The sequence below is a fragment of the Xenopus laevis genome, chromosome 3S, assembly GCF_017654675.1.
Source record: "Xenopus laevis strain J_2021 chromosome 3S, Xenopus_laevis_v10.1, whole genome shotgun sequence".
Lineage (NCBI taxonomy): Eukaryota > Metazoa > Chordata > Amphibia > Anura > Pipidae > Xenopus > Xenopus laevis.
In genome coordinates this window covers 85,042,985-85,187,163 of record NC_054376.1, presented here as the reverse complement: position 1 = coordinate 85,187,163, position 144,179 = coordinate 85,042,985, and the positions used below count along the sequence as shown (strand labels likewise).

The 144,179-nt window shown below is 36.3% G+C and overlaps 1 protein-coding gene across 2 annotated transcripts; it reads left to right on the top strand.

The window, feature by feature from the left end:
- Positions 1-26,782: 26,782 nt before the first annotated feature.
- Positions 26,783-77,012, top strand: LOC108713133 (chemokine-like protein TAFA-2). 2 transcript variants are annotated; one of them, XM_018255919.2, is made up of 6 exons: positions 26,783-26,947; positions 48,971-49,050; positions 55,743-55,849; positions 67,720-67,872; positions 69,756-69,880; positions 75,590-77,012. In XM_018255919.2, coding segments are annotated over exons 2-6 (399 nt in total). In that variant the 5' UTR covers positions 26,783-26,947; positions 48,971-49,048; the 3' UTR covers positions 75,602-77,012. The 2 variants fall into 2 exon arrangements, with proteins under 2 accessions (XP_018111408.1, XP_041444518.1); XM_041588584.1 differs by lacking the exon at positions 75,590-77,012 and adding an exon at positions 71,383-71,506.
- The last annotated feature ends 67,167 nt before the right edge of the window (positions 77,013-144,179 follow it).

The following is a 144,179-nucleotide window of genomic DNA, read 5'->3' as shown; positions in this document are numbered from 1 at the left end:
TCTTCCATTTCCTTCTTTATTTGTCATGTCTCAAATCACTGAGATACATTTTTATTTTTCAAGGAGATCCTTACATATTTCCTGTGCTATAATAGTTAATTTAATGGTTCTTATTTCATTTACTGGTTATCAGTTGGAAACATCAGACTTGGTGCTAATTCTTGCAGGCCATGGTGTAAATGTTGCCAGCATAATGTGCATGTGTTTTTTGTGCCCTTTATATGCCAGGTTCTTACCTGGCTTAAACCTTTAAAATAAGTGAATGTGTAATTGACGAGGGGGCTATTCTAAGCACTTTTGCAATGTACATTCATTCATTATTTATTTATTTATTATTCCAAGATTTTAAGGGATACATGTGCTTTTAATATGAATGGATTTTGCTACAACATCACCACCTGCTGGTCAGTTTCCCACCAGTCTGACCACCAAGTAGTCAAGGAAGTTGTCAGGAGAATGAAAGAGGCAGCTCTGATGTTCTTCTGCTTAGGAAAAAATTAGAAACTGTTCTTAAATCTTTCCTAAGCAGAAGAACATCAAAATAGCCTCTGTCTTTCTCCTGACAGCTTCTTTGACTACTTGCTGGTCAGACTGGTGGGAAACTGACCAGGAGGTGGTGCTGTTATAACAAAATTCATTCATATTAACAGCACATGTATCCTTTAATATCTTAAATTAAAAATAAATAAATAATGAATGTACATTGCAAAAGTATTTATAATAGCACCCTCATCAATTTTACATCCACTTATTTTAAGGTTTATTTATCCTTTAAGCTTCAGTTAATAGGGCCATTCATTGCCTGGTTTCACTCAGGCTGGAAAGGGAAGTATGGATTTTTTCAAATTTACGCAGCCATACAATCTGCAAATTTCATGTGCAAATTAGTATCATGAATGCACTGATACAACCTGTTGTTCAACTGATTGTCTAGGTGGTGAACTTTAGTTTTTTTGCACTGGGTCTCTTTGGATTTCTGAAGGTTAAACATTCATTTAATCAGCCAAAGTAGAATAAGCATTAAAGTCCAGTCCCAGCTGGCACCATAGGGTAGGGAGAGATAATGACAACAGTGCATTGTATGTTTACATATTAGTTACAGGTATAGGATCCCTTATCCGGAAACCCGATATCCAGAAAGCTCTGAATTACGGAATGGCTGTCTCCCATAGACTCCATTTTATCCAAATAATCTAAATTTTTAAAAATGATTTCCTTTTTCTCTGTAGTAATAAAACAGTAACTTGTACCTGATCTCAACTAAGATATAATCAATCCTTATTGGAAGCAGAACCAGCCTATTGGGTTTATTTAATGTTTAAATGAATTTATAGTAGATTTAAGGCATAAAGACCCAAATTTTAAGACTTGGGGGTCCGTTTACTAAAGCGCGGTAAAAATATGCGCACAAAATATAGACAAGTTTGTCGCCAAATATGTTTTCGCCAGTTTACTAACCTGTGGTAAATTTGCGCATTTTCTTGTGCAAAAATATGTTTTCGCCAGTTATCGCATTCGCTTAAAATAACGCTATGTACACATTAACACCAGGTTTACTAAACAGCGAAATGTGCAAAAGACGAAATTTACGCAACAATCTTTGCAAAATTTTACAGCCACCTATGTAGTGGCGTAAAAGTATTTTTTCGCCAGAAAATTCTCAAGAGACAGGAAATATCCCATAATCCTTTATTATTATTTTTTTTTTTACCCATCATTCATTGCTGACAGGAGAGAGATCTGTAGCTGACAGGATGTTTTGGCTTCTGCTTCTGTTTGCTGCAACAGCAGCATGTTTAGCTCAGAGGCGTATTTTTGGCAGCGGGCATCACAGTCAAGGATTCGTCAGCTTCTACGCTTTTTTGGTTTCATTGTGATTGGCTACATACTGTATATGATGCATTCATGATTGATACCTGTTACTCTGGTAATGTTGTTGGATGGTGTTATCATCAGTCAATAAAGTTTGAGTTTTGAAGATACATTTCTGGCCATAAATGTCACAGTAAAAATTGCCATAATAGCCCCCATAAAACAAGACTATTTTATAGCGTAAATATTCGCAAAGACTTAATTTGTTGCCAGAAATTTCACAACTCGCTAGAATTACCACTAACGTAAGCTGTTTCGTTAACATAGTTACTGCAAGTGATCGCAATGACTTCTGAGCGCATCGCTGTTTAGTAAACTTAGTCGCTGTAATTATTCTGTCGGAAAAATATTCTCATTGGAAACTTAAAGTCAAATTTACCGCACTTTAGTAAACGGACCCCCCAGTCTTTTAGGAGATACAGATGTAAGTAATGAAAATGAATGGCAGATCTATTTTAGGCTTAAACTGAACCAAGATCATTATGCTGGAAAAATTATTTACTGTACTTAATTTGAGGAATGCACCAAATCCACTATTTTGGGATTTGCACTTTTCCCAAATTTTTCATGCCATGCATATTCTAATTAGGGTAAGGGAGGGTGAAAAAGAATCACAGAAAAAGTCAAGTGCTTTTAAGGATTTGGATTTGGTCCAGCCAGGCAATTGGATTCAGTCAAATTCTGCTGAAAAGAGCCAAATCCTGGACAAAAACCTAACCAAATTCTGGATTCTATGCATCCCTACTTAATTGCCTTGTGTAAGAACCTTATGTATGCCAAAGAATTTCTACTGCATCACATCAGGCTGATTCTACAGAGACTTAGGTTGAATTGTTTTACTCATTATTCCCAAAGCTAATAGACCATATAGAAGCTGTATACGTTATGATATAATATTAAGGCTTTTAGCTGCATTGTTTTTTGTCGAGTTTTGATTTGTTTCATTAATAACTTTAAATGCCTTGAGAATACAAACATACAGAGTAGAAATAAAAGCGAATAAAGTGTTTAACTGCAAAGTGAACAAGTTAATGTAGTCATCACATATCTGAGTCAACAACAGCCTTAATGCTGATTTGAAAGCTGATACAAGTATGTGATCCGTTATCTGGAAACCCATTATCCAGTAAGCTCCGAATTAAGGAAAGGCCATCTCCCATAGACTCCATTATAATCAAATAATCCAGATTTTTAAAATTGATTTTCCAAACTAAGATATAATTAATCCTTATTGGAAGCAGAACCAGCCTATTTGGTTTATTTAATGTTTACATGATTTTCTAGTGGACTTAAGGTATGAAGATCCAAATTACAGAAAGATCTGTTATCCGGACAACCCCAGGTCCCTTGCATTCTGGATAACAGGTCTCATACCTGTATAAATTACATTTTTCCAGCTTGACTGTGCCTTGCATTCTGGATAACAGGTCTCATACCTGTATAAATTAAATTTTTCCAGCTTGACTGTGCTTTATACAAGTGCATGACTATCTTGGAATAGATTTATTGTGTCTCTCTAGAAGGCAAACTTAGGAGCAGTATTCCTGCTGCAGCTGTACCTGGTATATTATATTACAGCCCACACCACAAAGCCACTCTCCATCCTTTCTACTTCTAAGGGAGTTATTATATTATAAGAGATAAAAAAGTAGTAGCCAAGTGACCTTTTAAATGATAGAATTCAAGGCTAAAGTAAAATTTGCAATTTGATTTTAACTTACACCGCTCCCCCTCCAGACTTTATGATTAAGTCCCCTTCTCTCTTAAAATACCAACACAATTTATTTAATTAACGCATCAGGCCAGATTCAGTTCAGTGAGAAAAATTTATCTCACGATTTATCAAGTGATATCTCATGAATGAAATTCAATTTGAGGAGAAAAACTTTTCTCATAATTTATTTCCTTGTATTCCCCCATAGACTTCAATAGAGTTTTCACTTGATAAACCGTGAGAAGTTTATCTGAATTGAACTGCATTTCAAATTGAGATGATCACATGATTCATTTAGACTATAAGCTCTATGGGACAAGAGCCTTCATCAAACATCAACACCAAACAAACACTTATCACTCCTATCCTCAAAAAAACCTTCCCTTCAAGATGGGAATTCCGGATCTTCCTATGTACCGCTATTTACAGAAGATGGGGGAACCAACCCTTCTGGTCCAACTGAGAAAAAGAGGACCCTATCAAAATGGTCCCCTTCCTCTATACATGCCTACAATCCACCAAATATCCCCCATTCCAGTCACTTTATAGACAATGGCAGGTGGATATCCCCAGTCTGAGGGAGGAACAATGGGAGGAAGTTACCAGTTTCTCATAAGTACGAGGGATAGACTTATTCAATACAAATTGTTGATGAGGATTTACCTGACCCCTAATAGACTCCATAAAATGGGAAAAATACCCCTTCCAGTGTGTAAGAGATGTGGAGACAATAATGGTTCACTTTGACAAATTATATGGTTGTGCCCTATAATTTCTAGATACTGAGACAGGGTGGTAGGTTATATTGTCGATACGCTGGTGTAACCCCCTCTGAAAACACCAGAAATTAGCCTTCTGGGTCTGATAGATGATGTGATACCGGCCAACAACACCAGAGTACTAGTAAAGACACTGCTGTTCTATGCAAAAAAATACTGATAATGCAATGGATGGCCCCTACTCTTCCCAAAAAAGGGATCTGATTTGCCATGTTAATAAGATGCTGCCGCTAATAAAGTTGACATATGAGGCCAGAGGGCAACCAGAAAAATTTGAAAGGATATGGGGTGTTTGGATGGAGACGCATATGTTAACTTTGCCATAAATATGTGATACAAATATTTCTGGTCTTTGGATACGTACAGAATGTGATGCCATAATTGCTGCTGTGACTTTGTTTTTCTTTTTGTCTTCTTCCCCTCCCCTTCTTTTCTGTATCCCACCCTGTTTGAAAATTCAATAAAAAGACACCTGTTAAAAAAAAAAAAACCTTCCCTTGATCCCATCTCTCCCGCTATCTATTGTCCGGTTTTCCTTCTTCCATTCGCATCCAAATTACTAGAAAGGCTTGTTTACAAACACCAGATCCAGCATCTGACTCACAACTCCCTTCTTGACCCCCTGCAATCTGGCTTCCGCCTATCACACTCGACTGAAACTGCACTCACCAAAGTAACCAATGATCTTCTACTGGCAAAGTCTAAAGGTCACTATTCCATTCTAATCCTTCTAGATCTCTCTGCAGCCTTTGACACAGTTGACCACACACTCCTCCTAGACATTCTACACTCTGGTATTTGTGACACTGCTCTTTCATGGTTTACATCGTATCTGTCTGACTGTTCCTTTAAAGTTGCCTTCTCTAACTCTACTTCTACCATGTTCCCTCTCTCTGTTGGAGTTCCTCAAGGCTCTGTTCTAGGCCCTCTGCTGTTCTCGCTCTATACAATTTCGCTAGGAAAACTTATCCAGTCGTTTGGACTTCAATATCACTGTCTCTCTGCTGTCTCCTCCTGGATGTCACAGCGCCACATGACACTGAACCTTTAAAAAACAGAACTCATTATATTTCCTCCAAGATCTTCCCCTGTCCCTCAGATATCACTCACAGTAAACAACACCACCTTTCATTCTACCACACAGGCACGCTGCCTAGGAATTATCCTAGACTTGCATCTGTCTTTTTCACCACACATTCAAACACTTCTTGTCACATTCAACTGTGCAACATTGCCCGACCATATCTCAGTTCAGAATCAACTAAAACACTGATTCAGTCTCTCATCATCTCCGGCCTTGATTACTGCAACCTACTCCTCGCAGGTATTCCAACAAATCACCTTTCACAACTCCAATCTGTTCTAAATGCGGCTGCTAGACTCATTCACCTATCTCGCTGCTAAACATCAGCTGCTCCCATATGCATTTCCCTTCACTGGCTCACAATTCCGTTTAGAATCAAATTAAAATTACTAACACTCGCTTTCAAGGCCCTTAATAATGAAGCCCCTCCCTATATTTCATCTCTGATCTCCAAATACTCTCCTTCACGAAACCTATGCTCTGCTTCTGATCTTCGCCTCGCTTCTCCTCTCATCACTTCTGCCCATTCTCGTCTACAAGACTTCTCTTGGGCTTCTGCTGTTTTCTAGAACTCTCTGCCTTGAGCTGTCAGACTTTCTCCTTCTTTCCAAACTTTCAAGCGCTCCTTAAAGACCCACCTGTTTAAAGAAGTTTATTTAATGTACCTTAATTAATCAATCATTGCTTTATAAATTGTACCCTAACCTTTACTTTGTAAACTCTAATTTGTAGGGCCCTCTAATCCTATTGTAACCCTTGTTTGTTATCCACCATGTATTCCCTGTTGTTATAACTAAGGTTGAGGCACTGCGTATCTTGTCGGCGCTATATAAATAAATAATGATGATGAATGATGATGATCCTTTTGTATCCTTGACGCTAAGCACTTAATATGTATTGTAACTGTACTTTACATTTATGTCTATTGTATTTTTGTACTTACAGTATTTGTATTTACTATTGCAATGACCCCGTTTGCTTTACCAATTTATTGTTCTGCTGTACAGTGTTTTGCCCTCAAGGAGCACTATACAAATGTATACATACATACTAAACCGTATTCTCACTGACTTCTTACAGCTTAGTTATCATCAAGTACAAGTTACTGTTTCGCTATTACAAAGAAAAAAACCAATAATTATTTGCATGTTATTGGATAATGGATTTCCAGATGATTGGTCCCGTATCTGTGCAAAACATAAGATATTACAGGCTATAAGTAGCTATGCATAGAGCTATATAAGGTTTGGCAGTCAGATTCCTGCAGATTTGGCTTATTTATTTAATTGGGCTGACTGGCAGTTTTTACAGATCGCCCTGCTATTCTTTTTGCCACAGTTGGTGCCTGATATTTGCCCTATAGGGACATTGAGACTAATATCCTGTTTGCAAAAATGAAAAATAGAAGAAAAAGAAAAGGAAACACAATACTAGCTCTATTGTTTTATGCTTTATCACCTAAATGTTATGAACAGTTAACAAAATGTTCTTTCATAATGCACTCATGGAAATGATTTATACAAACAAATAACCACAAGAGATTCTGGCCTGAACACTCTTTAATCAGAAGGGAGATAAAAACATAATTTGTAAAATAAATTTTTATTATCTCGCATTTTTATTTTATAGTTTCCTCATAAAAGCTGTATGGGAAAAAAAAAGCCGCTTACTAAACAAGTCAATAATAGTGTACTTAAAATTAAAAAAGCACATTTTTGTTTTGCTTTCTATATTACAACATTTAACATGTTGCAATAGAAGCATTTAATCTCTAAGTCAGAAGACTGACGTCAAATATAGAAGATAATGTCAATTCACATGTAGTGAAGTTACAGAAACTGCATTGCCAGTAATGGTGCTCTATAACCTTTTTGGTTGGTGAGGTTGTTGAGTAATGCATTTTTAAACATCAAGGGGGTTATTTACTAAACTCCGGTCTGACTTTTTAAAGCAAAACTCCCTTTTTTCTTTTTTTAACTCAAATTTTTAGTTAAAAAAAAAACATTTTGCCATTTTGAGACCTGTCAAGGTTGTGTAGTCAATGCCAGAGGTCCCTATCCTATTTTGAAGTTTCTGTGGTCTGTGCTGGATTTAGCACAGACCTTTTCAGGCTTCTCAGGCAAAAATCCAAAAAATTCAGGCTTTCCAAATCGTATGATTCGAATTCGATCGGTTTTATCAAGTTTTACCTGAACCGATGGAATGGAACTTTTTTAATAATAAAAAATGTCAAATTGTGGATTCTAGTTTGGTCTGACATTTTTTTTTTTTTTTGAAAAATCAGAAAAATTTGGATTCTGATAAATAACCCCCTAAATATTTTTTTCATGTCACCTTTTGTGAAGAGGAGCCCAAGCGGAGATTCTTTTTTTAAAAAAATGTTTTTGATGTTGCTGGGCCTTTAAGTTTGCCCACATCTAATAACCCATGTATTTGATAATGAGATAGCAGCTCCCTAACACAAGATAAAAGCTGCCTGGTAGATCTAAAAGCAACACTCAATAGTAAAAGCCAAGTCCCACTGAGACTGATTCAGTTACATTCAGTAGACGAAATTACACCTCCCAACATTTTGGAAATAAAAAGAGGGACAAAAAAGTTGCAGTGCAAATTGTTTTGACCACGCCTATTTTGTGGCCACACCCCCTAATTACCATGTTCATTTTACAAAATTTGGCAGGTTATGAAAGTTTGAACATATTTTTTTTAGTCATTTTGCTAATGAAGGTGAATTGCCCTTTAAGCTGTGAGACTAAGTTCTCCCAAGTTTATCTTATATTGTTACAATTACTTATTTGCTTATCTCAAAATTATCTTATCTGAAGCAGTGTTTGTTCTGGGCTCTCTGCCAAAAGCCAATTAAGTTAGAAACATTGTTTCTTTTTCTGCCTGTTCAGTGCAGAGAAAATCGGGACTTTCCAGTACAAACAAGGGACTGCGGGTTGAGCTGTCTAAAGAGGAACTGTCCCTCTAAAAATGGGACAGTTGGGAGGTATGGGCGAAATAATAGCCTGCCAAAAAGTACATCCATCCTAAAGTGCAAGTCACATGACTGGGGCAGCTGGGAAACTGACAATATGTCTAGCCCCATGTCAGATTTCAAAATTGAATATAAAAAAATCTTTGCTCTTTTGAGAATTGGATTTCAGTGCAGAATTCTGCTGGAGTAGCACTTTTAACCGATCCGTTTTGAAAAAAACATGTTTTCCCATGACAGTATCCCTTTAAGACCATTATAACATTACCCCTTTAATGTGATTTGTAAATGAAATTATAACTGAAACCAGTTTTTGTCCTTTGCTATTGTCCTTCTTTTCCTTGGTGCACGGCTAAGATATATACCTTGCGAATACATTTCATTGTGACTCTGTCGCCAAAGGAAAAAAGATTGCACATTTCATTGTTCATGCTAGTGTGCAGTATATGTAATAAAACAGGCCATTTCCATGTAGCTATTAAAAATGTACAATGCTCAGTTAAAATCTGCAATGCATTAAACTTTGTAGGGAGCATTATTATAGTATGACATAAAAATTTTTGTTCTTATTTTCGCGGAAGTCAGATCCAGCCAAGACTACAACTCCCACTACTCCTCTTTGTTATTGTGTTTGGGAATGCCAGGTTCTGCTCTTACATTAAGATTACATTATTATGTGTAAAATGGTAGAATAATTAGCCACACGTAGCCAGGCATGTCAAAAAAATGTTGTTAAAATGGCTTAATTTTTTTTACTCACTGTCTGAACTTTCTTACAAATTTCTGAAGCCGTGTAAAATAATGGTGGCAAATCTGACGTTCGCATGGTGTAAAATAGAATACACCCTGATAACTTTTATTTTCCACTGCTTTTTCCACTGCTTTTCCACTGCTTTTTCCACTGCTTTTTCTGCAAATATTGTTTTACACAGTATAATAAATAGGACCCTTAATTAACTCCCACAAAAAATGTAGTTTAGGAGCACTAAGGGCAATGTAAACATGTTTAACATGAGATCATTAGAGGGCTTGTGTTGTACATGCATTCTGCTCTTTGTTTCAATTATAATCTATTCCATCTCCTTGAATCTACAGGTGTGTGAGAGAGACAAATATTAATCAAATGACACTTTCAGGTTATACCCCTCCTATAATAAAACATTTTTATAGAATCTGTAGTGGTTGGTATTAAGGGTAGAAAACAAAACAATAAAAAATAAAAATATATAGATTTTTTTTAAATAAAAAAAGCAGAAACAGGTATTTTCTCTCACAAAATGCAGCATTAAGGATTTAAATTGTATTTTGAATCTTTTTACAGGGGTCTTGGTGCAAAACAATATTTTCATTCAGCAGGTAAACCTGCATCACTGCAGCTATGATTTGTGTATGTCTCTTATGCACTACTGACAATCATTTCTTGGGTTTTTCTGTTTGGAAAATATACAAGAACTTAAACATTAACTAATGTTTATATTCTTTTATATTTGCTTAGAGTTCCTTAACATCGCTTAGCCCTTCCTTTTTTTATAGAGGCTCCATATGTTGTATTTATTATAGGGTGTTGGAAGAGATGAAAATTAAAATTTTTCCTTTTTATAGCATTATCATATACCTTAATGAGAGAGGAAAGGGAATCCTTTTCTTTGAAAAGTCATATTTAATGGCTTTAATCAAATCCAGAATGAACAGTTATTGCTATTTTTGTACGCTTTGTTTTGTGTTATCATGGATAACAATGTTATCTGCAAAAACAGAGTATTATTTGTCTGGCATCATTCCCAGCTTTACTCTGATGTGAAATGTAGGCAGAGCTGGGAAAAAAAAACCCTGGAGCTATATCTACAGTGGCAGTATGACATGGGATCTGAATGACCTACAGGCAGATCAAACAAATTGTATTCTCAGCTGACAGAGATGATGTTTACTTAAATCTATATCGAGAAGCATAGAGTTAACTGAGTTGATGATGTGGCTGGGTAGCGAATTAACGAAATAGTGGGAAACTGTATAGCAAAGGAGAACTGAGTTCCCATGCTTTTGAGCAGGTTGTAACATGCCATCTAGCCTCTATTTTCTCACTAGTTTGGGATATAGGATCCATTATTTGGATACCCATTATCCAGAAAGCTCTGAATTATGGGAAGGCCATCTCCCATAAACTCAGTTGTAATTCAAATTTTACATTTTTTTTTATTTTTTTCTCTGCAGTTATAAAACAGCACCATGTAGTTTATCTCCAAAAATATATCATAAATATTTATTGGTGGAAACAACACAATCCTATTGCGTTTATTTAATGTTTACATGATCCTGAGCATACTGGATAACAGGTCCCATTCTAGATAATGTAAACATTTTTCAATATAATTTTGTTTACATTTTTCAGAAAATATTGGTAAAGAAATGTGTTTCTGAAAATGCAATGGTTATAAAATAATCTGTTATATTTGAATAGTGGTAAACAGTAGAATAACTTATACAAACTATTGGGTGAATACAGATTTAACAGCTGACTGGCTTCTAAATCACTTAAGTTTTAAGTTTATTATGCCATATTAAAGGTTAAACACTGAATATAATGGAATACAAAATATAGCAACCCAGAATGCTTTTCTCAAGTGATCCTAGGTAATTGTTTATGCTGGACAAACAATGCTGCACACCAATCCACTATCCCCTTCTCACCACATTTGTTGGTAGCACATAAGGGATTTACTAGTATAATTTTATGTACAGAGGAAATTGTGTAATACCGTAAAACAGGCTTTCACTGTGTCACTTGTTCCAATGTTCTCAGAGGGATATAATCCGTTTTATCTAGTAAAGATCTAAATAATAAAAATATGAAACTTCTTGAGTGTGTGACAGTTAAGGATCTTTTTTGGGGGGTATGGGCTTCACTTTGGTCTGTGTAGGAAAGTCAGTAATAAAAAGGTTCCCTGGTTCTGTGTAAACTAGAGCCATTCTAGGGGATGCCCATATGCCAGCCACCTACAGTACCTACAAACATTTCTGTACGCAGACCCACTCTGCATACAGTGGTGCAATGCTTTGTAATCCATTCTTGGAGTGTAAAGAGCTGCTTCTCTGGGCAAGTTTATTAAAGAAAACCGGTGTGTAAGTTTTTAATGTACTGAACTTCAAAACAATTCCGCACCTGAGCTCTAACACCTCTCCAAATCTTCTAAAACAGAAAATGTAAGCAATAGGGATTTGGAAAAGATCTTTTCCTATGAAGCAAATCATTTGACAGGAAAGACTATGGCGCAACTTCACACTCTAACGCTAGGCGAATTTCCGGTCTGGCGAAAGAGTGTTACTACGCAAATTCACTAAGTTTTTCATTTTAATGACCGTTACCTCTATCGCCAGACTTGCCTTCGCCACCTCAAATCAGGCGAAGTGCTATAGAGTAAATAGGAGTTCCTCAAAAAAAAATTGAAAATTCTTCTAAGTCCCAAAAAACGCTGGCGTTTTCTCCTATTTAAAGGGTGACAGACTGAAAAAGATTGTACATTTTTTTTTTTGGGATACCCTCCTTCCCCCCCTACATTTGATAACATATGGCACCTTAACTATACTCTGGACACATGTGTAGGGCATAATAACAACTTTATATAATTTTATTAAGATTCCCTGGCCTTGTGTAGTGTAATGTATTTGCTGCAGCATTTACGGCCATTGTACTTTAACTGCACGCAGTATGCAAATTAGCCAACACTTTGGCAACAAGCATATACCATTGTTTTTATTAAATACTTTAAGGCACATCCTTCTGCTGTACATGTTATATACTAATATATAATACATATATAATACATTATTCAGTTATATGTCTTCTTCAAAGTTATTTATACAAGAAAGGCATATGAATAGGGTTTTTACAGTGAGAGCTGTGAAGTTGTGGAATTCCCTCAATTAGTTGTACTGGCAGATACATTAAATAGCTTAAAGAAGGGACAAGTGAGAAAATATAGGGTTACTTAAATTATCTCTTGATCCAGGGACTGGTTGCCATTTTGAAGTCAGGAAGGAATTTGTAAATAAATTTCAGATGAGATTTGCCTTCCTCTGGATCAAATTAACAGTTAGGCAGGATTGATTTAGACATAAAAGATGGAACTTGATGTATGGATGTCTTTTCATTCTAAATTCAACCTAATTTACAATGTTATTACATTACTATGTTATTTAAAGGTTGTTGTTCACTTTAAATTAGATTTTAGTATGATGTAGAGAGTGATATTCTGAGACTGGTTTTCATTTTAGTTTTTGTGTTGTTTAGATTTTTATTGAGCAGATCTCCAGTTTGCAATTTCAGCAATCTGGTTGCTAGGGTCTAAATTACCCTTCCAGCCATGCATTGATTTGAATGGGAGACTGGAATATGAACGGGAGAGGCCTGAATAGAGAATGATGAGTAATAAAATGAAGCAATAACAATATATTTGTAGCCTTACAGAGCATTTGTTTTACAGACCCATTTGAAACTAGAAAGTGTAAGAAGAAGAATGCAAATAATTCAAAAACTATAAAAAAAAATTGAAGGTCAATTGAAAAGTTTTAAAGTAATTTAACTTTCTATTCAGCAGTGCTCCAGTTTGCAATTTCTGCAATTTGGCTGCTAGGGTCCAAATAACCCTAGCAATCATGCATTGAATTAAATGGGAGATTAGAATATGAGTAGGAGAGGGCCTGAAGAGAGAAATAAAAGGTAACAGTAAATGTGTAGCCTTAGCAGATCATTTGTTTTTTGATGGCTTGAGTGGCACCAATTTGAAACTGGAAAAAGTCAGGAGAACAAGGCAAATGATTAAAAAAATATTAAAAAGTAGATAATGAAGACCAAAGTTGCTTAGAATTGGCCATTCTATAACATTTTAAAAGTTATTTTAAAGTTGAGCCACCCCTTTAAAGCACCTGCATGGAGGAAAGTGGGGAAACCATCTTCAATCAGCAACATGCTGGCTAATTTATTGTACCTGGACTGATCTGGAACAATTGAACAGTTAGACCATATGAGAGACATGGTACAGCTCCTTTTCACTTCCTCGTCCGTACTGGCTGACATGGTGCATCAGTAGATGGAATTTTCAAGCCTGCCTGATCCCTAAACTAACCAATATACATAATACATGGCTACATAATACATGCGCATAATACCTGTCCAGATGATCTTGTCATATATAGCTTTTTACAAAGAGGGTTTTATTTTTTTTCTTATAGGTACAAGTTGATGCAAGGACTAGTTTGATGGGCATTTGGAGTGAGGAAGAATTTTTTTAAACATCCCCAGCAGTTTGGTTAACATTTTTTAATAGGGACAGTTTCCATTTAATCAAAATATTGAAAAGTACAGCAGGTACCTTTGAAAATTTATTTTAATTTGTTGTTGAAAATTAGGCTGGATAATGTATTTCAATTTCTTAAAGTCACCAGGGTAATAAGAAATGGATGTGCAATGCTGCTAAAGTATAATTCTTTGTATGTGCTTGAGGTAGCTGCATAAAAAGGTAAAATCTGAGAGAAATAAAATCTTGAAATGTACCTTAAAAATCAAATTAATTGTAGACGTGAGATGAGCCCTAGCTTTTCCAATTATTACTGAACTTATGAAACACTTGCAGATTCAACCAAGAATATTATCTAGTCATTTGAACTGATTCCAACAACTCACTTAATCGTTATACATTTCCAGCTAAGTTACCAGTTGTCCCTATATCATTCTGTTCAAAGCAGGTTGAAATGACAAAAGAATCATCAAAATGTGACACAGCTACAGTATAGGGTTCCTAATTAAGGCTAGAACCACACATCTATAGATCATAGTTACCTTACAGCTCGGTCCTAGCACCTGTCTGTCATGCTGTATAGATATTCTGGGTCTTTCCCAGAAGCAGTTTAGCTCATTGCTTGCATTGCTTTTATATGAACTGTATAACCTTACAAATCTCTGTCAGCTCAAGGAGTTCCTGTAATTCTAGATCTGTGATTTACAACTGATAGTTTCATATCCACTTGCATTTAAGATTTTTATTTTAGCTTGAACTCACCTGTGACCTTCGTCTCACCTTTGTTTCTGCACGTGTATTTCAAGACATGATCGTATGGTCTCGTAAGAGTTGTTTTCCTTTTGCTCTTCCAAAAATTCACCAAAATCCAGCTCTGGAGCTCTGGGTGTTTTATAGTATAGGCTGACACCAAGGGACAGAGTTGGGGTGGGAACAAGGATTAGAAACACGTTAATTGTGTTTGAATGAATGTGTTTGCTCTTCACTCATTTCCCCTTTAGAAACAGGTTCTGTATTTTATACCTAGCCCTAATATATTCTCTTTTTAACATGTTCTAATGGACATTACATTTATATAAATTAGGAGGGTATTTTGAGGGCTTTACTTGTGAAATAACAGCAAAATGAATTGCCTGGTATTGCCAAAAACGGTCTTCTTATCACACAGGATCACAATTTACACAAACCAAATGCAGGTATATCAGTTTATTCAAGTTTTAGCCGAGCTGTGCAAGTAGAGCCTGCTTTGAAGGCAAAGGACTCAGAGTAGGTGCAGGCACATAGGGCAATCAATAGCTAGAGCCATACTGAGCTGAGGTTCTCAGGAACACACAAACATAACATTACAGTATGCACCCTGTAAGGCTTCCACCAGGCTGTTCTGCACAAGGAATAATTTAATTGTCAGACATATGTAAATATATACAGAGGACAAAACAGGACAGATCAGAACTATGATTGTATTATTAGCTAACAGACAACACTGCAAAAAAGCATTATTATTATAATATATCATATATTTATAACAGTGTAAGTATTATATAATATATTATTATATAAAAATACACCATACAAGCAGGATGGGACAAACACAAAAATAGTAAAAGGAAGGATGACTACTATAGGGCCAATGTATAAATACAGTATATCTTCAGTTGTGAGTACCCAGATCCTTCTCAGGAGTCTGTCATTGGCTTTAATGCAAATTACCTATCATTAGCAGCTACAGGCAGATTAAGGTCTATAAATACTCAAATGCTCAATTTGTAAAGGTTGCTTCTATGTATGTATGTATGTATGTATGTATGTATGTATGTATGTATGTATATTTTTATTTTTTATAGCACTCATAATTCACTAAAGCGCGAAGCCAGCGTCATGTCATTTTTGTTACGTCACCGATTTACTAACGGGCGCTGGCGTAAATTCGCTAGCGAAGTGGACCTACTCTAGCGCTACTTCGCACCCTTACGCCAGGCGAAGTTGCACTTTGGCGAAGGGTCAATGTAACTCCGCTAATTCACTAACTTGCGCATTTTACTGAATCTTACCTATTGCGCCAGACTTGCCTTCACCACCTCAGACCAGGCAAAGTGCAATAGAGTAGATAGGGATTGCTTCAAAAATAGTTGATATTTTTCTAAGTCCCAAAAAACGCTGGCGTTTTTTCCTTTTTTAAGGGTGATAGGTTGAAAAAGACCGTACATTTTTTTGGGGGTACCCTCCTTCCCCCTTACATTTCCTAACATATGGCACCTAAACTATACAGTGGGCACATGTATAGGGCAAAATAACAACTCTATTTTATTTTATGAAGGTTTCCCAGGCTTGTGTAGTGTAATGTATTTGCTGCTACATATACGTCCATTCAACTTTAACTTGGCGCCGTATGCAAATTAAACATTGCTATCGTAAATTCGCTTTGCTTGACAAATTAACGCTAGTGCAAATTCGCTACCGTTCGCCTCCCTGAGCGCAACTTCGGATTTTAGTGAATTAGCGGCGCCCTGGCGAAGTGCGGCGAAGGCGTCGCTAGCGCATTTTTGCTGCTTAGTGAATTTGCCCCCTTGAGGTCAAAGCACTGTATAGCAAAACAATAAATTAGTAATAAACAAGGGGACACTGCAATAATAAGCAACAATAAGTGCATTATTAGAAATACAATTCACATAAATAAAAAATATTACACTCAGGGGCTGATTTATCAAGGTTTGAATTTAGAGTTCATGGGAGTTTGTATAAACTCCCATGAACTCGAAATTTGGAAAAAAATGGCCAATCATAATTCATTAAAAATCTGGTGAATGGGATCATCTCGCCAACTCAAATGAAAATCGAATTGATTCAAGTTTTTTCTCTGAAAAAAACAAGATTTTCAGGAAGGCTGCAAACAGCTCCAAATTGATCTCAGGACTTCCCCCATAGGCTAAAACACCAATTTGGCAGGTTTAAGGTGGCGAATAGTCGAATTCGAATTCTTAAAGGGCCAGTACATGACAAATTTCAAAAAGCCAATTCGAATTTTCACTTTGACTCTTGTCTGCCCCTCAGTGTCAAGGAGACAAAAGGATGGAGGACCGTACCCCATAGGGCTTACAGTCTAAATGGGAGGGTAACTTACAGACATAAGTCAGAGGGTGTAAGGATTTAGTGTGTGCCTGCACGCATTTGCGGATGCACACATCAAGATATGCGCCGAGGTAGACGTGTGCATTATCACGCTAATGTCCGCTAACGTGAACTTGCGCATCGGCGTGCTGCTGGACGCAGGCATCGTTATGTTTGGAGCCAAAACGCCCTCCTTAAAAGGACGCTCAGGGAATGGTTCTGTGCTCGGTTATAAACTTTGCTCCTGTGAACTTGTATCCTGTTGAATTGATTCCGGTTTTGACTCCTGCTTGCTTATTTTACTACGCTTGAACTCTGCCTGCCTTGACCCCGACTGAACTACTATTACGGCCAGTCCCACGAAAGACCAGTTACATCTCCTCCCAGAGAAAGGGAGAAGCCTGACAGAGGGGTATTAAAGTGCTGTAGGTTACAGTGTGAGGGACTGTCACATAAGTGCCAGTTCCCAGTTCAAGTGTTATTCAGGTGCTATTCTATTAAGGGTGGTGGAACACTTCATTTTCTGAAGTCGCCCAAAGTTGCCTCACAACGAAACTTCAGAAAGCCGAAGTGATCTGAGTGCCATCCCGCCAGCAATTTACATTTTAGCCGGCAGGAAGGCATTTAGGGGAAATTAGTCGTCCGAAGAAGAAGCGTTTTTTCATTGGATGACTAATTTCCCCCGTCTGCCACCTCCCTAAAACGAAGTAGTAAGTAATTGCTGGAGGTCTGAAGTAATTGCTGGAGGTCTGATTAGGGTAAGATTGACAGCTGGTAAGCAAACGTACATAAATAAAAATTGGATGCAATGTTGCATGTGATGGTTTACAAGAAACTGCCTCTGGGAAGTACCTAGTTGCCATACTTTTGAGCCACATCCTACTGTATCTAAGGATGAAGTAATACACATTTTTACACAATGTGAATGGGTATGACAATAAGCAATATCTAACTATTTTATTGGAAACTGAAGGAAAGATATATAAATATGCTATACTGTATTTATAGTGAAAATATATACAGTACATTTGATACTTTAGTAGACATGTAACATAAATAGAAGAGCACAATGGCGTGCACTGTTCATTTGTAGACAAAACTCAGTAGGCCATAGCTGAGCAATTGGCTGAAGATCTGTTGTTATTACTGTGATGAATTACGGTAGGATGGTGCAATTTAACAGATGTGCAACATAGATATTTCAAGTGAAACTTTAAATATTTCCCTTTCAACTAAATAATAGAACACAATCACTATTCTGTAAATGTGAATTCTTAATACATAAAATATACTATATAAAGCAACTAAAATGTTAAAACAAGAAACCTCATTTCCAAAAATTACTATAAAGAATAAAGTGCATGCTCTGTGTAAAACCTCAAAATGAATATTTACCCCTTAGAAAAAGGTAGCACAATGCATTATTCAGATATAACGAGGTTCAGAAATATTTCTATGTTCTTTACTTTGTTAAATCATATTCGGGGTTATGGGGCGCAAGGTGCATTTGTTTTCAAGGGCATTATTGAAAATGCCATGCTGTATTACAATCTTTGATTATGCAGTCACAGAACTATAGGAAAATAATTTACACAATAAATAAAACCCATTTTAAAGCAACCACAACAATTGAGGCAAAATACGTTTCCTTCAATCATTTACATTTTTTACATTACTGTGTTTTTCAGCTCACTGGTTTTCTAATGTTACATTCGTAAAAAGGCGCTGACAGGTTTGCCCAAGTTTGAAAAATAGCAAATAATTATTGACAGTGTAGTTCATACACAGGTGATGCTTAGAATAATATTAACCACACAAATTTGTACGCCATTGTCTCCAACAGTAGATATAAATGAAATTGGAAGAAATATGATCAAGTCACACATTATAAGCATTTTAATAGAGATCAACAGCTTCACTGACATTAATTAACATTTTTATAATGTGTTAAATATCAATAAACCAGTACTTTAAATATATTTAACTTAATGTCATTTTATTATACGCTAACTTCATTATTTGTAATAATTTGTAATTATTATATTGGTTTATACAGAGTTTGTAATTTTTCATGTACACGTATGGGTTCCATTATGTGGAAACCCATTATCCAGAATGCTCCCAATTATGGAAAGGGAATCTCCCATAGACTCCATTATAATCAAATAATCCAGATTTTGAAAACTGATTTCCTTTTTCTCTGTAATATTAAAATAGTATCTCGTACTTGATCCAAACTAAGATATAATTAATCCTTATTGGAAGCAAAAGCAGACTATTTCGTTTATTTAATGTTTACATGATTTTCTAGTAGACTTAGGGGCCGATTCACCAAGGGTTGAATATCGAGGGTTAATTAACCCTCGATATTCGACTGGGAATTAAAATCCTTCGACTTCGAATATCGAAGTCGAAGGATTTAGCGCAAATAGTTCGATCGAACGATCGAAGGATTATTCCTTAGATCGAATGATTAAATCCTTCTAATCGAACGATTCGAAGGATTTAAATCCAACGATCGAAGGAATATCCTTCGATCAAAAAACTTAGGAAAGCCTATGGGGACCTTCCCCATAGGCTAACATTGAGTTCGGTAGCTTTTAGATGGCGAACTAGGGGGTCGAAGTTTTTTCTTAAAGAGTTTTTTTAGTTCGAATTTTAGTTCGAATCCTTCGATTCGAAGTCGAAGGTCGAAGTAGCCCATTCGATGGTCGAAGTAGCCCAAAAAACACTTCGAAATTCGAAGTTTTTTTACTTCGAATCCTTCACTCGAAGTTAGTTAATCGGCCCCCTAAGGTATGAAAATCCAAATTAAGGAAAAATCTGTTATCCAGAAAACCCCAGGTCCTGAGCATTCTGGATAACAGGTCCCATACCTGTACTGTAATGTACTATATACCTTTGGTGTAATAAATGTAATAATATGTTATCATTGAGCCACAGAGCTTCATTATACACAAACCACAGTCAACATGAATTTTACAATAAAAGGAACCTATTTATAAAAAAAATATTCAAGCCTAGTTTTAAATAAATCTGTTATTGTCCCTTTACATTTTGGATTCATTAGGCTTTGTCTAGTTAATATTAGAATGTAACCTTGAACCAACTACTAAACACCTACTACTAGAAACAGAACAGTGGACTCATTTAAATACATGACATACACATTTGGTTGTAGTTTGTTGATGTGCATTTTTTACCAGGGCTGGAACTAAGGGTAGCCAGAAGAGGCATGTGCCTAGAACGCAAAGCATATGCCTCTCCGATGCTCCCTCATCTCTCTTCCACCACCCTGTCTTCTTCACATGTGATATTAGTGTAAAGGGTTTATATAAGTATATTAGTACAGGTGTGGGATCTGTTCATTATCCAGAAGACTCAGAATTACAGGAAGGCTATCTCCCATAGGGGCAAATTCACTAAAGGACGAAGCGCCTAATGCTAGCGTTAATTCGCTAGCGTAGCGCATTTTCGTTAATTTGCCGATTCACTAATGGACACTGGCATAAATTCGCTAGTGTTACTTTGCACTCTTACTCCTGGCGAATTTGCGCAACGGATGTAACTACGCAAACTTCCTTCGACACCTCAGACCAGGCAAAGTTCAATAGAGTAGATAGGGATTGCTTCCAAAAAAGTTTAAAATTTTTCTAAGTCCCAAAAAACGCTGGCGTTTTTTCTTTTTTTATGGGTGATAGGCTGAAAAGATCGAAAATATTTTTGGGGCTACCCTCCTACCCCCCTACATTTCCTAACTCATGGCACCTTAACTATACAGTGGGCACATGTGTAGGGCAAAATAAAAATTTTATTTGCTGTTTTGAAGGTTTCCCAGGCTTGTGTAGTGATGCTACATATACCTCCATTGTTATTTCAATTTGGCGCCGTATGCAAATTAAGCATGGCTAGCGTAACTTCGCTTTGCTTGGCGAATTAACACTAGTGCAACTTCGCAACCTTACGCTTCCCCTGAGCGCAACTTCGGATTTTATTGAATTTGCGTAGCGCTGGCGAAAATACACCTGGCGAAGTGCGGCGAAGCGGACGCTGGTACAACTACGAATCTTAGTGAATTTGCCCCATAGACTCCATTATATACAAAAACTAGTACCGAGTACTTAATCCCAACTGAGATACAATTCATCCTTATTGTAGGTAAAAGAATCCTATTGGGTTTATTTATTATTGAAATTATTTTTGAACGCTAGTGCACCTTAGCTATGAAATGCTCGCACTGCCGAAGTACCACTAGCAGAAACTCACCAGCGTTTGGCGTAGTCTGAGCGCATTTGCCCCTGTGACAGATTCACTCATCACTATCTATAGGGCATTGGCCAAAAGCATAGTATGGTTCTCATATCCAACCCTTCCTTACACAAGAGACAATCAAAATACTGATTGATACTGTCCTCATACCCAACATAACCTCCAGGCTATCAAATGATCACTTAAAACCCACGTTTCACTCAGGCCAGGTAATTTATTAGGTTTCCAACCCCCTTACTCCTCACAAACACTAACTTCTGGTTTTGGTTTTTCACTATACACTTGCCATTACGATCCAATCTTACTAACATTATGCAAATATAACTGTGTATCTATGTCTGTATTGGTAAAACTGTTATGTCTGGTCAGGACCGCCATCAGAAATCGCAGGGCCCCCTGGGCTGCACCCACCGCAAGCCCCACCTACAGGTCCGCCCTCCCCACAGGTCCCCCCCCCCACCACACAGTAAAAAAACAAAAAAAATATTGGTGGCTAGGGTTCCCACATGTTAATAAAAAATAAAAAGATATTGGTGGTCAGGGCCCCCCATAAAAAAACATTTGTGGCCAGGGCCCCCCCATTAAAAAATATTGGTGGCTAGGACCCCACATGAGAAAAGAAAAATTGGTGGCCAGGGCCCCCCCCCCCCACATTATAAGAAAATTGGTGTTCAGGGCCCCTGAAACATCCATTCCTTCCCGAAGTCAGCAGCTCTCAGAAAGACCTCGCACAGAGGCGGGTCAGGCTTTCTATTCTGCACTTCCCCCTCCCTCCTCACCATCTAATTGTGTATCCAGTGCATGGGCATCAGGTGCCCCAGATTTTGGCATGATTGATCCAAAACACTATCTTTTGGATTAAACAAATGTTGAGATCCATATTGCTGGGTATGTGTTTTGTGAGTTGACTGTGACATTCTGACAAGATATAAAGGTTTTACAACAGACAGTTCAGAGCATACTAGGCTTGGATATTTTCTGTTTGGAACTTTTGTATTTTTCTGCATACTGTAATTCATTTTTCACAGCATGACTGCTTTCTTTCTGCAGAAGTAATTTTATGCTTTATTTTGTACCTATTTCTACAAAAACCAATAAATCAGTGAAAACCTATTCTGCTTTAGGAGCAAACAGATACAAACAGTGCTAGAACTCGGGCTCAATATATCTATCATCTATCTATCTATCTATCTATCTATCTATCTATCTATCTATCTATCTATCTATCTATCTATCTATCTATCTATCTATCTATATCTATATATCTCATGTCCAAAGTTCACATTCCACTAATTTGTTTTCAGTGTTTTGGATATTTTGTAACATAGTTTGCAAAGTATGTCAAAATGCTGTATTTAAAAAGTCATAAAATAATGTCAAATTTAGCAGCAACTTTGTAGTCAACAATGCCATTATTTATCAAAAAAAATAATTTTTCAGACCAGATCATTCTGTCAGTGTACATACATATTTACTAAGCAGGTTTACATTTTTAGCAATTCTTGAATATTTTCTGAATGGAATATGTTAAAGGTAAGGTAATGTAATACGGGATATTTACTTGCTGTACCCATGTCGGTGCACTTGTGTTATTGATCAAAAATGCTAATTTTAGCATTTTCAAATGACAGTGTGAGTGCGTTGGCAGGGGGCAGTAACTACAATGCTCCCCAATTGTCATTGCCTTTCATGAGATTATACATTTTTTTAAATACTGGCATACTAGATTATATTTGCAGGGAAGTGACTGAACAGAATAATATTTTGATGGTCTTTTTAGATTTCATCAAAACCTGTTTCCCTCCCATAGCCATACATTTAATATGGGTGCAATAAATGTGAAATGTGTTGTAGAATTATATACAGTAAGAAAATACGGTATATAAAAAAAGAAAAAGACAAAGAAGTGTGTTAAAAGTAACCAGAAAGTGTTCTGTTGAAAACAGTATGATTGTTTGGCAGTATATATCCAGTAAGGCCACACCTGATTATCATGGTCAGTTACAAGGCCTTGGTCCTGCCAAAATAATTTGCAAAATGATTTGTTTGCAAAATTCTTCTAAAACAGGCTACATTAAAATATTTATAATGGCTAATGAAATACAATGCTTTAGATTTCTGGCATACACCATTGCACTTTATATTTTATGTCCATAGTGTGAGCTGGATGAGTTTGTTTTGAAAAATACAGTATAACTACACATTGTATATTAATATTGTTCAGAAAAGGTATTGCTGCAGAGGTCCATTTAGAGCCTCACATCTATGATTGATTTAGCATTCTACCTTTTCTTTAAATGTCATATTGCCAGTCTTTTTGCAGACTTGTTGGACATTTCCACAGCTGCTGAATTAATAATTAGAGTAAGTTAGAGATGTTCTTATAAAAAAAAAAGTATTTATGTATATATTTTTATTTTGCCCATATTTTACCTCTTCTATATTTAATCTATTCTTCTAATCCAATTATTCGAAAGGCTAGATTGGCCATAAATTGTTTCTAATGATTATTTTCTGTCTGAATATGTAATTTCACTTGGACTAGTTCACTCAAATAAATTCTCAAAAAGAGAGTCATTAATATCAATGAGCAGTCTGTCAAGATTTCTTCCCATTGTGCCCAAAGCTCACTTTCTGCTCTGTCAACGGAAAGGAATAATTACAGCCTAAGTCCCCTAGAGACTAAGTGTCTCTCTAAATATTTTTCCCACCACATTACTTTCTGTCTAGGGCATCTATTTGCCTCATATGTTACATGGAACAGCTCAAGCCTTGTGCAGATATTACCATATAGGTGTTAGGAATAGTGCTGGTGATCAACAAACAGGAGCCCGTGTGTTGTGTAACAAAGAAATAAATAAAGAAAAAAATGTGCTCACACCTTTGCAGGCAAATAAAATGGGGGGGGCATACAGTAACAATTTCTTGAAACAGGCCTAGGGTCAAGGGCTGACCGCAAGAATCAAGCCCGTAAAACAGGCCGACGGTCAAGGGCAGTCAGGAAAAGGGCCAAGGTCAACCCGTGTAGTCAGAACCAGAGCTAACTGTGAACACTTGCACAGTCCAGAACCACAGAGTCAGAACCACAGGATCAGGAACAGGATATTCAGAAACTCAGGGCTTGGAGTCGGCAGGAATGCCAATGATCCAGCATTGGAGAGCCAGGGAAGTGGGCTTAAATAGCCGTTTTAAACCTTTTGCCTACTGCTGGACAAGGGGCATGGCTGAGGGAAGATGGACTTGGAGGCAGCTTTACAGAAAATATTCTATGAGGGTCAAGCTGCCAACACAGGAGGAGCAGTGGCCAAAATACAACGGTCCCTGGTTTGAAATCAGGAAGTTCCTGACAATAGGTATGAAGTCACCCAGTTACTTGAGAGAGAGGTGACTTTTAAATGACAAAGGTGTGGGAAGGATGTCATGATAATGTAGTCATTTTAAGAGAATGGGGTAACAGATACAAGGTGTGTAAAGCTAAACTATGCACCTATATTCACGATTCTCTTTTGTATAATACATGATGACCACAATTCTCATTAATCTAGAATATTTCCAGACTACTGTCTTTGATGCTGAAATGAGATACTACCACCTTCGCTCCAATCATTACTTAAGAGTGAAATACACCAGAGAAGGAAATGTATTTGTGCAGATTCTAACTATCTGTGATAATTTTAGACCATGGTAATCACAGGTCCTGATGGTGAACCCATTGGGGTTATTTACCTTTAGCAAGGTATATGAAAGGATGACAGCAGCTTTCAGATATGTAATTTTATGAAACAATAAACAGAAAATTGTAATAAAGCACTAACAATAGAAAAAATATAATAGGAAACTTGGCATAATAGAAATGTTTATGTATTTACTGTATTTTTGTTTAATATTCTTGATGACCAAAATAAGTCATTCCTGTGTGGTCTCAAAATAGTGACTGTATAAATTGTAGGATAATATTTTGCATTTATTGGTCTAGTGTGCATCCAGGTGGATTTTTAAGGAAGAAATTAAAATATTTTTTGATTGTAACAGCATTCCAAATGTCATTACTATTAATTCTATTTAAAGCTACTTTTGTATGGTTTTGCATTACCCCTTTAAGGTATTCAATTATGTTAATGAGTCCACTAACAGAAATCATAGCTTCTTGAAAATCATTGCTATCCAGAACACATTGGCCATTCTAACAACAGCTTTTGGTACGTTATTACTCTAATAATAAAAATAATAATTAATAATAATAATAATAATAATAGACTGTGATTAATAAACAACTCATTTGGCACCTATGGACACATTAAGATAAATAAAGGAGCATTTAACATATAAGATCTATTTTCTTACTGTGGACTGGCTGTCTTAGGGAAGCCTAGTTGTAAGTGGCGAATACCTGTGATTGCCAAATTAGGACAAAATTTGGGGTAAAAACTTTCACTAAAACTTGCATCTAAAGGTCAAAGACAAATGTTCTATGATTTTGGATTGTGGCTTGAAACCAAAGAGTCTAAAGGGGAGTCTAAAAACTAGACTAAACTGACCCCTTATTTTGTTGCTCTGTGTGCAAGCCTCTTCTTTAGATGATAAACAAAGTGTTAAGAGGAATATACAAATTTGTAACCTGTAATCAAAACATAAACATAGAATTTTGAGGCTTTAACAAAAGTGCAAAAAGAATAAGCAGCAATACACGCACTATAAAACTTGCATCCATGTGAAATGTATTGAATGAATATTATGAAAATAGTTTAGGGTGTCCCTTTCAACGTGATGGAATTAAGAGGACAAAACAACTCTTTTGTTTCTCGGCAGCGATGTTCAGCAAAACAAGATCCTTTCTATTCTTGCCAAAACAGTGTAAACAATGGATGCATCCAGTTACAGCAAGTTAGGTCGAGAGAGACTGATTATTGTAGACAAAAAGTGAAAATGTTCGGAATATGAGAAGCAATTCAGTATACCCAGTAGAAAATATATAATTGTGTTAATAATTATATGAATTATACTAGTGCACTTGTAATAGCTCCCTGTAATACTTTGTCTAAAGGTCAGATTAGGTTAGAGCATTTTGAAAAACTGTAGCTTTTCGTAAATTACCAAATAGCTATTGATTTTCATAACTGATAATATGACACAAACCGTGAACCAAACAATTTTCATTAAAAATAAGACGCTGAAAATGAATGTAATACATTTATTACAGTAATTTTAAATCAGGCAGATGGCTAATAGATGGCAAATATAACTAACATATTAATTAGAGAAAGTATGTGCTTAACTTACACATTTTACTGTCAGCAAATCTTTTTTTTGTGATCCTATACACTGCTTATCAGAAGACATGCTAAAGCTTTTTAGGGAAGCAGGAATGGGAGACACAGTGATTAAAGGAAGAGTTCCAGTGTGTTTTCCCCTTTGCACTTTGTTGCTTAAAGAAGTAGTTCACCTTTAAAGTAACGTTTAGTATGTTATAGTGTGCTCAATTCTTAGCAACATTTCATTTGGCTGAAATTTTTTATTTTTAGATTTTGAATTGTCTTCTGCTTCAATTTCTTTCTAGCTGTCAGATGAGGGTCATTGACCCCACCAGCCAAAAAAGCTATTTCTCTGTGAGGCTACCATGTTGTTATTGTTACTTTTTATTACTTTTATTTGTCTTTTCAGGCCATCTCCTATTCATATTCCAGTCTCTCAACTCTCTCAAACACTGCCTGGTTGCTAACTGCTGAAAGTCCATACTGGAGAGCTTCTGAACAAAAAACCTAAATACTTCAAAAACTATAAAAAATGAAAACCTATTGCATAACATCTTAGAATGTGAATGCCTACATCATACCAAAAGTTAAGTAAAAGGTGAGCCACTCCTTCTAATTGCTCAGCATCTAGCGGGAAATATCTCGTGACCTTTCTCACTTTGCTAAATTGAAGGTCAGGTTCTTGCTTCTATATGAAATAGAACTGCCAGTCTCCATAAATGTATACTGATGCAAAAGTTATGTTTTTGGCTGTCTATGCTCATGTTTGTAAGGACATACCTGCATGCACTTGGCATTAACTTGTAAATGAAATATGCGTTTAAAGTTTCCAACAAATAAGCAGCATTAAAAAACGATGAAGTCTCTATAATAATGACTTTTGTCACCTATAAAGTATGTAAAACTGTTTCCTGAACACAGCAGTTGCACTTAAGAAATGCATTAGAATTATTAAAAGCCTACAAATCCTGCTATAAAATAATGTATGCAGTAAGTAAACTTAAAGCACGATTTTTAAATTGTTCATCTAAGGCAATATAATCCTGTAAATAAGATTAAATTGAACAAATGAGATGCTTGCTAAGTGATTTTATTTAAACAAGCTTATCACAGGTTACCAAAATGCTCAAACAATTGAGATGTTATTGTTAATCATGATGGGGGTAAGTCTTTTGGGATCTACTCTATATAAATGTGGATATTACACTTTTACAAAAAAAAATATTCTACAAAATGCAGTAATAAATAAATGAGGCGATGTTGATGGCTTAGCAAAGCAACAACTATCGTTCAGAATTCCCAGTCTTTGTACTTTCTTTGTTTTGTTTTTTTAGAATAAACTTCTCTCCGTATGCCCCAGCATGAATGTACATTTTGGTAAGCATCTTAAGATAGATAAATTCTGGCATTGTCACCATTTTTATGAAGTTAGAAGTCAGAGTCGGTCAGATTTAATAAGAAGAATTCAGTAAGGGCAGCACACAAGTCAGTTGTTTGAATTTATTACAGCTTAAACTGATATTGCCAATGCCAATATGTTACATTTCAAATGGTGTTATTTACTGCATCTTAAACATAATCTAATTATTTGGTTCCATCGTTTTAAATCCACATACATCTGTGTCAGACCAAAGTTTTCCAAATTAAAAAGCAAAAAGAAAAATATCTAATTAGTGGCATATTTTGCAGTGTTTTGCCATTGTCCGATATGTGATTAGTGAGGCCATTGAAAGCAATTTGATTTCATCCTGGTGTAAAAAAAACTGCTCTTTTTTGTAGCAGGCATTGATGCATTTTGATTTTTCAAATGTGGTAACATTAAATAGAAAACTTGTATCATAGGATGTGCCTTGTAAAACAAACCAACATTCCTTGGCAGTCATGATCCATAATCACCAATGGTGTATCCACCATCATGCTTATCAAGGGACATTTTGGGTTGAAGGCCCTTTGGTGTTCTCGTCTTAGACATATTATTTTTTTTGTTGCTCAAGGTTCACTGTTTTGTGCTCAATTCACCAAGTTATTCGTTTTTGTCATTTGCCATGGGATATATGTAGTTTCCAAATTGAGGAACTGAGGATATGTTCCAGCTTTCTGAAACGCACAATAAATATGATTTGATTGACATGGGCAAACAGAGGTGCTAATTCATAATGAGCTTGATACTTTGTGGTGTTCTCTAACTATGCTGCTTAGTGTCAGTCTATCCCTGTCAGTTGCAACGACATTTCTTATTTGCTGATACAGCTTTTTCTTTGTTTAACATTTGTTGTCATGATTTTTGAGACTGTCTTTCTTAACATCATTTTGCATCTTTTGTGACTGATACATCTGCCATTTATGCTCAAACCATTTTCTTTGGAAATTTGCACATAAAATTGGTATTTTTCATGCCTCATTTCGAGCTATAATTTATTTCTAATCAGGCAAATATAATTCGTGTATCTGTTTTTCATGCTGTTTTTTCACCCCTGTAGATATATACGTACAGATACGGGGTGCATAATCCACCATAGCCATTATGCAGAAAGCTCTAAAAGATGAAAATATAATTTTCCATAGACCCTTATTTAAGAAAACATTTTTTCTCATTTTCCTTTCCTTTGTAAGAATAAAACATTTCCTTTTAGTTGATGGCAGATATCATAAATCCATGTTGGTGGCAATTCAATCCTACTATATCTTTTAAAAGTGTAAATATTTTTAGTAGCCTCAAGGATGGTTCTCCAAATAACACAAAAACCCTTATTCATAACATTTCTGGTTCCCAGTATTCCAGATAATAGATTCCATGCATGTATACACACTGTACATACAGTATACATCGGCATTGTTTTCTGGGTTTATACTGTATCTTGCATCTCAATGTAGGCACGGAATAACTTATATCATGCATTTTTGTTTCTGAATCACAGTCTAATATCAAGTTTCACAGATTTCACATATATTTAATTTGAAAAAGAAAACTTCTTCTAGCTTTCTCAGAAGCATAAAGGCTAGGGCACACATAATTGACTTTTGCTTTACTTATTAATGATTCTTCTTTCTCCCAATAGACTTCTTAAAGTAACGTCTTCAAATATCTCTCCATTCATAATGCTGCAGCCAGTTACCTTGATTTTGGTAATCACTGCTGGAGTTCTACTATGCACAAGCATTGATATTAGTTGATCTTCAAGTTAGACAGGTGTATTTTTGTAGAATACTTTTCTATTCAAAACTAATTTTGGAAAATTGGCAGTTACACTAATATGTAGGGCAAATTAAGATTACACCATGCAATTGTTTAGACACAGTGGGGCTCAGTTATAAACACTGGACAGATTTACCCGTGGGCAGTTACCCATAGCAACCAATCAGAGATTAGCTTTTTAAAACCAGCTGCAAGTAGAATAATGGATGCAACAATTTGATTGGTTGCCAATGGTTACTACCCCTGGGCAAATGTGCCTAGTGCTGATAAATGCCCCTCTCTGTGATTTATCATTAGACCCATATGACTACAGTTTTCAACTATCATAATCTTGACCACAAATCACTGGATGGCCTGTTATATCGAGCAACTTCATTACCAGCATGTTTAAATCCTTGTGCTTAAATACCATAGACACTAAAAATTCTGTCCACACACACTCTTATTTAAAGCTGAAAAGAATGTTTATCAACCCAAGTGGATGCTTAAAACCTAATAAACAACCGCTACACTTTTTATATTGTTTTCTGCTTAAGTTATACTTACAGTTTCTGTTACATTTCTTATAACCTTTTGTGAGAGAACACATTTGTTTTGATGGTACAGCTATGGGATCCTGTATCTGGAAAGCTGCATTGTGGTAGACCATCTCCCATTTAAGGAGGGTCCATTTTAAGCAAATATTTTGAATTTGTAAAAGTGATATTCTTTTTCTCTGTAATAATAAAACAGTATCTAGTACTTAACCCTAACTAAGATGCACAAATCTATATTGGTGGCAAAACCTAAATGGTGATCCAAATTATAAAACATAATTAAAAGGAAAATCTTAACGTTTTATTAGATATTGATCATACAGTTTATTAATAACTGTTGCAAGAATTCAAAATGGTTGTTCATAAAACTATTTATTAGTATATGCTGAATCCATATATGAATCCAAATATGGATTCTTTTTATGTAATGGTGTGAACAATTGCTTTGCTTATGTTAACTTAAAGCTTAGCTTTTACTGTACACATATTATTTCCCTCTTATGCTGAATGAAGCATGCTAACATATACAAGCATGTTTACAATATTGCTGCCATAATATGCAAGAAAATGGCCTTCTGTACAATCAGTTCTGCCTGTAAAATACTATACATCTTAAGACAAACTACTAGCTGTGCGACTGTGCATTTTCCACTTGCTTACTCTTGCCAATTTTATTTCCTTTACTGATTTATATTCAAAGCACTTTCATCAGTGCTATTTCTGCAATGCAGAGCACCTGCTGCGGATTAGCATGAATAACACTGAGGTAATTTCAATTTAGGCAGGTAGGGAAGCTAAATCCACTCATTGGTGCACGTAGAGCTTTTGTTGTTTTCTTTAACAACAATGAAAGCTGACATGCATAAAACAAATCAGAACTATTTAAATCAATGCCTATCATGGTAACTTTTTGAATTTATTATTAAAAACTAGGGATGTAGCGAACGTCGGAAAAAAAGTTCGCGAACATATTCGCGAACTTGCGCAAAAACGCGAGCGGTTCGCGAACGGTTCGCGAACCCCATAGACTTCAATGGGAAGGCGAACTTTAACATCTAGAAAAGACATTTCTGGCCAGAAAAATGATTTTAAAGTTGTTTAAAGGGTGCAACGACCTGGACAGTGGCATGCCAGAGGGGGATCAAGGGCAAAAATGTATCTGAAAAATCTGCCTGTGTGTGCTTGGAAGAGATAGTGTAGGGGGAGAGCTGTTAGTGATTTCAGGGACAGATGATAGTAAGTTTGCTGGCTAGTAATCTGCTTGATACTGCTCTGTATTGGAGGGACAGAAGTCTGCAGGGATTTGAGGGACATTTTAGCTTAGGTAGCTTTGCTGGCTAGTAATCTACTGTTCTCTTTAAACAACTGCCATACGTTGACCTTGTAGGCATTGTTTGCCCAGTTTTTTTGGACGCAGCCACTGAAGCACAGTTGCCAGAAAAAATATGCCATATAAATGCTGAAAATAGTCATTTTTCGCCATACGTTGACCTTGTAGACATTGTTTGCCCAGTTTTTTTGGACGCAGCCACTGAAGCACAGTTGCCAGAAAAATTATGCCATATAAATGCTGAAAATATAAATTTTTTTGGTTGCAGCCACTGAAGCACAGAGGCCAGAAAAATTATGCCATATAAATGCAGAAAATATGCATTTTTTTGGTCGCAGCCACTGAAGCACAGTTGACAGAAAAATTATGCCATATAAATGCTGAAAATATAAACTTTTTTGGTTGCAGCCACTGAAGCACAGAGGCCAGAAAAATTATGCCATATAAATGCAGAAAACATGCATTTTTTTGGTCGCAGCCACTGAAGCACAGTTGACAGAAAAATTATGCCATATAAATGCTGAAAATATAAATTTTTTTGGTTGCAGCCACTGAAGCACAGAGGCCAGAAAAATTATGCCATATAAATGCAGAAAATATGCATTTTTTTGGTCGCAGCCACTGAAGCACAGTTGCCAGAAAAAATATGCCATATAAATGCTGAAAATAGTCATTTTTTGCCATATACGTTGAGTCAACGTATGGCAAAAAATGACTATTTTCAGCATTTATATGGCATATTTTTTCTGGCCTCTGTGCTTCAGTGGCTGCGGCCAAAAAAACTGGGCAAACAATGCCTACAAGGCCAACGTATACACTACTACAGCGGTGGATACGGATTACGTAAAATATATTATGGCTGCTTGAAAAAAGTGACTCCGGTGTTTTTTCTGGAGACGGTAATATTATGGATATTTAGACAGAATGTGAACAAGGTCACACAGCTCGATGGCGGGTTGAAGAAAACAGTGTGCAAATAATGCCTACAGGGCAAATAATGCCTAAAAGGTCAACTTATACACTACTACAGCGGTAGTAAAATAAAAAAAAGTAAAATAAAAAAAAAATTAATATTAAAAAAAAAAAATTAAAGTTGGTGCTGCTGAACTACTAGGAGCAGCAGATTAGCACACCAGTCCCACTCCCCAACACTGCTAGACTAATAGCACTGGGCTCTTATAGTAGTAGTAGTAGTAGTAGTAGTAAAACAACAAAAAAATAAATAAAAGCAGTCCTTACAAGGACTACTGTTATTGCAGCAGTCAGCAGATGAGATCAGAAGCAGGACAGCTGCCCACTGCAGCTACATACAGAGCACTGCAGTAGAAGGTAGATTACTAGCCAGCAAAGCTACCTAAGCTTAAATGTCCCTCAAACCCCTGCAGACTTCTGTCCCTCCAATAACAGAGCAGTATCAAAACGATTACTAGCCAGCAAACTTTCAACTGTCCCTGAAATCACTAACAGGCAGCAGCTCTCTCCCTACACTATCTCTTCAGCACACACAGGCAGAGTGAAAAAACGCTGCAGGGCTTCGGTTTTTATAGGGAAGGGGAGTGGTCCAGGGGAGAGCTTCCTGATTGGCTGCCATGTACCTGCTGGTCTGGGGTGAGAGGGCAAAAAAAAGCGCCAACAATGGCGAACCCAAAATGGCGAACGTCGCGCGACGTTCGCGAACTTCCGGCGAGCGCGAACACCCGATGTTCGCGCGAACAAGTTCGCCGGCGAACAGTTCGCGACATCTCTATTAAAAACTTTTTTTTTAAAAAAAAATACATAATGTATTTATAGATTTTGTTAAATGTGGAAGTGCTTTTTGTCATGGAAACACAGTGGACGCAATAAGCCAGATTGTAAATAAAAAGAGAAGAAATCTATTCTATAGATTCTACAGATTAAAATTGATAGGCATTTTGTCACACATAGCATTGCATTTTTAACATATGTAGGAGGGCATATAGAAAGATTATAAAGAAAACCCTATCATGTTATTATTATTATTATTATTATTATTATTATTATTATTATTATTATTATTAATGACAGCATATTCAGCAGCACTGTACGATAAATTGGTGTATATATTGTATATACAGATTAAACAAAAAAAAAGAACACACAAACACAAAACAAAAAAATATAAAAATGTGCTTATTGTAGCCTCTGAGATAAATGCAAATGCACACATATTAACTAGACTGACACTAAATTTATATCCTTTGTTTAATTTAAGTTTGCTCAATGCTCAGTGTATTCTACCTATGTGGGACTGCTGAATGCATTTACAGTTGATACCGGATGAACTAATTGTCAAGACTGCACACTGAGAATGGTGTGTAAAGTAGTCACTCGACAATGCAAGAAATTACAGTTTATGTAAAAACTGCTGTTGTTGAATGTATATAAATGATTTGAGAAATATTTGGAGGAGAGGAGAAGAGAATGTCAGGCCCCATAAGGGGTTTGCATTTTCTCAACATAACTAGAGAAACATATGTTTCTCAGACTTGTGTTCTTGGTGGTTCTATAAGGATTAAGAATTATTATATTGTCATGGTGTTTTTTGCATTGTCTGTGAACCCCGGGGCCTAGTTAAAAAACTGGCAAGCAGTTGTTGTGTATCTTACATGCAATATTCAGTGGCAGACTATAATAAATGCAGAAGATGCAGGAACCCAACTGTTCTAATATAGATGCAATATGTATTGCCACAGCAGGATGAGTAGAGCATTCAGCATAATCCTTAGTCCTTCTCTGCTGAAAACAATACAAATGTGATGTGTCTTTGTATGTTTCCTTTAGCTAGTCTTCATTTTTAAATATGCATGCCTAGTTTTTTGATGATATTGCTTATTCTGCTGGATATTAATCCACTCACTTCAGTGTTCATTTTATCTTTGTCGGCATGGACCAAAGAAAAGCAAAGTGTTAAGACTGGAGTAATGTAATGGTTTGATTAATTTCTAGTAACCCTTGCCAACTGGCAGGGCCTGAAGGCTCAGGTTGGAATTATGGACCAAGGAGGAAGCAGTTGGCACCAAACACAGTTGGAGGTTAAGTGAGTAACAAGGTCAAGTCCAGGCAAAAGGATCAGTTCAGGCAGCAAGGGTTCAATAGACGGTATAACAGGCCAAGGTCAGGATCAGAATCAGTAGAATATCAAATATAATGCACCCAGGAACACACAGAGTAGAACCTATTATCAGGCAATGTCTGTAGGCCTCTGGCATCCTTTAAAGGGCAAATTTTTGCGCCAAAATGTGCATCATGACGTCACATGTCACACACTGACGTTGCATCTTGATGCTGTATGTGGTTCCCCTGGGTGCCGCAACCTGCCGGAAGAAGCTGACAGGGGGCCTTGGGACCACCAAGAATAGGTTTTGAAGGAAGTTGCTTATGGAACCTTTGTAATAGAAGTGGAGCATGGATGTCCGAATGTTTTATCCAGGAGCATTCCACTGGCCCAAAACCTCTCCATTCAACATTGTATTGAAGGGAACTTCTGGAAATGAGAGAGTCCAAGATCTTCTCCACTTCATACTCTTGATGACCATCTACAATTACGGGAGCAGGAGAAGATGAAGAATGATCGAACATTGCAAGTTTAAAAAGGGATACATGAAACACGTTTGGAATCTGCATCTCTGACGGTAACTGAAGCCAAACTGCCACCGGACTGATGAGTTCAATTATGGGAAAAGGATCAATGAATTTGGGGCCCAACTTAGGAGATGAATTTTGAGGTGAATGTTCTTGGTAGAAAGCCAAACTTTGTCCCAAAGAGAGTACTGAGGAGGAGGAGGAGGAGAACGTTTCTTATGGGCATAAAATTTAAAGAAACAGAACTCCACTCCAGGTTGGACTTAGTAGCTTGCCAGATCGCAGACATGTGGGACACTTGATCATTGGCTGCATGTACATTGGTGAGGAGAAAATCTTGAGGGAATGCCAAAAGATGTTGACCATACACATAATAAAAGGGGATCTCTCGGAAGAGGCATGTAATGAATTATTATGAGCAAATTCGGCCCAAGAAAGGAGATCAGCCCAGTCATCTTGACACAAAGAAATATGGCATCTTAAAAAATCTTTGACATCTTTCCATATAGAAGGCCACCAAACAAGATGAGACAATAAATCAGTCGTTTTCTTGATCCCAGGATGACCTGCTTGTTTGTAATTGTGTGATTGGCAAAGAACAGACTGGTGAAGATCCAGTATGTAGGCCACTCCAATCGGTTTATTGGGTGGTGCAGAAGATTGTGCCGATAGGATTTGAGATGCCATTGAAGGAAACGATGCAGCCACAATTTTAGCTGGAGGAGCAATAGGGTCATCATTTAGGGCAAGGATCCACAGGAACGAAACTCCTTGATAATGCATCAGCCTTCCTATTCCTGGAAACAGGTCGGAATGTGATGATGAAATTAAAATGAGAAAAGAAGAGTGCCCATCAAGCTTGCCTGGGGTTAAGGCGTTGAAGAGCTTGAATGTACTCTAGGTTTTTGTGATCCGTAAAGATTGTTACTGGTATCATATAGCCTTCCAGAAGATGCCTCCATTCTTCCAGTGCCAACTTGACTGCCAGGAGTTCTCGGTTGCCAACATTATAGTTTTGTTCTGAATTTTTTAGAGGCAAAAGGGTGAAGTTTTCCGTCACTGAGTTGTCTTTGGGATAGGACTGCACCAGCACCCACATTGGAGGTGTCAACTTCAGTAAAGAAGGGGAGAAGAGGATCCAGATGTTTGAGAACAGAGGCAGAAGAAAAAGATTTTTTCAATGACTCAAATGCTTCCAGGACTTTGTGGATGAGGGCCAATATTGGAGCAATTCTTGAAGAAAAGCCTCTGATGAATTCTCTGTAATCATTGGCAAAGCCGATGAATCTTTGTATGGCTCTGGTACTAGTAGGTAGTGGCCACTCTTGAATTGCGGAGATTTTGGCTGGATCCATCTCAAAGCCTACTTGGGATATGATGTAACCCAGAAAATGGATCTTAGAGGTTTTGAAAGACCATTTTTCCAATTTGGCGAAGAGTGCATTGTTCCTTAGACAAGACAGGACCTCCCGAACATGGACTTGGTGTTCATCCAGATTCTTGGAAAAGATGAGAATATCATCCAGATAAACTACCACACAGAATCCAAGCAAGTCTCTGTAGATGTTGTTGACAGAGCCCAAATGGCATTACGAGGTACTCATAATGACCATCACGAGTATTGAAAGCAGTCTTCCACTCGTCGCCTTTCTGGATTCGGATTAAATTGTATGAACCGCTGGATCTAATTTAGAGAATAGACAGGCCCATTTGAGTTGATCAAAAAGTTCAGTAATGAGGGGTAGAGGGTAATTTTTTGAGGTGTTTTTATTGAGGCCTTGATAATTGATGCAAGGTTGTAGGTTTTCTTGAATGTAGTCCTTCATAGCTTTTGTTTCAGATGGTGAAAGCAGATATGTACAACCACGAGGGGACATAGTGCCGGGTAGTAGGCCAATGGGGCAGTCGTAGGTTTGATGAGTGGGAAGGGTCTCTGCAGACTTTTTACAAAACACATCAACAAAGTCCTGATAAGCAAGGGGAAGATAGCGAAGATCCACTCAGGCACACAACATCTTCTGTAAGGAATTAGATGCAAGACAATTCCGCTGGCAGTGAGGGCTCCAATGCAGAGCACCAACTGTGACAGTTAAATTCCTGTGAGGTGTGAGATGAAGGCAGTGGATAATGGTATGTCGTTAATCTTCAGAACCCACAGAGGGACAGCCAAGGGTTGCAGAGGAATACCATGGATTTTAGCAAATGAATGATCAAGAAGTTCCCAGCCACCCCGGAATCAAGGACAGCTTGAGTCATGATCATCTTTGACGTGACTTGAAGCTGTACAGGAAGTAGAAACCGGTGAGAGGATTTGTGGGGATAGGCATCAATTCCGCGCAGGTAAGTCTCCCCAAACTTACCTAGACATGGAAGTTTCCCTGCTTCACTGGACAGTTGTAAGCGCTGTGAGCTTTGTCCCCACAATATAAACATAACCCGGCAGCACGTCTCGGAAGCTTCTCTTGTTCAGAAAGGCGAGCGCCGCCAATTTGCATGGGTTCCTAAGAAGAGGTAGAAGGAGATGGAGCAGGCGTGCTGGGGAGGAAAGGTCTCTGAAAATGTGGAGCCAGCAAGGGTTGAAATTTCTTGCTTCTTTTTTTGTCAGATTGATGCTCACGTATTCTGGTATCTATTTTAATGATCAGGGCAATAAGATCTTCCAACTGTTCAGGTACATCTTGGGATTACACCAACCAATGAGCAGTAACACTGATTGGTTCTTCAGATTAGCAGCCCTAGAGCAAACATTGTACCTGTTGTTGCATCAACCACATAGCTGTTTGTTGTTTCTGTTTAAAAACTCTAATGCATGTTCTATTCCTGTTACTATAACATTTCTTGATGGCTGGCTACCATTGACTAATTTGTTATATTAGTAGATAGTGATGTTATTTTGTGACATTTTCCAAGAATTTATGTTGCTTGCAGATTTCTTGATGGCTGGCTACCATTGACTAATTTGTTATATTAGTAGATAGTGATGTTATTTTGTGACATTTTCCAAGAATTTATGTTGCTTGCATAACCTTGACTGTTATCCATTTATACAACATCATCAAGGCCAATGCTATGATATATTTAAAATCACATTTCATATCAAAGAATTTTCAGCAGAAGCTGAATTAAACACCAAGGCAAATTCATTACATTTAGCAGTTAACATCCTTTCTATCTGAAGTGTTAAATGTAAGCAAATCAAAACAGTAAAATAATTTATAACAACCAATACAGAAGCAAAATAATTCTGCCAACTTCCATGCATTTGAATTAGACAGTCCTTGAAAAAAAGTGCACACAAATGTGTTATATTTTATTAAGTTGGTAAAAGAATCCTCTTTAAAGAGGAAAAGGTGTATTGTGAGTTATGCTTTATTTATTTTCACATCAGTGTGTGTTGGTAACATCTCCCAAAAGTATGAATGATAAGATGAGGATTATACTTGGTCTTTAAAAAACATTGCTCATGCTTGCTCTTTTTCTGTTGATTAAGATTTGCAAGATCTAGGTTGTGCATCAGTCAGAGCAGGATGAAAACACATTTCCTCCCCTACTGGGATACAAGCACTTTGCTGAAATCTATCCTTCCCAAGAGTTCTCTTGGGAAATCACTGTTTCACCGCAGTATTCTATTTGGTGTGGTACACTTTTCCTGCTGAATCAAAGAATACAGTGTACACTTCATCAGATTAAAAAAAGACTGTCTTTTTAAAGTATAAGAGATTCTGCAATCTGCACATTTATGCCAGAAAATAGAATAACCTAAATATATATCTAATAATATAAACTATAATATATAAGACTTTTTTTGGATGACTAATTACAGGTAAACCATGATGTATCTTCAAATAGCCATGTGAGCAGTGACTAGAAGTTTGGTCATGAAATACTGTATAACTGCTCATATGAATGATATATTACTAAAAGAGAAGAGACTATAAAACACATCTGCAGGACTGACACCATACTATTTATTGCAGACTGTAGCTTTTGGAAAACAACACAGTATTTTTCAAATTTAACAAATCTTGCTATATGTTGTCTTACAAATCAGTATTTTAATGTTCTGATATTTGTTAAGCAGATTGTCTGACATGTTAGGTTTATTATTATTATTACTTATGTTATTATATCTTTTAAGCGGAAAATAAAGAATCAGTTATTTGAATGCTAGGAGAAATGTCATAGCAGATTCTAGCTAATGGCATATGGGATAATATGCCCTGTATTATGATGTATAAGGTTTTGTACAAATTTAATGGTACTTGCATTTGGCATGCCAGGCACCTTTAAACATTGCATGATGTGTTTGTCTGTACCTGACAGTACCTCTGCGTATTACCTACAAATCAGTCTTATTTCTTATCGCATATTAAAAAAATTCCGGGCAACAGTTTTAAATTAATTTTCTTCAGACTTCTATAAGCATTGATACAAAGTTGACAAAAACAAAAAAAAGATGTTTTACACAAACAATCAACCTCTTAGAGAGCTCATCTTTCATCTGTTGGATGTTATTGTGGAAGCAATATTGCAGTGACCATCTTGTACAGATCTCATTCCTGAGCAAACTAGAAGGTTTGGCAACACATAATCAATCTCTCCAATATAGTCATTCTATCTTTTAAATAAGAAAAATGATCTGGTTAAAACATATACAAGGAAATGTGATACAAAACATTATTGAAACATTAAACTTGTTTTTCTCTACACCTGTATATTATTATATCAATAGATTTCTCAGCACTGCAAGAACATAGAAATAAAATGTAAGACTGATGGCTTAAAATCTGCCAGGGAATGAGTATAACATGCAGTATGGGAAGAATTTGTTGTAAACGCTGTAAGAGATGGTAGGGATGACTTTATAAGTTTGAGGTAGCTGTTAAGATTTAGACCTGGGCACAACATTGTAATTCAGGTTTAAATCAGTGTTGTGTATAAATTAACTGCTTTGTGGTACTGATGGGTGAATCTGTGTTGTTTGCTTCAGCAAAAAATTTGAGAATTTACCGTAAATTATCGAAATGTTGAAAAAATTCATGAATTCCATTGAAGTCAATGGGCTTACAATTTTTATATGGCGACTTTTTTTCCAAATGCATTTAAGTCAATGTGCGTCCGAATAATTTTGACGCATAAATTTTTCTGAGCGAGGCAATTCTGAAGTAAAAAGTTGGGTACGTTGTGTACATGATAATAGAAAGAAGCACAGACATGTAGACCTGCCCAAGCTCACTCCAATACTGTCTCAGAACTACCACCATATGGTGATTGCCGTTTTCAGAGTCTTCACCCAAGACTACTTCCTCTCTTATCCCTTCTTCTCTGTGCAAGTTCCATTAATAGAATTGTCTCTATATTGTACTTTGTTCAGAGTCACTGTACTAATATTGTCACTGGCTAAACAAGTCTTAAAAGACCTAGGTAAAAACCTCCATGTGTCTGAAGCCTGCAAGAGACAGGACAGGGCAAAAGTGTATTCTTACTATGGCTGTTAATCTAGCCACAAAGTCTCTATATAGAATGTTTAAAGCCTTTTTTTATTCTTGGTGGGTGAGTGGGTGGTTTAGTTATCCTTGAAGTGCACAATGTATAGAACATATAATTTGCTTCTAGCCTATCATCCAGGTATCCTATAACCTGGACTTGATTCTATTTTAATACATAATGCAAGACAATTAAGGACTAAGAAATTAATATAATTAATATAATTTATGTTGTGTATTCTTGTCTTAAATACTAAAAAGGACTAAAAAATTGTAGTTGCCTAAGATGAAACACAGAGTTTTTGTTTTTTCTTTTACAAAAGTTAATTTACAAAAATGGTTGTTATTGCACTAAAACAAATATTAAATTCTTAATTACTTCTGTCAGAAATACTGACATAGAAAAAAACAGAAAAAAAATCAAAAAAATCATGAGCATGCTAAACAATTTTGTTTCACAGAATAAGAAGCATTTCAGATAATTAAAGCAATTAAACTCAGTTTAACTTAAAAGCCTGGGTGTGTAAGTGTTATTAATAATTTTGTTTATGTATTGTTACTCTGCACTAGAGAGCGCTTGCTTTGAAATCGTATTAAAGTTGATATAAGTAATTATGTTTACGTTGTCAGGGGGACTGCCATTCAAGTTCTAAAACAACCTGTATGAAAAAAAACACGAGTTTATACTTTTTATGTCCTAAGTTTAAATCAAAGGGAAACGTTTGCACAACAGAAATGGAGAAAAGAAGATTGGGTGGTCAAGGGTAATACAATTTTTAATTTTATTTTATTTTATTTAAACAAAGAAATCACAAAAAGTAACATAGACAACCAGATAAGAGAAGCAAGAAACTGGCAGCATAGTATAGCAAATATGTCCACATTAATAATAATAAAAAAGTGAGGATCTTGTAATAACAAATGATGCAGTCGTATGTCATATTTTATGGCCATGCTACTTAAGACAGTAAGCTTCAAAATTACACACATGGGATATCAGGCCCCTATATGGGTGTGGATTATTAAGATTTTTTTTCAAAATTAGGTTAAAGGGCCCATTGTTAAGTTACCTATCTTAGCAATGATAAATTGATGACCTTAAGATACTCTATATTTTTCATTTATATCAGAGATATTTATTAAAGATCAATTTCACTTGGGCTCGCACTCAAGGACTCAGGTTTGATTCGACTAACGTAGGAGGATTTTATGAGAAAATAAAGCTGGATTGATTTTACAGCCTGAAGGCCTTTGAGTGTGGGTCTGTGTGAAGTTGACTGACAGACTTCTCCCCTTGCTGCAGGTTTGGGGAACTGCACCCAGACCAGAGATCAGGAGCGGTGAGTGACCTGCTTGTTTTATGAAAATTTAATAATTAACCGATGGAGAGGTTTGGGGTATGGGAACCTGAACCTACAGCAAGTTTTGTTGAGAGCTGTCTTTAGTGGCACCTGTTATCACTGTAATATTTAATATTTGAGCTTGATGGAGGTTTTTTAACTGTATTAAATTTTAGCTGAGCCTTTGAGCATGCAAAACTCCAATTTTTGTTTGTAGCCATATTTTTTTATGGAGTCTAAAAAATAAATAATCTTACTCATGAGAAGTAATGCCGAGGTCACCATAAAAATTGGTCTGTGGTCTGGGAAACTGTGGGGTGACTAAGTAATTGGTGAAGAGGCACCACATAATTAGTACTTCATATATCCATTCCAAGGAGGTTCTGTAAATGTTATTCCGTTAGGAGAGGTATGGGTTAAGGGAATTTTGGTTTTATATATTAATATCAAATTACTTGCCCATTTGCTGGGGGTATTGCTTGTATCTAAGCCAGGGTCTGACATAAGTGGGCTAGTATTAGCAAACATCTGACACCTGAACCACCTTGATGCCTGCTTGACAGTAAAATGTAATGTCCTACTTTTTGTATTAATGAAAATATACCTAAATATATACCCAAATACCAAAACAAGCTGATCATTGAATTATTTAATTAAGGGGTAAAAATATCTGCAAAGAAACTGGATGAGATGAAAGACATATTGTAATAATGTACATGAAGGAAGAGAAAATCCCTGAAGTTAAGCTAGATTTAAAATGTAATATGTAATAAAACTATTAAAATAGTAAAATGTATAAAAATAGTACTGGTACTTATTCTGCTGGTGACTAATAAAGATTTAAAAAAAATTCAGCTTAAACACTAAAAAAATTACATATCCTAAAATGTTCATCTCTATACAGAAAAGGTATATTTTTGCGATTTGAACAAACTCTAAATCCCTCTTAAATTTTGCAATTATATGTCTTTTTTGTACTGTAAGGTTATTAATATGGATTAGATCACTTATTCCAGTGATTATAAAGATCATGGTAAAATACATTTTGCCAGTTCTTGTATTCATAGAAAAGAAATACTGATATGCTAAGAAAAAAAATATAGAAAAAGAGTTACAGGTATGGGTCTGTTTCTGAAAACCTGATATCACAAAAGTCCAGAATTATGTGATATTTCCCAGAGAGTACATTTTCAGCAAATCAAGTTTTGGTAATAATAAAAATTACCGACAGCATAGTAATTTTTAATTGTATTTGATGGTATCTAAACTGCATGAACCCATATTTTGGGCAAAACAATGCTATTGAGTTTATTTAGGGGCCTATAAAGCCTTGAATTTTTCTGGTTGAGTTTTAAAGGGGAAAAAATCTGAATTTTAAGAAGAAAAAAAAACCTAATTTTTTGGGATTTAATGTTCTCTGAAGCTACTTAAAATCCAAATCTGAAAATACTCCTGCTAAAACTTGTTGAAGTCATGGAAAAGTCAATGGCAAATAGAACCTTTAATAATTAGAAGATGTTTTTTGCCTTCCTGATTCTCAAGCGTTTAAGGCTGTTTGATGCTGGTTTTGTTTGAGAATAATTCAGTTTCTGTCCAATAATCTTGAATTTTTTGTGTAACAATTTGAAAAAGTCACACAATTCTAATTGTCACACAATTTTGTCTTGACTTTCCCATGACTTTTCCCACACATACAATTTTTGCTCCAAATGTTTAGTAAATTAAGCTAGATCGTGTTTGGGAGTTAGGTCGAATGTGTTTCGATAATAAATTTAGACAAATCCGGGTTTTTTACACTTATTTATTATTACATTTTCCCGAAAATTTGCTTTGTTGGTAAAAATCAGATTTTTTGCAATTGTTTTCGGATTTTTTCATCTGATTTTCATGAATTTCATGATTTCTTTGGACTTTTCACCCGAAAGCTTTAAAACTTTGGGTTATTGCAGAGTACATCCAAAAATCATTGGGACTTCTCCTATTGACTTATATGCAACCTTGACAGGTCTGAGATCCCGGATTTTCAGATTTGGACTTTTCCATCCTCAGAGTTTAATAAATTCCGAAAAATGTCGTGATTTTTTAAAAGTCCTATTTTATTAAAAAAATCACAAATGTTTCTTGATTTTTGCATTTGGAGTTTAGAAAATAACCCCCTAAGGGACAGATTTATTAAGGGTTGAATTTAAAATTAGAATTTTAATTTCAAATTTTCTAATTTTTTTATGGTCAAAACTGTCAAATTCGACTAGGGAATTATTCAAACTCTATTCGAGTTTTTATAAAAATTTTAATTTGATTTTCGAGATTTATAATACTCTCTTTAAGAATTCGAATGAGACTATTTAAGTCAATGGGAGAGGTCCAGGGATCAATATGGAGATGTTTGCAGCCTTCCTGAGTCTGACATTCAAGGTTTTTTCAGAGAAAAAACTTGAATAGAGTTTGATAGAATTCAAATCTAATTTGATTCAAGTTTTTGGGTTGTTTCACTTCATCTGAGTTTTAAATTTCCTCACATCAAATTTCAAATTCATTCGAATTTAAGGGAGTATAAAAAAACTCACATGAATTTGAGATACGACCCTTGACAAATGTGCCTCAAAGTCAATGGGTGACTTTTTCTGCAGCAACGTTTTTATGTAAAATACATTGGACTGTATGGGCATTTTTTGCAGTGACTCTTTCCACAGCAACATTTTTTCATGGCAACTTTTTCAGTGCAGAATATATTATTGTATTTTCTTCTGGTGTCATTTTTGTGCAAAATACATTGTGTTCTATGGCGCTTTATTGCAGCATTTTTTCACAGCTAAAATTTGCTATGTTTTTCCAAAAAATGAATGCAAAGTGATCCTCAGATATTTTACCCCTGTCACTGTCCCTTGTTTTAATGTTCTATAGTAGCTTTGTCTGCACAATTCACCGTATCTCTTTAAAGTGGTTGTGTTGAATACATTGAAGAACTCTTTCAGTTGATTAAATTATGGTTCTAAGAAGAATTTAAATTTATTTAGAAATGCAAAGAATCTAAGATGCAGTCCAGGATACACTTTTTTGCAGGATTTTGATTTGGTCAAGGCCATAGGGGTTGGATTTGGTTCGGCGGATCACTTAAAGGAGAATGAAAGGTACTATAGAAAGAAAGTTTAGTATACATAGATTAGAAGCATCCTGTTCTCCTATAAGGCTATAATTATGTAGGAAACTTTTACTATACCAGCATATACATTGCTCGAAGTAGTGACTTCACTTGGAAGTTGATTATTATGTCTATGAATCAGTGCTCTCTCCCTACGAGTAGAGCTTGGTGATAATATCTGTCAGCACAACGTTTTTTCTGGCCTCTAAATATGGGCATTATTTGCAAAATTATAATATTGGGAGAGGAGCAAGGAGTGCTTTGTTTTGTCCTAAATACTCCACTCTCTACATTAAACCTTTACATTAAACACTAGTGACTAGTGTGTGCCCAGAAATATTTTGTGCTGACAAATATTTTCACAAGCTAAGATGAGGACACAAAAAGTGTAACAGGCAGCAAAATATACATTTACAGAATCAAGTTACTCAACTCAAAGTGCGTTGTATGTTTAGTTTATTGAAGCGCACACAAGGGTGACACAATCATTGCCAGGCTGCTCACCTGCTGTTCACAAAGTTCAATGTATTAAACTGAGCGGGGAGTTCCTTAGCAACCAAGTGTCACCTAGGAAACAAGATGTATTATTTCCTATTGGTGGAGTGGCTGATAGAGTCAGATTTAGGACAGCAATGATGTACTGGCAAAGAAAGCATGAATAAGCAGGGCTTGGGCTTCCTCTTCTGTGCATGCTTAATAAGGAACCGAAATTAGGTGACATCAGCCACGTCTAAAGGATGAAATCTCTATGTGCACTGATTGCAGGAGACAAAATTGTATTGAAATCCACACCTGTGCAGTATCTCCTACAACAGGAACTTTTATTGGTAATCTGTATTATTTATGAAAGCCGTTTTTGTTTGATAAAGGTTTCTACACTGGCACTGTGTTGCATCAATACTAGACACAAATGTGATTTTTTTTCTTTTAATAGTATGCAAAAACAACAGTTACAAACCTAACAAATTTTGAATACATTTTACATAAACATTAAACTAGGAGCAGGCAAATGTCATTTTCCTCCCTGTTTAACATTTTAGATCCAACTGTGCCGGCATCAACCGTTTGTTCGATTATGCATTTCACTATGGGGGAGAATGGAAAGCAGACATGTAGTATCTGGTCCATGACAACTAGCATCACATATTTTACATTCTGCAGCAGGAAAAGTGTTAAAGGGGTACAAAACCCACATTGTTCTGTAACAGATAATTATATATTTTACATAACTATAATATAAGTGTACTGCCATTGGCACAGCTTATACTTAGCTGTTCGAGTACATCACAATAAAGTCATTGACTTGTGAAACATTTAAAAAATAGAAAAACTAATATAGTAAAATTCCAAGCTGCTGTGAAAAACGTGACATATTTTTTTTTCTGCAGAAAGCTAACTGGACAGTTTTTTTTTTTCATGCTAACTGTATCTGACAGCAGTTCTTCTTTCAGGATAAAAATGCCATAAATAATTTTCTCTTAATATAGAATAAGCCTAAAAAACTGCTCCAAGGGAGTGATGGGTTTTGAAGGAGTGAAGAATCTTTTATTAGATGTGATATTTATTAGAGGGTTCCCACTGCAAGGAGGCAGATTGACACTGATGTAAAATATCTGTGAGGCAGGGAATCCTGTACACAGGACGCTAGAGTAGTACTGATAAGAAAGATTGAGGATCAGTGTCTGTATGTTAAGGCAATTCAAGCATAAAAGCATAATAGTATTTTTTATTTGGCAATTAACTATGCATAAAGGGTGAAAATTAACTCCTTCATTGGATCTCATTCAAAGGACCAATATGACAAAATGTTGAGGTAATATTCCTCTGAATTACCTACAGAGCTATAGGCATCTTACTAAAGAATGTAATTTTCTGAGAATACTAAAGTGCTTATGAAGAAATTATATTTTTTGTCAACTGTACTCCATTTACAGTCTGAGGTTGAAGATCTATTTGGATTATGGTGCATAAATTTAAAAAAAAAGAAGCTGATTTACTAATTGATGATTATCATTGCAGCAAACAGTACATAACAAATTGGTTGATTATGGATCAATCAAATTTTATCATAACCCTTGTTCAAGGGAAATGAATTACTACGTATTGAGGCTGATTAAATCTATTGATATTGATTAAAACAAAAAAAAAAAAACTTACGAAAATGGGTGCCCATAGCCTTCTCTGGAAATTTACATCCCAGACCAGTTTTTCATTTGGCAAGGCTGGGCCAAAAATATATATTTACTTTAATTAATGTTTAGTAAGCCCATTAAACTGCCCATTTGGAACAATTGGTTTTTGTTGAAAATGTGGAATAGGATGGTATAAGATTACATATTTTTTCAATACTTAAAGCAAAAAAGGTGGAAATGCATTTAAGACCTAGCATCATATAAAAAGTTGATTGCATTACAAATGAGTACCATGCAGACTTACATTTATCAGATCATTGGTGTAATGAGACTTATTTTGAACAGAGAGTATAAGAAGATACAATTTAATGTTTGTCATTGTTTTTTCATTATGTTCAGGACAAGATGAGTTCAGCACTGCGGACGCTCAGCAGGAAAAAGTAGGAGGCGTATGTTGCTTTATCCAATGTGGTTTTATTAACGCAAACAGCGTGACATACAGTGGCATACAATAGCGCAGATCAGCCTACGCGTTTCGTGCCCAGAGCTACCAGCACTTCATCAGAGCTAAACTCGTAACACGTGAACACCCCTTTATATAATGTGTAGATACACCCATTACACACCTGTGTCCACTTAAAGGTGTATTGTATCAAAAATAGTATACAATGATCAAATACCCCTTATTGTTATATTAACACAAAGTGAATCGTAAAAACACTACCCTCATGCTCTAGTCTCAAACATTAAATACATATCCCAACTTGTGTATAAATAGATAGAATCTATATAAGAATGATAAAAATACTAATACACAATGTGCAATAAATATTTCATTCAAACAAGTGAATAATATTATATTAAATGTATATAAATGTGCAATTATCATAATGTGGTATATGGTATCTATTCATCCCCACTGTTAGTATATAAACACCATTCCATATTTACTATTTCTTGTTCCCAATGTTATCTCAATAAAACCACTCCATATTCTCTTACTCATCCTCATCACTACAACATAGTTGCAAAACATTGTTAAAGGAAACTGCATATTATGATGTTGTTACATATTTACAAATTGCTAAAAGAAATAATGTTTCACTATATCTGGGACTTTCAGCATATAATATATATCAATATTCTAATAAAGTTACATAATAATATACTGTATGTCCTATCCAGGTACTCCCTCCTAATTATCCATTAATACTTATTGTTTTAGGTTCCTGTATATCTCTGCTAGTCTGTATATGTTTTTACTTCAAATCCTTATTCAAGCCTAATGGTTTAACAGTATCTAGAGTAAACATCCATTTCATCTCTTTCCTAGATATCAATTTGTCAACATCTCCTTTTCTTCTCACCACTTTCACTGGAAGGAGATGTTGAGAAATTTATATTTTTTTACGATTCACGTTGTTTTAATGTAACAATACGGGGTATTTGATCATTGTATACTATTTTTGATACAATACACCTTTAAGTGGACACAGGTGTGTAATCTACACATTATATAAAGGGGTGTTCACGTGTTACGAGTTTAGCTCTAATGAAGTGCCGGTAGCTCTGGGCACGAAACGCGTAGACTGATCTGCACTATTGTATGCCATTGAATGTCACACTGTTTGCGTTAATAAAGCCACATTGGATGAAGCAACATACGCCTCCTACTTTCTCCGGCTGAGCGCCCGCAGTGCTGAACTCATCTTGTCCTGTGCAGAATTGGGAGTGTATGCGCCTGTGGAGTTCTCGCGGGATGCCACTGGAAGGTGGCATCCCGCTTCGAAGATGCTGAATCGGTGAGCTCCACTTCCTACATTCTCCTTAATTTATGTTTTTTCATTATGTTGCAGAGTAAATGGACACAGATGGTGAAGTCCTAAATAAACCTTAAAAAAATAAACCCAAAGAAATTCAAAAGAAAATAGCATATGTGAGTATGAATGTGCCAACACATTTCAAATCATCCTTTACTGAACTGGTAATACTTTGTAATGTTCAAATGGATTTAGACAATTCAAGATCTGGATTAAGGAGGATTTCATTTATGGCCAAATGCAGAAACATGAACAGAAACTAAAACAACAACAATGGGTCAGAAAAACACTGATTAAAAAAGCAGATTAGACTCCAGGAGAAAATAAGAAGAAGGTATATTATTCTAGAATGCGTGACTAGAGCTAGGGATATAGTTTTATTACTCAGGCCTCAAAGTGGGATAGAGGAAGTGCTCAAATAAGTAGAAGCCTGATCAGAATATACTGCTCCTGAGCTGGCAGAGGAACAGCTTAAATACATCAGGCACTGTTGATTTAACAGTGAAGTAGAATTCACCAGATACCTTTTTAACACAATTCTCATCACAGTGGTTAAAGACAGCCAAAGTGAACCTGAAAGTTGTGTTGTTCAAATTGTACCCATTCCTTACAAGATAATCAGTCCAGATAATACAATTAGAATCAAAATGTTCTCATTGCAGAGGTTTTTAGACTTTTTGCTTATAGAACGCTACCCAATCTTTACAATAAAACATTTGCTTAGACATGTAGCTCAAATCAAAGTTTTATAAAGTCTCCATTTTAACAACTAGCCTGTTGCAAGTCCAAGAGCAATTTCATTAATTCACAATGTTTTTGCAAAGAAAATCTGCCTAAACTAGCTGATCTAGAGAAAGAGAAGCACAGGCAAATCTAAGGAGTCTGTTTGAGTAATCATGTGTTTTCTCACTTTCTAAAAGTGCATCCAAACCTTTCTTTAAATTGTTTTATTTGGTTGCCAGTACTATCACTGCCACGATTAATCTCAAGAGGAGCAACTATGTCCTCTAGTAGGACCTAAGGTATCAGAGAATGTATTGTATGATTCCCTTTATATATGTATGCCTGTCCCAACTCAGTCAGCCTTTTTCAGAATTGAGTATTTCCATGCCTTTATCGGCTTACTTACTCTTCCCAGGACTTTCTCTATATTAATAATGCCCCTTCATAGTCTAAAGCCAGACCAGCAATGTGTGCAGACATGAGTAGCTCCCTCTGTGAGCAACAGTCTTTGTGAGCAACTTTTAACCCGCACCCAAGAGTTTAACCTAGCTATATGAGATAACTGAGGCAACTTGTAAAGTTGCATAGCTATGATGGTGGCTGAAGTGTAGAGATGGGCCTCAGACTTTGCTAGATTCAGAAGAGCTATCTCTTCATTTACCACTTAGAGTATAAAACAGATTAGTCAAGCTATGAAGACCAAAGTAGATTTAAAGTCTCTCAACTCAAAATAGACATCTTGCTTCTCTGGGATGATCAGCAATCCCTGCAAGAGCAAAGGGAAGAGGTTGAGTGCAGAGTCAGAGATATTGGGGATTGCATTTGGCCTGTTCCTAAAACTATCAGAGAACTAAAGCAGCAGATGGAACTGGCAAAGTAAAGAAAGTATTACATTTTACCTTCTACTGGTGGTAGAAAGCACTCACTGCACATTTAGCAGAGCAAACCTTTTGGGAACTCAACCAATCCATCATGCTCTTTATGTCCAGAACCTGAACTTTGGTTGTGATGGCTAATGCCCCTCACCAGTGCTACGCAAAGGTTCAGCAGCAACTGTGCAAATTCTCTCAGGTGAGGAAGGTTCTCAGGAATCTAATATATAGTATTCTGCAATCTTTCTTGCCAAGCTCAGAGTCATTTATCACAACACTAAAAGATTATTCTCTACTCTATTGAGATGTTGAGCTGATATCACAACAGAAATAGTTAAGTTGGGTTGAAAAGACACACATCCATCAAGTCATCAACCTCTCCAAGTTCAACCCCTCCAAATGAAACCCAGAAACCATACATACACATACTAACACCGACCCCTCCATATACTCACATAATATATATATATATATATATATATATATACCAATATCTATACTTATTGTAGATTTTAGTATCACAATAGCCTATGATACATGTTCAAGAAATTATCCAAGTCCCTCTGAAAAGCATTAAAAAAAAACAGCCATCACAACATCATCTGGCAGTGCATTCCACAACCTCACTGTAAAGAACCCCCTACGTTGCTTCAAATTAAAGTTCTTTTCTTCTAGTCTGAAGGGGTGGCTTCTGGTGTGGTGATCCTTTTTATGGGTAAAAAAAATCCCCCGCTATTTGTCTATAATGTCTTCTAATGTACGTGTAAAGAGTAACCATATCCCCTCGCAGGCATCTTTTTTCCAGACAACCAACCTGTAATGGGATAACCAATAACTGGCACACTCCCAGCCAGGACACCCACTGGCCTTTAGATTATGAATAAAGCATGACGCATGTAGTTGAGATGAACCCAGGCAGACATTTAACAGCTTCACATGTTCAAGGGGCAGGCCGCAGTCACAATTGATCAGGAACTTACTCAAAAATTAATAAATTATTCTAATATTTCAAGAAATCCTCACAATTCCCCTGTCACACACTTAAAGTGTCTCCCTGAAGCATCCAAGGCCGACATGCACAGACAGAAAGCTGTTAGCCGTTCAAAGGGGCCTACTCTCCAAATGACTCGCCCCCTTCTTCTCTGCAGTGTCTGCATACTGTGCCCAAGCTTCTGCTGGTCACAACAGTCCCACTAGGCTGCCACTAGCCTAGTCCCTACATGCTCTCTTCCCTATCTAGCACAAAATTGCCCCAGGGCAGTGCCCCGCATCTAAACTCTATATTGGGATGCAGACTGCCCTTGCTTGCTAGCCTTATCTAAATCACTACCTATTCCTAGCAAGGATCTAGTACCTTCCTGGTCTGGCTCAGAAATGTCTGTCTTTCCTATCAATGGTGTTGGGTCAAAGGAGGTGCTTCAGCAAAGTACTGACTTTTATATGCTCCTCGGCGGGATTCCTCTACAGGCAAAACCTTATGGTTTGGTGCCCTCTGCTTTCTGCTCTGCATTAATAAAATAGGGATGTACCAAATCCAGGATTCGGTTCGGGGTTCGGCCCTTTTTCAGCAGGATTTGGCCGAATCCTTTTGCCCGGCCGAACTGAATCCGAATCCTATTTTGCATATGCAAATTAGGATTTGGTTCGGTATTCGGCCGAATCTTTAGCGTCAGATTCGGGGGCTCGGCCAAATCCAAAATAGTGGATTTGGTGCATCCCTACAATAAAATATATTTTACCTCCTTACAAACCTCCCCCAAAAGGCACTAAGTTTGCCCAGGCACGGTAACCCATAGCAACCTATAAGATGTTTGCTTTTTAACAGGTGACCAGTAAATTCTACTTGCTGATTAGTTGCTAATGGTGACTGATCCTGGGCAAACATAGTACCTTTTATTACATTACAGATAGTGAGACAAACTTGACACTCCCTGACCCTCTCCCATTTTTTTCTCCTGCATTTAATGCTTTCAGATATAAGATATTCTTCTTCAGCACAGTGTTTGACTTAAATATTTAGACATCTTTAACTGACCCAACTGACCAACACAAATTTTGCCAAATTATAAGGTTAAAGCCATTCCAGTTTGGTTGGATATATCAAGGTGGGTAGATATTTTAAGATTTAATTGTAACTAATGTAATTCTAGTAATGAGCAATTTTTTCTCCAGACGGATTTGTGGCAAAATTCTGCTGTCTGCATCAGCATTAAACATAGTAACAGAAAAGTAATGGAGCATCAGGCTTTATCTAAGATACCATTCCTATACATCCCTGATGCAATATTTTCATAAATGGTAATTGTGCTATCAGTCATGTTTTGGAATGCTAGCTCCTAAATGTCAAAATAAAGAGATGTCTAATATTCAACAACCTCCAAAAAATGAAGCAAATTTACAGCCCATGTCCTGTTGGGAAGAGGTAGTCTAACTCCTGTTAGAAGAAACATATACAATAAATACATTATTATAATACATATATTAACAACTCTTACTGGCACCAGGATATGAGAGGAAATGCACTCCTAAATTTACACTTATTACATTTATTACTTGGCATCCCAAAAATCATATTCATGGTTCTGCACTTTAGAAAAAGTTCAAAATCTCTTTACACTGGCCTATAAAATTGTCCATGTACTGTAGGCCAAATCCATATTCAACACTGGATATGTGGATGCAACTTCATTCAAGGTCTTGTATGTACAGCATCATCAGGGCTCCTGTTTTAATTCCCAAACAATCCTTATGCCATAATGCATTCCTACCTCAGTTGCAGAATCTGCCAGACATTTTTCTCCTCAGAGTAAAATCAAATACATAGAACAATTGTTTGGTGGAAGGGGCTTTCCTTGCCACTGACCAACTGAAAGCAAATATGTACCCACATTGATTGCTACATTGCAATACATCACAATTTAAATAAGTATTTTGGGAAAAGTTCTATGTCATTTCCTACAGATGAAAACAATATCAGAGGATCAAATTTGGACTCTAAATGCAGCATTCGACCAAGAAAATGATGAACTTAACTAAGGATTAGGGATGGGCGAATTTTTTTGCCTTATTGCCGCAAAAATGACGCTCATAGACTTGTATGGCGTCATGTGTCCAAAAATAAAGACGCGCGTGTGACAACATTTTTTTGACGCTCATAGACTTTAATGGGCATCAGTGACATTTTGCCGGCAGCGAAATTTTGTCGAAACGAAATGGGTCAAATTCGCCCATCCCTACTGAGGATTAGAAAGAGCCTACAGACGACTTAAAATAAACGTATCTAATGTAAATATTTTCATAGGGTATACACCACCAAAAAGACATATTTAAACAATAATGAATGTCAATGATGTGATTAATCTCCAGTCATTGACAGACAGTAACAAAATCCCCCAGTAAGAATGACACATTCAATTGTCATACCTACAATTTTGTCAACTTCATTCAAGGATCTCTTCCTTCTCTTCCTTATTTATCTAATTAACATATTTGTCGTTATATTTTTGTTGAATTGGGATTAGGGGGGTTATTTATTAAGATTGGAATTTTTCTAGTCAGACTTTTAAAAGGGAAATTGCAATTTTTTCAGAGTAAAAAAACAATTTTTTTCGGTCCGATGGTGTTAAAAGTCCGATGAAAAAAGTACTCCAACTCAGACTTGCCGAGAACATGTAAAAGTTAATGGCAGATGTCTAGTTAACAATTGGCAGATTTTGCTCAGTGAGGATTTGGTAAAGCTAAGCACCCATTGGCCTTGTGATTTGCTCTGGTTATGCTATACCTTTTTCTGTTTCTACCAACTGTATTAAAAAGACCATATTTACATGTGACAGAGGCAAGACAAGACAGAAGGTGGTACACTTACAAGGTTTTTTTTATAAAGCTTTAAGTCTATTTTTTTCCATAAAAAATTATTGTTGCAGTCTGTCATTTATTTAATCTCAAAAATATAAATTGAACTGTAGCTCACTGATGAATTGCTTAATGGTAGTCCTGCTGGGTATTCTTTTGTTGATACCCTATTGCTTTGTATATTCACTCCCCAATAGAAGAATTTTGCAGACTTGGACTATTGCCGCACATTTGTACTGCACTCTAACCCTTTATGATTTATTTAATCTGCCAACTCCTTGCATTTCAACATTGTGCAATTTGGTCATCCATATATAACTGGCCGCTGAATTATTTGTATGGAGCAGGGACTAGTCCATTAGTTTTGTTGTAATACATATGTACATAGCCATAATTAAGACTTATATTATTAGATATACCTTTACGAGTATATACAGTGTCTCTGACCCAGCAAGCCCCGAAATACATCATTGCCAATACCCCTAGCATCCTGTGTAAATAGGCAATTTTTTTTATTTTTTTTTAAGGCACAGTGTCCTAATTAAAAGACCCCGGGCCCCATGCATTACAGAAAAAGATCCTATACCTGTTTAGCCATCTGTTCTCTTCAGCAATTTGTAGTTTATCCAGTCTCATTTTCCAGCTAAATTATTATTATTTATTCATTTAATACACCTTTCCAAATGTTGGTATTGCCAGCCAAACTGTGCGTTTTATGGCATTGTATGTTTATAATTAGGACAGACTATAGATTTTCAATGTTGCACTTTATATATGTGGATTTGGAAGCTTTTTCAGCCACTTAAAGGAGAAGGAAAGGTTAAAACTAAGTAAGCCTTATCAGAAAGGTCCATCTAAATATACCATTAAACCCCCAAGTAATGTTGCTCTGAGTCCCCTGTCAAAAGAAATACTGCATTTCTTTCCTTCTATTGTGTACACATGGGCTTCTGTATCAGACTTCCTGCCTTCATCTTAAACCTCATTGCCCTGGACAAGAGCATGCTCAGTTTGCTCTTCTCCCCCCACCCCTCCCTTCTCTACTGTAATCTGAGCCCAGAGAAGGGAGAGACTCAGGCAGGAAGTGATTTCACACCACATTAATACTGCAGCTCCTATCCTAAACAAACAGAGAGTTTCTAGAGCTTTTTACTCAGGTATGGTAAAACATTCTACAGAATATAAATAGCATTCTAGCTTGCACTATTGCAGCTAATCTATTGGCAATAAAATGCCTCCATAGCTTTCCTTCTCCTTTAAGGGAAGGATATTATAGAAGTCTAAACAGTAACAAACACAGGCAGTTGAAAATGTACTTTTGTATTGTATGTAACATACTGTATTTTGATTTTTTTTTCCAGGATGAATAAAAGATATCTGCAGAAAGCAATTAAAGGAAAATTACTTATAATTATATTTATTGTAACTCTGTGGGCGAAGTTGGCATTTGGTGTAATTCATAACAAAGGTAAGAAATGTATCATTCTATTTTTATAATACAATGTAATAAATATAGTGATAACCACAAAATAATGGCACACTTGAATTCCAGAGCTCTGGGCCAGCAGGAATATAATTTTTTAAGCACTATATACATTGCCAGTTAGTTATGACAAAATCTCCTTACCAATTTTCCTTTTAATAATGCTTTAGGATTATCCAATTGTATCTATAACTGTTAGGTTGATATAGATTCCCAATCATTTACATATAAGACATATATAGACCAAAATGTACATACAAAACAGATGTCTAAGGAATCATAGTAGCCACTGTAAGTAGCTGAAGAGGTTACTACTAGTTCATAAATCTTGCTTTTAAATGTTTGTACCAGTCAGTGCCCTTACTTAGCACAAAATATATTTCTAAATATCAGGAGAAAACTGAAAAAGGCCTGACTATTGATGATATAGATTTCCTTTATGCCCTTGTTAGACTGGAGGTGTTCTAGACATTGCTAAAACCGTGCACTGTACTAAGGAACATGTGCTCTTCTCTCTCTCTCTCTCTCTCTCTCTCTCTCTCTCTCTCTCTCTCTCTCTCTCTCTCTCTCTCTCTCTCTCAAAACTATCATATTTTTTAGCTGTGTTTTAATTCGTTTTATACTCTAAAGGGACCTATTTATCAAACAGTGTAAAATAAATTATGCTGAAAAACTATAAAAATAGGCATAAAATAAATTACATATTTATAATGGTGTGCATTCTCCGTTACACTGTCCAAGCACCAAATTTTACTCTTTAATTATTTAACACCATTGTTATTCTTCCAGCCTCCATGTAACTGCCTTACTCTTTTACATGAATTCTAAAAGTATTCTTCCATTAAGTTATTAGTATTATTTTCTATATTATTTCTAACCTCTTTAGTAGGGTAATGGCCTAGTGTTATCATTGAGATAACGGGAAAGAAAGTCCTTATTTTATGTGGTTATAATGAATTTTAGACACAATAAATTGTAAAGAGAAAAACTATAAGTGTTTCTTATTACTCCGGCACCACAGAACACCAGTACAATGAAAAAAACATTATAAGCAAGGAAAAAGATGTATATATCAATTTTGATAGGATTGTCTGTTTTATAAAATAAACATTATACTTTAAAATGTGCAGAAAGTGATACTGTCTTGAGGTTTACAAATACTGGTTGTTCCTTTCAGATTGAAACAGCTCCAAATACTAGCATGGTAATCATTTCTTCCCATCTAGTGCTGTTCAGAGAGAAGCACTTGTTGAGTCTTTGACTGCTCCAGCTTAACTACACATCTGTTGAGTAGAATCCAAAAACTAAACTAAAGTTCTGCTCCTTTGTTCAATAAATTAAAGCATTTTGCTTAAACTACAGTAGATGAACAATTAAGCACCTCTATAAACAGTATCAAAAATGAAAGTCCTGACAAGGCCACTGCAAGAGATCTCTGAACAACTCACAATTATTACACCAATCCAATCTAATCCTATCCAAATATCAGGGCAGGGGACACAAATTAACAAATTTAAAGACCAGGGACAAGATTAAACAAGACAGGGCAAAATGATAGAGAGTTGAAGCAATACTGTCAACGCTTTGGAGCTCCTAAGATCTACTGTAGAATCAAATGAGACAACATAAACTTTTGCATCGCTTCTATAAAAGTTCTTGCACCAAGTCTGTAAACTGAGGCTATTCCTACCTTACCACTAGGGATGCACCGAATCCACTATTTCGGGTCAGCCAAGGAGGATTGTGTGGATGTACTGTCTAAATACTTTTCGTTTTTGTATAAAAAAAAATAATTTCCAGGAAATTGTATCCTGTAGATAAATTATGTATGGTTTTTAAGGTATCAAGTATCCAATCTATGGAGTATATTTATCAAAGAGTGAAGTTAGAGATCACCGCAGTCCTCTAGAGTGAAATTCTGCCACTCTCCTTCATTTCTATGGGATTTTTAAAAGAGTATTTATCAATGGGTGAAAGTGAAAATTCATCCTTTGATGAATACGCCTTTCAAAATCCCATAGAAATGAATAGAGGTGGCAGAATTTCACTCTAGCAAACAGTGGTGATCTTTAACTTCACTCTTTGATAAATATACCCCTATGAGTTGACGACTCACCCACTCCTGTGTTGTATCTTGATATCACTAAATTTGCCTATTAGCACCATTAGTAACATGTAGCAACCAATAACAACAAGATGTTTGCTATGAAACAGGTGACCAGTAAATTCTACTGATTGGTTGCAATGGGTTATTGCACTTACTGAGCATAGTCCACTCTGATAATATACACTAGGGGAACAAGGAATTGCTGAACTATGCTTGGGCTAATGGGAATACCTGCTTCCCACAGGGCAGAGGGCACTAACCATAGACATGCTTAGGAGTATGTAATAGTTAACCTTTATTGATCCAACTTTGGAACTTTGTGAACTGAGAACTTTTACAAAACTATGCTGTAGAGAAGAGTGATGGGCGAATCTGTTGCGTTTTGCTTCGCCAAATAATTTGCAAAGTTCTAGAGAAATTTGCGAAATGGAAAAAGATTTGAAAAACTGGTTTGCCTCACGCTTTGATTTTGTCGTGCATAATTTTTGATCCACATATTGCCAGATATATTTGCTTACAGACAATTTTTGTTGTGAAACCTAAAGATCCAAAGGTGATTTTATTCCTTGAATAGAAGTCAAACTATTAAATGTCCAGTGTCTGTCCTATGCTCACAGTCCTGGTTGATATATACCCCAGCATACTGAAGATGTCTGGAGTTGTGTCATGCAATAATCCCACTTCCACTATTAGAGCTCAGGGGGTTAGGCAATGATGAATAGCAACTGTTAAGTCTCCTACTGAATGGGGAATAAGGCTGACAAACCCCGGCAATTACATTGTAACATCTCTGGACCTGTCCCCATATAACTCTGCCCACCCTAACCCAATGGGTTGATAAGCAGTTAATGCAAGCCATTCCGTTTCACTCTGCTTCGGAATGCCAGGCAGCTGCCGCTCCCACAGCAACCATTGGCAGCCTCTAGCGGCACCGCAACTCTGTCAGCTGAGCAGCCTCCCAAAGCAACATTAACTTGCTCGAGCCAGACTGTGAGCAAAGCCCCAGACTTGGCAGTGCTGCTGCTCCATCTTTCCTGGCTCCCTGATGACCCAAGGATGGAGTTGGCACCCAGGCAGGCAGACAATGCTGGACACCCCAAAAGAAAAAGCCCCCCTGTGCAACATGAGGCAAGAAGAAGCATTCTGCACCTACTTGTGGCTTGTTTTGTTGCCCTGCATTTGTATATCATGGTGTCAGATCCCTGGTGCCACTTTGCTAGAATTTTTTCTCTCGGTTTCTGTGTGTCAATTCCCTTCCCATTCCGCACTCACTATCTCCCCAGCATTGTCAGTTTGGACACCTTTGCGCATGCACCCATCAGCCTCAGCCTCTGGCAAAGAAAAAAAAAAGTTTTGCTGGGTTTTATCATTTTATTTTTTTTCCTGCGATTTCACTTTTGTGAAAATGCCAAATTTGCTGCGAATTTAACAATGGCAAAATGTTTCACCCATCACTAGTGCAGAACCATATAGTACGGAGAATTTAAGGACACTAGATGCAGAAGTATATTAAACACAGACACCAAAGAACGTTTGTGCCTTTTTCTATATATATTCTACAGAGTGGCTAAGGGCTACGCAGTGACTATTTTGATTGATATTCACTCAGCTGGGCAGACACAATTTTAGTATATGTTCTTAATGCTGGAAATATTTTTTTTAAATTTCTGGCAGCTGACTTTAACTCTGCCCTAAGGTCTCTTGCTGTGTGCTAATGTCCATGTCCAATAGTGACAGGTTGTTCTGCAGAGTACCTTCTGGAGTGCATTGCTATTATTTCAAACCATCAGGATTCAGTACCTTTGTTAAAAAGGTATTGTGTTTTAAAGTGTGTGCTGGAGGGAATACAGAGAATATTGGATTGCAGAGATTTCAGTAAATCTTACACATGCGCTGTTTTAAGGGGGGTAGTTGCAGTTTTTTAATTCCAAGGGCATGTTACTCTTTTCAGCTCAATTCAATTCAATTTTAATTATGGTAAAAAAAGACAAGCCTTATTTAGCATCTGTTTGCATTGCTTCTGTCATGTATGAAGTTATGAATTTTTTGTTAGCCCCTGGGAATAAGTTTTCTTTTCTAGGACAAGCTATCCCGCTTACTGGATACTATTTTGCAAGCCACCTTTCCCATGTTTCCATATACATTTGTTAAATTTTGTAGAATTTTTAATTCTATATACCGTAAGTTAAATTAACAAAACATTACATTTGTTATTTTTGATCTAGACTAAATGGCCTTTTCCATATTTTGATGCATAATTTTAATGAAACCAAACAACTGATATATCCACTCCTAGTATATTCTGTAAAAAGCTTGTTATGTGTATACTTTTTGTGTGTGTGTTTCTGGTTGATTACACTAAGCAAAGGACATGGTTCTTTTGTAACTTATATTTATTTGATTTTTAAAGGGTTTTTGTAAAAACAATTGCATCCTTTGTAAGGACACAATTTTTAATTATCATTGTAGGAGGGTTACAATAACTAAACAAACTGAGAACAGGCATGACTACAATAATGAAAATGAAAATTTTACTGGCTGAAGCATAATTGTTGAAATGACCCAATTTCATTCTTTATGTTTCACATTGCGCAGCCAAAAAATTGGCATGGAATCACCATTTACTTTATTCATTATTTAACCTTTGCCTCCCGCAAAAGAGCGATGCACTAATTTTCTAAACAATGCTTACTTTTAAATGTATTATTACTAGCTGGTGTCCTGCTTATTGGGCTGTCTATCTGAATTGCAAATGCAGATGCCATTTCGGCCAATCCTTTTGTATAATTTGTTTTATATTTAATAGGCTTTTCGATATTTTAAAAAAATTGTAGCACATATTAACATTCAAAATTTTATATAAATACAGTTTTATATTATGCTATACTAGTAAATTATAAGAAGTAGTCATTTTGACATGGCCACTAACAAGTACAAATTAAGCTTTTTTAAATAAGTCCTCAGTTTAATTCTGTTCCTTGTTGTTTGTTCTTTGTCTGCTGCTTCAAAAGGAATTTTAGGCAAATGCCAAGTTGCTGAAAGAAATCGATTAGGGCTATCAATCTTGCCATAATTATTCCTTGACTTAAATAAAGGAAAGCACTGGAGCTATAAATGCAGGGGCTGCATGAAAATGGATCAGAATGACCAGCAGCCAAATAACAATCGTTTATGTTTAAAGGCTGGCAGAATAAGATGTTTCTTTGATTGGGTGAGAAGGAATGAGTTAAGGCAGGGGAAAGGTGGGCTGGGGGCAGACAAAGAGAGGCAAGTGATGTAAGGAGAAGAAGCAGTTAACTTCTTTATCTTCTGAGCAGGTAGAAATATCCCACACTTCCTCCCCAACCCCGATTTGCAACTTTTGCATATTTCGGAAATGTCAAAAGTTTCTGTTCTTTATGTTCCCATATTATGTATGAAATAACCGAATGTGGATGTTTTCCTGCATGCACTGTTATATTGTGGTTTGGGTACTGTTACACAGTATAAATGTGAGAGTCTGCATGCTATTATTCATGTTAAATGAATGTCAAATGCTTGACCCAGGGAATGTTTCAGATTGCCACAGGGGTCAGATTTTCTTTCTTCTTGAGGCATAATTGCCACTGATTGGGTTTATTGCCTTCCTCTGGTCCAAAACAGTGGAGATATGATACTGTATTTCAAGTTGTATTTGTCACAGCAGCGGTAGGATCTTTCCAGAGTACTATACAGGTTAATTTAGAAGAGGGAGAAATGATGTTCTCTCCTGTGACCGCACAGTGGGGTGATTGATGCAGACGCTACTACTGCTTGTGCTAGATGACAGGCTGTTGAACATTGGGGGCCATCCTCTCTGTAGGTAAAGGCAGCCTAATGTTCAGTGATGGATGTAATGACTCAAGACTTCACTAAGGAGAAGCAGACCATAGTAGTGATCTCTTTTGGAATAATGGCATTGAATATTGCCTTGGGGTGAGGCTGGCAAGGCCCTATTTATTTGATAAAATGTGAATAAATGCTGTGGCTATTTTACACCATTTCTGGCTCCTGTTGTTTCATTAAAGGGGAAGGAAACCTCGTCGGCGCTAACCCCCCTCCCCCCTCCCGTGTATTGCCCCCCCTCCTCCCCCCTGGCCTACCCCTCCCGCTGGGCAAATGCCCCTAACTTGTTACTTACCCTTCTGCGCAGGTCCAGTCCAGGGAGTTCACAGGCGACATCTTCTTCCACGCGATCTTCTTCCTCCTTTGACCGGCGTTTTGGCGCATGCGCAGTAGGATCGTTTCGCCGGTACGGATCTACTGCGCATGCGCCAAAAGTCATGCGCATGAGCAGTAGATCGTACCGGCGAAACGATCCTACTGCGCATGCGCCGGTCAAAGGAGGAAGAAGATCGCGTGGAAGAAGATGTCGCCTGTGAACTCCCTGGACTGGACCTGCGCAGAAGGGTAAGTAACAAGTTAGGGGCATTTGCCCAGCGGGAGGGGTAGGCCAGGGGGGAGGAGGGAGGGGGGGCAATACACGGGAGGGGGGGAGGGGGGTTAGCGCCGACAAGGTTTCCTGGGAATGGGACAACATACTAAAGCTTAACTACTACAAAAATCATACAGGTATGGGATCTGTTATCCAGAATGCTCGGGACCTGGGTTTTCAGATAATGTATCTTTCCATAATTTGGATCTCAATACCTTGTCTACTAGCAAATCATGTACATAAATCCAATATGTTGGTTTTGCTTACAGTAAGAATTAATTACACTGTATATTTCACTTTGGATCAAATACAAGGTCCTGTATTATTATTATTATTATTATTATTATTATTATTATTATTATTATTATTATTATTATTATTATTATTATTATTATTATTATTATTATTATTATTATTATTATTATTATTATAGAGAAAAAGGAAATCATTTTTAAAAATGTGGGTTATTTTGTAGTCTAAGGGGATGGCCTTTCTGTAATTTGGAGCTTTCTGGATAACGGATTTCCAGATAATGGATCCTATACATTTGCAATTTGTGGTAATAATACCACTTAGTAGTTTGATTAAATTGAGTACAATTATGAACACATCTTTCATCTCTGAACTTATTAACAAATGTCATATTGATTATTAATGTATGTTAAATTATAATAATGTGCTGATAAAAAAACCTAAACTTTGACAATCCCCTGTAAATCTATATTACTTTGTTTGCCAATGGCCACTTTTGCATGGCAAATTCTGATATATTTTCTACAATACAATTCATAACATTTGATTCATATACAGGTATGGGATCCGTTGTCCATAACCCTTTGTCCAGACAGCTTTAAATTACAGAAAGGCTACCTCCCAAAGACTCCATGTTATCCAAATTCAAATGTTTAAAGATTATTTTCTTCAAAAATCTTTTTTTAATTGCTATAGACCTTATAAATTATGAAGTTTAGTACAAATATATATATTACTACAGTTTTGTACGTTTTATAAGGGTAATTATGCAATACACACAAAAAAAAAGAAAAAAAAATTATCTTTTATCTGTATTTTTCTTGATTAATCCAAAAATACACTTTGGTTTATTCCAGCAAATAATTTTTAGAAAGTTCAGGAATGAATTGTATTACTGAGTAGCTTGCATTTCTTATGCCTATTAGCGCATGTAGGTGGTTTACTTTTTGCTTGGTCTGTAAAATATATATATATACTGTACAGTATACCTCTAGAGATCAGACCTAGGCAGCCTTTGTAGAACATTAAATAGAAGTGCACAGAGAAACAATTTATTAGCAAAACTTAAAAAAGCTATAACAAGGCAAAGAAGCAAAGAGGAGAACATTATATTCAAGAAACAAAGTACATTTAATTAAATGTAATGTGGTCTATTTTAACATCTGTTCTACATATTTTGCATACTTTTTATAATTACGATTTGCATTAAAATATTTTGACTTTTTCCATTTTTTAAAGGGACTAATTATGCTTAGTATAAGAAAATACTTATTTCTACCATTTCTACTTGTACTGTCGGTGAACTCTCTGGGTTATTTACAATACAGAAAACATTGATTCCTGTGCAACTATATGGAACACTGTTCAGGGCATGCAGCATGTGTCTCAATTATGCAGTGTATTATGGAGAACACTCCATAACAGTGACAATGATAACAAGTAGTGATGAGCGAATCTGTCCCATTTCGCTTCCCCCGAAAAATTTGGGAAACTGAAAAAATTTGCGAAATGGCCAAATAATTTGGAAACTCATTGAAGTCAATGGGTAGCAAAAATAGTTTTTATGCGTGTGACAATTTTTTCTCACTCCAATGGGAGTTTTTTCTTAATGTATCTTTTTTTCTCAAAGACAATTTTGTTGGGGCTGAGATGTGCGGAATTTCACCACAAATTCATGACTGGCAAATAAATTCGCTCATCAGTAATAGCAAGCAATCCTTCTTTTAATAGCTTTGGCATCCAACCGTCTGAAGTTTTAAAATAGTTTGCATTTTAGAGCATCCTTTTTTGTTGCTTCTATGTGTAACATTAATAGAATCAATTGTCTTACATATTTAAATCAAGCCCCTTTAGATCAACTACCATTTATTAAATTCAAAGCTTGTACTGTGCATTCAATATCATCAACTGTTTAGCATATGGTTTCCAATAAATTATATATAATATAACATATAATAGGAAGTAGCTTAATTTCTATTTTTGTTGATATAGAGGCAATATGCAATGACTGAGAAAAAGGGTTTTGCTTTTAATCTTCAGGTTTTTCAATGTAAAGTTCTCTAGGACAAAATAAATGTTGAATCATTTTATAATTATTTCATCTAATTTTTTCACGAGAAAACGTTTTTTTTTATTACAAAAAATAAGTTAATAGAACTCATCCAGCAGAATCCTACATTTAAATCCATTTTACAAAAAACAAAGCAGATTTTTTTTTTTATATTTTATATCTTTGAAATCTGACTGGGCTAGACACGTGGTTGTTTTCCAATGTGTACGCAATCATGTGAAACAATTGATTATCTGACAGCAGTTCCATTGTGAAGTGTTGGCTCTTTCTATTACAACTAAAAAAAATACATTTATTGGTTCAAGGATAACATTTAATATTGTAGAATGAATTACTTACAATGTACGAAGTGTAATTTAGTAATAAAAACTATACCATAAAAATCATGAAAGCATCCATTTAAAAATAATTTTAAACCTTGTTTTTTTCCTTGCCATATACTACAGCAAGCAAGGTTATTGCAGAGCCATTGGCTTGGGTGTCTATTTCCTAGTCAGAAGGCCTCTATTTATGAATAGTATGAGTATGGGGCCTGTGAGAGTAATGACAGGTTTACAGTACTAACGCGGTACTTACTGTAAATTGCAAAATTGGTCACCATTTCTTCTGCAAGTTGATTGTCTTTCTAAGTAGGAATTAGATACATGAATTCTTCTCATAATAGCCAAGTGCAAATGAATGTACAGGTATGGGACCTGTTATCCAGAATGCTCGGGACCTGGGGTTTTCTGGATAACGGATCTTCTTCATTTGGATCTTCATACCTTAGCTCTACTAGAAAATCATGACTGCATCTACAGTCATATGAAAAAGTTTGGGAACCCCTCTCAGTCTGCATAATAATTTACTCCACTTTTAACAAAAAAGATAAAAGTGGTATATCTTTCATTTCCCAGGAACATCTGGGGTGTTTTCTAAACAAATATTTTGAGTGAAGCAGTATTCAGTTGTATGAAATTAAATCAAATGTGAAAAACTGGCTGTGCCGTACCCTTATTTTGCTCATTTGAATGCATGTAACTGCTCAACACTGATTACTGGCAACACCGAATTGGTTGGATTAGCTCATTAAGCAGGCAGGTATGTCCAATCATGAGAAAAGGTATTTAAGGTGACCTATTGCAAGTTGTGATCCTCAAAGCAACTCTCAAAAGATCTGAAAACAAAGGTTGTTCAGTATCATGGTTTAGGAGAAGGCTACAAAAAGCGAACTCAGAAGTTTAAACTGTCAGTTTCAACTGTAAGGAATGTAATCAGGAAATGGAAGGCCACAGGCACAGTTGCTGTAAAACCCAGGTCTGGCAGGCCAAGAAAAATACAGGAGCGGCATATCTGGAGGATTTTGAGAATGGTTACAGACAATGGAAATATCACCTCCAAAGACCTGGAAGAACATTTAGACAAGCCAGTCATTTTGGAACAAAGTGCTTTGCACTGATGAAACAAAAATTTTGTTATTTGGTCATAACAAAAAGCATGGCAGAAGAAGAACACCACATTACAAGAAAAACACCTGCTACCTACTGTCAAATTTGGTGGAGGTTCCATCATGCTGTGGGGCTGAGTGGCTAGTTCAGGAATTGGGGCCCTTGTTAAAGTTGAGGGTCAGATGAATTCAACCCAATATCAACAAATTCTTCAGGACAATGTTCAAGCATCAGTCACAAAGTTGAAGTTACGCAGGGGTTGGATATTCCAACAAGACAATGACCCTAAACACACTTGGAAATCTACAAAGGCATTTATGCAGAGGGAGAAGTACAATGTTCTGGAATGGCCGTCACAGCCCCCAATTTGAATATCATGGAAAATCTATGGGATGATTTGAAGCAGGCTGTCCATGCTCGGCAGCCATCAAATTTAACTGAACTGGAGAGATTTTGTATAGATGAATGGTCAAAAATACAGCCATCCAGACACTCATCAAAGGCCATAGGAGGCATCTAAAGTTTTTTACATTTGCAAAAGGAGCTCAACTAAGTATTGAACTTATATCTCTGTTGGGATGCCCACATTTATGCACCTCTCTAATTTTGTTATGATGCATATTGCACATTTTCTGTTAATCCAATAAACTTTGTCACTGCTGAAATACTACTGTTTCCATAAGGCATGTTATATATTAAAAGGAAGTTGCTACTTTGAAAGCTCAGCCAATGATAAACAAAACTCCAAAATATTAAGAGGGATTCCCAAACTTTTTAATATGACTGTATATGTCTGTCTGTCTGTCCATTTGTTTGTCACTCAAAAACAAGTGCAAAGTACTCAAATAGAGACAAAATGATGTGTACATTGAAATAGAAAGGTTAGGGGCAGATTCACTAAGGGTCGAATTTCGAAGTAAAAAATACTTCGAAATTCGACCCTCGAATTGAAATCCTTCGACTTCGAATATCGAAGTCGAAGGATTTTTCGTTCGATCGAACGATTAAATCCTTCGAATCGAACGATTCGAACGATTTTAATCCAACGATCGAAGGAAAATCCTTCGATCAAAAAAAGGTTAGCAAGCCTATGGGGACCTTCCCCATAGGCTAACATTGACTTCGGTAGGTTTTATCTGCCGAAGTAGGGGGTCGAAGTTTTTTTTAAAGGGGAAGTACTTCGACTATCGAATGGTCGAATAGTCGAACGATTTTTCGTTCGATTCGTTCGATTTCGTTCGAATTCGAACGAATTTAACCAATTCGATGGTCGAAGTACCCAAAAAATACTTCGAAATTCGAATTTTTTTCATTCGAATCCTTCACTCGAAGTTAGTGAATCTGCCCCGTATTGAGGCCTGCTCTAATGACATATGAAAACCTGGATTATCATCAGCCTGGAGCTGGCACTACTTCAACTTAATTTATAATAGTTTTCTTTTGTGTTGTGGTTCTATAACTTGAATTTGTAGATGCACATGTCATACGCTGTACAATGTTGCTGTATACTTGAAAATATAATAAATATAACAATTCTTTTCTCAGCTCAGCATGTTAGAACTGGAACTTGTGAAGTTGTGACCCTACACAGATGTTGCAATAAAAATAAGATAGAAGAAAGGTCCCAAACAGTGAAGTGCTCATGTTTTCCAGGACAAGTGGCAGGGACAACGAGAGCAACTCCTTCTTGTGTGGATGGTAAGTAGAATATGTTCACAACCCATTTCTAGACATAATTTTAAAACATATGCAACAAATCACTGAAAAAAATAAGTATACAATTCTTATTATTCATTTATTATTCTTCGTAATATTTCAACAGTTTAAATTCGGCTGTGATCATTGCTAAGCTTGCAAAATCAAGGCTGTCATACATTTTATTTACTTTGTTGTATTGGATAGAATGCATTGTTGTTACTTGTATGTATGTATGTATGTATGTATATATGTACTGTATGTATGTATTTAATCAGAAGATGTCTACCCAGTTGCTAAAGGCCATCACTTCTTGTAGTAGAAGACATCAACTATAGGCAAAATGCAGAGGCCATCATGCCTGTGTCACAATAGATTAGTGTGGCCTTTCCTCCTACGAACAACATCTCAGCAGACATTACTTCACAATTCCTTGTAAGCTACTTTTCCCTTATTGATTATACATACACCTTAAGGGTAAGGCCAGACGAGGAGATTCGGGGAGGTTTTGTCGCCTGACTATCTCCCCGAACTGCCTCAGCGTTTTTTCCACATTGCCTCGGGGGAACTTTGAGCGACTATTGAAAACGAATCGTCGCGTGTGCATTAGCGCAGGTGATTTTGCGCTGTAGTCTATGGGGAAAAAACGCTGAGGCAGTTTGGGGAGATAGTCCCGCAAAAGACGTGGCGATAAGTCGCCAGGCGCCAAAACCTCCCTGAATCTCCTCGTCTGGCCTTACCCTAATAAGTGTGTATTACAGAGATAAAGAAACCTTATGGTACAACACACTCATGAGTCTGTTCTAGCTTTAATGATAGGGTTATAGATTAAAACTGTGTGCTCATATGAGTTTCAGGCCACCACTACTTAAAAGAGAAAAATAAGAAAATTACCCTTGCCATAGTACAAAATTAAATTTTTAATGACAAGGAAAGTCATTCTTAGCACTTTATTAGTAAACTTTTGGAGACATATGGTTCTCTATAAATGAACAATTAAACAAATAAATTAACTTTTTGTAAACAAATGAACCTTTTGTTACTCTATGGTCACTACTGCATTGTAATGGCATGATTATATAATTTAAAGTTTGTTGGAATGAAATCATCTCCAACATCGGAGAATCAGCATGGAAGCTTAAAAAAAGTAATGCAATCTTGCTTCATAGAGATTTAAGGGCTCATTTAGTAAAGGAGCACAAAGTGCAACAAAATTATGACAAAGTGCCAAGTGTTTTTACCCAAATAGAATTCTTCTGCAATCAGGCACAACATTTTCCACCATATACAGAAGGTACAAAGATTTGCACCAATTATTGGACAGCATTCAGATGTGCCTGTGAGGTGAAGGGTACATGATTTGCATGTCTTGTACTTTATACACCAAGATAGGCTCTACTGTGAAATTAGAGAATGTTAAAGTATTTTAATGGATACAATTATACTCCCATTCTAACCTCTTTTAGAACTATTGCACAAGGGGTTGTGCCTAAAACACCTACCTGCCGTAGATTTGTTCTCAATTACCTTAATGGAAAATGCTGGAGGTCATCTGAAATTGATAGTCACTTATGTAGGACAGTTTGAGAATCACGTTTTAACTGGTTGTTCATTTTAAAATTATCATGTATAATTCAGTGTGCAGTTGGTTTTCTATTTCTATTTTATGTGTTTTTGCATTATTTACCTTTTCCAGCTCAGAAATATCATGTTCCCATGGCCAACAGCTCCTAACAACCAGATAATATATGCTGCTAGAATGTTATTGCTGTTTTGTATAACCCATCTAGGCTAATAAATATTGCTGAGAGTTTTTGTTTATATAATCTCAACACAAATCTGAAATCAAAAATATTCATTATGTTTACTATATTATTCCAATTTAGCATCAATTGTTGAGCAGAAATGGTGGTGCCATATGCAGCCGTGTCTTGAAGGTGAAGAATGCAAAGTTCTACCAGATCAGAAAGGCTGGAGTTGTGCCTCAGGGAGTAAAGTCAAAACAACAAAGGTAAATCTATTGCAGATTTGTTATATTTAATTTTATTAACATATTTCTATATCACCCTAAGCCTGTCCTCCACCACAGACAAAATTAAAGACTAAACCTGTGTTAGAGGGTGCTAACTGCCATGCATGTAGCAATATCCTGCTTAAATTCATAAGGGATCTGCAGTTGTATAGGAAAAGGATGTGATTTTTGGTCTAATGGTGCTCTGCATCTAAGTGGCCTCTTAAATTGTATAAAGTAAAAACTATTAATGATAAAAAAAAATCACTTAAATATTACTGTATAACCTTTTGTTTTGGTTTAGAGAAATCCTTTTATGCACAGCAATGGAAAACACAAAATAGCGAAACCTAAAAAATCGACCTCTATATTGGAGAACTCCAAATATTTTATGCTGATTCCAAAGCTACTAACTTTCTAATATATTTACACCATGCAAATAGTGTTAAAAAAAACCCCCATAACATTTGTATCTCAGTTCCCAAAACAAAATTAGCACTCTAACCAAGAATTTAAAAATCTTGTCCGCAGACTGCAATACTAAATGGCAATAGGGTCATGGTGGTGCAGCAGGTGGCATATCTGCTTTCCAGTATATAAAACTATGATGATAGTCTTTTTTGTTTAATTAATATCCATGCACAAATAAAGCATGAGATTTATGGGTTATTGCCCTGGTGCTACAGAATATATGTATGAAAATTGAATAAAGGCTGTTGCACAACAGGGTCTTGCAAAAAAATGATTAACAAATATTTGTTAAATAATAAATAATCATTTTTTGCAAGACCCCATTGTGCAACAGCCTTTATTAAATATATATATTTATATATAAAAAAAGCAGTCCATGAAAAGCACTCACAGCGATCACCAGTGATCACTGTGAGTGCTTTCATGGACTGCTTTGAATATTTTTGGATAGCACCCAGCAAGTGACTATATGAGTGGTGAGTGCCGATAATCCCCACATATATATATCATTTCTATGTATTATGCCAAATAAATTCAGGTAAATAATAATAGTTTGTCAAAGAGCACAGTGCCAATTCATGTGATGTACAATATGATTGTGGGCCTGTAACCTGGATATCTACCATTACTTGTCACAAAGGCCAATACACACAGTTGTATACATTGGTGTTATGAGCATTAACTTGAGCCATGTGAGAAGCTAATATGGTTAGAACTGAATTATGAGATATGTAGGAAAGTAATTATTATATGTATAATCACCTATTTAATGTGTCAGATATTGGGATTCTTCTTGAGCCATCCCTGCTAGAAAGAAAAACAGCATTTTTTGTTCAGTATGTTATTTTAAAAGATGTTTATATTCCTGAACTATAAGTCAGTCATGAATGAGCTAAGGAAACTTTTTTCTCCCAAAGTTTGTAATTTGTTATTTTTTGGGAATAGGCTTGCTGGCCATGAGGTAGAATGGTATAGGTTCTCTATCCTTTCTATTACTGGGTATATATTGTATATATGTGTGTGTGTATCAGTGTTTTTAGGGATTCTGAAGTTGATGGAGCTTACCCTACAAGCAAATTGAATCTATGGCAGTCAATGGCATTGCACTCTTCAAATTCACTGTTCATAACTGAGGTTTGTGACATCCTTCAGTATTACTGTAAAAACAATGCCTATGTTGCAAATTAACATTTAGTACAGTACTGACTTCTGAAAATAAGTTATTATAATACATTTTATTCTTTAGATAAATTAACGATAGATAGATAGATAGATAGGTGCAAGTTGCTTATAACTAAATCATTTCTTGAAGAGGATAAAAAAAACTGAGAGCAATCTGGATGTGAAACAGGAAAAATCAACACTCTCAGGACTGAATGTTCTAAAGCTCCTTTGAACAATCCTCAGAGATGTGTTTCAAGAGGTAAAATGAGCCACATTATACCCAAACCTCTAACTGTTGGGAATACTCAAATTCCCAGCCATATTGACTTTTAAAGGCATCATCATTTCAACAGCATGGCTGTCACGAGATAAAGTGCCCCTGGAGTTTTCTGATTGCACCCTAGTGAATGTTATTTCCACAGAGCCTGGTAGAAATATTTTCTGCATTCTGTTATCAGATTATGTACAGTAGATTTGAAGGGAAAAAAAGTAAAGATTTAAAAAAAAAAAAAAGCCAAAATATTCAATCAATGTAAAACGTATTTAGTTCTTGTGATAAATATACTGACATGATCTACATATAATGACTGTTGTAGATTCCAACTCTGATTTATTCCACTAATTCAGTTAAGCCCTTTTCAAAACGTGTGATGATAATATTACAGGAAATCCTAACAGCTTTTTTCATCATATTATAAAGATATACATGTATTTCTGTCACAAACTGGTGAAACTGAAAATGAATTCATTAAAAAGTTCATTGATTTCATATTTATAAGGTTCAACTCAAAATTACAGATTTAGATTGCAATTGGACAGATCTATAAAGTTTGGTATGAATGTGAATGTTTGTTTATTATATTTTCACATTGACTTGCAGTACAGTCTTTATTAGAATATTTAGAGGCACATTTATCAAGGGTCGAATTTCAAATTCATGTGAGCTTTTTTTAACTCACATGAATTCAATTGTACTCGAAATTCGAATGTTCGACTATTTATTAATAGAATCGAATATGTAAAACTCAGACAGATTTTACTTGAAAACTCAAATCGAATTCCACCAAACTCAATTCCAGTTTTCTGGAAGACTACAAACATCACCAAATTGATCCCTGGACCTCTCCCACTTTTACAATAATTTTGCAGGCTTTAGGTGGCAAATAGTCAAATTTAAATTCTTAAAGGGCCAGAGTATGATAAATCTCGAAAAATCGAATTCAAATTTTTAAAAAAACTCTAATTGAGTATGGATAATTCCCTAGTTGAATTAGCCAGTTTTGACCATAAAAAAATCGAAACTTCGAATTCGAATTTTCAACCCTTAAAAAATCTGCCCCATAGTGTAACAATAAAAATTATTACTTCCATTCAGTCAATGCAACTTATTAGGGCTTTTGCAAACAGATATGCTGATTTACTAACTATAGGCAAACAATTATAAGGACAGAGATAATTTGCTTATTTTAAGATGATTAGACACAGATAGAGATTCTAGTGAAGTCTGGCTTTGTGTGTATAGGTTCTAATGATTTGAATCTTGTTAAAAATTTGCTTGGAATTGTGTAGACTCCAAACAGCCATGTTATTTAGTTGAAGATTGTATCAGTGCATATATACACAGTATATGAGATGCATTTCAATAAAGACTTGTTTGGCTCAATTGGACAACAGTAAGTATAAAAAAATTGGTTTGTGATCTATTAATTCAGCAGTAAGGTGTAATAAGAACTGTGGCTTGTGTGGAACCAACTTTAGCAAGTGAGCTTGTGCTTTGCTGCTATTTGGTATAGCTGGTCAAGATGGTGGGAATTACTTTCAGCCTCTTCCAACTGACTCCATGGTCTAGCACTCCATCAGCCTGCCAGCTGTGATTGCCACTTTATGAAGGTTAGAAATCATAGAGATGGACAATATTTTTGTCAGTTAATGCCTTTTGGTAGCCAGAATAATTATGGTTCAGGATTTTGCATTTCAAGAAGTCCATAATTAAGTGGTGATAACTAAAGAGGATTGTAATAAATATTCTTCCTATTAGGACATGGTGACTAAAGGTATGTTCCTCCACACCTTGTATTATCCACGATCACTCCTAGCACTTTCACATACTGAGTAGCCTTTTCTTACTTGTGTTGTTATTAAGAATAATCGTTTCTTTCATTCAATACAAAGGAAAAACTCCTGTCAACTATTCTCCCTCCCTTAAACTGGTTTGCGCTACATTTAAATGCCCAATATTCTCGTGTACAGTATGTAAGAACACATAAGGGCTCAGACAAAAAGGCATATCAATTAGTACCATAATGGGCCCAGAATTGCACCTTCCTGCTTTCTGATGAAGGAGGGTACTGTGTAAAATGCTGATTGCCCAGTGTATGTTCAGGAGTAAGGGAGGTCTGTTCTTTAACAAAATGCTTAATCACAGAGGTGGGGTGACAATTTTTTATACACCCCCAGTGTTTATAATCACAAACCTCCGACCTCACTATTCATCTGAATGCGCACAGTAGAATGAAATTGAAATTTAGACACTACATTTTGTGGAATAATTGCCCTACTGCACATGTACACAACCCAGGTCACCAACAAGGATCCAGAGGATCCAACAATCCAACAAGTTTGTCAGCACAGAGGAAGGCTGGCAGAGGTCTGAGGTAAGCGATTATTCTACCAGATGGATTCATAACAAATTAGCACTTCTCTATATGATGCCTTTCCTGGTCCATTAATATCTGCCATTGTGTGTTGCAACAATAGCTTTCTTTAGGACACAAGTAAGAGAGACACTGGCATTTTGCATCAGTTTATTTAATGAGCACTATGATATTTAAGTTTCCACCATATTCGTAGACAACACTGTTCACTTTTGCTCACAACTTAAATTTTCTTTACAAATGATATCTTCAGCCAGACACTTTTCATTTGCATGTTAATATTTTTTTTCTTTTATTTGCTTACATAAACCAAGAAAATAACATCACTATATTTTTTGCTTTGAGATGAATATGTCATGGCAATGATAATTAAAAAATGATACGTTTAACCACAACACTGTTCCATTCTTTATCTTACACCTCTAGATTAAAACAACGCAAGGCCTATTTTTGTTCCTGCTCCGTGGATGACATAATTGCTCTGCAATTATCTAATTGTGTAATAAGCGTTATGTCTCTCTGGAGTGATGATTCAGTGGGGGAAATTTATCATGCTTGAAAACAAGAAAGAGAGGAAAGGAGATCAGTGACTGTTCACATTTATAGATTTCCATGATATTTATGTGCAGTGTTGTGTTGGCACTGCCTTGACAGTGACATTACTACTACTACTTTTTAAGATGTTAGGAGTAGAAAATGCGTTTTCCGGTGTTTCTTTCCTATGCTGCATGTATATATGAAAGTATGTATACTGTATATGTATATATGTTTCCAACAGATTCCAACTAAAATTTCCACCGAATAGTATTTGTTTTAAGGCAGTTAATTCATTAGGGATTCAACTTGCACCAATTTATTACTGACTGTAGGTTGGAACCTGTGGATATTGCTTTCACATGTTGCTACAGTTTCTGACATGCATGGGAGCTTGCAAGATAAAGACATATGGACTTATTTTATTTTGCAACAGAATAAGAATAATTTGAGTTTTTAAGATTTGCTGTGGGCATTTTCTTGTTCATTAAGCAGCCCTAGTCCATTTAAGAAATGTATCCGGAGTGAAATGTAAACAAATATAGATTATATCAGCTTAATGTCAACTGTGATGTAATTAGTATGGCCACTGTGATAACAATATTTCAGGTATGCATAAAGCACATATTTTCAAATTCAGATTCATTCTACTATTCTTGATGAAGGCAAAGATGGCCAGACCATATTTCCATTAGCCTGTTTGGCTGCAGACATAAGTCCTTCTTGGATCAGTCCCAATCATTCACAGACCTAAATGGAGATATTGTCCCTCTAGCAAATTCTGGGCTTCCACAGACACTGACTATATTGTAATAGTAATAAATACAAGAATATGTGAAAATGTATAAATAGACTCATGAATATCTACTTATATTTCTTTTATTAGGTAACACGGTAACTATTGACAAGTGAGAAGTAAAACCTTGGACTGAGATTGGACAGCAATGAAAGATATTTAAAAAAACAACATTCTGGAATGCTTGAATTCAATTTCAAAATACGGATTTTTTTCAGAAAGGCTTCTCAAAAGATCATGTTGTAATACAACAACGAAAGCACAATTACCACCAAATAATTTCCCATGTTGAATTCTGCGCACCTAGGACTGTACTGGTCTTCTGAGCAAAATGAGCAGTGGAAATGCTTATAATTCAAAGAAAGCAAAGTTGAAATAGAAGATGCCTTCATTTGGATTCTTTTTTTCTTCAGTACTAATGCAGCTGCCTATACATCAACTGTATGATTCTGTAGAAGATTTCCTCCAGCATGACTGAGTAAAACCAATTTGTTTGTTGCTTAACTGAGTTATGTAGGACTTTGTGTTCATTATCAGTATAAATATATCTAGGTATAATGACATTCATTTGCAGCAGGGAATCAGTTCTTCTGTGAGCTGGGGGACTGTGATCTGAATACACAATTTGTATTTCTTTTGTATCAAATTATCCAATTATATCGAAAGGTTTCATTTTTTAAAATCTATTTTAGATGCAATTTCTTCACTTATGTTATGTGCTCCAACCTTAAAGCCTTTTACAAGATTGAAAATCATTGGTTTAGGATATAGGTTGGTTTCCTGCAGCCATTTAAAACAGGAAAGAATGGATTGTGGTTTTACAAAATGTTTTTAATGCTTTTTGTTTCAACGTAAGAGCATTCCAAATGCTTAATGACAGCATAAAATGTCTGTTTAAAGTAAAAGGAGTTTCCAAATCAGAAGCTCAGACTTCAATCAACAATATTATATTGACAAATATGTTATCCAATATATCTATGCTTTATGCTTTAGCTGATCTATTCTGGCTGTACTGCAGTATAACTAGATGTTTCAACTTTTTAGAACATAATGCTATCAGTTGCTTAAAAATGCAGGTAGAGTTACATCATGCAGCTGGATCATTAACCTTGACCTATGTGATGGATTTTATAATGCTTTGTACTTGTCAGTGGTGAGTACATTTACTGTGTCACTAAGCAAAGAATGTGCATCCTTATGTGACCCTCATGGCCATGCTAACTTCAAGCAAATGGAACTACGATGATTACAAATCAAATGTTGTATTTAAGAACCGCAACAGAATAATATAATGAACATTAACACATATATGTAGATATCTGTGTTTAGAACTAAACCCCAAAAATGATATATATTGAAATGATTGAACCAGCCTAAAGATTCAGCATCTCTATAGTATTTATGATGTAGGCCTTCAACATTGTTACAGGAGTTTCCTATTTTGGATTTTGTTAGGGGTGTCTTTGACACGCACATGCTCAGTGGCCTTTGAGCACCTGCTGAGAAGCTAAGCTTAGGGTTTGTCGCAAATCATCAAGCAGAAAATGAAGTGTTTTGTCATATAAGCTGATGTTACAAGGCTGATTGTTAAAATTCTGATGTGCTGGTTTCTGTGCTGCAATGTACCAATAATCTGAATTACTTTAATAATCATACTTGTATTGTGACATTTATAGTATATTATATATATTCAGTATATAGTGCAAAAGTCCCTAAGCTCAAGAAGTTACAGCTGCAAGATGAGGAGCTACTGGGGCATCTTTGAAGGTACAGACTCGAAACATAATGTACAACATTTCTGCCCTCCTTTTTTAGTTAAGCTTTAGTTTTCCTTTAAAACCCGTATGTCAATTTTTTGTTTTCTCAAAATTGTAAACCCAATAGAAACGAAGTTATTGAAACATCCCTAAAATATAAGGTTACAGTAACAATAATTATGTGTTAATAAAGAACTGTAGTTCGGGTACTGATGAACAAATCTTTCCCAAGGGACAATTCATGAATAAGGCCAACATTTGCAAAGTGCATTGATGTCAATGGGCGTTTTATTTCATGGTAACTTTTTTTTTTCACAGTGACTTTTTCTGGACAAGATATATTGGAGTCTATGGAGTCTACGTTTTTTTTTTTTTTAATGATCCTGGAACGCACACATAGATTTTAATTTCCTGGAACGCACACATAGATTTTAATTTCCATGCGGTAAATCTGCATTTTGAAAAGGTGAGGAAAAACTATGTTTATGGGATAAAAGGATATAAATTTTATCTCTGTTCCTACTAAATTAGAGGGTAACCTGCACCTTCGTTAAGCTTTACCGATAACTGCAATTGTTGTAAAATAGGTATCTGCAGTAAAGCAAAGAAAACCGTATTTCTCAACTAATTGACATAAAAATTTCATAGAAATTGGTTTGTATGATGGATGAGTGTTCTAAAGCACTTTGGGATCTTACCATGTGTGTGGCTCATTCAAGATCAAGACAATGTTATTAATGCTACTCAGTAAATGCACAAGGTGAGTGAAAACTGACAACCATTAAATAAAATGAAAATGTATATTTTATCATTTAGCATCTAAATAACTCAATGAGAATGAATATGTTTCTAAACACAGATATTCAGAGTGTTCTACATTTTAATTAGCATAAATGGTTTAGTAAATTCATTCAGTACATTTAATGTTCTAGCTTGGCTGTGCATTGTTTCAAGAGATCTTGTGATTTCTGTAATAGGATTTTTACGCCTACTGGGAAGAAAATCTATTCTTTTGTTTTCATAATTTTTATCATTCAATGAATTAAATGGTGTCATTCTTTACTATACACGCTCCTTTCTGACTGTTTGTAAGTTGAGAAAAATATTGAAAAATGTATAAAATGTGTTTTGCAAGGGAATGGCTATCATCTATTCCAGTAAATAAAATACTTTTGCGATTTATACTAATAGTACCTATTAATGTTACAGTTCAAGCATAAAAAATTACACATTTGAGATGTGAGTAACTAATTCATTGTTTCATAATACTTTAGTCTGCTGATTTTGTACAACTTAACTTTATTTCTCTAGTCCTGTCAAAAAAGAAATGATTGATGTTGCACACTGCTTGCTTACAACTGGCATAGTTATAAGGGCTAAACTCCATGGGAGATTTTGAAGGAGGGTGTTGAATTGACAAAACAGATTCTACAAGTTGAAAGTAGTCTTGTGGAAGTAGTGGTAGCGGGTCCAAATACTGTATAATGGGACTGATATAAAGATCTGATGTGTAAACAGGAAACATTGCCATCCGACAAGACATTGCTACTGGATGGTGTCGGGAAGACGTTTTTTTCCCTCGTTGAAATACATTGATGTCGGATGTAAAAGATTCTATTCAACTATGGGCCAGATTTAATTCAGGGAGAAAAAGGTTTATCATTGTGAAGCCTCATTGGCGAGATTCAACTTGAGATGAAATTCAATTCAGAAAAAAATATCCCACTGTTTATCACGTGAAAATTCTGTTGAAGTCTATAGGAAAAAGCTGATACTGAATTTGGAGAACTCTTTTTCTCCATGAATTGAATCTCGTCCATAAGTTTTTAAGTGATCAACCATGACCGTAACTTTTTCTCACTAAATCGAATCTGACCCTTTGGCTGATCCAACATTACATTACAGCTATGGGAGATCAGATTTTATAGCATCCTACAAAATCTCGTGCTGTTGCGTGATGTTGCATGGCAAGATCAGATAAAATCTCATAAGACGTGCTGGGAGATCTCTTCATTCCCTTACCTCCCGGCGCGTCTCGTCTCGGATCCTTGTGTGCAGGCGCACACTTCCGGGTTGTGCGCATTAGGACTCCTTTTGACGCTGCCATATTGATGCTGGGCGTCAAGACGTCTTTCGGATTTCAAACTTGGTGCCAAATCCTCTTTAAAAAGCCCAATCTCTAATCTAGGTCTCAGTTTACCTGTTCCTGCTCAAGCATTTATTCTACTATCCTGGTTTTGACTTCCGCCTGATTATGTAACTACGATTATTTGCCTCCTGCCTTGAACTCTTCGCCTGACTCTGATTACGCCTTCTCTTCATCACTGCCGGCACCTCACTTTTGTTCCTGCTATGCACTTCCTTGTTGGCTTCTGCAGCAGAAAGCCTGGGGCCCCAAAAGGGTGTCAGTGAACACCTGTGCATCCGTGGGTACTTTTGCTGAACAAGGTTCCTGATAATGTGGTCGTTAAACTGACCCACAAACTCCAGTGGAGTTTAGCCCTAAAACATTTGCACACATATAAATATTTCTCAGTGGGCTGGGCCCACTTAGTTTTTTACCAGTGTCCCACAGGCCCAGTCCATCCCCGAATGCAAGGTTTATTTTGCTGGCATGTAGTATTAACGTTTTGCACTAAATAAGCCAGATAAAACAACAATTAAATGGTTATTATCTAAACATAGTAAATTCAACAATACACAATACTTTTTGGGGAAGGGGTCCTTCTTTCATATATTAATATTGTTTTGGCTGAGCATCAATAAAATCTTGTCAAATATTTGTATGCCGTTTGGTACATCATATATATATCATGAAAGCTTTAGAATGGTTATTTGATGTCTGAACATGGTAAAATCGCTCATCCGCTAAAATATTTTGTGACCCTTGTAATGAAGTATTTTCTGCAAAGTGTACCACATTACAGTATGTTTGACTAGAGACACAACAGAATGTGCAATCATTCTAAATTCCTAATTTTCCTAATTAGACCATATGTATTGTGTGAATGAACTGAAATATAATTAGTATTCGTATACAATATCCTACACACACCCCATAAAGAACTTAAACCTTGAATGGGTATGAACACACTTTATTAGAGTTCTCACATATTGATCCCAGCCGCTATTAAGGTAAACTCCAGGTGTAAATTTTTTTTCTCTCTCTTTGCTTTGATCTTCTAGTACTTGAATATCTGGGTAAAAGTGACAATAACATTATCACATTTAATATTTTATGGCAAAACACAAACATATATCTAGGGTCAACAAAGACTCTAAATTTCAGGCAGACTAAAGAAGAACCCTAAAAACATGACTTCAGGGTTAGATTGGGACAGGAGAGTTTCAGCTAAACACACAGAACAGGAATGAAGAAGAAAACAAGCTAAAAGAAGAAAGGAGGAAAGGATTTTTTTACATCTGTATTTGAAATTGAATGTATTTCATTAAATGGCAAAACCCCGCTTTCTGTCTTTCTTTTGACCATACTTTCATTTGAATTAATCATTTGAACCTGTGTCCCAGGCTTGATTAGGAGACTGGCAAATTGGTACTTTCCAGGTCAAGAAGGGTCTGGGAAGCCAAAGCATTATAGGTTTTTATCAGTGGCATAACTTTCTTCCCATCCCCAGGAAGAAAATCTTTTGAGGGAACCCGGCATAAACAGTCCTTTCTTCCCAGGTACCCCTCCCAGCCTTCGCAACCAGCTTTTTAAAGGCTGGAGTTTTGTCAAGCCTCCCAATGTCAATGGTCTCTATTATCTCAAATTATGCCAAAAGAAATAATTCTGCTTTCTTGGCCAGTGTGCTCCTGTGCAAGTATGTGTGTCTCTGGTGGAACCGAGTGTCTTAAAATATAGTCTTATAAATATATATACACACACTTCTGTCCTGCTTGTTTTTTATGTTTGTGTTCTTACCTTTTGGTTAGCAGTATCCAACTCCGCTCTCATGTAATTACATTTTAGCTCCCAGTATCTCTTGACAGCCTTACAGTAGATAATTAGAGAATGCTGACAGTAGCAGTTCAACTACCACTGGAAAGCTATACTCTTTGTTAGAATCCCTTAAATGCCAGTATTCAAAGTAACTTTCCCACAGCTAGAGTCATGCAGGGAGCTTAGTAGATGATTCTGCTACTTACGGCTGACTAGAATCAGGTTTTATTCATTTCAGTATGGAAATGGAGCTATAGTTCTGTCATATAAAAAGAAAACAGTCTGTAGCCTACAAATAATAATCTCCATGTCTGACATACTGTTTCCCAAAGAGAAAAAAAGAAATGTAACATCTAAACCTGACCATTGTATGCATGTTTTTCAAAAGGAGCCACATTTTCTCTTCAGCATGTCACTGTGAGTATAGAAATAAAATTTAATCCCACATTTGAATCATCCGGCATTGCTCTCTGAACCCAAATATTAGTCTGAGAAATTAGGTTTTGAGCAGATAGAAATTGTAGATTTTATTGAGTGCAACATGTTTATTATGGGGCTGAAGTCCAGCAGCTCAAACACAATGAAGGTTTCAATCTCACATCACTACAGACACTTAAGTAGAGCTGCACAAGCAATAACAAAACAGGAAAACACCTGCTCCCATGATCGTTTTCATTATCCTGCTTTAGAGGAACCAGTAAGATCTGCCAGCTGAAATCACCACTAACATTCACTTAATATTGTCGGAAATTATCAGTGTTTCTCTTAGAAGCAAACAGCTGGAAAATCAAATCAAGGAATCCTAATGTTGAGACGTGTTTTTTTCTTTTTTTCAAACTGAACAGTATTTGGGCTAGGAATTTATTGCTTTAGTTTCTTTTTTTTCTTTTGGAAAAAGGATAAATATGGAACAGGGGGTATGACAGGCTGTTTAGCATGCCAGTACCTTTCTACTTATCATACAGCAAAATCCCAGAGAGCTGCATCAAAATGAATAAACCAAACTCTCACAATATCCCAATAAACTAGTGTATCCCAGAATAGGGTCCCCTCAGGCATATTGTTGCTTCTTATACCTCACAATGCATTTGACAATATATATTCTTCTAGAATATAGGTCATGAAGATCATTTTAAAAAAGTAGCAACACAGCGTAGGGCTCATTTGCAAACTTCCTATGCATGCTTTTTGCAGCTTGTGTCTAGTGCAAATAGTTCAGTTTAGCCTCCTTTTATGAATAATGGCCCAAATGCAGAGTATAAAGCACAGGTAAGTAAATGATCCCACAAGCGATCCTACTCCCCTGAGCAGTGTTACTTCCAGTGTTCTCATTTTGTGTTTGGCTTACACACACAATTGATGCATCTACTGAATTGCATAAGGTTAGGTACCCAACACATTAACAAAGAAAACATTTGCACATTTACAGACTAAGCAAAAATGTTACTGCAACTTGTGTGCAATTTCCCACCTATTAGCATCTGTATTGGTAAATCTACTTTATGACAATTATTGGAAAACCTGCTGCAATGTGTGTGTAAAATCACAGCAATTTGTGTGTGCTTATGCATATAACTTGCATTCATAATTGAGCATTGGAATAATAGTAGTAAAATGGTACAATAATAGTAAATAGTAAAAATGGCAAGACAAAATCGTTGCCAAAGGTAACAATGTAAAGATATTTGTTCTCTAAGTATGTAACTTGCACATGGCTGCCTGAGAAAACACAGGTAAAAGAGACCCTAATCAAATCAAATCCACCTAAGACATCTCAAGGCAATTTTATATGGTTCATTGTTATATTTATTTCACTTTATTTCAACCTGCCACTGAGCTCACCTTCTAAGCTGTTGATATGCATGGTGTACTTCTAATTATCTTAGAAGATAGAAAGAGCCTCATTTGACCTTTTATGAAATAGGATGATCACTCCACAAATAATGTTATTAGTTTATTAATCGCTAATCAGTTGTCAGATGTCACACTAATAAGTCCAACTCTTAAGTTTATAAAGTGCCAGTGCCTGAATTTAATAACTAAAGGTGCAATACAAGAATATCAATAAATTAATTGATGAATAAATGGATAACTAATAATGACTCTAGACGTGGAGAAATTATATACCTCCATTAAACATGAACTGGGCTTAAGAGCATTAAAATTCTTTCTGGTGGAATATTTGGGAGATAGGGAAGAAATGTATTACTCTTCAACTATTTTACGTTTAATGGAAAGTTCTACCTGCAGACACAAGGAACAGCTATGGGTACATTGTACGCCCCTTCTTATGCAAATTTATTCTTGGAATTCTGGGAACAAAATGTGTTAAAAAGTAATGTAATGTCTTCATATCGTCCCAAGATCCATAAATGGATTAGATACATAGACAATATCCTAGTAGTCTGGGAAGGTACACGGGAAGAAGATTTTGTGACTAAATTGAATGAAAATGATTTAAACATCAAATTAACCATGGACATCTCAGATAAGTCCATCTCCTTCCTAGACTTACAGCTAGAGATTAACAATGAGGGATGATGAATGACTCAAAATTTTAGGAAAACTACAGCCACTAATTGGCTTATTCGAGCTTCCATCCACACCCAGTTAAAAAATCAGTTCCTACAAGTGATTTTTTAAGGCTAAAACGCAATTGTTCCCCCGTCCAAGCTTTTAAAGAACAAGCCAGGCATCTTAAAATCAGACTCAAACAGAGAGGCTATTCTGGAAAAATAGTTAAAAAAGCCTATCATAGAGCCCTGTATACGGAAAGATCAGAATTATTGTCCACCAAGGGAAAACCACAAGAAACTAACAAAAATGTTAGGTTTATCACCTATATAATACCAATAGTTGTCAGCTCCATGAAATCATTAACAAACATTGGCATGTGCTCCTAGAGGACAACACTTTGAACTTCATATTACCAGAAAAAGTCTCTGAATGTTATAAATGAAGTCCGAACCTCAGAGACATGCTCACCGGGAGCCATTTTCAAGCTACTTACCCCAAGACTGATAAAAATTTGGGTTGCTTTCCCCACAGGGAATGCAACATGTGTGACAAGATATTAAGAATCTCAACTTTTGAAGATAGATTTGGTATAAAACATAGGATCAATAGCTACATTAATTGTTGGACCCAGGGGGTAATTTTCTGTATAGAATGCACATGCCAAAATAAATATATTGGTGACCACAGAAATGTTCCAATAAGGCTTAATTATATCTTATCTGGGATCGAATACAAGGTACTGTTTTATTATTAAGAGAAAAAGGAAAATGTTTAAAACATTTTTGATTATTTGGATAAAATGGAGTCTGTGGGAGATGGCCTCTCCTCAATTCGGATAACAGGTTTCTGTAAAATGGATCCCATACCTGTAATTAAAAAAAGCAAATAATTTATTCTTTGCATGTACAGGTATAGGACCTGCTATCCAAAATGCTCAGGACCTGTGGTTTTCTGGATAATGGATATTTTAGTAATTTGGGTATTCTTACCTTGTCTACTAAAAAATCATGTAAACATTAAATAAATTCAATAAGCTGATTTTGCTTGCAATAGGAATTAATTACTGTATATCTTAGTTTGGTTCCAGTACAAGGTACAGTTTTATTATTACAGAGAAAAAGGAAATCATTTTAAAAATTTTTAATTATTTCATAAAATGGAGCCTATGGGAAACAGCCTTTTTGCCATTCGCATCTTTCTTGATAATAATCTTCAAATGCATTAATGTATATTATTGATGTGCCTATTCTCAGGAACTTTTTGCAGGTCTTTATATTTTTAATAGTTTTAAAAATGATTAGCTTTCGTATTGTGTAATTTTCAATTAATTACCCTCATACAAGTCCCTTAATAATGGGTTGTGCTATATCCTAAGAGTAGCTAACTTGAACCAAATGTGCTAGTCCCATGTATCTGGTACAAACAGAAAACCTGTCTATGTATTTTTCTCATTCAGTTGTCACAATCTTATAATTCTGCTAATACCCTGTCAATAGTAGCTTACTCACTAGATTGCTCTCCTGGATTCTATTACTGAAGATAAGAGGTAGTTCCATTGGCCTGGCACCTACCTGGTGTCATGCAGCTTAACAAGCAATTGAAACATCCCTCTGTATACTGTCAATGCTCATGGGCTCTCTTTCAGACCAAGCTCTGAAGGGGCCCCTTCATGCCTACTGGGATGATGTTTCTCAAGAATGCCTGCTGGGATTGCTTCTATAGTCTCTTATAGTGCCAACTTCTGTCTGGGCACCAAATTCAGGCTTTTTCTGGGTCATCGTCTTTTTACAAGTGTATTTTGAAGCAGCTCATAGCAATGACTATATATTCTGTCTCCTGCCAATTCAGACTGTTGTCCTTTAGTGACACTATGGGATAATGTCCCCAAGTAGGTGCAAGCTTGCTTAGGGTAACCATTGGTGTGATGAAAGAAGAGTATTTTGTCGTGAATCAAACTCACAGAATTGTCACTGCATTTTTTTCAAGCACACAAAAATAACAGATTTACTTGCATTGAATGGCACATATTTAGATCAATACTAAGGGGCACATTTACTTAGCTCGAGTGAAGGAATAGAATAAAAAATACTTCGAATTTCTAATGGTTTTTTTGGCTACTTCGATCATCGAATTGGCTACTTCGACCTTCAACTACGACTTTGAATCGAATGATTCGAACTAAAAATCATTTGACTATTTGACCATTCGATAGTCAAAGTACTGTCTCTTTAAAAAAAAAAACTTTGACCCCCTACTTCGCCACCTAAAACCTACCAAGCATCAATGTTAGCCTATGGGGAAGGTCCCTACCTAGCCAATTTCTGATCGAAGGCATTTTGTTCGATCGATGGATTAAAATCCTTTGAATCATTCGATTCCAAGGATTTAATCGTTCGATCGAATATTCCTTAGATCGAACGAATAGCGCTAAATCCTTCCACTTCGATATTCGAAGTCGAAGGATTTAACTTCGAGGGTCGAATATCGAGGGTTAATTAACCCTCGATATTTGACCATTAGTAAATGTGCCCCCTAAATGACACAAACTAAGTATATACTTCATACTTACTTAAAGGGATACTGTCATGGGAAAAACTTTTTTTTTCAAAATGAATAGGTTAATAGTGCTGCTCCAGCAGAATTTTGCGCTACGATCCATTTCTCAAAAGAGCAAACAGATTTTTTTATATTCAATTGTGAAATCTGACATGGGGCTAGACATATTGTCAATTTCCCAGCTGCCCCAAGTCATGTGACTTGTGCCTGCACTTTAGGAGAGATGCTTTCTGGCAGGCTGCTGTTTTTCACAAAATGTCTAGCCCCATGTCAGATTTCAAAATTGAATATAAAAAAATCTGTTTGCTCTTTTGAGAAATGGATTTCAGTACAGAATTCTGCTGGAGTAGCGCTTTTAACTGATGCATTTTGAAAAAAAACATGTTTTTCCGATGACAGGATCCCTTTAATTTGAATTTACAGTTCTTTATCTCTCTCTCTCTTTTTTTTATTAAATAGTCAGTGACACGTCACTGAGAGTTGAACAACTACTGTAATGAAATCATCCAGATTTGTCTTCGGCTGAAGGTTTTTAGTAATTCATGCCAGTAAGAAAAGTTACTTCAAGGACATTTCATTTGAATTTCATTAGAATCACTCATTAGGCAGAGTACACCTAACTTCTCTTAATCCTTCTTAAGCTTGCTTAAAAAGCGATCTGAGGGCGATGTCTGCACTTCTGAACAAATCCCTCTATTTCTTCTGCCTATAACTAGCATTTGCTTGGAGCTAGCCAGTGGGTCAGATACAGTTCACAATCACAAGTAAAGGCAAACTAGTACTGTGACAGGGAGCAATGATATATACTGTATATAGTGAATAACGTCAATGATAATGCTTATATTAACCCTCTGTTGTAAAATGTAAGGATATTATAAGATAGAGTCGCATGACCATATACAGGTCTTGGAATTCCAGGGTGACTTTTAATATTTTACAATGGGGATTACATTATATATAATAACAATATAATAATTCACAAGTTTCAGTGAGTCATGTGACAGAAATTACAGTATATCATTAAAAACTGATGAAATCATTTAAGACTGTTCATAAGGATATATTTTATGCTTTAGTGAAATATATTTACTGTGGCAAAGTGAGGGATCCCTTAAATTTACAAAAAAGTCATAATTTCTAGCAGCATCTCTAGGGTTAATTTTAAAGGTCAATCTCTTCCTCTTCCCCTGCTCACTCAGCTTCCTGGCAGAGGATATTGTATGTTCTTCTCTGATTACTCCAATGTTTTAAAAAATTATTTTGTCAGATTTGATGGCAGATCAGGTGTCAGAGAGGCGAAGGGTCAGGGTAGGCAGAACAGAATCCGAGTTGAGCACCAGGCAGAAGGTCAAGGCAGGCGACGATTGTGCAGAGGCATTTTAGGCAGGACAAAAAAGGAAAATAGCCAGGAAATGGGAAGCAGCTAACAGAGCAAGGAGGGAAGCATGAACCCCCTTTGAATAACAGAAAAACCAGATGGAGAGCATTAGAATGCATGCCACATACCATAGCACACAGAGTAGTGTCTTAATGCATACAGCAATGCGCACACCACACAACTCAAACATGACCTACCAGTTGTCGTATGTGCCAAACAACACACACCAGACACATTTGGACTGAGGAGATGGGTTCTAAATTGGAACCAGGGAAGGAGGTCAGTTTGTGAGCAAGAAAAAATCAATGTCCTATGTAAGACAGATAATTATATTAATACAATTTAAATTTTGATAAATAGACCTCTGACTTGGAATATAACTGGCCATAGTCATCCATGCACATACACATTATTTACTAAAAATCGACTTTTTCCACTATAATTAAAAAAACCAAACCTTAATCTCCTGAGACACAGGTTTAAATCAAACCTGTAAAAAGTCGCAACCAAATTGTGCGTCAATTGAATTGTGCAACTTTTTTAAATTGAAACCAGCATTAAACAGAACAAAACTTTAGAGAATCCTGAAGGTATAAAACATGTGCAAAAGGGACCATCTGCCATTGACTTCTACATGCTTTCGACAGGTTTTAGCTTGAGTTATTTTCCGATTTTTTTTCCTCTAAAATTTTTTTTTTTTTTTAAACTCGACCAGAAAATGTTGAGGTTTATTAAATAGGCCCCTATATGTGCATTTTTACCTTGGACAGATGCATTTGTTCAGTTTTTTTTTTTAAATACCTTCAGCTAAGACATGATTATTATTAGCAGTCAAAATGAATTATGGATTCCACAGTCTTTAAGTTAAAGAATCTCACTATTCTAGAGACTATTGCCACCAATTCAAGCTAATTCAAGTGTTCGAGCTGTAGGTTCCCCATCTACAGGAATTTTTAGGAAATTATTTAAGTATCTTATAAGCCAATTCAATAAACATTGATCAGTATTTGTACTTAGCATTGTCCTGTCCTGTTTTGAAATATTATGGTCTATAGACCATGTTGAACATCTTTAAAACATTTTTAGAATATATTTTTGAATTAAATGAAATTGTTAAAATTTGAATCATATCTTATTCAATCTCTGGTTATCCTCTAACCCTCCCATGAATTATTAGTAAGCAATAATTGCCATTACTTATTTTTCACTAATGCAAGGTTAGCAACTATTTATGTGTCTAGTTTTTTAGTTAGTATTTTCTTATACTGATGGATGTTTTATGATTTGAGGGGTTACAGTGGTGTCAAAACATAAAATAACTATTGTTACAGAGACACAGTTCTAATTAAAGTGTTAATAATACATGTCTCATTTAAGTGGTCATCATGTCTCTATTTTCATCTGCAGTTCTCTTCAGCTGTGATTCTCTAATATTTTAATCTCACTGAAACATTCATTGGGTAGTCTAGCTAAATAATTGGTATCAGAATGAATATGTAAACAAATGTAATTCTTTTAATCTTGCAAAATGCCAGAATTACATGTGCTCAGCAATACAACATTAATTATCTGTTGATAGATAACAATTAGAGATGAACAATGGTGCATGCATATTCTCTTAAAAATAGGCCTCTCAATAGCACTGAGATCATGTGTACACACTGCTCCTGGATTTATTAGTTTATAATATATATATTAATATATGTGATATACAACTGCTGTACTACATAATAATTGTATACTTGTCACTTAAGACTCTACAGACCCAGATAATACAACAGGAAGCTGAGCTTGGTGTTCTCTTCTGCCTATAATTGCCTGCTCTGGCCTCAGGTCACACACAGCTACTGGGCTGCCACCAAGTTTTTCCTCAAGGTTCCCTTAGTATCCCCAAAGGCAGCAAAGGGTGCCAAAAATAAACAGAGAGAAGGGAAACCTGGAACAGAAAAGTCAACACTGGCAAGAGACTGGAATAGGATGTAAAAAACAAGGTTGTTGGTCACTATAAAAATGTTTTGCAGAAAACAGCTGATGCTGTATGTAAAACCCTGCTTCATCTAAATAAACCATTTTCACAAATATATACCTTTTTGGTAGTATGTTTGTAGTATGTTTGTAAAATTTCATATATATGTATATCTGTATATTATTACATGTAAGTATTATATGGCTGTGTTCCACCTGCGTTTGGTGCTTACATGCACATCTGTTAGTACGAGCCCCTTTAATTTAATAAGATGCATTCCATACTGTGCTCCCCTGTAGCTGAGCTCTTTAAAATGGAATGCAGGGGAGCATGGGGGTTAAAAGTACAAAATAATGCCGGTCTATCAGCAATAACAAACCAGCAGAAACACAACCTAGTTAAGGAATAAAATGAGTGATATGCTTAAAATGCAATCTCTAAACTTTTGTAACTAATTTTTCGTTATTTACAAAGCTTTAAAAAAGGAGTTTGCTACATCCAACCTGGCTTTCAGTTTCAAGTAAGCATATTATCGCTTTTTATTATAGAGTAATAACCATGAGGTTATACCCTATTCCATTGCTTTGGCAACATTTTTTTTTTTTTGAAAGAAGCACAAGACAAAGGCAATACATAGCTATACATTATTAAATACTTTTGAACTATGAATGGGATTTGTATATTTACTTGCTTGTACTGGTTTGTACTTTCGAGTGTCCCTTTGTACTTTTGAGAGACCCTTTATTGCTTAGAAACATGTATTTTAAGATGTGTCATTCATTAATATTACAATTAGATAAAAACAATATCTAATGACTAATCTGTCAAACCTAATCGGTCACCTTCAGATAGCCTTTCCATCATAATGGCTTTGCAAATTGAAGAAAATGGATTTCAGGATTGTTGTCACATCATAGCTAGTTCATCTACTAACAATTTATTTTCCACATCTTTCCAGCTTTATTGTATTTTTCATGCATTCTAAAAGCAACTGAAGGGTATGTTCAGATAATTAGCATGCCATTCATTTGGGATTTAAAATTGTATTAGCATAGCTCAGTATAAGATGTGTCTCAAATGGCAATTGCCAAATCTTCAATGGTATTGTTAGGAAGCATCTCTTGCAAGTATGATTACGCTTCCATCTTTGAGGGGGTATGATGAGATGCATTGCCAATTAGAATTGTCAGTTACTCTATTTCCTCTTCGATAACACTTACAAAGTAGTGGAAACATTTAGTTATCCAACAATTTTCTGCCTTCTAAATTAAAAATGCAAAACAGAAAAAGCAAGCTGTCTAGACAGAGGAAGGTAGCATTACTATTATTAAGAATGTGTTAGTGGAAATACATATTTAATGAGGTTAGGGTAGTGTTTCTTTGAAAATGTTACTTTAATTTCTTATCATGGTATATGTAGGGGCCGATTCATCAAGGGTCGAATATCGAGGGTTAATTAACCCTCGATATTCGACTAGGAATTGAAATCCTTCGACTTCGAATATCGAAGTCGAAGGATTTAGCGCAAATGCTGCGATCGTACGATCGAAGGATTATTCCTTCGATCGAACGATTAAATCCTTCGAATTGAACGATTCGAAGGATTTTAATCCAACGATCGAAGGAATATCCTTCGATCAAAAAAACTTAGGCAAGCCTATGGGGACCTTCCCCATAGGCTAACATTGACTTCGGTAGCTTTTAGCTGCTGAACTAGGGGGTCGAAGTTTTTTTTAAAGAGACAGTACTTCGACTATCGAATGGTCGAACAGTCGAACGATTTTTACTTCGAATCCTTCGATTCGAAGTCGTAGTCGAAGGTCGAAGTAGCCCATTCGATGGTCGAAGTAGCCCAAAAAACACTTCGAAATTCGAAGTTTTTTTACTTCGAATCCTTCACTCGAGCTTGATGAATCGGCCCCCAAATGTTTATTTGTAACAGTTTAAAGAAGACCTGTCACCCTAAGAAATAATTCCAAATCCTATTTGTTATTCAAGCTTATTTAATAAGCTTCATTACACTATATAAATTATTTAAATCTTGTTTCTTTAGTCTTGGAATTCACTATAGTATCAAGAAGGCTGGCACCATTTTGTGGACATTATTATTAAGGCAAGCTTTGCATCATATCAAAATCTTGTTTATGTGTCAGAATGGGGCATGTGAAGTGACATCTAGAGAGTGTTTAATTTAAAACATAAACTGGAATAAGCAAAATGGAATGATCTCCTCTAATCTCAAAGCTTTACATTTTTTACATTTTGCAGATGGGCTTTTATAAAATCCCTGTACATTGGGTTGATTGGTGTATTGTATAAATACAATTTATACTAAAACCCAGAATCATGCCACACATATATAATGAATTGTAATGAATCTCGTGTTACTTACTGTATCTCTGATTCTCTAGTGAAGATGAAAGTAGAGTAACATTCTTCCCTTGTATTTGTTTCTGCTACAATTTTTCTACCCAATATTTAGGGCTCCAAAAAGAAGGATAATTAAAATCTTAGGCTAATGCCACATATAGCATTTCTCTGCCTATATATTTTATTTGGCAGAAAAACACCTGATACACCATTAGACTCGAATGATTGATGTGAATAGAAGCTGCCTCTCATTGCTTGCGATAGTCTGTTTTTATCCCAGAAATGCCCAAATATGCATGTTTGGTGGGTGGTTTACATTAAATTTTTGTTGTTAGTTACTGTATATACTGCCATTGTTCCCCACAAATCTTTTTAAAGGGGAAATGGAATAAAAAACCAAAAAAATTACATATGTAAACAAACAACTCACTTGAATCGATTCACAGTTACAACTGGATATTTTAGGAGGGGGTTACTGCTTATGACAGCCTAAAATCTAAGGGATGAAAGGAGGCATAGGGGGAATACTGGGCATTTCTTTTTCAGTGCAATTATGCTCTCTGCGCTAGCGATACAGAGCTAGAGGGGGGGAAAACTAATTTAAATTAAGAGTGAGGCATCGGTCAGACTTTCTATTTTTGTAAAAACAAAAATGAATGCAATGAACCACTGAACGCCTGGAATCGGTAGAATTTAAGAACTTTCCATATGATATTTTTCATCTCCAATAAAGCACAGATATTCACAAGCACTCAAGGTAGTAAGAAAGCAAGGAAAACACAAAAGTGGAAGAGAAATCCGTTTATTATTGCAGTTATGTAAATTAAGATTTTTTCTAAAATCAAGATGCAGTGCTGCCTACCAGCAGTCAATATGCAATATGTTTAACCCTTTCACTGCCAGGAAAACAATATATTGGGGGTTTTTTCAGGACAATCTAAGCTTTCAAAATATGCTAGAATTTTGGTGTAATTCCACTTCTGTAAAAAGATATGGGCTTAGTATATACATGTGTCTAAAAATTTTTTAAAAAAATCATGTTTCCCATAATACAAACACATATGTCAGAAACATAATTTATTTTACGTACAAGAACACAGAAGATTTGGAAAGTGATGTATCTCCTGAATGCCAAATACCAAATATATACAGTATATATATTTGTATGGAGATTTCTCACTTGTATAGGTCAAAAACTTCAAGCAGTACACTACAGAATTTCCAAAGCACCGCTCCCCAAAACTGCATAGTTCTGAATTCAACATTCAACTAACAGTAGGATGACCCTATAAAACTACACATTATTAAAAAGATTCTGGCAAATCAATAATGGGTAAATTTATCTATGTACTCCAAATTACCAAGTTGAAATTCTTTCCAAAAGTTATCATTTTTTTAAAAAAAAAAAATGTAATGAAAAAAAGCTTCTACAGCATCTACATATCTCCCACATATCATTTGTTACCAAGGTATAACACCCTAAATATCAATGCCAGGTTTCCACTGAAAAGTTTGATACCAGTGTGTATTGGTTTACCCAGTGCTGGAATTGAGAAGGGATGCACAGGAATGCCATCCCTTCACTTCTTTATTTCTGTGAAATAGCATCCCCTCAGAGGGGATGCAAAAGTTTTGAATCCCAGAATTGTCTTTAACTCCTCTCCACTTCTGCATGCAAATAAAATGCAGAGGTAAAATATAATATATATATTAAATATATAGAGGATTAAAGGAGAGAAAATAGAAAATATTGCTGGGAGAGAAGCAAAAAAGATAGAGAAGTGTTAAACAGATAAAGAAGGTGGAGACATCAGAGGGGGTTATAGAGAAAAGGAGAGAAGAAGAAAACAAGGGAACAAAAAAGAGAAAATGAAGGTATTAAACAGCAGCAGATTAAGGAATAGTGAGAGAATAATATATATGAAATAATTTTCAGTATTATAGAATATCATTATATTCTATAATACTGAAAATTATTTCATATATATTATTCTCTCACTATTCTCACTTGTGCTATGTTATGACACACAATACACAAAAAATGTGATGTGTTTGCAGCTGAATTGGCAGGCAAGAAAAGTCAAATGCACAATTTTTATTTTGGGGTCCCTACAGGTCACATACGAAAATCTATTCATACTGGGCATCAAACTGTGCATTCAAAGGAAATACCAAAAAGGAAATAGCAAAATGGCTTTGCTTTAAAGTACACATACTTTAAAAATCTGTGAAACAACACTTCACAAGCAAGCTCAGGGAACGACAAAGGAAAACAATGATAGGAATATAGTGTAGTAGATTATATCCAATGTGGCCACCTCTTTGTGTGGTTAGTTAATTTTTTGTGAAACCCACTCCAGCATTCACCATCGTTTTTAGGGGGTCATCGTCAGGGCTTTGTGGGTACTCAAAAACGTTTAGGTTATTTGACTTTATCCAGAGCATGGCGTGATGTCATTGCACAGTGGTGCGAATTTCAGATATTTAAAGGGGCCTTGGACTAAAATGCATTGCCCAATGTAAAGGTTCTTTCTAGTTCCTGGGTGCTCTCAGTATTGATTCCTGATTCTGATTCCTGTGTTTTGTCCCTTGCCTGATTCTGCAAGCTTGCTGTCTGTACTGACTCCTGTCTGTTTTCTGACCACTCTTCTGTTTTTGGATTTTGGCACTGTGTTTGACACACTGTGTGTGACGTCATTTTGGCACTTCACCGATTTACTAACAGTAGCTGGCGTAATTTCGCCATGGAGACAGACTCTGGCGCAACTTCACACTCTCTAACGCCAGGCAAATTTTCGGTCTGGCGAAAGAGCGTTACTATGCAAATTCACTACATTTTTGATTTTACTGACCATTACCTCAATCACCAGACTTGCCTTTGCCACCTCAGACCAGGTGAAGTGCAATAGAGTAGATACGAGTTTCTCAAAAAAAAGTTGAAAATGTTTCCAAGTCCCAAAAAACGCTGAAAAAGATCGTAATTTTTTTGGGGGTATCCTCCTTCCCTCCTACATTTGCTAACATATAGCACCTAAACTATATTGTGGGCACATGTGTAGGGCATTGTAACAACTTTATATAATTTTCCCTAGCCTTGTGTAGTGTAATGTATTTTCTGCAGCATATACTGCCATTGTACTTTAACTGCACGCCGTAAGCCAACGCTTGCGTAACTTCGAACTGCTGAGCTTAATTTCGCTGGAGTAATTTTGCCAGCGTTTGGTACCCTGTGCGCAACTTCAGATCTTCGTGAATTAGCGTTGTCCAGGCGAATTTACACCTGACGAAGTGTTGCGATGTGCGTGAAGCCAGCGCTGGTGAATTTTCGTCGGTTAGTGAATTTGCCCCTATGTATGGAGCAAGGAACCACTTTACTGCAAAAAACATAGGTACTAAATAGTACCTACGTTCTTGGCAGTTAAAGGGTTAAACTCATGTTGAATTTACCCTTTCTCTGGCCTCTTCATGTCAAGTTGGAATTTTCACCATTTTAGATCTTTCACCACAGATAGCTGATTTGACTTAAAAAAAAAAAACACTTTGAAAAAAGGCCATTGTAAGGATGTACACCAACCAGCTCGAATGATCAGATGTCTCCACATGTAAATCATACAGAAAATGTAGAGAAAACTAGTGTATTGTTTGATTCCTGGGATTATGAATCACATGGCACTATTTACCCAAAGTGCCATTGTATCTATGAAGACCAATACTGTGATTCTGCACAGTCTGGATGAGCTCTGCAATGACGTCACCGGTCAGCAGGCAGGATTATATTGGCGCATGCATAGTAGGAGCCCATCCGCCTTATTGATTATGCACGCAGAATAAAAATGGGCGTGGATATTACAGAATACCGGTTACAAGTTCTGAGACTTGCAGCTACTGAAAGAGGCAGATTACAGTGGGGAAAGTTCAGTGATTAAGTTGTGCTGAAGGGAAGGATTCTTTTGCTTAACTTGTGAAAAAAAAGGCTTTCCTTGTGCTTAAAGGGCAGCTCTTCAGAGCATAGATTGGGGCATTCTTTTTTCTGCTAAAAACACAGATATCAAATCATTACTGTTCTCAATTTATTCCCTTAAGAATTAAATGTACAAGCACCAACAACTACTCTATGTGGCTTAGTATAGAAGTAAAGAAGTTAATGGTAAAGAAGAGAAAGGCATGTGTCTTTTTTCAACCTAACTTACTATGTTACTATGTAACGTAATGAAGCTACTTCTACACACCGTAAGCCAACTTTCTTGGGTAGACCTGGAAGCACAGCTAACTTTAACTATTAGCAATCCCATTATATAAAAAGTGTAATTGTTTTAAACCAAACAGTTTTTCAGAAACTTCCCTATTATAGTTAATATATACCTGTATATATTTAGAAAATATCTTCAAGTTGTTTGTAGCTTGTCCATCTGCCTCACAAAGAATACTGCTAAAACGTAAGAAGTCTGTTGCAAAACTTTTCAGTCTGATATGAATATATCAAAGAAAATTAAAAAATAAAGCAAGATTTATATCTTTGCTCATATTTCATACTATACACAGAGCAAATAACATGCTAATGTTCATATACTCTACTTAAGGATGACAAATGACAAAAAAATGAAAAAATAACCTTTTGGGTATACCGTATTGTCAGAATCATCTAAAGATACAATTTTGAAGTTCTTCTCAAAATGTACTTATAAAACAAAGCACTAAATGCAGGATATTGTGAATTGCCTCAATAAAAACACCATGGGGACCAAAGAAAAATGTTTCAATAAGCAAAATGTTCTTACAGCTGGAATAACCTTCATTTTAAGGAACAATAACACTCTTGGGATCACATACAAATCCTTAAAGTCCTTAAAAGTTGAATGCTGTCTTAAAGGCAAAATAGCATAGAAGAGTCCTAAGAATTGAAGAGTCATTCGGCAAAAATTCTAATACTGTATTCTGAAAAACTGAAAAATTATGCCAAATTTAAGGTTATTATTTTATTCTACAATATTTAGCTTACACAGAGAGATGCTGCATGCATACATGAAGGTATGAGCATCTCATACTCTATACAGAAACTATACCATATTATATATAGTTACATAGTTAGATCGGGTTGAAAAAAGACCAATGTAAGAGTCATTCAGGAACAATAATCCACATCTTATTGGTCTGCGATCTGCAACATCTCATTAGCTTTGTTGTTACATGCCACCCCCACTCACTGGGAGCATATAGGAAATCCCTTATACCAATTATGCTAGACATGGGAAAGCACTAATACCTCTTCAGTGGAAATCAGTAAGTAGCCCCGACATCAGGGAATGGCTTGCCAAAATTAAAGAGATTCAGAAATTTGAGGAACTTAATACAATTCAGAAAAGGATACTGTACAGTTTACAAAGAAATGGTTCTATTGGATCCAGTTCATGGAAACGGACCAATTCAAAACCCTATGGACAGGTGTACTTACATTAACTATGCCCTACACCCTCTACCGTGTTGACAGAAATAGACGAAACCTCAGCACCAGCCTAACCCAACATTCTCTCAGAGCTCCTTGTTACCTGGGTTGAATCCCCCAACACCTAATATACAGTATGGAAAAGGTATGTACAATGCTTACTAAGTTAATGAACCTTACAGCCATGATAGGACTCACCTAGCTCACCTACGTCAATCTCTCAGCACCATGCCAGACCTCGATGATCCTGAAAAATTAAGTAAAGCAATTTGGCAATCACAGAGCTAAGCTCTCTAAGTACCATCCAGCAGGGCCGGACTGGAAGTAAAAAGCAGCCCGGGCAAAATAATCAAAGCAGCCCACATGTAAAGACACTATGTTTTGTACTCATTCACACATACAGTATATTGGGGTAAAACTGCAAAAATGGTTATAGGTGATGTGCATAAAGGGCTGCCTTTCTCGCTTAACTGTAATTAATGTAAAATATTACAGTTATTAATTAATTATTATTATTACATTATAATACAGTAAAATATTATTTAATGGCACTACATAAATCTAGTGTGTCTATATTAACCACTTTGTTGATTTGCCATTTATTATAAGCCTTGAACATTTTATTTAAAAATTACAAGGATTCAATAGTTCACGATTATAGTATGGGGTATATTGCTTCTTATAATATGCAAGTGATATGTGATATGCAAGTGATACAATCTGGACTGTTGGGGGGGTGGTTTGGGGAGTTCTAGTTCAACAAGTGCTTTGTTTTTTAGTTTAACTGTTTATTGCTAAGAATGTTTCATGCTGCGCAGGTACCAGCCACAATCTGGACTGTTGGGGGGGGGGGACTTGGTGAGTTCTAGTACAACGAGTGCTTTGTTTTTTGGTTTAATGATTATTAAACCGAAAAAGAAAGCACTCGCTGAACTAGAACTCACCAAGTCCCCCCCCCTCCCCAACAGTCCAGATTGTGGCTGCTACCTGCGCAGCACGAAACATTTTTAGCAATAAACAGTTAAACTAAAAAACAAAGCACTTGTTGAACTAGAACTCCCTCCCCCCTCAACAGTCCAGATTGTAACAGATTGTGGCTAGTACCTGCGCAGCACAAAATATTTTAAGCAATAAACAGTCAGTGATCCCTCTCCCAGGCTCCCTTCCCGTGTCTGTAGCTTTAAACCTCCCCTACTGAGCAGTACCTCTTACTAGGAGCTGACATGCCGACGGATCACAATGCAGAGAGGCAGGTCTAGACGAGACGAGTCACATGACGAGCTGTGACGTCTCCTATTCAAGTACACAGCCCAGCCAGCCCAGCGAAGCTGCGGGGAGGGGAGGGAGGGGGCGTGCTGTCACAGAGCACAGCAGCAGAGTCTCTCTCTCCTGCCCTATTGGTGTGCCGTTTCTTTTTTTTCTTGCCTACATTCAAGGCGACGGGAGGGGGAAACACACAACTCTGTTCAAGAGAGGCCCACTTGAACAAGAAATAGAGCGGCCCCACGGGCAATTGCCCGAGTTTACAGATTGCCAGTCCGGGCCTGCCATCCAGTCCCAGACCCTTTTCCATATAAATTTTAGCTTGCTTTTTGCATGATTTATTTGCCTCTGTGTACTTGATAAACATTTCAGCTGTCTCAGCTAACTTGAAAGTCTTAAAAGCACATATTTTCTTACCCACCTCAACACCAACATTTCAAATTAAACCAAAATGTTTTGTTTGCAACAACTTTCCTTGCTTACAAGCGGAATATACTGACATACATCTTTATTAAGCAGTATTTTAAAAAACTTCCCATTTTTGTTCTGTGTTTAACCTTGTGAAAAGCATTTTCTACTTAAAATGTTGCAGAGATGCCCTTATACTGTCATGGTTTGCACGTCTAAAAATTTTTTGTTTTAGTAGCTCCTTTATAGAGTTGCCTCAAATGCTAGAGATAAATTCAGTATTATTAGTTATAACAAGATCCAGAAAAGACAGATACCTAGTTGGTTCTTGAACAAGCTGAAATAAAAAGTTGGCATTCAGCATATTTACAAACCTGCTAGCTTTTTTTAACTTGGCAACCCCCATGTCTGGATAATTAAAGTCACCCATAATAACTTGACCTAATTGCAAAGCCTCTTCTATTTTTAAAAGTAGCTGGGCTTCATTCTCGTCACTTATATGAGGTGGTTTGTAGCATACAACAATCATCATTTTCTTTGTAACCTCTTGCTCACTTAAAATCTCTATACATAGGGATTCCACTCCCTCCCCATTGCCAACAGTGGATACTTCTTTAGTGCATGTTATGGTTAAGGACTAACAGGGGAATGTAATAAAAGTCGCAAAGAGCAAAACAATTTGCACCAATAAGACTAAAAATCCACATCTCGCAATGTAATATTGTTCCTTAAACTGTTACTGCATTGCGAATTTTAATTGCGCATTGCGAATTTTAATTGCGCACTCATAAGAAGTGCTTGAAGGTGTCTTAATCTTTTGGAGCAAACATAACGACTTTTTTAGTAAGAAGTTTTATTACATTGACTGCGCATTGGCGCAAACTATAAAATTCGCAAACGGGTCTTTCACTGTCGGAAGTGGTCGCTAAACAGTTTCTGGGCTCGCAAAAGCTATATTAAATTCGCACAAAGCAAGATTTGTTCGCGCAAAGGCATAACTTTTCGCATTGCGAATAGTTTTTCCGTTAGCGATTTTTATTACATTCCCCCGTAAGTGTGCTGACAAAAAGCAATAATGCAATGTTCTCCAGCATTAAATGATATTTACAAATAATTATTCAGTATTATCTAGATAAATAATATACAGTATTTATCTATTATCTTTATATTATAATATTTTCTGGAGGTATTAAGTTCCAAGGAGTTAGAAGTTAAAAAAGTTAGGAAAGAAAGCAGGAGGCAATATAAGACCCCAATGTTGAAACTGTATTGAACATGTGCTACAAACTATAGTGAAAATGAAATGTGATATGAGCTTCATTTCATCAAAATGACATTCTTTATATGATCAGTTAAAAATGTTTTGTTTATGAAATAATGAAGTTTATTTTCACTATCTGTCGGTTATTTTTAAAGATAGTTATGTCTAATACAAGTTTAAGGCAATGGAAGCACCAATGTATTTGACCTAGGTGTAACTGCTATTATCAATCATAATTTGACTGCTGCATTTGGATAGACAGCTTACTAAGAGTACCTTCATTATTTCAGAAATGGTAGAGAATTTTTAATTTTATTTATTCTTCCATGATATTTAATTCATATTAAATGTTCATTTTGTGATTTTTTTTAAAAAAAAATTGCATTTAATCTATTGAGGTGACTAAGGTGAGTACAACATTCCTAACACACAGTAGAGGCAGGATTATATAGTACACGAATATATCACCTGGACCTGGGGTTTTCTGGATAAGGTAAATCAATTTTAAAAATCATAATTATTTGATTAAAATGCATGCTATGGGTGACTGCCTTCCCATAGTTTGGAGCTTTCTGGATAACGGGTTCCAGATATCAGATCCTGTACTCTACAGAATGACATTCTAAGAGTACTGGCATCCAAATAAAAAAATGCTCATGATAATTATTATTTTATATTATTTGGTACTAAATATCACTACAACAAGATGGTGAAAACCATGGAAACATGAAGGTAGAATTAGGTAGTAGCACAGGTCAGTTAGTGTGTTAATTATATGTTAAGTTAAAAAATTTGTTTTGGTACTGTTGGTACTCATAAAAATCTTCTCTTAATGCAGACCATGTGGAAAGAATACTGTTGACCAAAAATAATAATACAATTTGTAATAATATTAAATAGTAATGACATGCTAAATTGTACCTTTTGCACCTTTTGCTAAAAGTCAAACCTTTCTTAGTGAGAAAAAGCTGTTTTCATCCTTCATTGTTGTCACTGATTACACCACGACATTGAAAACACCAGGTGTGCCATTGGTTCTTTGTTTTCATATATCACAGCAATGCAGCCTGATGATTTACAGTATTTACTCAAGAAAAGTGGAGGACATACTAATATAAATGTAAACATAACAAAAAGACATATGTTATAGTATTCCTTTCAACCCAAGCTTCAAATCAGTCATGTAATTCAAATATGTAACATGAATCGTTCCTGTCTACTCTACAGACAACTAGAAACCTGCAACTGAACAGAGAAAGAATACAATGAATTCTATTATGCTACTAGAAAAACTGGCGGTCAAAATGTTAGGTGTTCCATTGCCCTTAGACTCATTTTAATAAGGTTGAGCTAGGACCAGGTGTATCAGTAGATTTTCAAATAGAAATGTGGCTATAGTTTTATCAGGTTCAAGGAAAAACAACTTTTTCCAGGCGTCTGCTAATATGAACATTGTTTTCAGGCAATATCAAACACTTTTACACTGAATTATTGTATTCCCTTCAAAAATATTTTTGGTTCTGCTTTAAAGGGAATATAATAATGTATATTAAGTTTGCCAACCAGATTTGTTAGGTAAAGTAGAGTAATAGAAAACCAATAGACCCAACAGTCAAGACATGCATGCTGCTGATTCTGTGTAATTGAATCACTAATTGAGGCATGAAAGACATGGAAGAAAACTGAACTACCATTCAAATGGATAGAAGAATAGCTAAAATGGAAAGACTCTGCCAATGATCAGCTCCAGGAAGATCAAAGAAGGTCCTGTGAAGTACCTGTAAATACCTGTGAGTACTGTTACTATTAGAAGACACCTATATGAATTCCAGCTATCAACAGGAACCCCCCCGCAAAGTCCCATTGTTGAAAAAACAAAGGTGCTGAAGAGGTTAAACATTGATTGGCCTAAAGAGAAATGACACAACATTTTGTGAACTGATGAAAGCAAGATTGTTATTCTTGGGTCTAGGGGCCACAGACAGTTTGTCAGAGGACCCCCAAACACTGAATTCAAGTCACAGTACTGTTGGGTCTATTTATCGCATACCAGGGATCATGGATCAGTTTCAATACATCAAAATACTTATGCTGAAGAGGAAATGACCTTGAAATGGGTGTTTCACCAAGACAACAACCCCGAACACTCCAGTAAATGAGCAACATCTTGGTTCTAGACCAACAAGATTGATGTTATGGAGTAGCCAGCCCAATCCCCAGACCTCAATCCAATAGAAAACTTGTGGGTGACATAAAACCAAGGCAAAACCAAGAAATGCAGAAGAATTGTGGAATGTGGTGCCGGTCGACTCCATGCAACCCAGATGTGCAGCAGTTCTCAAAATCAATGGTTATACCTCTGCAACAATGTCTGTCCTATCAAAGATTGGACTTACACTATAGATGATTCAAAGGTTGTGCAAAAACAAGTGCAACATCTGTGCAACACACAAAGGCAGTTTGGTCATCCTGTTACCTCCACTTATACACTTTTGATAAAATTTTATGTGCCAGATAAGGCTATGAATTTGGTACTTTTTGTAGTGCCATGATCTAATTTATATCCGTTGTTTCAGTACTTACAGTCGAATGTAGACAGATAAGCTAACTAGCTAATAAATATGTCAACATGCCCTTCAGCTAGCCTGCGTAAAATACTGCTATTATCTTTGAATTATACCCTTTTCATTTAACAATATAGCATTGCATTTTAATTACAAGATAGATTACATGGTACAGCAAAGTAGCAGTAAACAAAGAAGTAATTTGTGTTGCTTCTGCTCTTACGGTATCATTTGTTGACTAATTAGTTCTTCTGTGAGACTCCAAGTGTCTATTAAGGGGGGGAAAAAGCTCCAGAGAAAATAAAGGTTAACCATGAAGCAGTTACAAATATTCTGATATTACAATTATTAATACATATCTTTAAAAGCCTATAACATTCAAAAAGTCTGTTGCTCTTTAATTAACATTTGAAGCTTGCAGAACTTCTATTGCTAGTTTTCACCTTCAGTACTGCAATAACTCTAAAATAAATCAAATGATCTTTGTACCACATAATTGCTTAAGGAATATTTAATATTGTACAATTAACAACAGTAAAAAATGAATTGCAGTTACACATTGTAGGTCAATATCTATATCAGATTTAATATTAATTTCACTTGGTGAGTTAGAACCCCTTGCTCAATTACAACTGGTAATTGAATGCTCATTTGTTATAGATATTTTCTATTAGACAGCATTGTGGAATATGTTGATAATAACTGTACAGTCTGGATAGAGAAAACAGAAAGGTTTCATTAAAGAAGGGCTTCATTACATGGTAGCATTGGAATCAGTTACACAGACAGGCCTGGATTGGCTTAGCCTAGGACATTGACCTACATGACTTCTGGCCCACAGAGTGGGATAAAATAGTTTGTTTGATTCGAAATGAAACAAGGGGTGGGTAAGGCTTAGGGTAGGCAGAATATTGTCATGGTATCCAAATGGTGGGGCAACAGAATTTACAGCCCATTTACAAAGTTCTTTGTATTATGATTGGTGTAAAGGTAAACATTCAGTTTGCTTTCAAAACTTACAGACAGGCTGTGAAGAAGTAAACAAATGGATTCAGAAAGTAGAGATTCTCACTAGGGGGATCTCAGATCATTCCCCAATACTCCTTAGCTTGCAGATGTCCCCTGAGCCTGCAGATAGAGTCTGGGGGCTGAGCCCCTTTTGGGCAAAACACGAACAACTGAAGGTACCCATTCAAAATAGTATAGAGTTATTTTTAGCAATGAATCATACTGAAGTCTCTCCAGATATAACATGGGACACATTTAAAGCATACATAAGAGGGGAATTTATTCACAATATTAAAGCAATAACAAAAAGTCTTGTGGCAGATATGGCAACCAAATCCCAGCAAGCCAATGAATCCGAAACCGCATATGTTGCTCATTCAACCGAACAAAAGTTTAAGGATTGGCAGGATAGTCAGAGATCACTGTTACTTGCTCAATTAGAATTGACAAAAAAGCATATTATAATCAAAAAGCCAGTATCTTTGAACAAGGGGATAAAAACTCGAAGTTATTAGCATTAATATCCAAAGACAGTACCACAACCACAGTCATTCCAGCAGTGACTCTGCTTGAGGGCGACTTGTCTTCATGCCTCAGGATATAAATACGAGGTTTGCAAAAAATTTTCAGATCTATACAGCTCAAAGTAAATCTCTACACAAGAGGAGATTAGTGAATATCTGGAGAATTCAGATCTGTCCAGTTTTGATTTTCACACATCTAATGTAATGGCGTTAGAAATCACCCAACACAAGGTGGAGGAAGCCATACAGGCTTTCCCAGTTGGGAAAACCCTGGCACAGATGGTATACCAACAAAGTACATTCAAGGAAAATTGCACCACTTCTAGTAAATTTATTCAACGTGGTACTTAAGGAAGAACACCTTCCAGCCTCTATGAGAGAATCACTAATTGTTTTGATCCCCAAACCAGGGAAAGACCCCCTTGAATGTTTATCCTATAGACCTATTTCATTAATTAACTCAGATGCAAAAATACTGGCGAAAGTGATGGTCACTAGAATAGCTCCTCACCTACATATCATTATCTCCCCTGACCAAACAGGTTTTATGCCTGGGCACTCCATGGACATTAATATAAGAAGGCTGTTTACAAACCTCGCTATTAATCACGATAATCAAGGTAGTAGAGTAATTGCCTCCCTAGACAATAAAAAAGCCTTTGACTCGGTGGAGTGGGAGTATCTTTGGGCTACTATGAAGCAGGTTGGAATACATCCTAACTTTGTTAAATGGGTAAAAGAATTGTATTACCTGCCAGTGGCCAAAGTAAGAAACAATGCTAAAATATCTGAGGCATTTCCGATCACCAGAGGCACGAGGCAGGGGTGTCCCCTGTCGCCCCTCCTTTTTGCGATCGCAATGGAACCCATGGCATGCCAAATTAAGTACTCCTTAGATGCAGAGGGATTACAACTAGGACCCAAAAAAGAATTGATCTCTATGTATGCAGACGATTATTATATTTAGCAAACACGGACCGAGCTCTGGCGCTAGCACTGGAGATGATAAATAACCAAATGGTGAATGCAATAAAACTGGTACTTTTACCCTTGTGTATTAGTTCTGGTATCCCAACAACTTGCTTTCATCCAAAGTACTAAATGCACTAAAAACTGCTCTCCCTTTATGAGAGCCACGGCGAGAACCTGGCGTACAGCTTTACAATTCTTTCCCAAGCCCCAGCAACACTGCTCGAGCTATACCCCACTATGGTGTAATCCACAACTGCAACAGCTACATAGCATACCAGATCCAAATCTATGGGCCTGGTACCAGGTTAAATATATTGCAGATGTAGTGGCGGAGGGCAAACTGGTCACTTTTCAATCTTTGAAACAATAATTGTCACTGCCCTAAATATTTTTCAATATTTACAGTTGAGACATGCAATGGACACTCAATTTGGAAAGGCCCCCCTAGATACCTCCCCTGGTGAACTGGAGCTGCAGATACATAACATGGGACTCAAAAAACCTTTATCACGGTTTTATGCACAGTTAATAAAGGTGGTAAGCACCCCCCTTAGTGCAAGTGGCAGCAGGATATTCCACAAATTACAGAGGAGCTGTGGGAGGATGTTCTGGACAATACTTTCAATGGGCTATTTGCAGTAAGGACAGAATGATGCAAATGCATTATTTACACAGGATATATCTTGCCCCCCAAAGATTAAACCTGAGCTGTCCCAGAGTGCCCACGTTGCCGGCAGATTTTATACACATTGTATGGAATTGCCCGATTATACAATCATTTTGGAGGAAAGTGGTGAGGCTAATACATAAGAAGACGGATATTACCCTTCCTATGGTTCCCAAGGTATTAATACTAAATCTGATGGAGGAGACCAGGAGGGCACACCGCACTTTGTTTAGCATACTTTGCATGTACGTAAAAAAGGCCATTGCAATACTGGTACATTGGAAAGCTGAGAGGGGGCCTAGTCTGAATTCTTGGGAAAAGCTTATAGAAAAATTATACAAACTAACTTATATAAGAAGGGGCTGTCAGGAAAAATTTAACAAGATATGGGATCTGTGGATTGATATTAACCTGGAAGTAGGTACCCCTCCCCGATAAAAACATACTGTAATATCCTTGCTTGTTTCCAACACGAGCATTCTGGAAATGGGCAATGGAGAGGGTGGGGGTAGAAATAAAAATTTTTAATAACAACTATATGAGAGTCCAAATGCCCTGAATTGTATGAAAAAAGAGTAGAATTAACTGACCTGGGAAAAACAATAAAAAAAATAGCGACATCACAAAGTTATTGTTTAAGTATTTTATTTCACTGTATAAGTTAACAAACTCAGCAAATGTTGTACAATTGTTTTTAACACTGTATGGAAAACTGTTTTATTTTATTTTTTGCTTAATAAAAGCATTGTAAAAAAAAACAAACTAAGGATAGACTATTACCACAATTGCGACTTAAGCAAGAGGAAATTGACCTCTTAGAACTCCCTATATCTATAGAGGAACTACAGTTAGCCATCAAGAATACCCCCACAGGTAAGCCTCTGCCCCTGACGGTTATACAGCCAGATTCTATAAAATCTTGCACTTAGACATATCAACATTAATGATATAAGCTTTTAATAATTTAGATATGAATCCTTGTAGCCAGTCACTTATGTTAGAGGTGCACATTTCTTTAATTTAAAAACCTGGCAAAGATCCATTGACATGTACTAGTTATTTGCCAATCTCACTACTGAACGTAGATATTAAACTATATGCCAAAATCATAGCAGAGAGACTTAAGGTATACCTGCCATATTTGATAGACCCTGATCAAGTGGGTTTTGTACCATACAGAGAAGCAAAGGATAACACCTTGAAGTCTATTATGATAATAGACCATGCCACACGTCATAAGATTCCCATGCTGGCCTTGTCGATGGATGCTGAAAAGGCATTTGACAGGGTCAGCTGGGTTTTTCTACAAGAATCCCTAATACAAATTGGCCTGGGACTGAACGCCACAAGACAAGATTAAAAATTAATGGGCAACTATCAGATCCTATAAAGATAGATAATGGGACCCGTCAGGGCGGCCCCCATTCTCCTTTATTAAATGCACTGGTCATGGAACATCTAGCTATAGTAATTAGGAAAAATCCAAGTATTGCTGGTTTACTTATTAAGGGAACTAACCATAAACTAGCACTCTATGCTGATGATCTATTAGCCTTTGTCACACAACCACATATATCTCTCCCATCCTTAATGCAGGAATTTAAAGAGTATGCACAATTTATTATCTTAATTATAAGATTAACATAAATTTGAAGCCTTGAATGTGTCTACAACACCAAATGCAGGCATCCCTGCATGCTAATTATCCCTTCAAATGGAGAAATGAGTCAATAAAATATTTGGGAATCCAGATCCCAGCTGACCTCACCAAACTTTCAACATTAAACCATATGGTACTGATGGGACAGATACAATCAGACCTTTAACAGTGGCAACTACTTACATTATCTCGGTTCGGTCATGTCAGCTTAATAAAAATGAACAGGGGCTTAACTATAGAGGAAGCAGACCCTGCGGCTGCAGGGGGGCCCAGGAGATATAGGGGCCCCATGAAGCCCTAATTCATATACAATTTCAATAAATATTGGAGAAACAAGTCAACCTCTAAACATTTTGGGGGCCTGAAAAATAATTTGCTGTGGGGCCCAGTAATATCCAGTTACGCCACTGAAAATGAACATGCTACCCCGAATCTTATATCAATTCCAAACTATCCCGATAGGACCCCCAAAATGCTTTTTTCATACCCTCCAGTCTGCTTTTGGTACGTTCATATGGGCTGGCTCAAAACCTAGAATAGGGAAAAATATCTTGACCAAGGTGGCCTGGGTCTATCTAACCTGAAAAACTACTTGCAAGCTTCCATATTAATTAGAAAATTAGAGTGGTTTTATTATCCTACCAATAAGAAATGGATACAACTAGAACAATCCTTGATCGATAGACCTTTGCAAGCTCTCTGGTGGCTACATCCAGTGCTTAGACCTCCCTCTACTATTCATCCAAAAATCTGTAAAGAAACGTTACTCCACTCTGGCCAATATTTATTTAGGACTCCACATCTGATCTCCCGTGAGGGTCCTCTTACCCCAATTGTAGGGAATCCAGGTTTTCCCCCGGGCATGACAAGTGCAAGATTTCTGGGTAGAAGGTATAATAAAAACTTTGCAAAAACGATAGGTTGTGGGAGCACTCCATAGCCAAATAAAAATGTACTAAAATACAATGGAAGTGCCACTGATCTGGCCAAATTAACTACAGACATTGTGAAATAGAAGAAAGATTGATCAATGCACATTATAATGAAAACTTTGTATGTCTCCAAGTGCTAGAAAATAACACCCTAATACCGATCACAGTTTTGTGCCCGGGGACTTCAGATTCTTTTCTGACTAATTTTAAATATGCACAGCTCCGGCACTGGATATGTGACCCTCAAAAAAACAAAAATTAGGACTTCTCCTCCTACTTGGTTAGAAGGACTATGTATGGAAAAGGTTCTGACAAAACATCTAACTCTACACTATAGTAACACATAGATTTTAAAGACAAAACGGTCTTACCTAAATTTACAAAAAAGTGGAATAGTGATATGCAGGTTAAATTTACAGAAGACCAATGGAATACGTTTCCTGTTGACTCATACGTTTTCTATAGCATGTAGAACACAAGAGACCAACTATGAAATTATATCTAGATGGAAATGAATGCCTGGAAATTCTGCATAATATATATCCAACAGTGTTGGAGATGTGCTGGAGATGTACTAAGATAACGAGTACCCCATTACATATATGGTGGCAGTGCCAATTCCTTTTTGGAAATCGGTGTTTCAAATTGTTAAAAAAGTGTCTGGTATAGATCTACCATTTGACCTTGCTATTGGGCTATTATCAATGCTACCTGGTCCTGCTATAAAATATAAGAGGTCACTTACATGATTTTGTCTAGGGGCTGCCAGATCTGTGATTCTCCACCACTGGAGATCCACTGTCCCCCTCACACTTACAGAATGGTTTGTAGAGATGGGATCAACTATGCGAATGGAGGAACTTTTAAGTTATGCTTATGGAAAACTAGAGTGTTTTGTGAAGACCTGGTCATCTTGGGTACTGTTCATTGAATCTGAATCAAATGAAGGAAATCTACCAGACTAGGAGAAATGCCCAACTTCTAGCAATCCTAATGATTATCTTTCGGCAAACATAAAATAATAAATGTCATATGACGGTTTTGTTGCGGAACGGCTAAGCACCTCTGTCCCTATCTTTCTTACCTGTAGTTCTATCCTCTTACTTACTATTTTACTGGCTTTGTATACTGTCGAATCCTACTGATTTTACCTTAAGTCACTTTCAAAACTTTTTGATCTAAGGACCAGAACTTGAAAGGTATAGGCAAACAAATATCATTCTGTGATAATACATAGCAGGAATTCTGCTTGCTCTTTTGTACGCCAATGTAAGTTACTAAGATAATGTGATAAAGTGAAATGTTTTAATCAGATGTATACGTTTCCCTTATGTAACTAGTTAAACACATTCTGTAAAATAACATTAATGGATTCATTATTCTTGCTATTTGAATATTTATTTATCGCTTTAAATAAAGAATATGCAAAAATAAAACTTACAGACAGTCTGTAAGGCTGAGTATATATTCTATTAAAGACTTGCAAATCAATGGGAATGTACAGTCAAAATGCTATACACACATTATAAATAAAAGTAGTAGGGTATTTTCAGATTCATTCTGTACTTTAATAAATACAGTATACATCTTTATACGTATTTTGCCTTGACACATATGAACAATATTAGATGCAGAAACTTCTACAGTGAGAGAACCATTGAATATTACTGCACCAGAAGGCAATCTACCCCCACCCTTCCATGCATGTACTGCACTCTTTCGTGTGCAGCTCTACTATTAAGAATGATTAAAAGGATTGACTGATTAAAAGGACTGTATGATGTGTAGAGAGTGATATTCTGGATTACCTAGTAACTGTGCACTCATTTAAATAAGAAACTGGAATAGAAACTGGAATGGATAGAAAGATAAGTAATACAAAGTAGCAATAAGAATACATGTGTAGCTTTACAGAGCATTGTTTTTTTTTAGATGGGGTCAGTGACCCCCATTTGAAAGCTGGAAAGAATCATAATAAAAAGGCAAATCATATTAAAAAACAATAACAAATAAACAATGAAGACTAATTGAAAAGTATTAGCCTTTCTATAACATACTAAAAGTTAATGTAAAGGTCAACCACCCCTTTAAGGTTTTTTGTAATATTTTATTTTCTTTAACTTCTGGATGTAACTGGATATTCCAAGGTAATACTAACTAGCATACATGAACCAACAAAATCAGCATTAAAAAGGGAAGTTGGAACTCCCTGCCCTGCTCAAAAGAAAATTAAATGTTGGTAATCATGTGCATTCACTGTAACAAATGCAATGAATAGAATCTTTGTTTATTTTCAAGGAAAGAAGAATATTTGTCATAAGTTGTAATTAATCTTTTATTTTCCCCGGCAAGAGAGGAATTTTGCATTTTATTATACACTAGAAGGTGAAGTCCCATTTGATATATGGCCCTGTTCTCTGTTAGTGTATTAATTTTTCTGAAATAAATAGCTTTCAACTGGCCCAATATTGTATTGCTGAGAAGTAGAACAGCTTGTAGTACTGACAGTTCAGTGTTAATGTAACAAGCATTTGCAGTCACCCTGATCAAATTTGTCTTGACATATGTTCTAAAAAACAGATTGTATCTTTACAAAAGATTTGAATCTAAAACACAGGTATTGAAGCAACACCACAAATAAAACTAAGATATTTGCTTTGCTTTTGGGTTTAGCCTAATGTAAAGTACCACAGTGTGCTTGCATGTATGCTCACATAATTGCCTCTTATTTAATAGCTCACTTTAATTTTGAGCACTTTACTATCTGTTCTGATATAAGAGGTTCAAATGTGAAATACTGCTGTAAGATCAACATTTTCATTTGCATTATTTAACTGAGAATTCTTCTTTTTTCATACCTAAATCAATCAGGGGCATCTCAGAGACAATTACGAGTAAAGAGTAAAGAGTAATTAATCATACAATATATAATTAAATATAATTGCTCTTATCCTGAATGCATAGATAGAATCCCTGTTGTACCTTAAAACAGGACCGTATTCCTGTTTTTGCAGACAGCATAATATACCAGCAAATAATATTTCCTAGGCTAGTACAAAGTGAAATAGATCTGTTTCACTGTGAAACAGCTGTTCTGCTTGTTGTTTTTTATTTAGGTAGAACACCATGACATTAAAATAAAAAATAGTACAATAGTAGAAAAAGGTTTGCAAAATTACTACACTTGTACATGTATGGGATCCTTTATCCAGAAATCTCAGCATTACGGGGAGGTCATCTCCCAAAAAGTCCATTTTAAACAAATAATTCTAGTTTTTAAAATCATTTTTAAAAACTAGAATTATTTGTTTAAAATGGACTTTTTGGGAATGCATAGATAGAATCTTATAATCTGCAGTTATTAAACAGCGCCTTGTACTTGATGGTAACTAAGCTGTATGACTCCATATTGGTGGCTATCCTATTGGGTTTATTTAATGTTTGAATGGTTAGTTGAATGGTGATCCAAATAATTTATAATAGAGCATAAATGTCTAACATTTTTTTTTCTCTTTATTTATTGTATTTTTCCAACATATACATACAGTGTATCTTTTTGATCAAGATCAAACAATATCTATGAAACAAAAAATAAATAAATAAATACATTTTAAAATAAAATAAAATACATGTACATTAATAGATACATTTCTCCCAGGGTAACTACAATTCATAGTGTCCAGGCTTTTCATGTGAATAGTAAATGCTCCATGTTTCAATTTTAGACTTCCAAAGTTGGTATGCTTCTCTTACCATTTTCTTCCCTCTCAGACTTCTTGGCACTGCTTTTTTCATAATCTGGGTTGTTAGTTACTTCTTTCTGTATATGCTTAATGTTTGGGATTTCCTGTTTTTTCCAATTCCTAGCTATCAGCAGTTTGCTAGCGTTCAGTATTTGGTATGTCAACATTTCCAAGGATTTATTTGGGAGTTTGTTATAAATATTTAACAGCATTGCTTCTGGAGATACTGGGATATTTTGTTGAGTTACTTTGATTATTAAAAGTCCTATATCCAACCAATCATTTTTTATATTATCGCAGGTCCACCATATATGCAGCATATCTCCGATATCTTTGCTGCATCTCCAACAGAGATTTGAAGCTTCGGGATATATTTTTGCTATCCTTGAAGGAATTAGTTACCAGTTATATAATAATTTGTAAAGTTCTCCTGTGACACATTTGGTAAACAATTGCAATTTATTAATGGCCTTTTGTCATTCTTTTATTGTGAATGTTTTTTCCAATCTTTGGTCCCATTTAACCATGTGTGATATTTTTTGTGTTTCTTTTGGTTCTCCAAAAGATTGTCACTTATAAAGACAGCCAAATAAAAATTTCAGATTTGTAATACCTACAAAGTGTTTCAAAAGAATATGTTTTGACAAGACAAATAGTGCATACAAATTCAATGTTAATATCATCTTTAGGTCCTTCACTTATAAATTGGTGTTTGAACTAGCTCTTGAACCAATAATAATTCTAATAAGACAAACAGGAGATATAAAAAGCATACAGGTTGGATAGGCAGAACACAATCTGGAGATGTTCGTTGACAACATAATATACATTCTCAGTCAACTAGACAACTCACTCCATTCAGAGTTAGGATTCCAAAATCCCTCAAGAAGAGTTTTTTATATTAATTTTCACATTCATATCAATGGTGACAATATTCATATAGACAAATACAAGAGGTCCTCTGCACTCAACCCATTATCAATATATTTAAGACAGAGACATTTTGTGCATACTGCTACTGAAAAATGCCTTACCCTTTAAACAAGGGTAAGGCATTTTTCAGTAGCAGTATGCACAAAATGTCTCTGTCTTAAATATATTGATAATGGGATGAGTGTAGAGGACTCTTGTATTTGTCTATATGTATTTTGTAGTCACAGCCTCATTGCACCCCCGCCTAATGGTTTTAAAAATTAGTGGTGAGCACAAATTTCCCTTGTTTGTTATAGGTGACAATATTCCATCACCTATTCAAGTAATGATCTTTGAAATAGCCATTAAAAAACATACAGTATGAAGCTTAATCAAAATACTTGCAGGGATCACTGGTGGATCATGGTTTGTGAAACTAGCTACAGTAAAAGTAACAATTCTGCCTAAATTGCTGTACATATTCCTTCCCACTACAAGTACCACTGCCTAAAACAGCGCAATAAAAGCTCATTCTTTACAGCGACTTTTATGGACCCCACATGTAGCTGTACAGTGTATATTGACCAAATTTACAAAAATAATTTGCTTCAAACTCACCCCATATTGCCATAGAGGAGGCTAGGAAAAAAGACACATGGCGAAAGGGGGAATAGGTGACCTTGTGTCTACTGGCAAATAAAGCATTAGAGAGATTATTATATGATTACCCTTATATATTTATACATATTTATCATATCACCCCTTAAGTGCCTCTTCTCCAGTGTGAGCAACCCCCAACTTGGCCAACCCATACCTTTTACCAGCTTAGTTGCCCTTCTCTGTACCCTCTCTAATACAATAACGTCCTGTTTGAGTGATGGAGAACAAAACTGTACGGCATATTCTAGATGGGGCCTTACCAGTGCTCTGTACAGTGGAAGAATAACCCCTCCTCCCGCAAATCTATGCCCCTTTTATTACAGCTCAATACCTTATTTGCCCTTGATGCTGCTGATCGGCATTGCTTTCCTACAGCCAAGTTTATCATCTACAAGGACTCCAAGGTCATTTTCCATTATGGATTTGCCTAGTGCAGTCCCATTAAGGGTATAAGTGTCTTGGATATTCTTACATCCCAGGTGCATGACTTGACATTTATCAACACTGAATCTCATTTGCCACTGAGCAGCCCAAATTGCAAGTTTGTCAACATCTTACTGCAAGGATGCTTCATCCTGGATGCAATTATTTGTGCTGCATAGTTTTGTGTCATCTGCAAACACTGATACATTACTTACAATACCCTTCTCTAAGTCATTAATGAACAAGTTAAATAAAAGTGGACCCAATACTGAGCCCTAAGGGACCCCACTAAGAACCTTACTCCAAGTAGAGAATGCACCATTAACAACCACCCTCTGTACCTCTATATAAAGGGTCTGCCTCTATCAACTTCATTAAGCCTAATAGACCGTAGTTTAGAAAGAAGCCGTTTGTGGGGTAAATCACTAGTTAATGTGATCTCCTTAAGACAGGTGTTCATTCACTACCTTAAGACAGGTCACATCAACTACCATTGTCTGATGCCTCATAGCATTCTACAGTCCACAAAAATACAAATTAATTGTACTAATTAGAGATTTTTACATTACATATTGAATTGTTATTTATATTAAATACATTCAGTATCTTTTTTAGATACTTATTTTACAGTTGTATAAAGTTCTGTTTCAAATTAAAAAAAACACAAACTTCAACTAAAAAAAACTTAATCCACTTCAGATGCTTACATTTCTTTTTTCAGTCATGAGAAATTTTATAATCCTAAATCCTAGGAAAGCACAGTGGCAACTACTTTTGTTCTAATATTTTCTCAATTCTTCTTTAGAATTTATAGACCTAAATCTGTCAAGTGCAGCGATAATTGTTGGTTAAGGGATTTGATTTGGTTGTTTTCCAAAAGCAACTAGAGTTTAGCGTATTTTTCCTATGAACTGTAGAGGCCTTAGAGAGAAATGATTTGTGGCTGTGCTTCATGACAATTTAAGCACACAACTCTTCAAAGGTTAATGGGAAGACCTTTGCAGTTTAGTGTTAAAATACAGAAGGAGCTGATTGTTCAGCTAAAAACTCAATAAATCGTTTTTTGTTTTTTTTTCTTGGTCAGTGCATATTTGAAATAAATGTGCTTTCTGTGTTTTATGAAATGAAAAACATCCTCAAGTTATTCAGTTTTTTACTGAACAACAACAAAGACAGCAGACAAAACTGCTTCTGAGGAACAAAAGACCCATGGGTTGTGAGTGATACAGTATTTCAGTATATTTGGTCCTCGGTCCTTAAAGGAGATATTAATTAGCTGGAGAGACACAGAGATCTACACTGTTACAGGGAATGGAAGAATAAAACTATGAAGAAAGACTGTCAATGTTGGGATTGTTTTCTCTGGAGAAGAGGGGCCTATTAGGTGACATGATAACTCTGAGTACATTAGAGGACATTATAGATAGAGAGTTTTTACCATTTAGACTTTGAGGAATTGAATTTTCATTTGAAGCTGAAAATAGTTCTTTGTGGTGAGGGTAGTGAGTTTATATAGATACACTGTTGCATTATGTACAAGATACAGTGGATGCAAATGATGAGGCACCTCCAAATATGTAGACTTTTATTTTTTTTGGGGGGGGGGGCTGTGTTGATAATTGTTGATGTTAATACAGTTGGTTATAGAAAAAGAGGCACATAGGTGGGGCCAGCTCCACAAGCAGAGAAGATTGAGTTGTACAGCCAGAGAGCCATGCTGCTTTCTTTATAAACTGTATTTTAATAAATAAGTTGCTGTTCCAAAACCCAGAATCTCATTATTAAGGAGTACAACACAGGGTAAGTATAACAGGTCCCATAGCTGTAATACCTACATCATTATACCAGAAGCCAGTTGTCTGCTTAATATCTCAGAACTGTCAGTTTTTATTCCAAACATATGCTAAACTCATCTAGCATCAGGCTGTTAGATTCAATCATATTTGTTCTGATACTTCAGATAGAAACGACCATCTTCATTCAATAGACAGGAGTTTCTTGAATAATACATCTCATTCTTCAATAATTGATCCTCATACACAGTCATACACATTACGGCCCATGTTACATAAGAAAAGAAGAGAGAAGAAGACATTTTCCCCAGAACTACCACTGCACAAATACAGGCAATGTTTGATTCTGAGAATAAAATGATTTCACTATTTCAGCCTGCAACAACTTACATATTTCCCCATGAACTGAGGATATGTGGGGTATGTTCATTCTATACAAAGGTGCAATACACTGTCCCAAAAGACAGTTAAACTACACATTCCCACAAACATGCATCTGTGCCACATCCAATACTGTTTACATGATAATGTGCACCAAGTGTCTCAAAGGAGGACTCTGTAAGAGAAATCAGACAGAATCTATATTTTTTATATTAAAACATATATTTATGTATGTATGTATGTATGTGTGCAAGTATGGGATCCATTATCTGGAAACCCATTATCCAGAAAGATCCAAATTACGAAATGGTAATCTCCCACAGACTCCATTTTATCTAAATAATCCACATTTTTAAAAATGATTTCCTTTTTCTCTGTAATAATAAAACAGTACCTGGTACTTAATCCCAACAAAGATATAATTTGGCTTTATTGGAAGCAAAACCAGCCTATTAGGTTTATTTTAATGTTTACATGATTTTCTAGCAGACTTAAGGTATGAAGATCCAAATTATGGATATCTATCTATCTATCTATATATATATATATATATATATATATATATATATATATATATATATATATATATATATATATATATATATATATATATATATATATATAGTTCAAATGAAAGTGGAGATTTATTGGTGATCACCAATAAATCTCCACTTTCATTTGAACTATTGACTTGATGTATTTCCTTGGAGTGCTGTCAATCCCTGCATTTTGTCTACATACTTCTCAGACTAGCACCCAGGTTTCTGCATACTAGTGGTTGTGCATTCCATTCTGTTTGATTATATATATATATATAATATTTAATATAATAATGTTAGCCATAAAATTTACCGCATTTATGCCTCTCTTATTTTGTTTTCTTACAAAAATGCTAAAAAATATTCCCCGAAAACAGTAATAACATGATGCCTTGTTGCATCTGATTTCCAAATGTTTCTTCTTCATTATTTAAATTTAGTAGGACATGCCCTGTTACATGCGCTATAGTTTTGACGTTGGTTCCTTTGTCAGTGTAACTGTGGCTAAAAGCTATGTGATAAAAGTCCTTTCCCAATCTCCTTTGTGGCACCTGTTTCTCCAGTTGTTAACTTTTTTTGTACCTACTCAGGGTTCTCTTTACAAGCATAACTGAAAGCACTGGAGATCAGAGCAATAGTTTTATGTCCTAACATTGTTCCAGTAAGTTATTAATCATGTGCTCATGCGCGCCTGTACGTCTAATCAAAAACAGCTTTGCAGTCATTGCAAAATATTCTGTCTATATTCAAAATGATTGCTGGGAGAAATTAAAATTAAACAAATGCGTACAAAAAAAAAGAATATTTTGCAGCTCTGTGACTTTCACTAGGTTAAAATGGAAATGTCAAATCTTCTTAGGGGGATAATGACATTAAAGTATATGTATGAAATATAAATACTTAAGTGTAATAATTTGCATGATTAGCTAGAAATAATTCACAATAATAAGGCTCACCGGAACATAATTAGGCTCTTTATGAAACATGTGCTTTTGAAATATCACTTGAAACATATTGTTGAGTAAAATGCCAACAATTACAAAATTCTGATTATTGTCAAGTGGGGAAAAATGCAAACAGCTGCCTTTGAAGACCACTAAGGCTAATAAGTCTTGAATAATTTTTCAAATCTGCATATTATGGATTTGGGGCTAGTGTGGCATTTCTTCTTTTTTTGTTGGGATGCACCTTATCATCCATCTGTCTATCCATTCTTTTTTTTTAATAAATCTAACTGTAATGCTAATTATCAGTGCAACAGTATTACAGGGTTTATTTTAGACATTTTGGGGGTTGTTTATCAAAATCCGAAAAATTCTCACTATCTTCTTAAAACGACTCTGACCAAATCTGCACAGACTTTTTTCAAATTTCAATAGTGAAATTTGTTGCCAAAAACTGCAACTTTTTCAGAAATCTTCGGATTATTGAAAGAAACCTAGAACAGATCAGGATATCAACGGGTCATCTGCCCTTTATTTCTACGTGAACTCAGAAGTACATTTTTGTTTAATAAATCTCGAAAAATTGTATTTTTTTCTCCTATGAAAAAATGGTGTTTTACCCCTTTTAAAGTCCGACCAGAAAAAATCTGACTTTAATAACCCCCTTTATGTTACCTCAAACCTTTAATACCAGCCATAAATAAAATACCTATGCAACACTCCTGATACTTAATCAGTTCTGGTACATGTTGCATGGCAGCTTAGAAAGTGCTTCATTCTGCAGTATGTATTTGTGCTTGTTGCTGATCTGCCATACAGCACATGGATTTTATATGAGGCCCTGCAGCATAGAGCATTATAGTCTTTTTCTTTTGCATGTCAAAACTCACATCTCCCTCCCCAAGCTTCTCTTCCACTGTCCTTGGTACTCCATAATTCCCTTCCTCAGTTCCCCAGTTCCTACGCTGCAAGGTGCCTCTCTTCTGCCAGCTACCCCCCCATGTACAGAGGCTCAATGGACACATGACAAAGCTGTTGGCAAAGTGGTATATATCTTTAATGGCCACTGGCAAGTTATGCTTCAAAACATTTGCCTTAGGGAGAGGAGTCACAACAAATCCAGATCTTGGCCACCTTCCAGGCTCAGGTCCAGTATTGGTTTATCCCCCAACAGTTCCAAGCAAGTAATGTTGACTGCAACAATTGACACAGCCTGCTGGCTGCCCATGACCAAGGTTGTCTGACCCTTGTGCATTGCCTCACACATGTACTTAATCTTGTGGTGCTGTGCTTCATGAAGAGCTATCCAGAGTTGGTTGACATTCTAAAGAAGGCACATTGGGTATCCATTTACTTCTGCATATCCTCCAGCACCAGAATGTTGTTGACACATATACAGCAGCAACACCCCCATGTTGGGGGTACCTCTTCTACATAGCTGCCCATATGCAGAGATTCCTAATAAGTGATCCCTGGATAATTACCATTAAAGACTGGCAGAATTACTTTGTGGCCACCCTGCTAGACTCATGGTACAAGGAACAGCTGGGAAGATTTCTTCCTACGATGCACTGAAAAAAAACCCAGAATACTTCCAAAACCTCTAAAAATGGACGTTTTTTGGACAATTACTCTAAGGTGGTTATTTGCTAAAAAAATTCTCATATTTCTCATATTTTATAAAAACCACTTTGACCAAACTCCAATCCACATTTTTACCTTATTTATAAATAAATTAACTCAAAAAAATCTGGTGCGGGAAAAGACAATAAAATTGTGAAAAAATCTGAATTGTACGTAAACTTTTTCAGACTATATCCCAAAAATCACGAATTCTTCGGATTATTGGATGAAACCCAAAGGAGATCATGATGTCTTCCAAGGGACATCTGCCATTGACTTCTACATGACCTCAGCAGGTTTGAGATAAAGTACTTTCTCATTTAGACTTTTAGAAGCTTCAGGGTCGAATACATCTCGAAAACTTTTAGTTTTATATTCCTTTTCTTTTCTATTTCCGCTACTAAATAAACCCCTAAAAGTGTTTGTGTGTGGTTTTTGACACTTAAATCTTTTTTTTTCGTTTTAGAGAAATAAAAAAATCATGAATTTTTAGAGTAAAAAATACAATTTGTGAATAAGATTTTTAGTAAATTGGTCCATAGTATTTAAGATACATTTCATTTCATAATACAGGTATGGGATCTCTTATCTGGAAACACTATATCCAGAGAGCTTTGAATGATAGAAAGGCAATCTCTTGTAGATTTTAAAGAAATAATTAAAATGCTTTAAATTTATTTAAAAAAATACTAATAATCATGAAAGAAAATTAATCCTATTGGGTTTAAAATTTATTGTAAATGGGTTTCACCAGACACAAGGTATGTTGTTTCAAATTACAGAAAGATCCTTTATCTGGAAAATGCCAGCTCCCAAACCTTCTGGATAAAATAGACTCTGTGGAAGATGACCTTCCTGAAATTTGGAACTTTTTATATTGAGATAAGAGATCCCATATCTGTATTGGATTCCTGTCTTCTTACAAATGATATTCTTTATTCATGATTTACCTGTTATATTTATATTCATGATTTACCTGTTATATTTATATTCATGATTTACCTGTTATATTTATGAAGGCATTGGTATAGAGATTGGGTTGTTAATAATGAGATGACTGTAGTGCTACTGTGAGGTGGTGAGTGATGTGAAGAAGTTACAACAACAGAAAATGATTTAGAGATACAATGTGTTATTTCATAGTTACATTTATAGTATTTTGCTCTTAATTGGCTTATTACACTATAGCATTGTTCTTGTTCAAATTGATTAACACCATTCTTAGATGATCAGTGCCACCTATTGATGTTTGCCTTAAACTGCACTATTTTATTCACTCTTGTTTCATTAAGCTAATCAGTGGATTTTTTTACACATGCTGGGGTCATAATGACATCAGATTTTGCCTCTGTTTTCTGCAAACAAATTACCTTAAATGGGCATTGCAAAATAAGGGCATGTATAGATTTGAATTGTGTTTATGCAAAAAGGATAAAATAAAAAACTGAGCTCCTCACAGATTATTATTATATAAGATTTGCATGCAGAAATTCTACCGGACATAACTGATTTAGTGACAGTATTTAAGGCAGTACTTAACATCTAAGATACGAAAATATATATTATATGTTTGCCTTGTTTGCCATTGCAAAGAGCTGCAAAACAAATTTCAGATAATATGATAGTAGTCTTGCACTTCAATGCCCTGAAGATTATACCCTCTTATTCAAAATAAGTTCAATTAATAGGACTTTGCCTATTGTTTTAATGAAATATCTGCTTTTTGTTATTTCTTGGACAGCTAAGCCGGGAAATTTAATTTACTCAATTATTGATTATTTAAGGTACATAATTTCATATTGTTTGAGAAAAGTATACAAGGAAAATCATATGATACAAGTTGCTCTTGTTGACACAAACTTCAGGGGACCCTGGAATTACAACTGTGTACATACATACATACACACATAGTAACATAGTAAGTAAGGTTGAAAAAAGACACACATCTATCAAGTTCGACCTTTTATTTATTTATTTTTTTAAATCTGATAGTTAATCCAGAGGAAGGCAAAAAAAAAAAAAACATCTGAAGCCTCTCCAATTTGCCTCAGAGGGGAAAAAATTCCTTCCTGTCTCCAAAATGGCAATCGGACTAGTCCCTGGATCAACTTGGACTATGAGCTATCTTCCATAAGCATGTATTCCCTCACTTGCTAAAAAGCAATCCAACCCCTTCTTAAAGCTATCTAATGTATCAGCCTGTACAACTGATTCAGGGAGAGAATTCCACATCTTCACAGCTCTCACTGTAAAAAACCCCTTCCGAATATTTAGACAGAACCTCTTTTCTTCTAATCTGAATGGGTGACATTGTGTCAGCTGGAAAGACCTACTGGTAAATAAAGCATTAGAGAGATTATTGTATGATCCCCTTATATATTTATACATAGTTATCATATCACCTATTAAGCGCCTCTTCTCCAGTGTGAACATCCCCAATTTGGCCAGTCTTTCCTCATAGCTAAGTTTTTCCATACCAGCTTAGTTGCCCTTCTCTGTACCCTCTCTAGTACAATCAACATTTCCAATTCCCAGTTTGTGACGTTTTTAGACAATCTTTTTCTTAATTTCAGTTACTGTGTCTTCTTAAACGGATATGTGAATCTCTAAGACTTGGATGCATTTGTAGGCAACAATCAAAAGAATGGAGAAGAAAGAAAAGATAAGGCATTCCTGACAAAGCTCAGTCAGATAAGATGCAGAAGAAAAAAAATGCAAGGGAAGGAGAGAATGGGATTAATAACATCATCAAACGCGTTATGATCAAACACCTCAAAAAAGATTTAATTTTCATTCAAATGGTTTAGATGATCAAACGGGCAACTAATACCATGATGCTCAGGAAGAGATTTTTTTTATATCAGATCCAGCTAATGTGGTAACATACGGTCACCACTTCTATCCAGCATACAACATTTTTTTTTAAAGACAACTGCCTCTGTGTAGAAATTGTAAATGTAGACAAAATTACCACCGGTTGTAAGCTGATGCTACGAAGCAACAACTCACACACTGTAAAAATCATTCAGGACCCCAAATGGTACATCTTTTATTCTAGTTATACTTTCTATAATCAGCAAAGTGGTGTGTATATTTCTATAAAGGGGTTATTCACCATTGAGTTAACTTTTTAGAGTGATATTCTGAGACAATTTGCAATTGGTTTTCATTTTTTATTATTTGCGTTTTTTTGCGTTATTTAACCTTTTTAATCTGCAGCTCTTCAGATTGCAATTTCAGCAATCTGGTTGCTAAAGTTCAAATTCCCCTAGCAACCATACATTGATTTGAATAAGAGACTGGAATTTGAATAGGAGAGGGCCTGAGCCTGACTAGAAAGATGGGTAATAAAAACTGGCAATAGCAATAAATATGTAACCTTACAGTGCATTTGTTTTAAGTTAGGGTCAGTGAAACAAATGTTTGAAAATTGGAAACACTCCAAATAATAAATAGCCAAATAATCAACTTTTTTGTATAAGTTGCTTAATATTGACCATTCTATAACGTACTAAAAGTTAACTGCTCCTTTAATTTTTCCTCTACAACTCTTTTTTATTTATTATATATTTATAATAATGTATAATAAATATTAATAATAATATATAATACATATTAATAATAATATATAATACATATTAATAATAATAATAATAATATATAATACATATTTTTTTTTTGTATCTTGGCTCCAGGCTTCTACCTGGCCAAGTTCCACATGATTTTCAGGGTCCCCATATCCCTGACTTCACCAAGGGCCTCACTATCCTTGTGGCCTTTCCATTACTGGGGGCTAAGCTCCAGGCTCCCAGCAGCATCCACTCCCTCTTGGCGTGGAAGGCAAAAGAGAAAGATCCATCTCCTGCCCAACACTACACTGAGGTGTGGTAGGGAGTGCAGAAGCAGTCTCTCATATTAAAGGTAACCCGTCACCTTAAGAAATAATTCTAAATCCTATTTTATGATGTTAATCAGCAAAATAAACTTCATTTGCTCTTTAAAAAATATTAAAATCTTGTTTTCACAGCAAGTAGGCAGCAGCCATTTTGTTAACAATGTTATTAAGACAAGCTTTGCATCATGCCAAAATATTATTTATGTGCCAGAATGGGGTATCTGATGCCCATGCCGATGCACTGGCTACACAATTAGATGGCGAGGAGGGAGGGAGAATGTGGGGAGTGCAATGACATCTAGGAAGTGCAGAATGGAAAGCAAAAGTAATTTCCTGCCCTGCCTCTATGCCTAAGGTGGGGCAGGCAATATATGATTGACAGCTGAGACTTTTCAACAAGTTTATAACAGGTATGGATGTTTTAATAAAAAAAAGAATTTGGATTTCATGTTTAATTTAAAAAGGACTTTTATTATACAGATTTTTATGTCTGGGTGACAGGTCCCCTTTAACAACCTTTCCTGTCCAAAAATGGCAGTTTCTCTCTACAAAGATGCTCTTTCAACAAATGAACCCCAACCCTGGCACACTAGTTTAACTCTGTGCCTCAGAAGATGTAATAGATCAGCTGAATGACAGTGGAGAAAGTCAAGAACAGATCCTGACTTAATCCACTTCAAGTTGTACTGCTACAATCAAGCTCTATCAATAGGTAAAGAACAGTACTTCTCTCCTCCATCTTCTAAGCTGCAACAATTGTTCGCAACATTTAACTCACTACTATGCCCCCCCTGCACCCTCCTGCAAATAGATGTTATGACATTCTAACAAATTAAGGAAATAAAAACTTTTGTTTATTTTTTTTTTTATGACAGCAGTGAATACTAGGAAATAGCAGTAACTAAAAACTGACAGGTTGTAATATCTATACCAATGAAGGACAACAACATTTCCTGTGTTACTTATATGCAATATTATCGAAAGAGTTGTCATTCAGAATATTAATAATGCACCTTATGTAAGGAATGTTTAAACATGTTTTTGCAAGGCAGGCTTCGAGTGCATCTAGTAGATGGCTTATTCAGTATCGTCTGCTTTGGAATATGATGATTGCACTGCTTTATGGGTCTAGAGCATTATAATATAATTACTATATCATGAGTATAAATAACTTTCTCCAGGTTATTAAGAATTACAATACAAATATTTTGCAAACACAAAGCATTTCAAATAGTTTATTTCTGCTTTATAACACATCCATCAACACACAGTCCATTTCATATTGTGTGCCTCTCTTCTGATATGCTCAGACATTCTGTTTTATTTCCATATAACCATTTTCATATTTTAATGTGCGCATTGATGAAGCCCATAAAATGCATAATTTGCATGATCATTTAAATGGCATTATCTGCCAAATGTAGGCTGTGTGAGAAAAAGTTTCCTTTTCCTAAAAGAAAATATGGAGAAAGACAAGAATAAAAAATAAGAGGACATTGTCCTTTTAATTAACTACTAGCAGCTTGCAAATAAAAGTAATGCTGGCAAATGAACTCTGTGTAGCAGCTCATAACCACCATATAGTCTTACTGAACAGACACTTAGGTACTTCTTTATCAACAGTCATGGGTCAGGTTTGCATGAATAGTTGTAAGAACTTGCTTAACTTGCTTGCATTTTGTACCATTGATTTTTGTTTTTAATAAAAAGTGTTCCTTACGATTCACGTTCAACCTTCAAACTAATGTGACCAAACAGGTACATTTGTAGTATGGTGAGATGGACCATTTCTTGAACTTGTTCTTGTTGTATGTGAATTGCTGAATACAAGATTGTACATTTTGGGGCCGATTCACTAACTTCGAGTGAAGGATTCGAAGTAAAAAAACTTTGAATTTCAAGGTGTTTTTTGGGCTACTTTGACCATCGAATGGGCTACTACGACCTTCGACTACGATTTTTAATCGAACTATTCGAACTAAAAAACGTTTGACTATTCGACCATTCGATAGTCGAAGTACTGTCTCTTTAAGAAAAAACTTCGACCCCCTAGTTCGCCATCTAAAAGCTACCGAACTCAATGTTAGCCTATGGGGAAGGTCCCCTTAGGCTTCCCTAAGTTTTTTTGATCGAAGGATATTCCTTCGATCGTTGGATTAAAATCCTTTGAATCGTTCGATCGAAGGAATAATCCTTCGATCGCACTATTTGCGCTAAAATCCTTCGACTTCGATATTCGAAGTCGAAGGATTTTAATTCCCAGTCGAATATCGAGGGTTAATTAACCCTCGATATTCGACCCTTTATGAATCGGCCCCTTATTGTTAGGTATAGAATCCATTATCCAAAAACTGGTTATAGAGAAAGTGCCAAATAATGGGAAAGCCATCTGCCATAGACTCCAATTTAAGCAATAATTCAGATTTTTTTTTAAAAAATATTCTGTAATAATAAAATAGTATATTGTACTTGATCCAAATTAAGATATACTTAATCCTTATTGGAGGCAAAACAATCTTATTTGGTTTAATGTTTAAATAAAATTTTTAGTGGACTTGAGCAATATGGATAACAATTCTTATACATGTACATTTATTTAAATATTGTCGGTGGGCCATATGCACCACAATATGAATGCCAGAATTCTGAAAGGAGGTCTAACATTCTAAATGAGCTAGGAATAAAGTAACAGGAAAACCCTTATCTTGGTAGCCTCACACGTCTCCTGCTTATACAACTACTCTTTGATGATAACTGTGACTGGGAATAATATGCTTTGGAATAAGGAGACAGGTTTCAAAAGCTATGCTATTATGGAAATTAATTATTTACATAGTTACATAGTTACATAGTTAAATTGGGTTGAAAAAAGACAAAGTCCATCAAGTTCAACCCCTCCAAATGAAAACCCAGCATCCATACACACACCCCTCCCTACTTTTAATTAAAATTCTATATACCCATACCTATATTAACTATAGAGTTTAGTATCACAATAGCCTTTAATATTATGTCTGTCCAAAAAATCATCCAAGCCATTCTTAAAGGCATTAACTGAATCAGCCATCACAACATCACCCGGCAGTGCATTCCACAACCTCACTGTCCTGACTGTGAAGAACCCTCTACGTTGCTTCAAATGAAAGTTCTTTTCTTCTAGTCTAAAGGGGTGGCCTCTGGTACGGTGATCCACTTTATGGGTAAAAAGGTCCCCTGCCATTTGTCTATAATGTCCTCTAATGTACTTGTAAAGTGTAATCATGTCCCCTCGCAAGCGCCTTTTTTCCAGAGAAAACAACCCCAACCTTGACAGTCTACCCTCATAATTTAAGTCTTCCGTCCCTCTAACCAATTTAGTTGCACGTCTCTGCACTCTCTCCAGCTCATTTATATCCCTCTTAAGGACTGGAGTCCAAAACTGAACTGCATACTCCAGATGAGGCCTTACCAGGGACCTATAAAGAGGCATAATTATGTTTTCATCCCTTGAGTTAATGCCCTTTTTTATGCAAGACAGAACTTTATTTGCTTTAGTAGTCACAGAATGACACTGCCCAGAATTAGACAACGTGTTATCTACAAAAACCCCTAGATCCTTTTCATTTAAGGAAACTCCCAACACATTGCCATTTAGTGTATAACTTGCATTTATATTATTTTTGCCAAAGTGCATAACCTTGCATTTATCAACATTGAACCTCATTTTCCAGTTTGCTGCCCAGTTTTCCAGTTTAGACAGATCACTTTGCAAAGTGGCAGCATCCTGCATGGAACCTATAGTTCTGCACAATTTAGTATCATCTGCAAAAATAGAAACAGTACTTTTAATGCCCACCTCCAGGTCATTAATAAACAAGTTGAAAAGCAAGGGACCTAGTACAGAGCCCTGCGGTACTCCACTAACAACACTGGTCCAATTAGAAAATGTTCCATTTACCACCACTCTTTGTAGTCTATCTTTTAGCCAGTTCTCTATCCAGGTACAAATACTATGTTCCAGGCCAACATTCCTTAATTTAACCAGTATTTAGCATAATTTTTTTTTATTATAGTAACAAAAATGCAAAAAACGGAGCCAGTCCTGGTCTTGTTGAATCATATTGGATGTAGTGGGGAGCCCAGAATTGGCAGTAACATGACTGGTCAATGCTCCACTATTTGGCACTGGTTATTTTTTAATTAAAGGAGAACTAAAGCGTAACTAAAGAAGAAGGGTTGAAATGTTGTACCTTGTGTTTTGGTCTTCTGTACTAACCCAAGGCAACCACAACCCTTAAGCTGTAAAGATTTCTTTCTCTAAAGATGCCCCCAGTAGCCCCCTGCATTCTGCGGATTTACTGCACATGTTCTTTGCTGCTGTCACTTACTGAACTTAGGGACAGTACACTGAATATAAATGTCACAATAAAAGGCTGATTTAGAATTAATACAGGCAGCACCATGTAGAAATCAGAGTAAATATTATCAGAATTTAATAATCAGTCCTGTAGCATCAGCTTATATTACAGGCCAACCTCATTTTCTGCTTGATAATTTGTGATGATGGCTGAGCTTAGCTTCTCAACAGCTGCTCAGAGCCCACTGAGCATGTGTCACATATTGAGAAGCTGAAATTTTCAGTATATAAAATATGGCCTTTATAGCCATATTCATTTATAGGGTTTAGTTCTCCTTTAAAATAATTGTACTGATATATTTTGGAAAAAAATGATCCATAAAGTAAATACTGTATATGGACAAATAAGGACATGATTACTTAAGCTCAAGCAAAAATCCATCCACAAATAATGGTAGATATATAAGTTGTCATGTAAGGATCACTTAGTAGTAGTTCAAGAGCGAAGAGTGTACCAAGTGCAGACCAGTCTTGTACCTACCACCTGCCTTAAGGCAACAGTGAATTGTTGCAGCCTATGCCCTCTGCCAGTGCCACTTATTAACTTGAGCAAATTAGAGGGCAGGTGGGGCCTTTGTGCCTTCCCACCCTGTCCCTCACCAATACAGCGGTCACAGTGCAAAAACTAGCAGATTTTAGCCTTTTTTGCACACCATGTTTTCGTAAATAAATAACCCTATGACATTTCCCTTAAAAGCAGTAACCTATTTCTCCCTCCCTTCCTCTTAGTTTCATAGTATATTTTCTTAATTGGGTATATAGTCTTTAGAAGATGTACAAGCAGTGCACAAGGCATTGCAGAGATTGTGTTTCAGATCTCAAGCTTGTTGCTGTAAATGAATATTCTTCTTTCCGTCAAACTGATCAAGTTTCTGATCCCACACATGCAGATGATACATCAAGTAAAAACAAATAAATAGGAATTATAATAATATATTATAATAATAGGAATAATAATTAGCAAGGATTTATACAGCACCCACATATGCAGTGCTCCCAAATAGAAGGTTGCATATTTGAAACATACTTATTACATGCAAATACTAAGATACAAGAAGCAAAGGGACTGTCACATATAGTAACTTTAAATCCAGAACAAACCCTAAGGTCCTGGTCTTGGCTCACGCTTCTGCTTCTAACAACCGCCTTTCCTTCAGGAGGAGCCCTCTGTTACTCGGATGCTGCCAGTTCTTAAAGTGAGAGGAACAAGGGGGAAGTTCTGGGTAGGCATGGGAATCGTTACGGATACAGGAAGGACAGGGAGCAGATAGTGCCGACATGGAACAGGCAGGCACAGTACAAATTAGACAGGGCAGTACAGAATCAGGAACCAGGAGGTTAGTCGTGATAACCAGGCCTGATCAGTAGCTGTCAGACAGTGCAGTACATAATCGGGAGACAGGAGCACAGTCAGGATAAACAGGCCAGAGTCAAAACCAATCAGCAACATAAGAAGTTCATTGGTTGTATAATGGAGGCGACATGAACAAACTTGCAACTGGTGCCTAGTATTATCAAGTTTGGGCATGCAGGAACATTGTATTGTGAGATGGCAGCCAATGGGAGAGTGGAATGAACTGTTTTGTACAGAAGCAGTAATCAAATCATGTCATCCTAAAAATGACCAATCATTGTCTGATGTAGTTTATAAAATCTCTTGGGTCACCTTTATTCCTAAAGGTTGAACCTCTAATTTCAGGTTCTCACATAATGTTGTCATATAATAATTAGTATAAGGAGGATAACTTATACAAAAGTCTTTACCAATTAAATGTATGTTGATTTAATAATTCAGCACATTGAATGATTTTTCCTGGAAGAATGGGTAACAGTGCCACTTTATTTATAATCTTATCTTTCGGCATTACAGCGAATATTAAAAATGTATATATAGAATTTATAGTTGGGCCTCAAAATGAACAGCTTCAATAGAGAAATCTATTTTATTAAAAGCTGATTACTCTGAAAGTCAGTTTTCATATCGAAAATGAATAACATTAATATTTATTTTCATCATTTGCCGAGTGTCTATTCTCTGAACCACTGAAAAACTTTAATACATAAAATGGATGGCGGTCTTCAATATAGAACCCCCTTCCCCCTTCAAAACTCATATTGTAGAAGATTCTAATGTTTCAGTGAATGAATACAAAGACAAGCTAATGACTTATTCATAGAAAATGTTACTAACATCCATTTTTATGCTTGTATGTAGCTTTGAGTGGTTAGCTTATTGAGTTACAGGTCATACTACCAGTGGGTTTCTAAGTGCCACACAATTACTCTCAGTCCCTAAAAAGAAGAGAGCCGCAGGAGGGTATTTATTGATCTTGCACTTAAAGCCACTGTCTTATGCAACACGACAGGGGTCTTTGTATTATGCAGCTCTGATAAATTATATGGAGGAATAACAGAGGAATAACACATTAAAACTTTCTATTGCTGCACCTTTCAGGTCAGTTGTACTTTTTCAGCATGTTCACTGCATGGCTTCTTAGCGGGTTCCTCGTGCAGATTTTTTTTTTCCTTTTCAGATTTGTCCACCACCTATTATTTTCAGAACGGAATTATTTCCAAATCACATTGAGACAAATGAGTCAGTGTGAAAAGAGGATTATTAGCTAACAAAAATAAATCCAAGGGCACCTCAAAATATACTTTTCTTCCACTTTAAGATGAAATTATGGCAGAGAAGCTAGCAAAATGGTTATTTTACAAATTTCTGTGGTCCTCTTTTTTAATACCAGTAGTACAAATGCATTTAGGACAATTCATATTTTCATGCAATGTAAACACACTTTGCACCTACAATTCTATATTTTTAAAATGCATAATTTATAGATACTTCAGATGTTACAGGGTTTACTTGGTGTTGTGATCATCACAAAACAAGAAACAGTAGGCAATGAAAAAATTGCAGGTCATCAGTATTGGCATTGATACTTGGGCCTTTATAGAGTGAGGTAGGTTTTTACGAAAGTATTTGCTCATGTGAGTGAGCAAACATGCCTATTAGTATTACATTTCGTGTGATCAAATATATTTCACATGGTGCACTTTTCCACTATAGGAACACCTAAAACACCAGAAAGATTGACAGCAAAGGAAAGATGTACACTATTCAGGAGAGCATCATAAATTCTCTATTGATTAAAAAAGTATGATCATGGTTTTATTATTTATCCTCTTTGAGGAGGAAAGTAATACGTTTGCACATGAGTATTAAACAGAATCCATTCTAAATGTCAAAAAGCAGCTATAATCACAGGGGTCAGTACTTTTCTGTCTTTTATTAATACCATTCAATATGTTCTAGTACATAAGGTTCCAATATCTGACCATGACTTTGAGCTATGTAAATTTATTGAGTCCGAAATATATTGAGTCAGATTTTGTTTGTTATAGAAAGATACGCACATTATGTCACATCGAGCATGAAAATGGCAGATGAGCTTCATTTCAATTAAATGCAAGGTAACTAGAAAACATTATCAAGCAAATTATTTATAGTCTAAAGTGTATAAATTTAGGCAAATTAGATGAAGGAATAACATACTAACAGGACTTAGTGAGTGCAGTCTATTAAAACCCCAGCATGCAAAAAAAAGCAAAACAGACAATACTGTCTTTGTGTAAATTCCCAGTTAGAATTCTTGCTGCCACCCACAAATTAGAAAAAAAATGATAAGATTTGGATATTTTTTACGATTTTATCCTGCACCCGATTTTTTTGAGTAAATGTATTGATAAATACAGTAAAAATGCACACAGGGTGTGATTGTGAATTCCAAGACCAAAAAAAATCTACATGCTATTCAGGTTCTGGTTTCCAGTGTTGTGCTCACTTCATGTTTTCCTGTTTTGTTGATTCTACTCAGAATGCAACGTTAACAATTTTTTGTCTTTAGCAAGGGTATTAAGCACAAGCCCCCGACTCACTGAAGACCAAAGACCATCTGGTTTCTTTCGATGAACTATATCAACCTCTCTTGCTATCCAGCTAATATCAACCTACATTCACAATTATCCTAATACATACTGTATATGCAATATGTTAACAATAAACCCAATATCCAGGTCATCTCACATAGATCCCATTTGAAATTGACAGTTCTACTCAGAATTCACCTCTCATGATTTTTATCTTTATTTTTTTAAAAAAAAAATAAACAGTTTCCTTTGTAATAATAAAACATGTACTTGATGGTAACTAAGCTCCATATTGGTGCAAATAAAAATCCTATTTGATGTAATATTTAATTTTGTTTAGTATATTTAAGTTATAGTGAGTCAAATTACAGAATAAAACCATATCCCAAGCATTTATAATAATAGGTCCCATACCTGTAAAATCAAATGTTGCATAGCTCGACAGTTCTTTATTTTCTTGTTGTCTCTTAAAGATGATGTTTAATTTATTAAAACTGAAAACTCAAAAAGCAGCTACTTTTCCTCTCGCTATTGCTTTAGACCAGGGATCCACAATGACTGGCTCACAAGCAACATGTTGCACACCAACCCCTTGGATGTTGCTCCCAGTGGCCTCAAAGAAGGTGCTTATCTTTGAATTCTTGGTTTGAAGGCAAGTTTTAGTTGCATAAAAGCCAGATGTACTGCAAAACTAAGCATCCCATAGGCTGCCAGTCCACATAGGGGCTACCAAATAGCCCAGGAGCATTTAACATGTTTGCTTTGCTCCCCAACTCTTTTTACATTTGAATGTGGCTCATGGGTAAAAAAGGTTGAGGACCCCTGTTTTAGACTATGCTTTTTAAACTCAATATGGATTTCCTATGTTCGCTAACAAGACTCTATGATGTGTTCTAAATACTTCTAAAAAGTTGCCAGAATGTATTGCCTACATCTCCGTAGACAGATATGGATTAGCTGTCTTTTCAACAAAGATTGAACCCTGCATCCTCCAATTAAAAGCCTTGCGCTCTACCAACTGAGCTATCCAGGCTTCTCTCTCATCAAGTTTTCAAAGGGATTTGAAAATCAGGTGAGATGAATATGTTCAGCAGTGTCTTTATCAAAAGGATGCCATGGAAACAAGCTTGAGTTTTGAAGAAATAATGCGTTCACAGGCTTGGGGCTTGAGGTGAAGGAGAGTTACATGAAAAAAGCAGAGACTTATTAAGTAGGCACTAGTTAGAAAGGGGGTTGAGAGCTTTGTGGGAGGAACTGTAGAGCTGTGAACACAAGCAGCATTTAAATGTTACTGAAATCATCAATAGTTTAGTTACCAGTGAAGCAGTGTAAATTGAGAATGGTAGGGAAAATATAAAGTAATCTAGAAGTAATCAATATGTTGTCATTACCTGAACCAGCCACTGCCTTATCACCAGTCTTGTCTCTACAATAGAATGGACAGCATTGAGGTGCTGCAGTATCGATTCCTGGTTGATCCCACTTCCTGACCTTTTCTAATGCTCTTCCAGTTTTGGAGTCAATAAATTGTTCTTATCTGTATTTGATTTATTTAGACATTAAGCAGAGTTGCAAACCTTGAAAGATTATTCCACTATAATCTAACTGTTGTAAATAAAGTGCTGTCTGTAAAGAAATATTATCATTATCAACATGCTTAGTTCCTTATGTATTTTTATGCAACCTGCAAATTCATCAAAGCAAACACATCATTAAAATCAGCTACTTTATATACACATACACTTTTCCATTAAAATTAGGTTACTTTTATGCAGGCTTATTTGTGGAATTTGAAAACTTCACACATGGGGTCAATGTGTGAGCTGAAATGGGAGATGCATATTTATCTGGAGAGTTTCTTGACCTCCTTCTTACTTCCTGTAGGTTCAGAGATCAAGAAAATATTGAACATACAATTTGAGGTGTCTAGGGAGCATTGCCAAAGGATGATAATCCAAGGGAGTTTGCTTAATAAAAACATTTTTCAGTGATGGTAGAACCTACTGCATATACAGTATATAGCTATGAATTGCAGTGGTTTCATTAAGTCTAACTGAATTTGGCCTGTTCTGCTTGACTATAGTTGAATATAAAAACTAAGTTATAGCTGCAGTTCAGCTATCAGGGTGCCAGATTCTCGACTACCAAAATACTCCAATCATGGATATCATTCAAGCTGCTTATATAAATTAAATGTAGAGTATGGGTTATAAATAAAATAGAATGCAGTCTTGAAAAGACTTTCCAAAATCCTATACTGTACCGAACTAAATGTACAGTATACAAGTATCAAAGTCTTAATATTCTAAATGACAGTGAAGCCAGAGAAGTAGTAAATATATCATTTGTCCAATTGTTTAAGAATCAATAGAAGAAGGTGAGGTTTTCTTCAATAAACACCAAAACCTGACAAAAAGATTAAAACATTTTTTTTAACATACGCAAAGCATTTTTGTATTCACCGAATGAAAGAAATAATCTGAAATATTATTACTTTCATTGGTATCCGCAGAATGTATTCATCATGAATATTCAGTAGCTTGAGCAAAAGGAGTATGGAAATTGAGGTTAAGTTTTTAGAAGTGATGAAAGGCAAGACGTGTAAGTATATATCCTGGTGTGCAGTGTGGGAATAGTTTAAAACAATTTGCGCTGAACAGAGAAACTATGTATTTTACAAGTAATAGAATCTGAAAGATCTCTACAGGGATGATTAATAAAGCTTTTTCATACTAATACTGGCAGTATTCTTCAGTGTAAAATAGGTTGAAGGTTGCAGAAAAGATTTCATAGGAATACCAGCCAAGCAGCTTTGATATAGTTATCACTATTTAAATCTTCCTCCCTCTACAAAGCAGACTAGTGTCACGGTGACAATGGGAATGAAAACATTCATGATGATCATAATTATAATTTTAGACATACTGCTAATAAATGAAACATATTTTGGGCTTTAGTATAAAATGGTTTCTTATATTTCCTAAAAAGGTTTTTCATGACAGTCCTGTAGTGGGTCAGGTACCCGTGGATTTCCTACAAAAAAAAAAACTGTGGGTACTCTGCGGGTTACTGGTGAGACTTTCAGGTGCAGGTACAGGTGTGGGTTGGCAGTACATTGGCCTTATCTATAGCAAGTTTTACTCCTTGACACATTTTTAACTTGTTTCTGACTCGCTTACTTCTGAAATGCCACTTCCTTTTTACAGCAACAGCATTACCTGTTTCTTGTTGGCCAGTGGGTTGCAGATAAAGCATTTGCTCATAGTGATGGGCGAATTTATTTGCCAGGCGCGAATTTGCGGCGAATTTGCGCGTTTTGCCACCAGCGAATAAATTTGCGAAACGCCCGCGAAAATTCGCGGCAAAAATTCGCCGGCGTCAAAAATTTTTTTTTCGAAAAAACGGATGCCGGCGCCAAAAACGGGCGCCGGCGTCAAAAACGAGACGCCGGCGCCGTTTCGCGAATTTTTCGCCGTTTCGCGAATTTCGCGCGAAATTCGCAAATTTTCCGGCGAAGCGAAACGGCGCAAATTCGCCCATCACTATTTGCTCATCAGGTTGGGTAGCGGAAAGTTTAACAGTTGTCACTAGGACAAAAAATTTAAAATTGATTTGCTTGTTTTCCTTTTAATTGTTATGCTCATTTAAATGGCAAGGGTGTCTGAGGCATTGCTCTAAATTGCACCTTGGTCCATAGGCAGATCGCAAGCACAGGTCTGTGCTGCACCCTGTGCCCAATGGCACTCACTGGGTGTCTAAATGTCTTTATAGGGAATGTCACATGATGCCCAAAATCCCACCCCTCATGAATATATTCCTGCTGGCAACAGGCAGGGCTGTATCCATGATGGAAGCACATCTCATGTGCTATATTCTGAAGGGAAAAGGCTTTCACCTAAAGTGCTACATATGTATATGTGCATAAGAGTAGTGATGGGCGAATTTATTCGCCAGGCGCGAATTTGCGGTGAATTTTCGTGATTCGCTGGCTTCAAAAAATGTTTTTTCGAAAAAATGGACGCTGGCGTCAAAAACGAAACGCCGTGCCGTTTCGCAAATTTTTCACCATTTCGCGAATTTTGCGGCGAAGCGAAATGGCGCAAATTCGCCCATCACTACATAAGAGCAAAAAACTTGTCATTTTGTTTCCATTCTTTGTACTTTACACTATGGGGCACATTTAATGAGGATCAAATTTCGAAGTAAAAAACTTCGAAATTCGCCCATCGAATTTGAGTACTTCGATAGTCTAAGTATTTTTTCCAGCGAAAACGACTGTTTCCAATCGAAGTAAAATCATATGGTCGAACAATTTCGTCGTAGCGTATCGTCGAAGATGATCAAAGTGAACCTTGCCCCCATACTATGTGGGATCTTAGTCGTCACAGGAGGGGGGAGAGAGGGGGCACAGGCTGGGGAGTCACGGGGAGGAAGAGGAGGAGGAAGAGAGTGGGGGGTCCCGTAGGGGGAAGAGAGTAGGTCAGGTGGAGGGTCCCATAGTGGGGGTGAGTGTAGGGCAGGGGGTCCCATAGAGAGGGGGAGCGTAGGGCAGGGGGGTCCCATAGAGAGGGGGAGCGTAGGGCAGGGGGGTCCCGTAGAGAGGTGGGGCATAGGGCAGGGGGTCCCATAGAGGGGGGCAGCATAGGGCAGGGGGGTCCCATAGAGGGGAGGAGCATAGGGCAGGGGGGGGTCCTATAGAGGGGAGGAGAGTAGGGCAGGGGGTCCCGTAGAGGGGGGAGGAGCGTAGGGCAGGGAGAGAGGAGTATAGTGTAGGGAGGGTGTCCCCCAGCCCATGCAGAGAGTCCCCCCGGGCACGTTGTGTGTCTAACTTACATCTGGAGGCATGCAGTGTGTCATGCACCCCACCCAGGGCTTGGAGAGGCTCCCCCAGGAGGAGGCCATGGAGACTGCCAAGCAGCGAGGAGGAGGCAAGACCAACTGTCTCAGAGAGGAGACAGTAGGATGACGGTGAAGAGGAGGGCCACACCACCAAAATGGCCCAAAGATTTTCCAGTGACGAGAATGGAGCACTGGTGGACAAGGTGGTAGCACGATGGGATGTGCTGTTTGGGAGTCAGTCCCATTGCATCAGTGCTGCCAGACGCCAACAACTCTGGCAGCAGGTGACGGACAAAGTAAACACTGTAAGCGCTTTACACAGGGATTGCCCGACTGTCTATAAGCGCTTCAGTGACCTGAAGCGTTGGCTAAGGGCAAAGCTAGTTACCAGGAGAGCTAAAGCCCAGAAGACCGGCGGAGGGCGTAGACTTTTATAGAAACAAATATCTGACTCCTTTTTTTCCATATTCCCATAATTTAGGTAAATGTCTAAATTCCCCTAATTATATTCCAGTCTCTTATTCAGATGAATGCATGGTTGCTATGCTAATTTGGATCCTAGCAACTAGATTGCTGAGATTGCAAAGTGTAGATCTGCTGAATAAAAAGCTAAATAACTCAAAAACCACAAGTATTGTCATATATTTCATTCTCTCCTGCTCACATCATTGCAAATGTATTTACGTTTTAACCATTCCATCTCGCTTGCTGTGCCATTATAGATTCAAGTTTAACCATTTCATCTCCCTTGCTGTACCATTCCATTGGAGTTAGTATTTGGAATGAGAAATAAAATATATTTGTAGCATGTGGGAGGTCTCTACACCAGGCTACTAGCCAAGTACACTTGCAATTCCATATGATTTTGTCTTTTAATACCTTTTTTCTTTCTTTATTCACAATTGCAGGACTGCTGCAAACATCGCGGCCTGATTCGGACAGTGACCAGGACCGGGATGACGCCGCTCAGCAACCCCAGGAAGAGGGTGAGGTTGAAGAGCCAGATTAGAGCCCCGGAAGCTCAAGGTACAGACATGTTCATTGTTTTTGCCCAATGCAGTTGCTCCCTCAACTTGTTTACAGCATTACTAATGTCCTATTTCACATTACAGAACACCGAGCTGAACCCAGTCACCAGCTGTGATTCCTGTGGTGCCCCCCAGACGTAAGAGCGATGTTTATAACTAATAAGCCCTCCCTTTATTTGTCTGTGTGTCACCAAAGATGCTATGTAATGGTTAAGCTGAGCTCAGGAGAGGTGGTTAGGAGAACAAAATAGGATCAGACAGCTAGAGCACAGTTTCTATGGGAACTAGTAATGATATCTCCTCAGTGGCTGTTAGACTGGAGGGTGTGTTTAGTAATCTGTGCTGGGAAGAACTGAGAATGCTCATGAGCCAACAGCCAAAGCAAATTCCTGAGGGAGGGGCAGAGTGAGTTAGAAGAGGAGAAGTGATTAAGGGGATACTGCAGCCTTTACTGTTTAAAACCTTTTAAAAACCAGTGGCAGGTATCTGAAGCTTTAAAAAAAAAGCCGTTCACTGATTATATTTTTGTGGGGAGGGTTTACATGTCCTTTAAAACAATCTTTTTTTTTTTTCAAAGCTACAGACTAGTGTGAAATTTCCACTCTAGTGTTGTGTTTATGCCACCCCCCAAACATAAACACCACCCCCAATCTAACTTGGAACCGTTTATAACCTTTTGTAACCTTTTGTTTGTTATGGGTTATGCACATGTCCAATATATATATATTTATATTTGATTTTTCTTGTAGGTCATGCTGCTGCCACTGTTGCTGCTGTAGCAACTGGGGGACCACCACAGGAGGAAGGATGGCGACTGGGTGATCAACCTGCGGTGCAACCGGGGCTCATTGACGCGATGGTGGCTGCCGTGCAGCCTATGCTCCATCAGCAGCACCACCAGGAACTCTGGATGAGGCGGTGGATGGCCCAAATCCATGCTGAGATTCGGGAGACCCGGATGACCATCCATCGTGGATTCCAGGACCTGGTGGCAGCCCAGCCTCACCGACCAGGGGGCTCTGCTGAGGGAGAAGTCGCTGGTCCACCTGCTGCTCTCCCTCCACCCCCTGAAGCTCCTCAACATCGGAGGGAAAGAGGGCATGGAAGGGGACACGGTCCTGTCCGAGGTCCCTGGTCTCCTGGTAACAAACCAGGCAGCCCTTCTGAAAACCAGGCTGTCCATATCAAATTCAGAGAGGTGGCAACCCTAGATGTAAATGTGGGTTGCAGCATCTGATACATATGTGTGTGCTGAACCGGGTGGACATAGATCTGGATTTTAGTCTGATTTTGTTCAACAGAAAACTGACTCTATCCAATAATGAACAGGACTAAGATAGAATGTCAAAATGTTATTGCTATTGCTAAAGGAAAACTATACCCCAAAATGAATACTTGAGCAACAGATAGTTTATATCAAATTAAGTGGCATATTAAAGAATCTTGTCATACCGATAAATATATTTAAGTAAATATTGACCTTTTACATCTCTTGCCTTGAACCACCATATTGTGATGGTCTCTGTGCTGCCTCAGAGATCACCTGACCAGAAATACTGCAGCTCTAACTGTAACAGGAAGAAGTGTGGAAGCAAAAGACAGAACTCTGTCTGTTAATTGGCTCATGTGACCTAACAAGTTTAGTTTGTTTGGTGTTTGTGTACACAGTGAATCATACGATCCCAGGAGGCTGTACTTTAAAATGGCAATTTTCTATTTATCATTACCCAATGGCACATACTACTAAAAAAAGTATATTATTATGAAAATGGTTTATTTACATGAAGCAGGGTTTTACAAATGAGCTGTTTTAAGCAATATATCTTTACCTACATTGTTTGAGTGGTATAGTTTTCTTTTAATAGTAGCCAATTCATTCTTTTCCCATGATTTTAACATCCAGCTAAACTAAGTCAAGGAAAACACAATAGAGCCCTACGAGTACAGCACACTAATAGGCTTTAGTGCCCTCTTTAGTTTAGTACATGCAATGATAGTGCTTATCATCCGAGTGAGTGCACTGCATTATCTTTATCTGTGTTGCTTTGACCTTGCTTGGCTTGCTTATAGAGAACTTCCTTTGTTACATGTTAGAAACGCTGCCTTCAGCAAACAGTTCTTTTCTTCTGCAATATTGTTTTCAAAATATCACTGTAAATGAAATTGAGTATACACAGGGCATCATTTCAGGTACTTTATCTGTTTAAAATGTTGTCTTTGTTATTTTGTTCTTTGTGGTTGAGTGTTCAATTTTTCCTCTGAACATTGTAGCGTAGAACTATCTTGCATTTACTAGCCAGCAAGAAGCTCTCATTTGTGTGGATGTGGAAGATATAAAAACAGGTTTTCTTCTGAAGGAAATATATTTTAAGTGACTGTAAAATGTCTATTTTCTTTTAGGAAATCAGACCACAGCAGGTCTTAGTGAACTGAAAAGTTGCTATACTGACAATAGTTTTTCTGACTAAAAGATTTCTTTTGTCAGTTTTAGGCACTTTTAGATTGAATTATTTCCTGACAACTTTAATGTTTAAGCTTTTTTTTTTAAGTTTAAGTCATAACACAAAGTACATCCATTGCACAGATGTTATATAGTGGGATCCCAACTAAAATTTTTCATTTTCTACTTTGTAAATTGTGGCAATCTTCATCAATATCCCTTTAATAATGTTAAAGAGGTGGAACAAAAACATGAACAGGCAAACATATGAATGAAAATTGCTGAAAATATTCCTATTGTTCTAAATAAAAACATTGACTGCCCAGCTATGCATTGATCTGCATACCTTAATTGAAAAGGGATTACTAATTCTCCCAAACCTATATTATCTTACCTTCAGTAAGGATTTCATTATTGTGCAGGTACAGTATCATTCCTGAATAGAGATGTCGCGAACTGTTCGCCGGCGAACTTGTTCGCGCGAACATCGGGTGTTCGCGCTCGCCGGAAGTTCGCGAACGTCGCGCGACGTTCGCCATTTTGGGTTCGCCATTGTTGGCGCTTTTTTTTGCCCTCTCACCCCAGACCAGCAGGTACATGGCAGCCAATCAGGAAGCTCTCCCCTGGACCACTCCCCTTCCCTATAAAAACCGAAGCCCTGCAGCGTTTTTTCACTCTGCCTGTGTGTGCTGAAGAGATAGTGTAGGGAGAGAGCTGCTGCCTGTTAGTGATTTCAGGGACAGTTGAAAGTTTGCTGGCTAGTAATCGTTTTGATACTGCTCTGTTATTGTAGGGACAGAAGTCTGCAGGGGTTTGAGGGACATTTAAGCTTAGGTAGCTTTGCTGGCTAGTAATCTACCTTCTACTGCAGTGCTCTGTATGTAGCTGCAGTGGGCAGCTGTCCTGCTTCAGATCTCATCTGCTGACTGCTGCAATAACAGTAGTCCTTGTAAGGACTGCTTTTATTTATTTTTTTGTTGTTTTACTACTACTACTACTACTACTACTACTACTACTACTACTACTATAAGAGCCCAGTGCTATTAGTCTAGCAGTGTTGGGGAGTGGGACTGGTGTCCCTGAAATCACTAACAGCTCTCCCCCTACACTATCTCTTCCAAGCACACACAGGCAGATTTTTCAGATACATTTTTGCCCTTGATCCCCCTCTGGCATGCCACTGTCCAGGTCGTTGCACCCTTTAAACAACTTTAAAATCATTTTTCTGGCCAGAAATGTCTTTTCTAGATGTTAAAGTTCGCCTTCCCATTGAAGTCTATGGGGTTCGCGAACCGTTCGCGAACCGCTCGCATTTTTGCGCAAGTTCGCGAATATGTTCGCGAACTTTTTTTCCGACGTTCGCTACATCCCTATTCCTGAATTTACTACTTATTTTGTTAATAGTTTGCGAATAGTGTCAGAACTGATGCAGGCATCAAAATAAGCATTTCGCAAATTCACAAATTTTTCAGAATTTATTCAACCCAGAGGGTGGAAAAGTCAGAATCTGAAAATCCGGCATCTCAGACCTGTCGAGGTAGCATATAAATCAATGGGAGAAGTCCCAATGATTTTTTGATGTGCGCTGGGTTTTTGGCAATACCCCAAAGTTTTCTGAGTTTTCAGATGAAAAATCAGAAAAAATCTTGAAAATCGAATGAAAAATCAGAAAAAAATTGTGAAAATCGCAGGTTTTTTCCCACAAACAAAATTTTCAGGAAGGTTTATTAATAAATAAGCCAAAAAAAAAAACGGATTTGGTCGCAGTTTTTTCCAGAAAATATTGAGATAAATTCAGATTTTGATGAATAACCCAGATAAGTGCCTGACATATATACTTACCAAAAGAAATATCTCTTGATTTCTCTTGATTTCTTCTTGTGTAGCTGGTCATCATAAATGTAATATAATATAGAGGCAGTATCATATTATCCAGCCTATAAATCTGTCCTTTTAAAGGGTTTACTTTTCAAAACAACCATTAAACAGGTGTTTCCAGAGATTCTAAAACATGGCAAAACAGATGTCCCTATAAAAAATAAATTCTAAAATCAACAAGCCCCTATTGCTCTGTCAATACACACAATGCTATAGTTATCTACATCAAATTTACATATGCATAAGAAAATTAAGGAAATAGTAATATAAAATGTACAGGACCATGGTTAATTAATTAATGAAGAATAATGAATGCACATGATTATATAAAATGAATCCAGGCTGCTTGAAGCTGAACCAGCAAAAGCAAGGCAAGGTAAAATCATTTTTGTACAATGAATATTTAGGAAATTTTCACATTTACTCACAGTGCTCTGTTTAAAAAGTCTAAAAATTATAGGCATACAGTTGGTTAGTATCTTACAATTAATACTTATTGAAGAAAATATTATTTCCTCCTGAAAAATGTAACTGCGTGCAACATCCCACAAGCTGTACATTGAACTATAAATTGTTTGATTCTCCACTCAAAATAAGCAATAAATTGTGTTTCTATTTGGTTTATTTTTATGGTTACAAACATCCCTGCATTCTTAATGCAGTCTTTTAGAATTTTGTCTTTTAAGAAACAAATGTAACAGCATTCACTGATGTAACAGTGCTCGGTAATACAGGTATGGGATCCGTAATTCAGAAAATCCGTTATCCAGAAAGCTCAGAATGCCATAGACTCCATTTTATCCAAATAATACAAATTTTAAAAAAAGTATTTTTACTTTTTCTCTGTAATGGTAAAACAGAACTTTGTACTTGATCTTATCTATGACATAATTAATCCTTATTGGAAACAAACCCAGCCTTTGGGGTTTATTTGATATTTACATGATATCCTAGTAGACATAAGGCATGGAGATCCAAATTACTTGAATATCCATTATCTGGAAAACCCCAGGTCCCATACATTCTTGATAACAGGCCCCATACCTGTATATCAATAAACATAACTGGCCTGAACATCAACTGACCCACTAGGATGTAAAAAAACTGGTGTCAAAAGCTCAATATGAGGAGCACAAACAAGGCTTTCGATTATGCAGGTGGAAGCAAATGACTTATAAAATCAAAAGTTCTTACAGTTTGTCTTTAGATTTTATACCAACAGACAACCCTGGTAAATGCCCTAAAATGACAAAAATGCTCTACTCTTTGCTCATCCAAACACTCCAGCAATAGCTAACAACTCTTTAATACCTTTAAATTCTTGCTTCATCAATCTGCCATGCCTGCTGTGACTGTCTCTTTTATCACTTTAGAGGATTTTGCAAAATAATTTGAAGATGCAGAGGCATATACACAATCATACCAACAGATCTTTCTACCGACTGAATATGAGTATCACTTTTCTTCTAATTCCAGTCACACCACCTGTTCTCTTGATCCAATGACCTCTGATTTCACTTTTCCACTTTCATACATATCTGCCAACCCCTCATTTCATTCATTTGTTCCATTATGGTTCAAACACATCAAACCAACCATTGAAAAACCTTCTCTGGATCTTTTTGGTTATCAGGCAATCTAACTTCTTCTCTTTTCATTTTTCTTTAAAATTGCTAGAAAAAAACCTAGTCAACTATCTCACCATCTACCATCAAACTCTTCATTAGAGCCATTACTGTCTTAAGTCCTTAAGACTCTAACCAATCTAATAATATACTTGTTGCTAAATCCGAAGGCCACTGCCCTCTCTTTTATCTCATGTCACCAACTAACAGCAGTCTCTTTATTTACCTGTCCTCTCATTTCCTAAAACTCATCACAGAAGCTAAAGCAGTCATTGTTATCATGCCTTAAATAACAATCAAGGTTGATAACAACCCTATATTTCTCAGAAATGTTAAGGCATCCTTCTTATGCATTGTTCAGTGTTACCAAAAAACTTAACAGTGTTGAATCTTGCATTTAAGGACTCACTGTTGTAATCACTGATTAATTGTTTCCCATTTTTAT

What these genes read in the sequence shown, in the direction of transcription:
- LOC108713133 (XM_018255919.2), top strand. An exon ending in TGGTGTAATTCATAACAAAG is followed by an intron (nt 55,850 to 67,719) that starts GTAAGAAATGTA and finishes TTCTTTTCTCAG; the next exon opens with CTCAGCATGTTAGAACTGGA. An exon ending in AACTCCTTCTTGTGTGGATG is followed by an intron (nt 67,873 to 69,755) that starts GTAAGTAGAATA and finishes ATTCCAATTTAG; the next exon opens with CATCAATTGTTGAGCAGAAA.